Source organism: Hyla sarda, chromosome 5 (assembly GCF_029499605.1).
Source record: "Hyla sarda isolate aHylSar1 chromosome 5, aHylSar1.hap1, whole genome shotgun sequence".
Classification (NCBI taxonomy): Eukaryota; Metazoa; Chordata; class Amphibia; order Anura; family Hylidae; genus Hyla; species Hyla sarda.
The window spans coordinates 261,550,856-261,695,034 of record NC_079193.1 but is presented as its reverse complement, the minus strand read 5'-3'; the positions used below and the strand labels follow the sequence as shown (position 1 = coordinate 261,695,034).

Below are 144,179 nucleotides of genomic sequence, written 5' to 3'. Positions count from 1 at the left end.
ATACCCATTATTATATGCTTTTATATTATTGTTGCGCTTAAAAAAAATCACAAACTTTTTAACCAAATTAGTACGTTTATAATCCCTATATTTTGATGACCTCTAACTTTTTTATTTTTCCGTATAAGCGGCGGTATGGGGGCCCATTTTTTGCGCCATGATCTGCACTTTTTTTTGATACCACATTTGCATATAAAAAACTTTTAATACATTTTTTATAATTTTTTTTTAATAAAATGTATGAAAAAAGTAGGAATTTTAGACTTTTTTTTTTTTTTTTTTCGTTCACGTCGTTCACCGTACGGAATCATTAACATTTTATTTTAATAGTTCGGACATTTACGCACGCGGCGATACCAAATATTTCTATAAAAAAAAAATGTTTTACGCTTTTTGGGGGTAAAATAGAAAAAAACGGACGTTTTACTTTTTTATTGGGGGAGGGGATTTTTCACTTTTTTTTTACTTTTACTTTTACATTTTTTTACATTTTTTTTACACTTGAATAGTCCCCATAGGGGACTATTCATAGCAATACCATGATTGCTAATACTGATCTGTTCTATGTATAGGACATAGAACAGATCAGTATTATCGGTCATCTTCTGCTCTGGTCTGCTCGATCACAGACCAGAGCAGGAGACGCCGGGAGCCGGACGGAGGAAGGAGAGGGGACCTCCGTGCGGCGTTATGAATGATCGGATCCCCGCAGCAGCGCTGCGGGCGATCCGATCGTTCATTTAAATCGCGCACTGCCGCAGATGCCGGGATCTGTATTGATCCCGGCACCTGAGGGGTTAATGGCCGACGCCCGCGAGATCGCGGGCGCCGGCCATTGCCGGCGGGTCCCTGGCTGCGATCAGCAACCGGGATCAGCCGCGCATGACACGGGCATCGCTCCGATGCCCGCGGTTATGCACAGGACGTAAATGTACGTCCTTGTGCGTTAAGTACCACCTCACCAGGACGTACATTTACGTCCTGCGTCCTTAAGGGGTTAAACCGTATACGTTTTATTTTAACATGGGAGTCAATGGGAACCGTACAGAACTGTATGTGCATACAGTTCCATCCGTTTTTTTAGAATATGTTTTTTGTCTTTGCTCGTTTTTTTTTCTTGGAATTTCAATAAAAAAAGTAAAACTTTATTCATAATGGAGTGAAAAGTAAAAAACTTAAATGTTTTTTTCTTGAAAAATGGATGCAACCAGATATCATTTTTAAAACCGTATACCGTTTTCAACTGTATACAGATAAAAATTTGTACACATGTTTTGATACAGTTTAGTCAGGTTTTGAGGAATCCGTTTTTTTTTATCAAAAACCTGATACGGGAACTGTATTGCAAAAATGTGGTGTGAACCCACCCTAATAAATGCCCTGGAGTATTACTTCCTGCTGACAGATGCATCGGTCAAGACTGGTAGCTAATCCTCAATTTCCAGTTTGGGATGAAGAGGATGCATATTTGGCACCTGTATACTGAATCACAGATGACACCTTGGGGCTATCAAATATTTGCCCAAGCTCTCTCAGGTCGATGGCCGAGGCCACAACAGTTTTGATCATGGGGGGACTCTGTCACTGTGCCCCGAAAATCAAACAGCAGGAACCTGACTGTAATACAAAGCCAAGTCCCTGATTCAACTGCTCAAACAATTTAACCCTGTATATGCTGGGGTCAATAAAGCCTGGGAATGAAAGACAGGGGAAACTATGTCACTACATGCCAGAGTTAACTGCTGGGATGTCTGTTCCTAGCAGTTAACTCCTTACATGCTGCTCAATCAATAGTGAAAAACAAAATGTTATGTTTACTGCATTTGACACACCGATTTTCATTGACCGATTTTCATTTTCAATATATGTAGTCAATTTCTTTCTTTTTTTTTTGGGGGGGGGGGGGGGGCATTTTTCCACAGAAAACAAATTAACAAAGAACTAATGAATGAATAAAATATATTTACTTCTAAATGAATTCTTTAAAAACAAACTTTTCCTGTAAAATACAAGGCCTCTTACAGCTACGTATAAAAAAATAAAATAAAATATGCCTGCTGTAAAGCTTGACTGGATGGGATTTTAGATACATCCCTTCCTATCTAACCCACTCTTAACCAATTAACAACCCCTTCACCCAATAGAAAAGACACTGACACCTTGTTACGCCTAGCGCTCCGGGTCCCCGCTCCTCCCCGGAGCGCGTACGGCGTCTCTCTCTCCGCAGCGCCCCGGTCGGTCCCGCTGACCGGGAGCGCTGCACTGTCATGGCCGTCGGGGATGCGATTCGCACAGCGGGACGCGCCCGCTCGCGAATCGCATCCCAGGTCACTTACCCGTTCCCGTCCCCTGCTGTCATGTGCTGGCGCGCGCGGCTCCGCTCTCTAGGGCGCGCGCGCGCCAGCTCCCTGAGACTTAAAGGGCCAGTGCACCAATGATTGGTGCCTGGCCCAATTAGCTTAATTGGCTTCCATCTGCTCCCTGCCTTTATCTGACCTCCTCCCATGCACTTCCTTGCCGGATCTTGTTGCCCTTGTGCCTAGTGAAAGCGTTCCCTTGTTTGTTCCTAGCCCGTGTTCCTGACCTCCTGCCGTTGCCCCTGACTACGATCCTTGCTGCCTGCCCCGACCTTCTGCTACGTCCGACCTTGCTTCTGTCTACTCCCTTGTACCGCGCCTTTCTTCAGCAGTCAGAGAGGTTTAGCCGTTGCTAGTGGATACGACCTGGTCACTACCGCCGCAGCAAGTCCATCCCGCTTTGCGGCGGGCTCTGGTGAAAACCAGTAGTGACTTAGAACCGGTCCACTAGCACGGTCCTCGCCAATCCCTCTCTGGCACAGAGGATCCACCTCCTGCCAGCCGGCATCGTGACAGTAGATCCGGCCATGAATCCCGCTGAAGTTCCTCTGCCTGTTGTCGCCGACCTCCCCACATTGGTCGCCCAGCAAACCCGACAGATTGCCCAACAAGATCACCAGCTGTCGTACTTGACCACCATGACTCAGCAACTCCAGTCGCAGCTACAGCAGATTCAGTCTCAGCTACAGCAGCCGCAACCATCTCCTCCGCCAGCTCCTGCACCTCTTCCGCAGCGAGTGGCCACTCCTAGCCTCCGCCTGTCCTTGCCGGACAAATTTAATGGGGACTCTAAGTTTTGCCGTGGCTTTCTTTCGCAATGTTCCCTGCATTTGGAGATGATGTCGGATCAGTTTCCTACTGAAAGGTCTAAGGTGGCTTTCGTAGTCAGCCTTCTGTCTGGAAAAGCCCTGTCATGGGCCACACCGCTCTGGGACCGCAATGACCCCGTCACTGCCTCTGTACACTCCTTCTTCTCGGAAATTCGAAGTGTCTTTGAGGAACCTGCCCGAGCCTCTTCTGCTGAGACTGCCCTGTTGAACCTGGTCCAGGGTAATTCTTCCGTTGGCGAGTACGCCATACAATTCCGTACTCTTGCTTCTGAACTTTCCTGGAATAATGAGGCCCTCTGCGCGACCTTTAAAAAAGGCCTATCCAGCAACATTAAAGATGTTCTGGCCGCACGAGATACTCCTACCAACCTGCATGAACTCATTCATCTAGCCACTCGCATTGACATGCGTTTTTCTGAGAGGCATCAAGAGCTCCGCCAGGAAAAAGACTTAGATCTCTGGACACCTCTCCCACAGTCTCCATTGCAATCTGCGCCTAGGCCTCCCGCCGAGGAGGCCATGCAAGTGGATCGGTCTCGCCTGACCCTGGAAGAGAGGAATCGCCGTAAGGAAGAGAATCTTTGTCTGTACTGTGCCAGTACCGAGCATTTCTTGGTGGATTGCCCTATCCGTCCTCCACGCCTGGGAAACGTACGCACGCACCCAGCTCACGTGGGTGTGGCGTCTCTTGGCTCTAAGTCTGCTTCTCCACGTCTCACGGTGCCTGTACGGATTTCTTCTTCAGCCAGCTCTTCCCTCTCAGCCGTGGCCTGCCTGGACTCTGGTGCCTCTGGGAATTTTATTCGGGAGTCCTTGGTGAATAAATTCCGCATCCCGGTGACCCGTCTTGTCAAGCCACTCCACATTTCCGCGGTCAACGGAGCCAGGTTGGATTGCACCGTGCGTTTCCGCACGAAGCCCCTCCTAATGTGCATCAGACCTCATCATGAGAAGATTGAGTTTTTGGTCCTCCCCAATTGCACTTCTGAAGTTCTCCTTGGACTACCCTGGCTTCTACACCATTCCCCAACCCTGGATTGGTCCACAGGGGAGATCAAGAGCTGGGGTACCTCTTGCTTCAAGGACTGCCTTAAACCGGTTACCAGTACTCCCTGCCGTGACCCTGTGGTTCCTCCTGTATCCGGTCTCCCTAAGGTCGTTATGGACTCTGCCCGCCTTAAGAAGTGCCTCTCCCTCCCTCCCAGTCCAGTCAGGCAAGCCTCGGTGCCTCCTCATGGCCCTCGTCCTGGTATCACACTGCCCCGTGCCAGGCCTCGCCCTCTGCCCTCCCTCCCCATTCCCACTCCTGCTGTACTGCCTGCCGTTGAGGAATCCCTCCATCCTTTCCCGGTGTCCTCATCCCAGGGGAGGCAGTTACCGGACAAAGAGAAGGGGAGACCTAAGGGGGGGGGGGTACTGTTACGCCTAGCGCTCCGGGTCCCCGCTCCTCCCCGGAGCGCGTACGGCGTCTCTCTCTCCGCAGCGCCCCGGTCGGTCCCGCTGACCGGGAGCGCTGCACTGTCATGGCCGTCGGGGATGCGATTCGCACAGCGGGACGCGCCCGCTCGCGAATCGCATCCCAGGTCACTTACCCGTTCCCGTCCCCTGCTGTCATGTGCTGGCGCGCGCGGCTCCGCTCTCTAGGGCGCGCGCGCGCCAGCTCCCTGAGACTTAAAGGGCCAGTGCACCAATGATTGGTGCCTGGCCCAATTAGCTTAATTGGCTTCCATCTGCTCCCTGCCTTTATCTGACCTCCTCCCATGCACTTCCTTGCCGGATCTTGTTGCCCTTGTGCCTAGTGAAAGCGTTCCCTTGTTTGTTCCTAGCCCGTGTTCCTGACCTCCTGCCGTTGCCCCTGACTACGATCCTTGCTGCCTGCCCCGACCTTCTGCTACGTCCGACCTTGCTTCTGTCTACTCCCTTGTACCGCGCCTTTCTTCAGCAGTCAGAGAGGTTTAGCCGTTGCTAGTGGATACGACCTGGTCACTACCGCCGCAGCAAGTCCATCCCGCTTTGCGGCGGGCTCTGGTGAAAACCAGTAGTGACTTAGAACCGGTCCACTAGCACGGTCCTCGCCAATCCCTCTCTGGCACAGAGGATCCACCTCCTGCCAGCCGGCATCGTGACAGTAGATCCGGCCATGGATCCCGCTGAAGTTCCTCTGCCTGTTGTCGCCGACCTCCCCACATTGGTCGCCCAGCAAACCCGACAGATTGCCCAACAAGATCACCAGCTGTCGTACTTGACCACCATGACTCAGCAACTCCAGTCGCAGCTACAGCAGATTCAGTCTCAGCTACAGCAGCCGCAACCATCTCCTCCGCCAGCTCCTGCACCTCTTCCGCAGCGAGTGGCCACTCCTAGCCTCCGCCTGTCCTTGCCGGACAAATTTAATGGGGACTCTAAGTTTTGCCGTGGCTTTCTTTCGCAATGTTCCCTGCATTTGGAGATGATGTCGGATCAGTTTCCTACTGAAAGGTCTAAGGTGGCTTTCGTAGTCAGCCTTCTGTCTGGAAAAGCCCTGTCATGGGCCACACCGCTCTGGGACCGCAATGACCCCGTCACTGCCTCTGTACACTCCTTCTTCTCGGAAATTCGAAGTGTCTTTGAGGAACCTGCCCGAGCCTCTTCTGCTGAGACTGCCCTGTTGAACCTGGTCCAGGGTAATTCTTCCGTTGGCGAGTACGCCATACAATTCCGTACTCTTGCTTCTGAACTTTCCTGGAATAATGAGGCCCTCTGCGCGACCTTTAAAAAAGGCCTATCCAGCAACATTAAAGATGTTCTGGCCGCACGAGATACTCCTACCAACCTGCATGAACTCATTCATCTAGCCACTCGCATTGACATGCGTTTTTCTGAGAGGCATCAAGAGCTCCGCCAGGAAAAAGACTTAGATCTCTGGACACCTCTCCCACAGTCTCCATTGCAATCTGCGCCTAGGCCTCCCGCCGAGGAGGCCATGCAAGTGGATCGGTCTCGCCTGACCCTGGAAGAGAGGAATCGCCGTAAGGAAGAGAATCTTTGTCTGTACTGTGCCAGTACCGAGCATTTCTTGGTGGATTGCCCTATCCGTCCTCCACGCCTGGGAAACGTACGCACGCACCCAGCTCACGTGGGTGTGGCGTCTCTTGGCTCTAAGTCTGCTTCTCCACGTCTCACGGTGCCTGTACGGATTTCTTCTTCAGCCAGCTCTTCCCTCTCAGCCGTGGCCTGCCTGGACTCTGGTGCCTCTGGGAATTTTATTCGGGAGTCCTTGGTGAATAAATTCCGCATCCCGGTGACCCGTCTTGTCAAGCCACTCCACATTTCCGCGGTCAACGGAGCCAGGTTGGATTGCACCGTGCGTTTCCGCACGAAGCCCCTCCTAATGTGCATCAGACCTCATCATGAGAAGATTGAGTTTTTGGTCCTCCCCAATTGCACTTCTGAAGTTCTCCTTGGACTACCCTGGCTTCTACACCATTCCCCAACCCTGGATTGGTCCACATGGGAGATCAAGAGCTGGGGTACCTCTTGCTTCAAGGACTGCCTTAAACCGGTTACCAGTACTCCCTGCCGTGACCCTGTGGTTCCTCCTGTATCCGGTCTCCCTAAGGTCGTTATGGACTCTGCCCGCCTTAAGAAGTGCCTCTCCCTCCCTCCCAGTCCAGTTAGGCAAGCCTCGGTGCCTCCTCATGGCCCTCGTCCTGGTATCACACTGCCCCGTGCCAGGCCTCGCCCTCTGCCCTCCCTCCCCATTCCCACTCCTGCTGTACTGCCTGCCGTTGAGGAATCCCTCCATCCTTTCCCGGTGTCCTCATCCCAGGGGAGGCAGTTACCGGACAAAGAGAAGGGGAGACCTAAGGGGGGGGGGTACTGTTACGCCTAGCGCTCCGGGTCCCCGCTCCTCCCCGGAGCGCGTACGGCGTCTCTCTCTCCGCAGCGCCCCGGTCGGTCCCGCTGACCGGGAGCGCTGCACTGTCATGGCCGTCGGGGATGCGATTCGCACAGCGGGACGCGCCCGCTCGCGAATCGCATCCCAGGTCACTTACCCGTTCCCGTCCCCTGCTGTCATGTGCTGGCGCGCGCGGCTCCGCTCTCTAGGGCGCGCGCGCGCCAGCTCCCTGAGACTTAAAGGGCCAGTGCACCAATGATTGGTGCCTGGCCCAATTAGCTTAATTGGCTTCCATCTGCTCCCTGCCTTTATCTGACCTCCTCCCATGCACTTCCTTGCCGGATCTTGTTGCCCTTGTGCCTAGTGAAAGCGTTCCCTTGTTTGTTCCTAGCCCGTGTTCCTGACCTCCTGCCGTTGCCCCTGACTACGATCCTTGCTGCCTGCCCCGACCTTCTGCTACGTCCGACCTTGCTTCTGTCTACTCCCTTGTACCGCGCCTTTCTTCAGCAGTCAGAGAGGTTTAGCCGTTGCTAGTGGATACGACCTGGTCACTACCGCCGCAGCAAGACCATCCCGCTTTGCGGCGGGCTCTGGTGAAAACCAGTAGTGACTTAGAACCGGTCCACTAGCACGGTCCACGCCAATCCCTCTCTGGCACAGAGGATCCACCTCCTGCCAGCTGGGATCGTGACACACCTGCTGTGGGAAAATTGGGCTGTGTGGCCCATTTATTTACCAAACCAATAGATAACATTTGAATATTTACATATAAACATAACCAAACTGGAGGGCACTCCCCTCCCCCAACCGGATTTGTGCAACACGCTTCTTACCCCTGGCCGCAAGCTCCGTTAACCTTCTGCACAATCCCTCGAACTCCTGAGGCCCAGAACCACCACCAGGAGGCCCAATTGAACCATCTCAAACATTTATCTTTCAAACTACTAACTCCCCCGGGACCCTTTCACATGCCTCCCCCCTTATCAGAATCCCACCCACCAAGCGTTTAAAAGAGGGCGGGCGGGACCTTCTTCTCGCTTCTACACGCCGACTGGTGAGTACCCTCCCCCCCTGGAGCACCCCCCTATATACACTCCTCCCCCTCCCCTCCAGATGAGCTCCCTTTCACCCCACTCTCGAGTCACCTGCTACTGTCCCTTAAAGGAGCAGCAGCCATTTAATCATTTAACCCCCATTCCCTTGCAATATACCTCTAACCACATTACCCCTTACTAACATCTGGAAGGGCCACTAAAACCCCCGTCAAGGCGCCACTACGCCAGGGGTTCCCCCCGCTCCATTTGCTCCCAAAAACAAGCTCAAATAGACTTACAAACAGAGGGTTACAAATACACTTAATGCAACTGAATTATGCATCAACTAGATTTACTTACATAAATTTAAAATCTACAATAAAAAAAATTGTTAAGTCGTTAATAAGTGTAAATAAATTGAACAAGTAATTTAGGATGTTAGGAAAGCATTGTAATAATAATGGAAAAAACATGCTGCATCCTGAAGACCAAAATTATCCAAGGGATAAATACTCTATAATACTTGGAAAACCGTGCCTGCCATTTATATAATCAGAACAGCCTGGTAGGTGAAAAAGGATTGACGGTAATACGTTACAGAATGTTTGGGTGTTTTGCCTAATGTGACATTAATGGGACTGGCTAGCAAAAAATATTATCTAACTTAAAATAAACAGCTGCAAATAATGTGATGGTAAGTAGAATGGACCATCGGCTGATGAGAGAAAACTGGAATGTGTGCTGCACTTTGTTAATACGACAGTAAGTACATACAGATTTGACACTAGGAATTTTCAGTCTGTAAAGTTACTGCACAAACATTTCCAGTGTTTATCCATTAAAATGAACCTTCACAGAATAACCTAACATGAATAAGTCATTGTGAAATGCAAGTCTGAATTATGCAATTTCTGGACATGGGACAATGTTGTCAACTTATTTTAATTTAAAGGGGTTATCCAGCAGAAAGCATATTTTAAAGAATATGCTCAGACTGCCTGCATTATAAAAAAGTATTTTTACTTGCCAACCCCCACAACCCTGGTGCCTCCGGATTCGCTGCTCCTGGACTTTGGTGTGATTCTATTCCTTTGCCTGAGGTCACAGCATCACAGTGCAGCTCATCGAAACACTGACCACAGCAGTGTACTGCTATAGCTAGTGGTTGGCTGAGCAGCAATGTGATGCATTGGCCCCAATACAAGGAAGAAGACGAAGGCGGGACACTGCTGACCTAAAGATGTGCTGAGATGTACAGTGACGCATTGACCCTCGGCACCAGTAGGAAAATCACACTGAAGATCGTTGGGAGAAGCGATATCGAGGCACCTCGGATAGCAGAAGGTAAGTAAAGGTTTGTTTTATAGATACAAAAAGCCTGGGATATTTTGTTTATGTTTTTCATTTGATAAAAAAGGGTTTTCAGATGGAAAAGTTTTTAAATAAAAGCATGGAGTGGTGTGGAAAAAATAAAGATGCTATGCTCACCTATTCAGAGCTGATGCTTTGATGCTCTTTTCCTCTACATCCTGGTTTGTGGTGACGTGAACCACTCATCCAATCACTAGCTGCCGAAGCGTGGAGTAGCTGTACAAACGCAACTTACAGTGCCTGTAAAACTTAGTTCAATCTGTATATTCATGAACTTAGTATTCGAAAGTAGCATTGGAGCACTCACCTGTACACAATTCTTAAAGCAGTAAAGCGTCTTTATTGAGGTTACAGCTAAGCATACAGCAGGGAGGTTGAAAGGTGGAACAGGTAGTGAAGGATCTTGCTACTCTGGATGAGCAGGTGGTAAGTGACTTTGGGGGACTGGCAGGTGACCCTCTGTTAGAACATCATGTGTCGCATACCGATCATTCACAGTATTTTTCAGGAGGCAATCCATCTAGATTTAACCCCTTAATAGCGCCAGGGAGCCCCATTGATTGGTTTTACAAGTCAGTTTGTCAGGAAGTGAAAGTTTTGGTTTACCCGAAGACACAAAGTGATATATCTGAAAAGGAAAGAGAAGCCCTGAGGTGGCTAGCTAGTAGACAGGACTTAGTCGTGTCCAAAGCTAATAAAGGGGAGGGGGGTAGTAGTCTAGAAGAAGGAAGATTATGAGAATGAATCTTTCAAGCAATAAAATAACAGGGAGGCGTATCAGAAGTTTTCTTATGATCCCACATAGAAAACAATAGATAAACTGTGTACTCATCATAGGAAGTATACTGAGTAGGCTATAATCAATGTAAAAACCGCTGCAACCTGTAACTCCAACCAAACCTGAATGGTATATCCTCCGGAAGGTACATAAAGGGGTTATACCGATGCCGATTGTAGTGAGAATAGGCTCCACAACAGAGTTTGTCGAGCTATATAGAGTGGTTGCTCGCCCCCTACGTATGTGAGAGATACTGGTGATGTGATAACTGTGCTTGAAAAGTTTGTGTGGCAGCCAGGATTTGCTTTGGCATTTGTGGACATTGAGAACTTGTATACCCTCATCATAAGTATGGAAAAGTCACATTAATTTATTGATTTTGTAGCAGAGTTGTTACGGCTCATCCTCACTAATAACAACTTTCAATACAATACACCATGGTTTAATCAATTGTCTGGAACGGCGATGTGTACGCCGAAATCTTGTTAGTTTGCAAAAAAAAATTCAGCCATTTTTGAAAAAATTTTCACATCTTTAAACCCTTTCAACCGCCACATTAAATTATTGTTATGATTCATGGATGATCTTCTGATTGTCTGAGATGAGACCAAAGAACAATTCCAAGAGTTTGTCACCTACCTCAATGACATAAATGATGTAAATATGAGCTTCACCTCAGTGTTTGGGGGTAACTCCTTGGAATTCCTTGACATTAAAGTAGAAATAGTGGAAGAACAAATAATAACATCTGGTTACCGGAAGGAAATCTCAAAGAATGCTCTCCTCCATTACAAATCCTCCCCAAGTCAGGTATAGTATCCCTTATGGCCAACTTGTCCGACTGAAAAGAATCAACAATACACAGGAGGGATTTGATAGGCTGAGGAGCTGGAATCTAAACAAGTGAGACGAGGATACCCTAGATCGGTGTATAAGCAAGCCAAACACAAAATTAATAATGTTTGCAGAGAGGACTTGTTAATAAGTACTAAAAAGAGAGAGGGCCATGACCGTGCGGTATTCTCGTTTAAAAACACCAATATGAATAGGACAATTAAAAAAGCCATATTAAAGAATTGGTTTATACTTCAGACTGACACAGATTTAGTTTCTACTACTAAAGAACCTCCCATAGTAACTTATAGAAAAAATGGTACCATCCATGAGTTCATTAAGCGACATCAAAGAAAGAATAATGGAAGGAAAGAGTAGTTATCAGATAGCAGACCCATGGGAAACTTTAGTTGTGGATCTTGCTCATTTTGCAAATACAATCTGAATGCCAAGTCACTGAAACTAGGGAGCCTTATGTCCATGTCCGCCAGTTCATCATATGTCGAACAGATGACGTATTCTACGCGTTAATATGCGAATGCGGTTTTTATTATGTGGGCAAAACGATCTGCCCTTTATTCCACAGAGTCAGAGAGCATCTCCACTTGTTGAAAACAGGCAGAGAGTCCACTCGCTTTATAGAGCATATGGTAGCAAAGCATGCTGGAGACCTTTAAACAGTAAAATAAAAAAATTTGCTGCATTGGAGCGAGTGGAAAAAATACACGGGGAAAAAAATAAACATCAAATTTTACTTACTAAAGAAGCCAGATGGATCCTTCGCCTGGATAAGACAGGACCTATGGGTCTAAATGATTATAATGAAATGAATGCATTGTTCTAAGTTTCCCAGATACATTTGTACATTTACGTCCTGGTGCGATGCCCGTATCATGCGCGGCTGATCCCGGCTGCTGATCGCAGCCAGGGACCCGCCGGCAATGGCCTGCTGCGGGGATCCGATCATTCATAACGCCGCACGGAGGTCCCCTCTCCTTCCTCCGTGCGGCTCCCGGCGTCTCCTGCTCTGGTCTGTGATCGAGCAGACCAGAGCAGAAGATGACCGAAAACACTGATCTGTTCTATGTCCTATACATAGAACAGATCAGTATTAGCAATCATGGTATTGCTATGAATAGTCCCCTATGGGGACTATTCAAGTGTAAAAAAAATTTTTTTTAAATGTAAAAGTAAAAGTAAAAAAAAAGTGAAAAATCCCCTCCCCCAATAAAAAAGTAAAACGTCAGTTTTTTCCTATTTTACCCCCAAAAAGCGTAATTTTTTTTTTATAGACATATTTGGTATCGCCGCATGCGTAAATGTCTGAACAATTTAAATAAAATGTTAATGATCCCGTACGGTTAACGGCGTGAATGAAAAAAAAAAAGTCAAAAATTCCTACTTTTTTAATACATTTTATTAAAAAAAAAATTATAAAAAATGTATTAAAAGTTTTTTATATGCAAATGTGGTATAAAAAAAAGTACAGATCATGGCGCAAAAAATGGGCCCCCATACCGCCGCTTATATGGAAAAATAAAAAAGTTATAGGTCATCAAAATAAAGGGATTATAAACGTACTAATTTGGTTAAAAAGTTTGTGATTTTTTTTAAGCGCAACAATAATATAAAAGTATATAATAATGGGTATCATTTTAATTGTATTGACCCTCAGAATAAAGAACACATGTCATTTTTACCATAAATTGTACGGCGTGAAAACGAAACCTTCCAAAATTAGCAAAATTGCGTTTTTCGTTTTAATTTCCCCACAAAAATAGTGTTTTTTGGTTGCGCCATACATTTTATGATATAATGAGTTATGTCATTACAAAGGACAACTGGTCGCGCAAAAAACAAGCCCTCGTACTAGTCTGTGGATGAAAATATAAAAGAGTTATGATTTTTAGAAGGCGAGGAGGAAAAAATGAAAACGTAAAAATTAAGGCCAAAATGGGCTGAGTCCTTAAGGGGTTAAAGTGCAACTGTTACCTACGTTAGAGGTAAAGAGATGCAGACACTATTAGTTAAGGCAAAAAGAGATCAAACAGACGATATCTTCGTTTTATTTGCCCGTAGCTTGTAAATGTATATCCAGACTGCCTTGTACTTCAGCCAAACAGAAGAAGAGGCTGGCCAACTCTTGCAGGGGTATGCCTCTCTCTGTCTTCTCTGTCCACATCAATGGTGAGGGTCCAGGAGGGGAGGAGGCATGCCTCTGCAACTCGTTTGGCCCCTTTGACTGTTCCGCTGAAATACAAAACAGCAGCAGATATAGGTTTACAAGCTGCAGGCTAAGAAAAGAAAGGTGCTGCTTGATCTCCCTGTGCCCTAAATAATTGTGCACTTGCACCTCCATACCTCATACAGAGATGACAGTTGCACTTTAAAGGGGTACTCCGGTGCTTAGACATCTTATCCCCTATCCAAAGGATAGGGGATAAGATGCCTGATCGTGGGAGTCCCGCCACTGGGGACCACCGGGATCATGCATGCGGCACCCCGTTTGTAATCAATCCTAGGAGCGTGTTCGCTCCGGGACTGATTACCGGCGACTACAGGGCGGGCAGCGTGTGACGTCACACCCCTGCCCCCGTGCAATATCGCGCTCCACCCCTCAATGCAAGCCTATGGGAGGGGGCGTGACAGCTATCACGCCCCCTCCCGTAGGCTTGCATTGAGGGGTGGAGCGTGACATCAAACGGGGGCGTGACGTCACACGCCGCCCGCCCTGTAGTCGCCGGTAATCAGTCCCGGAGCAAACACGCTCGGGGACTGATTACAAACGGAGTGCCGCATGCATGATCCCTGGGTTCCCCAGCGGCGGGACTCCCGCGATCAGGCATCTTATCCCCTATCCTTTGGATAGGGGATAAGATGTCTAAGCACCGGAGTACCCCTTTAAAGGCTATGGCCCTTTTGCTCTTTTTATTTTATTTTTTTATTTGTTTCCTGAATGCATAATCATGCCATGAAGCCACTTTCTAAATAGTCCTTGGAGGACAGGTCACACAGGTTTGCAAGAGGACAGCACACATAAGGCAGTGTACAGGGAAAAATCATATAGGCTGTGTACAGGTATAGAGAGAATATAGAACTCACACAACAATCTGTCAAGGATATAGAAGTAAAAGTAAGCTAATTTTTCTAATAAAGACCATAACAAGTACAACAATAAGCAAGAATAAGCAAGTACATGAAAAAATAGTACAAGAAAAAAAATGTGTCTATAGCCTTTAACCCCCTAAGGACAAAGCACATTTTGGCCTTAAAGGGGTACTCCGGTGGTTAATTTTTTTTACTATATGGCATCTTCTTTGTAAGTTTTTTTTTTTTTTTTTTGCAATATACATGTGTTATATGTTTTGGCAGCATGTGTGTGTTTTTCTTACCTGTTTGTTGGGCAGGAAGTTCTGTAGTTCAGAGGGTTTTCTTTTACTGTTGTCCACAGTTCTGAGTCTGTTGTGGACAAGATGTCACAGCTTTTTTTTTTACCCCCTCTGTCTGCATGAGAGGAATAAACCATGCCCCCTCATCTCATCCAGCTGAGTACACAGCTCCTCACCTCCCCTCCCCCCTGCTCTGTATTCTGAGGACGCAGGTCTGCACAGGAGAAAGAACACAGATAAGATGAGTGTTATCTGAAGGGGAGGATGAGAAGGTGCACGGGCTGGGGATGTATGGACTGTAGGGGAATAAATCTCATACTGGGAATGATCTCTATATGTGAAGGGGGAGGGGGGACTTCTGAATGACACATGCTGGGAGTTGTAGTCCCTGTTGTGTATATGCTAGTGTTTACAAACCAGTGTGCCTCCAGCTGTTGCAAAACTACAACTCCCAGCATGTCCTGACAGACTTTGGGCATGCTGGGAGTTGTAGATTTGCAACAGCTGGAGGCACACTGGTTGGGAAACACTGTTCTAGCCTATGCAGCATACACATCATGTTACACCAGTGTTTCCCAACCAGTGTGCCTCCAGCTGTTGCAAAACTACAACTCCTAGCATGCCCAAAGGCTGTCAGTGCATGCTGGGAGTTGTAGTTTTGCAACACCTGGAGGCACCCTGGTTGGGAAACACTGGTGTATGCCCTACAGAGGTGTGGTGAACTACAACCCCCAGGAGACTACAGAGGCAGAATGCTGGTGTTATACCACAGACTGAAGACTCCTGAATGACACATGCTGGGAGTTGTAGTCCCTTTTGTGTGTGTATGACAGTGTATCCCAACCAAGGCTGATTATATTAGTGTGCTGTGTATAAGGGGGCCGACCCGGGAAAATAGTAGGGTGGGTAAAGGGCGGAACAAACAAACAAACAAAAAAAGGAACCACCCCAAACCAGCAAGGCATGTGGCATGCTGGGATTTGTAGTTTTCAGCACAGCAAGAAACAGGAAATAGAAGAAAAGATAGGAAAACAAAGTGGGTGATAAAAAGACAACAAAGAACGGGAATAGAGTCGCCTAAACAACAAGAATAGAAATGAAACAAAACAAATAGGGTAAGTCAAAAACGGAAAAACACGTTGACCACCGGAGTACCCCTTTAAGGACCAGGCGATTTTTAGTTTTTGCATTTTTGTTTTTTCTTTCAATTTTGCACCTATAGACCATAATAAGGGCTTGTTTTTGCATCACCAATTGTTCTTTTTAATGACCTCCCTTATTTCATAACAAAATCTGTGGCAAAAAAACCCTGTAATCACTGTAATCGGTGCTCTGCTGCCTCCAGCCTGTTGAGGCTGGAGGCAGCAGAGGATCACCAATTTGATGACGAGGAGGCAGTTGAGGGCTCTCCTGCTGTCCTCTCAGCTGATCGAGACATCGCGATTTCATCACGATGTTCCTGATCAGCTCCTCTGAGCTGCTGGGGTAGTTTTACTTTCATTTTAGATGCTGCAATCAACTTTTGTGGCGTCTAAAGGGTTAATGGCAGGCATCGGCCCAATCGGTGATGCCTGGCATTAACCCTTGGTCCTGGCTGCTGATAACAGTTGGGACCCAACGTGTTTAAAGCATGCTCAGCCTGATAGCGTGCTTTAAGCGCAGGTAATGGGCATGCAGCTACGCCCCTGGTCCTTAAGTATCAGGATGCAAGGGCATACCCATAAGCCCTTGACAGGTTAATGCATAGCGAATGCGGTTTTATCTTTTGCTTATTAATTTCTCCAGACAAGACATAATCTTTCCTAAAAAGGAGAGTATAATATTGAGGCATAACTAAAAGCTCCAGTACAAAATCTGAAACAGGCCTCAAACTGTCACGCCCCCTCCCATAGGCTTGTATTGAGGGGGCGGAGCATGATGTCACATGGGGGTGGAGCCATGACATCACAATGCTCCGGCCCCGTGATCGACACTGGACTGATTTAACGGGGTGCGGCGTGCAAGATCATGGGGGTCCCCAGCAGCGGGACCCCCGTGATCAGGGGTACACCAGTGGAAAACTTCTATTAAAAAATCTTAAACCTTACAGTACTTATCAGCTGCTGTATGCTCCAGAGGAAGTTGTGAAGACATTTTCTGTCTGACCACAGTGCTCTCTGCTGCAACCTCTTTCTATGTCAGGAACTGTCCAGAGCAGGAGCAAATCCCCATAGCAAACCACTCCTGCTCTGTACAGTTCCTGACATAGACAGAGGTGTCAGCAGAGAGCACTGTGGTAAGACAGAAACTAACTATACAACTTTCTCTGAAGTAAACAGCAGCTGATAAGTACTTGAAGGATTAAGATTTTTTAATAGAAGTAATTTACAAATCTATAGACAGAGAGAAGCAGTTCGGCACAGCCTAGTTAGTGATCCCTGGGTAGTAAGCACTGTAGCGGCATGCACGTTAGAAGCAGGTGGTACTCAGACCATTAAGAAGATAAATCCAGATATATTTGCAGATGGATAGAAAAAAGTCGTCCACTCACCGGTCTTCTTATTTCAGCAAATTTCTTTTATTTAGCACATACTCGCAACCATGTTGCCCAGGGAGAAGACATAGATGTAACAAGCGGTGGGGGGGGGGGGGGTACCACTGAGAGCGACAATGCTGTTTCGCACTAAATAAGTGCTTCAACTGGCCTAACACAGAACCGGAACTGCACACCTTATATACAGGTGAATAATCACGATCACCACTTAATTAGTGCGAAACAGCGTTGTCGCCTCTCAGTGGTACCCCCCCGCTTGTTACATCTATGTCTTCTCCCTGGGCAACATGGTTGTGAGTATGTGCTAAATAAAAGAAATTTGCTGAAATAAGAAGACCGGTGAGTGGCCGACTTTTTTCTATACATCTGCAAGTACATTTAATTTACAAATCTGCTTAACTTTCTGCCATCAGTTGCTTTGAAAAAAAATTTGTTTTCCACCGGAGTACCCCTTTAACCCCTTAATGACGCAGGACATATATTTACGTCCTGCGCCAGCTCCCGCGATATGAAGCGGGATCGCGCCACGATCCCGCATCATATCGTGTCGGTCCCGGCGCTAATCAACGGCCGGGACCCGCGGCTAATACCACACATCGCCGATCGCGACGATGTGCAGTATTAACCCTTTAGAAGCGGCGGTCAAAGCTGACCGCCGCTTCTAAAGTGAAACTGAAAGTGACCCGGCTTCTCAGTCGGGCTGTTCGGGACCGCCGCGGTGAAATCGCGGCATTCCAAACAGCTGACCGGACACCGGGAGGGCCCTTACCTGCCTCCCCGATGTCCGATCGGCGAATGACTGCTCCGTGCCTGAGATCCAGGCAGGAGCAGTCAATCGCCGATAACAATGGTCACAGGCGTGTTAATACACGCCTGTGATCTGTGTAAGAGATCAGTGTGTACAGTGTTATAGGTCCCTATGGGACCTATAACACTGCAAAAAAAATGTAAAAAAAAAGTGTTAATAAAGGTCATTTAACCCCTTCCCTATTAAAAGTTTGAACATATGTGGTATCGCCGCATGGGTAAATGTCCGAACTATAAAAATATATCATTAATTAAGCCGTACGGTCAAAGTCCAAAAAAGCGTATTTTGGTCACTTTTTATACCATTAAAAAATGAATAAAAAGTGATCATAAAGTCCGATCAAAACAAAGATCATACCGATAAAAACTTCAGATCACGGCGCAAAAAATGAGTCCTCATACCGCCCCGTACGTGGAAAAATAAAAAAGTTATAGGGGTCAGAAGATGACATTTTTAAACGTATAAATTTTCCTGCATGTAGTTATGATTTTTTCCAGAAGTGCGACAAAATCAAACCTATATAAGTAGGGTATCATTTTAACCGTATGGTCCTACAGAATAATGATAAGGTGTAATTTTTACCGAAATATGCACTACGTAGAAACGGAAGCCCCCAAAAATTACAAAATGGCGTTTTTTTTCAATTTTGTCGCACAATGATTTTTTTTCCGTTTCGCCATGCATTTTTGGGTAAAATGTTTAATGTCACTGCAAAGTAGAATTGGCGACGCAAAAAATAAGCCATAATATGGATTTTTAGGTTGAAAATTGAAAGGGTCATGATTTTTAAAAGGTAAGGAGGAAAAAACGAAAGTGCAAAAACGGAAAAACCCTGAGTCCTTAAGGGGTTAACACAGGTATATGTGCGCCAGGTGTGTGCATTACACACAAGGTACTATAGTGTTAAATATGTTCCCGCAGCTTTGTTTTGAATGAATAAAATGTACTGTTTGTTTAAACCAGAGAGCCAGGAACCACATGAAAGATGTTGATGGAGCTTTGGCAGTCTGTAACAGTCTGGGTAGGGAATGACTGAGCTACATAACCAGGTGCAGCTACCTGTCGAAATGAGCAGAGGTAAGTTACAGCTGTTTCTTTATGCTGAATAGGAGAGATGCTATGATCCTATGTCACTGTTGCCAGCGGGGTGTATGGCGTATCCCTCTGCCTGCCCCTGCTGCTTTGTAGCTAAATTGTCACTAATGCTGAGAGAAGAGTAGACAGCTTTAGTAATGTCACTACACTGTCTTCTCCTCAGGCTATATTCACATGGCAGAATTTCCACATGGATTTTCGCATTGAAATCTACATGGAAATTCTGCATGTGTTTAGAGCCTATTCACTTCAATGGGATTCCAAAGTCGTATTCACACAGCAGAATTTTTGCTGCAGACGTTCCACAGGTAAAATTCTGCATTCTGCAAAAACATAAATCATGTCTTATATTTTTGCTGATATGTGCTGCGGAAGTCCATTGAAGTCAATAGGACTTTCTAAATACGGATTTTGTGTGGAATTTCTGTGGAATTTAAAATTTACATTGAAAACAGGCATTTTTTTAAGTGCATTGTGTATGCATGCAGAATTCGCATAAATTTTGCAGAAATTCTGAATATAATTGGAAGATGTAGAATTCCAGCCAAATTGATGCATTTATGCAGAATTTCTGCCATCTGAACATAGCTTTATAGTTGCTACAGTGCCCACTGTCAAAAGAAAGGGGAACCAGTTGCCAAATAGGTGTCTGCCACCCCTGTAAATGAGCCACTGTGCAAAATAAACAATGAAGTCCCTAATTGGTGGGGCCCTGAAGTTTAACCCCTATTGTAAGAATATTCCATCAATATTTATGGTCTGTAAAACTCATTTTATAAAAAAAAAAAAAAAACTGTTATAAGTAAAGCAAAATATTTCCTCTTAGTTTATTTTCACATCTAGAGCAAAGGGCCTATAACTCAGGGAAGGAATTCATTTAAGGCATCTACGGTACTTACTTCAGCAGGGGGTAGAATATATGCTCAAGAATCAGAAAATGTAGCTTCATAGAAAGCGATGGAAAAAAATGAATATCACCTGCAGATAGGGAGCTTAATCCTCAACTCCAAGTAAACTTTATTTAAAAAAATGTTTTTAAATAAAGATTGAATAAATTATTTTTAAATAACTATCAAATAAGACATTTTTAAATAACTACTGTTAAACTTTTTATGAGAAAATATTTAAATAAAACATCTAAATAAAAAGCACATTTCAGGGAACTGAAGATAAATTCTAAAAGTAGATTTAATACTGTATAACTTGTATTATAAGCTGCTTCAGTCTAGGCACAATAAGGTTAAAGGGGTTCTCCGGTGCTTACACATCTTATCCCCTATCCAAAGGATCCGCAGCTGGGGACGCCCGTGATCATGCATGCGGCACCCCGTTTGTAATCAGTCCCCGGAGCGCCCCCTCCCGTAGGCTTGCATTGAGGGGCGGAGCGTGACGTCAAACGCCGCCGGCCTTGTATTCGCCCGTAATCAGAGCCGGAGCGAACACGCTCCGGGGACTGATTACAAACTGGGTGCCTTTGGATAGGGGATAAGATGTGTAAGCACCGGCGAACCCCTTTAAGTTTCCACTTGTTTTTTTGAGCCAAAGTCAGAAGTGGATCCATAAGGCTAAGTTTCTACTTTTATGGGGGGGGGGAATACCAAGAGAAATGCCAATTCTGCCGCATGGTGGTTTTTTTTGGCCAAAAAACGCTGTAAATCAATGCGAAATTGCAAAATAATTTTTCCACTTGTCGTTTTTCAGTTTGGCATTTTTTTTTATCCTTTTGGCATTTTCTTTACTCATTTTTAGCTCCTTGGCGGTTTTGCAAAGTCACAGCATGTTGAGCCAATGGCATTTTTTCCCTGAAATCATGGCATTTTTCTCCCATAGAAGTCTGGGGGAGTGAAAAAACGCCAGAAAAATGACATGTGGGTTTTAACTTTGGCGTTTTTGTAGGCAGTTTTTATTCTTTTTTGGACTTTAGACCTTTTTTTAATAAAATTTCGTAGGGTACCATAAAAAAACAAAAATAAAAAAGATACAGTAATGAAGGAAAAAATTGTATCTAACGAAATTTATCTTTTTTTTTTTATAACATTTTCATTCATTTTAAAACAGTGATTAATTTATGTGTGGCGACAATAAAAAAAATGTTTTTTTAAAACATTTTTTAAATTTTTTAGGTAGTACTACTACTCCCAGCATGGAACACACTGTTCCATGATGGGGGTAGTAGTTCCTGTACTAATTGACAGATTGCCCTGGGTCTGTTGACATCCTCCTGTATATTGCATAGATGCAGCCGGACGCTCTTCTATGGTCCCCTGCACTGATGTATATATACACCTATTCATATTTCCTGCAGAGAGCTGTGATTGGCCAGATGGTTCCATATAGGTGTATATATACGGCCGTGCAGGGGACCATAGGAGAGCGGACGCATCTATACATTATACCGGAGGATCACAGCGGGTGTCAGGAGTGACATCCGCTGTGATCTTTCCTTAACTGCAGGTACTACTGCTCCCAACATGGAGAACACTCTGTCCATGCTGGGAGCTGTAGTACCTGCATTAATAGACAGCTCACAACAGGTGTCAGAAGTTACACTCGCTGCAATCTATCTATTAATGCAGGTACTACAGCTCCCAGCATGGAGCAGAGTGTGCTCCATGTTGGGAGTAGTAGTACCTGCAGTTAAGAACAGATCACAGCGGATATCACTCCTGACACCCGATGCGATCGTCCTATCTATTGCAGAGATGTGGAGCGGCTCTATACAGCGCTCGCATCTATACACTGTACTCCGGCCAGTGATGTGAATAGAACATCTCTCATTCATATTTTCCACCCAGAGTGGGGATTGGCCGGATGGTTGCAGCCAATCACAGCTCTCAGAGGGAAATATGAATGAGTAAATGGCCGGCCGGAGTATAGTGCATAGATATGGAGCGGCTCTATACAGCGCTCGCATCTCTGCACTATACTCCAGCCAGTGATGTCAATAAAACATCGCTCATTAATATTTCCCGTTGAGAGCTGTGATTGGCTGCAACCATCCGGCCAATCCCCACTCTGGGCGGGAAATATGAATGAGTGATGTTCTATTCACATCACTGGCTGGAGTATAGTGCAGAAATGTGAGCGCTGTATAGAGCTGCTCTGCATCTCTGCTATATTAAGGACAATTGCATCGGGTGTCACGACTGACATCCGGGGCGATATGTCTATTAGTACAAGTACTACTACTCCCATCATAGAACAGTCTGTTCCATGCTGGGAGTACTAGTACTACCTAAAAAATGTAAAAAATAGAGAAAAAATGTGAAACACACACACTTTATTAAAAATGTATAACAATTTCGTTATAAACATTATAAATGTCATAATATTTTTCCATTCCCTATTGCATCCTTTTTTTTTATTTTATATTTTTTTTGGTACATAACAAATTTAGGGTACCAAAATAAATGCCAAAGGGGCCAAAAATGCAATTTACACTCAAATGCAAAAAACACCAGTAAAAAACGCCAAAAAAAATGCCAAACACAGGAAAATGCTGTGGCGATTTTTCTGGCATTTTTTTCATGCGTTTTTTTGGGCCATAAAAAAACCAAGTAGAAACTTAGCCTAAGGGAGCAGAAGTATAAGTCCTTCCATCATATTTCCCATTCCTTTTGAATACACTTCTGGCACTGGCTCAAAAACTGCCAGAAAAAGAAAAAGAAAACTAGTGGAAACTTAGCCTTAGGCTAGGTTTCCACTTTTTTTTTTTTTTTTTTTACACCTAAAAAAACGCCATCTTAAAAAACACTCTCCCACAGCCCTCGTTAACCATTTTATTAAAAGAAGAAAAATCCAGTTCATCCGCCTTAATCCATCGAATCCGCCGTAATCCTATGCATACACGGATCTGAAACGAGAAGAAAAAAAAACACAAAAAATTGGTTAGGACATTTTTGGCACTCTCCGCTGGGGAGAGCGCCCATAATGCAATGTCTACCCAAACAGGGAGCCTCCAATTGGTGCAAAACTACAACTCCCAGTATGCCCAGACAGCCTTTGGCAACTGTTGGAGTCTCACTGTCTGGAAGGACACTGCCAGATGGGTCTGTTCACATTTTACAAAATGTACAATGTGAACAGAGCCTCACACCCTGACCAGCCTGACTCCCATCTGAAGCTCCGCCTCCTAATGACATCATCACTAGGGGGCAGAGCTACACGAACCAGCCAGGAATGGAGGGAGGTAAGGGGACTTCTTCATCTTCTGTATACACTATGTTCAGCTATCTATAGATAGCTGTATACATTGTATAGTGCCCAAAGGGTTAACCTACACTGTCCAGCAGTGTAAGTTAACTCTTTCATTGCCGGGCTGGCATAGCGCTCAGCTCAGCAAGGGGTTAAGTGAGCAGCAATGTGTACACTGTATACACATTGCAGGCTCACTGTAAGTTCTTGCTGGGCAGTAGATATACCATGTATATCTACTGCTCAGCATCAGCTGTTCTGCCGGCTCTGTAGCCGTGAGCACAGCTGAGTCCCAGAATTCACATCAGGAGGATCGCATCGGGTGTCAGGAGTGACACTTGCTGTGATCTTTCCTTAACTGCAGGTACTACTGCTCCCAACATGGAGCACACTCTACTCCATCCTGGGAGCTGTAGTACTTGCATTAATAGACAGATCGCAGTAAGTGTCACTACTGACACCCGCTGTGTTCTTCTTGTATAATGTATGGATGTGGCCGGCCGCTCTTCTATGGTCCCCTGCACTGACATATATATACACCACTGAAGAAGGGGTACCACTAATGTGCTTTGAACCCCGAAACGCGTTTGGTGACTGTGATTGAGCCTTTGCAAGTTATATCCAGTTCACATTACAGCTGCGGTTATACAGCCTTTATTGGAGAGTTCCTCTCTGGAGAGACTTTATTCATTTATCATCCATTACCCACCTACTCCATGAATCCGCATTGAAATCTATTTGCTAAATTGGTACAAAACCCTCCACTACTGGAATATTTATTTTATCTGCACGTCAACCATCTGCATTCAACGTTATCCAGTGCTCACCAGCCTCCCGCACCAGGTCAGCTGACCTGCCATCAGCTGACCTCTGACGTCAGACGCCAAGGGACAGCTCGCCGGTGAGAGCGGCTGCACATCTTGCAACCATCACGCCACCCCAGCTAGAGCCCATCTGACCATCTTCCATCTGCCTACCAGCGGTGCGGTGAGTGGCACAACTGTGCCAGCTATTATATTTCTCTTGCAGACAACTTGTATGTGGAGTGGAAAAACCGGTAACAGCAATCCAGCTTCAATATTCATTAAACAAACTGATCTGTATGCTATACCTGTTATAGGACATTAATATATTGCAGGATACTTTTTCAGGACAATTCTAGGATATACATTTATTTTACAGGATACAACTCTACTATCTACAGGACTGCCATTTATTTATCATTTACAGGATATTTTTGAACATTTATTGTACAGAAGGTTTCTTTGATCAAAAAGCTTATCAAGCTATTTTTCTTTCTAGGAGGAACGTTTCCATTTTTTAATTCTTATAATTTTTATATGTTCACATCATTGTGCACACCAGATACATTATTACTCTGATAAGTATAGCACTATATGCAACAGTAACGTAAGTGTATCATTGTATGGCTGGTAGCCATATTAGATACATTGGCTACATTAACTTATGTAATTGAGAGTATCATTAATATTATTCATGTTCGCTCTGTAGTGTAACACTCAATTGCTCTTTTATATATTTTATTGTACCTTTTAACCATTTGTGCGCTACCGTAGGGCCCTGCGGGAACGCATCATTTAATATCTTATAATAAACAATATAATATTTATCATATCCTTCTTTTTCTCTATTTTTGACACCAGACATCTACCATTCAATCTTTTTGATATTGAGCTGAGGACTAATAATCTATTTTTGCCATATATATATATATACATATATATATATATATATATACACCTATTCATATTTCCCACAGAGAGTTGTGATTGGCTGGAACCATCTGGCCAATCACAAATCTCTGCAGGAAATATGAATAGGTGTGTATATACACACATGTCAGTGCAGGGGACCATAGAAGAGCGGCCGGCCGCATCTATAAATGATACAGAAGGATCGCAACAGACCTGGGACGATCTGTCAATTAGTACAGGTACTACTACTCCCATCATGGAATAGTGTGTTCCATGCTGGGAGTAGTAGTACTACCTAAAAAAGTGAAAAACACACACACTACATTTTTATTATTGTCGGCTACTTTTTAGTGCCCTACCCGCCCACATAAATTGATCCCTGTTTAAAAATTAATACAAAATTTGAATACAATATCTTTTTAAAAATTTTTATTAAGTACCCTACAAAATTTTTATAAAAAAGGTATCTCTATCACTTTTTTGGACCGCTAAAGTCCAAAAAAGAATAAAAACCGCCTGCAAAAATGCCAAAGTTAAAACCCAAATGGCATTTTTCTTGGCGTTTTTTTTACTCCCAGAGAATTATATGGGAGGAAAACGCCAAGATTTTCCAGAAAAAACGCCAAAGTCTAAATAAGAGGTAATTTTGGAAAAACTGCCAAGGAGCCCAAAATAGCAGAAAAATGCCAAAAGGATAAAAAAAAACGCCAAACTGAAAATTGCCAAGTGGATACGGCATTTTGCATTTCCCTATTGACTTGCAGCTAACATCTAATCCACAGTTACTTTGCATGAGGCTTTAAAAATCTCACCCATATTGTTGAGTGAAGCACAAAAGACCATAGTTACACATGGGTAACCCATGAGTCAAAAGTCTGACTTACTTTAAGCTGAACTAGCTCTACATAATGATTTTTAAGGACATATTACCTGACAAGTTTAAAGGCTCCAATTTACTAAAACTGTTCATAAAAAAAACTGTTTTAGTTGCCCATGGCACCCAATAACAGCTCAGCTTTCATTACTCAAATTGCTCTAGTAAAATAAAAGATATGATCTAGTTGGTTTCTAAGTTTCCCCTTGGATTTTTTTGGGGGGCATTTTGCCCAAAAAACGCCAAAACAGCCCCCATGGCTGCGGCCAGATCTTAGCTGTAAATCAATGAGAAAACACCAAATTATTTTCCCACTTTGCGTTTTTCAGTTTGGCCTTTTTTTCACTCTTTTTTAGCTCCTTTTTTCAAAGTCACAGCATGTTGAGCCTATGGTGTTTTTTCCCTGAAATCGTGGCATTTTTCTCCCATAGAAAGTCTAAAAAAAGGGCAAGAAAAATGCCATGTAGGTTTTAACTTTGGCGTTTTAGCAGGCGGTTTTTATTCTTTTTTTGACTTTAGCGATCCAAAAAAGTGATGGTGCATTTTTAATAATATTTCGTAGGGTACCATTAAAAAAGAATAATAAAAAAGATACAGTAGTGATGGAAAAATGTTTATTTAATGAAATGTATCTTTTTTATAACAAAATTTGAAACAGGGATCAATTTATGTGGGCAGGCGGGGCACTAAAAATGTAGCCAACAATAATAAAAATGTAGTGTGTGTGTGTGTTTTTCACTTTTTTTTCTTTTTTTTTTACTTTTTTTTTTAGGTAGTACTACTATTCCCAGCATGGAACACACTGTTCCATGATGGGAGTAGTAGTACCTGTACTAATTGACAGATCACCCAGGTACATAGCGATCCTTCTGTACAATTTATAGATGCGGCCGGCCGCTCTTCTATGGCCCCCTGCACTGCCATATATATACACCTATTCATATTTCCCACAGTAAGCTGTGATTGGCCAGATGGTTCCAGCCAATCACAACTCTCTGTGGGCAATAGGAATATGTGTATATATACATCAGTGCAGGGGACCATAGGAGAGGAGCCGGCCGCATCTATACATTATACAGCAGGTGTCAGGATGTAGTACCTGCATTAATGCCTGCATTAATAAACAGATCGCAACAGGTGTATTTGTTATATTCGCCTATGCGAATATTCGCATATTTTAATATATTCGATTTGCATATTCAAATATATTCGCAATATTCACGAATTTGTGATATTTGCAATAAAAAATTTAAATGTGAATATTCGCGCCCAACACTATTCCCACCATGAAACAGCGTGTTCCATGATGGGAGTAGTAGTACTACCTAAAAAAATATAAAAAATAGAGGAAAAAAAGTGAAACACACACATACTTTATTAAAAATGTATAAAAATGTTGTTATAAAAAATAAAAATGTCACTAACTAAATTCTTTCCCATCCCTACTGCATCCTTTTTTTTTTTTTGTACCCAACTAATTTTGAAAAAAACGCAAAAGGGGCCAAAAAGTCAATTTCCACTCAAATGCAAAAACGTCAAACACAAAAAATTGCACTGGCGTTTTTTCACACAAAAAGACGCAGAAAAAATAACAAGTGGAAACTTAGCCTAAGACAATTTTTGTCTGACAGTTTTAGTAAATCTGGGCCAATTACTGTAGTTGTAAGGCAAGTCTACATTGTATCTTTTTACATTTTGTTTGTTTATAAGATAATTTTTACCCCATCATCCTGCACTTAATACCCCATAATGAGAATATGAAAATCGATTTTTTTTCTTCCCTAATTTATTAAACTTACTAAAATTTGGCATGGACATAAGAATGTAGATAATTTGCTATAACACTTAAAATTTTGCTGTGGGGCCTCCCATTTCACTTGATCATCGTTGACATGTTTCTACCCCTTTATTGGAGTCACCTGTTGATTGAAAAGCAAAACAACTCTCTATATTGGGACTCACAGCTGACAATGTATATCAGAGAAAAGTCTGAGCCATGGGGGAAAGAACTGCCAGCAGAGCTCGGAGAAGGGTGCAAATAATTTTTTTTGCTTACTGCGCTGATAGTTCCCAAGAATACAGCGGCCTCCATAATGCTTTAAATGGAAGAAATTAGGAACACACAGGACTCTTTGAGCTGGCCAGTAGGTAATCAGGGAAGAAGTACTTTGGTAAGAGAGGTGACCAAAACCCAATGTAGTGAACTGGCTGAGCTCCAAAGATCCTGTGTGTAGATGGGAAAAACTATCACTGTACTGCACAGAAGGTCAACAAGCACTCCCCCGATATGGGTTTTCTTACAGTGGCTCAGTAGGCATCTGCTCAGTGTAAGACACAGAAAAGCCTGTCTGGAGTTTGCAAAACAGCACTTGGACTGTGAGAAGCAAGATTCTCTGGTCTAATGAAACCAAAATAGTTTTTTCTGGCCTCAAAGTGTCATGTCTGCAGTAAACCAGGCACCGCACATCACCTGCCCGATACCCCCCCTACAGTGAAGCATGGTGATAGCAACATTTTGCTGTTGGGGTGTTTTTTAAAAGCTGGGACAGGGAGAAACCTGAATGGGTCAAAGTACAAAGTAAATTCTAATGAAAACCTGAGCCAGACTGGGCCAAAGGTTCACCATCCAACAAGATAATGGTCCTAAGCACACAGCCAAGACAACACAGTTGTGGTTTAGGGACAACTCTGTGAATATCTTTGAGTGGCACTTCCAAAGCCCTGACATGAACCCATTAACCTGAAAATGGCTTCCATGAAAGGTCCCCATCCAACCTAACAGCGCATGAGAGAGTCCACAGAGAAGAATGGAAAAAATAAAATTCTTCAATCTCCTGGTATGCAAATCTTGTTACATCATCCCCAAGAAGACTGGAGGATGTAATCTCTGGCAAAGGTGCTTCAACTAGCGAGTAAATGGTCTGAATTATCCGCAACTCCTCTGTGTGCCGAATCTCCACCTGCTTGTGTAATTAATATACAGACAGGGTCCAGCTTACTTTGCTGAGTCTTGCTAAAATTCCACAGGTGCACCGCCAGAACAACAGCACCGAGTTCATTCTTTCAGCGGAATTCCACCCAGAAAAGATCATTGTCAATAAGGGTTAATTTCAAGGGTTAATTTTAAAATTAACTCTGATTCCGGGCTGTGAGGAAAAGTGAAAGGGTCTCTATGTACTGTATCCATAGCAACCAGACTGCCAGACATTACTCAGCTGTACAGCTAAGTTGCATTGGAACTGTGCCTAGAGCAAAGGGGCGAAGCAGTTTGGCAGCAGTTAGGCCATGCCGTTCCACTGCTCCTACTTTGCAGACTTGTCTGCATACATTTAGACTAAGAGCCTCTTTACATGGAATGTGACAGGAGTTTCATGCTGGCCAAACCACAGAATAGTGACGTAAAAAATTTTGACTGGCGGGGTCTTTGTTCAGACCTCCACTGATCAGCATAACGAACAGGGAGAAGTCTTGGCTGCAGCACATTTCTCTCCCTGCCACTATGTTACGTGATAGAGACATGCTCATACACGTACACTGCAAGTTTGTCTCAATCATGTAACACGGATAGAATCCGCTGAGTGCAGACTTCTTTTGGCTCAGTCTCCTGATCGGTGGAGGTCTGAACACTTAGACCCCCACCTATCAAAACTTTTGACATGTGGCTAGATCATGTCAAAAGTTTTTCTTAATGACAGTGGCCAATTTATACCCTGGTTTCTCTTTACATGTGTATCAGGAGATATCTGTCAATGAAACGCAAAGGGATAGAAAGAAGTAATTGGAGACTGCCCTAAAGACTCAAAATCTTTTTACTGACATTTTTTTTTATCCATGTCCCTTACTTTTAAGGATATAAAAATATGTCTGTTTTATTACATACTGTATGCACAAGCAGTCACTTTCCATTAGATCTACATAAAGCACATTCATTTTGCAAAACTTGACAGCGATTTTACAGACTTTTATTAATTTTTATCTTTATAACATATGCCTGAAAATACACTGTGAACATATGTTTAGGCTGGTTTCACATGTTTCAAAGTGGAAAACCACACTACAGGCTGATCCAACTTTGATGTAATGTCCTTAAAACAATTCAAAATGAGGCTCAGTAGTGTGTGTGGCCTCCACGTGCCCATATGACCTCCCTACAATGGGCATGCTCCTGATGAGGTACAACTCCTGGACAGTTTGTGATGCAGCATGGCATTGGTGAATGGAGTGAGACATGATGTCCCAGATGTGCTCAATCGGATTTAGGTCTAGGGAACGGGCGGGCCAGTCCATAGCATCAATGCCTTCCTCTTGCAGGAACTGCTGACACACTCCAGCCACATTAGGTCTAGCACTGTCTTGCATTAGGAGGAACCCAGGGCCAACGCACCAGCATATGGTCTCACAAGGGGTCTGAGGATCTAATCTTGGTACCTAATGGCAGTCAGGCTACCTCTGGCAAGCACATGGAGGGATGTGCGGCCCCCCAAAGAAATGCCACCCCACACCATTACTGACCCACTGCCAAACCGGTCATGCTGCAGGATGTTGCAGGCAGCAGAAGGTTCTCCATGGCGTCTCCAGACTCTGTCACATCTGTCACATGTGCTCAGTGTGAACCTTTCATCTGTGAAGGGCACAGGGGATCAGTGGCGAATTTGCCAATCTTGGTGTTGTCTGGCAAATGCCAAACTTCCTGAACGGTGTTGGGCTGTAAGCACAACCCCCACCTGTGGATGTCGGGCCCTCATACCACTTTCATGGAGACTGTTTCACAGTTTGAGTGGGCACATGCACATTTGTGGCCTGCTGGAGGTAATTTTGCAGGGCTCTGACAGTGCTCCTCCTTGCACAAAGGTGGAGGTAGCGGTCCTGCTGCTGGGTTGTTGCCCTCCTACAGCCTCCTCTATGTCTCCTGATGTACTGGCCTATCTCCTGGTAGTGCCTCCATGCACTGGACACTACACTGACAGACACAGAAAACCTTCTTCCCACAGCTCGCATTGATGTGCCATCCTGGATGAGCTGTACTACCTGAGCCCCTTGTGTGGGTTGCAGACTCCGTCTCATGTTACCACTAGATTGAAAGCACCGCCAGCCTTCAAAAGTGACCAAAACATCAACCAGGAAGCATAGGAACTGAGAAGTGGTCTGTGGTCACCATCTGCAGAACCGCTTCTTTATTGGGGGTGTCTTGCTAATTGCCTATAATTTCTACCTGTTGTCTGTTCCATTTGCACAACAGCATGTGAAATTGGTTGTCAATCAGTGTTGCTTCCTGAGTGGACAGCGTGATTTTAAAGAAGTGTGATTAACTTGGAGTTGCACTGTGTTGTTTAAGTGTTCCCTTTATTTTGTTGAGCAGTGTATTTGCCTCAGCACTTGTTGATAATATGTGTCTCAGTATTCTGCATCAGGATTTCTAATCCAAATCAAAAGTAGAATTTTTTTCTGGTTTTGGACTCACTCCTCGTTAGGGCTTTCAAATACGGATGCATAACACTGGGCCAGATAATGTGGTGTTCAACCATATTTTGTGCCTGCATTTAAACTACACCCCTTTTCCCGAAGCCATTGACCTATTCACCCACAGTGTATCAATCTTCTAGCACAAGGACTATAATAAATCTGGCCTGTATGCTGACTGTAAATGTTTTAAATTAACAAATAAATAAACAGTTATGTTCCAACTAGTCCTCTATAAGAGGCCTCTCCAACACAAAGGAAAGAAGTAACAAAAATAAGTAAAGGGAACAACAAAAAGAGGGAGTGATATTTGTGTGCTGCTGTCAGGACTAAGGGAAAACAAATTATCATTATAAATGAACAATTCCCTTATGTCCTAACTAGTAGCAGAGAGAGCCTAACAGGAAGGGCCTTCCAATTGTACAGAGTTCAGAACAGACCCTGCCAAAGGTGGGTTAAGCCTATAATGGCTAACAAATGTGGAATGAGAACTCCATGAGGCCGCTGCACATACATGCTCCAAAGGCACAAGATTTCTTTAAGCCATAAAAGTCTTGAATGTGGACAAAAGAAGGGGTGCCAAACCCTCACCCACCAAGGTCTCCGTGATAGTTTCCTTAACCCAATATCAGCTTGGAGTCCATTGTTCTTCCCAGCTAAAGAATAAAGAAATTTTTCGTCTTCCTGAAACTGTATCTTTCAAGATAGATTTTCACACATCTAGTAATGTCTAGTATTTGTAAAGTTTCTTTCTCTTCAGTTGTGGAGAGGGCTAAAAAATTGGTAGAGATAGAACCTGATTAGTGTTCCGGAAGGAAGGCACTTTGGGAATGAATGTAGGGAGAAACTTTAAAAGGGCCTGAGCATGACTAGCAGGACCTGAGCAGGACCTGAGCAGGTCTAGGATTCTAGGATGTAGTCCTTTAGCTCCATGGATAGGATGCAGAGCACCCCAGTCCACAGAGTGTAAGGAGGTAACAAAAATGCTATGCGTCACTACTTATCTCCACTTACCGTACAAAGCGCACAGCTGTATTCTGTACAAGAGCGGAACCCCCCGTATCGTTACTGATGGGGGTCCCTGTTTAGAGTGGGTTTGAGCTGTGTCAGCATCTATACAACAGAGGGTGCAGCTCAGGCTTGGCAGGAGTTATGCATTGTATATTTCCTGCCCAGGAAGTAAAGCGTTAAGTAGCGGTGCTGTGTAAAAATGTGGGTAGATGTTACAGTGGCAGGTCTACAGAAAAAATTAAAAGAACAGAAATGTGGACTGGTTAGTCAGGCTTTGTTCACATCTTGCATTTTTAACATGCCTTTTTGATTTAAAAAGGCATGTTAAATATATGAACAGTGCCCTCATGCACTTTATGGGTGCTAATTATTTGTGTTTTTTTTAATTAATTTGTTTGTCCTTTCTGATGCATGAATGCACAATATTACGTCGAAGACCAGTGTTTTAGCCCCAAAACCAGATACTGCTAACTAGAGGTGCACCGAAATGGAAATTTCAGAACCGAAACGAAACCGAAATTAAAAAAAATCTCCGGCCGAAACCGATACCGAAACCGAAAATGACTTCTCCCCGTCTTCTGGTAAAATGCAGCTCTCCCCTCATTAGATTAGATTCCCCCACATTAGATCGCCAGCTCCCCCTCATTAGGTCGGGAGTTCCCCCACATTAATAGGCAGCTCCCCCACAATAGTAGGCAGCTCCCCCACAATAGTAGGCAGCTCCCCAACAATAGTAGGCAGATCCCCCACAATAGTAGGCAGCTCCCCCACATTAATAGGCAGCTCCCCAACAATAGTAGGCAGCTCCCCCACAATAGTAGGCAGCTCCCCCACATTAGGTCAGCATTTCCCCCACAATAGTAGGCAGGTTCCCCACAATAGTAGGCAGTTCCCCCACAATATTAGGCAGCTCCCCCCAACAATATTAGGCAGCTCCCCCCACATTTGTAGGCAGCTCCCCCCCACAATAGTAGGCAGTTCCCCCACAATATTAGGCAGCTCCCCCCAACAATATTAGGCAGCTCGCCCCACATTTGTAGGCAGCTCCCCCCCCCCACAATATTAGGCAGTTCCCCCACAATATTAGGCAGCTCCCCCAACAATATTAGGCAGCTCCCCCCACATTTGTAGGCAGCTCCCCCCCACATTAGGTCAACCACTCCCCCACAATAGTGGGCAGCTTCCCCCCACCCCACAGACATACAGCTTCCAGCCATATACAGTGTATGGCTGGAGGCTGTATGTCTGTACTGCTGCCCCCACAGTGTTCCGGTCACCGCTCCTCCGGCCCAGGGTCACATCTACTGCTATGGCCTATGGACCATAGCAGTAGGTGCCGGGACCGGAGGAGCGGTGACCGGAACACTGAAGAAGATGACGTGTCGCCGGTCACTTACCAGGCCCCGGCCAGCGCGCATTCTCCTGCGACGATCCTGCGGTCCTCTTGCGTCTCTATGGTTGTACGCACGGGATGTCAGTGACGTCCCGTGCGTACAACCATAGAGAGGGAGAAGCGAAGGAGGATCGCAGGAGGAGGCGGGGGAATGGTGAGTGACACAGGGATGTCCGGGATAGGAATACTTCTTTTTATGTGCCCGGGCCGGCTCCCGTGTGTGGCTGCAGGCGGGGGCAGACCAGAGCATATTAAAACCTATACTGTATACTAAAAACCAGGGGGCCTCCAGCTGTTGTGAAACTACAACTCCCAGAATGCCCAGACAGCCTTTGCCGGTCCGGGCATGCTGGGAGTTGTAGTTTCACAACAGCTGGAGGCCCCCTGGTTTTTTGTATACAGTATTAGGTTTTATATGCTCTGGCCGGCCCCCGCCTGCAGCCACACACGGGAGCCGGCCCGGGCACATAAAAAGAAGTATTCCTATCCCGGAGAGCGCGCCACCCCAGATGCTGCACCCGGTGCGGCAGACCCCCTCCCCAGCCCTGCACCCACCATGCTACGCCTCTGGCACTGGCAGTGTTTGTAACTTGTGCTGTGGGCGGGCAGGGGAGGTGGGTCATTATCGCCAAATTTTTGTTGTTTCGGCATTTCCCCAAAATAGCTATTTTCAGCCGTTATGTATCGGCCGCCGATATATCGGTGCATCCCTACTGCTAACCCTTATTATTGCCCCGGTACCCACAGCACAGGAGTACAGAGAAAAGCCATGCAAAGTCAGGCCCAGGGCATCAAAAACTGAGCTGCATGGTCTTGGCGTAAGCAGGCTAGAGTTATTTAGGCTAGGGAGGGCCAAAAGAGAGGTCCCTTCCTCACCCTGGTAACCTCAGGCTGCTGGTAGTTTTTTTTGTATTTGGCTCATTATGAAAACTGGAGGGTCCCTACCCTTTATTTATTTATTATAAAAAAAAAAACTCCCACCTATTTTCATAATCAGCAACATACAAAACAAGCAGCAGCCTGCGTTACTACTCCCCCACAGTCCTCATACACCAAAAAACTGGTCATTAACATAGTTCTCAAATCCAAAGTGCTCCACAGCATTCACCTATTCAATACAACAAAAAAAGAAAAAAACACAACATAGCAACCTTGCATGAAGTCTCTGTTTTCTGGACATGTTAAAAATGCAAAATGTGAACAGAGCCCGACTCACCAGTCAACATTCCTGTCATTCCATGTCAGCTTCAACTGTATTCCAGCCTCTATTGATCATGATAACATAACTAGAGGCGGGGCTACATTAGAACAAGGAACCAAGAGGGTGGACATCTACCCACACTGTACAAAGTAAACAGCCATATATATAATGTACAGGCTGTAAACTGTATACCCCCAAGCAGTTAACTAGCGATGCAAGGATATATACAATGCATGTTACTGTATGTCCCCAAAAGAGTTAAATAGCAATGTACTGCATTGCTACTTAACTCTTTCCCTGCTGGGCAGGAGGTATAGTATGTATACCTTCTACCCAGCCCAAATTGCAACTGTATAGCTCCTGGCACAGCTCTTTTCTGCTGGGATCAGGGACCCTCGTCAGTTAAGTGTACCATACCACACGGCCAATGGCATCACTACCTATCTCTTTTGCTGCTGCAACTTGATGTTTTTTTTTTTCAACCCACATAGCTTTTTTTCTTGCCATTTTCTTTCTTCCCATAGACTTCTATAGGAGAGAACTGTCAATGCATCTTTAAAGGGGTATTCCAGGCCAAAACTTTTTTTTATATATCAACTGGCTCCGGAAAGTTAAACAGATTTGTAAATTATAGCAGAAAAATTTACTCAAAACCTCAAGGACAGTGTATGTAATTCTTTGGGAATTAATGAAACAGACCGTGCTTCAATTAACAGTTGTATTTATTAAAATATCAAAATGAATAAAATAGTAATAATAAACACCAGATCCCCTCACAGGGCCCTATGGGGGGATCTAACAATAGCAAAAAAATATTATCGATGCCACTATAAATTTATTTGTGCGTTCACCTTGTGAAAGATATATATCATATAGATATAGCTAACAATAAGTATTCACTGAAGGATGTTAAGAAATCACAGTGATCATATAACAATGTTGCTAAAACGTCTTTCAATGAAAAATTAATGGCAGTAAAAAACAGTGTTGCAGTATTATCCTCTAATAGGGAAGATGTAGCAGAGTTGCGGTATCCTCTGGATAAATAGTGTTATTAGTCCCAGCAGAGTATATGAAAAATGAATGACAGTCTATGGGCTTTGTGCGCTGATAATTGTCTGCGCTGGCAAGCGCTGACTGTAGATGAATGTTGCCGGTGGTGATGGCAGCTGGTCCGGATGGCACCAGACCTGTTGTAAAAGCCGCCCGTCTGTATGCACAGGAATCAACAGCGCTCTCGATATAATTATTATGCGCTCACCGGTAATTTGATGGAAATCAGTCCACGTTGGTGCCGGGTCGGATGGGAGACTGAGCCGGTTCACTGACACGCTGCAGCGCCTCAGCCTCGTGGATTCAGCGTGTGACGTCACAGGGTACTCTGCTGGAGCAAAGGCCTCACTAGAATAGCGATAGAACAGGAGCCATGGATGTCATCAGCCGCATATAGATCGTCTGGTAGGTATAGCGCAATATAACTGCAACTGCCGAGGTATTGGTATAAAAACTGCACATATAGCTGGCATCGGTCACCTAGACGCATTTCAGGGTACTTAAATATCGACCCTTTCTTCAGTAGGGATATAGATTTTCTGGGAATCAACTGCCTTTTATTTAGCACGGGATCAGATTGAAAAGGGAACTTGGAAAACATGTTATGGATTCTCTCAAATAGAGCAAAATAGCGGACTGTTCACATCTGTTACGACTACAATAATAGCGATTATCTCTGGTGGCTACAGAGAATATATATACATTTATAAAAAATAAGGAAAATAATTCATGAATACACCAAATAAAAAGAAATATGTGATAAATAAAAATTTAAATAACATTTTTTTTTTCAATTTTTATTTATCACATATTTCTTTTCATTTGGTGTATTCATGAATTATTTTCCTTATTTATTTTTTTTTTATAAATGTATATATATTCTCTGTAGCCACCAGAGATAATCGCTATTATTGTAGTCCTAACAGATGTGAACAGTCCACTATTTTGCTCTATTTGAGAGAATCCATAACATGTTTTCCAAGTTCCCTTTTCAATCTGATCCCGTGGTAAATAAAAGGCAGTTGATTCCCAGAAAATCTATATCCCTACTGAAGAAAGGATGAAGTACCCTGAAAGGCGTCTAGGTGACCGATGCCAGCTATATGTGTGGTTTTTATACCAATACCTCGGCAGTTGCAGTTATATTGCGCTATACCTACCAGACGATCTATATGCGGCTGATGCATCCATGGCTCCTGTTCTATCGTTATTCCAGTGAGGCCTTTGCTCCAGCAGAGTACCCTGTGATGTCACACGCTGAATCCACGAGGCTGAGGCGCTGCAGCGTGTCGGTGAACCAGCTCAGTCTCCCATCCGACCCGGCACCAACGTGGACTGATTTCCATCAAATTACCGGTGAGCGCATAATCATTATATCGAGAGCGCTGTTTATTCCTGTGCATACAGACGGGCGGCTTTTACAACAGGTCTGGTGCCATCCGGACCAGCTGCCATCACCACCGGCAACATTCATCTATAGTCAGCGCTTGCCAGCGCAGACAATTATCAGCGCACAAAGCCCATAGACTGTCATTCATTTTCCATATACTCTGCTGGGACTAATAACACTATTTATCCAGAGGATACCGCAACTCTGCTACATCTTCCTTATTAGAGGATAATACTGCAACACTGTTTTTTACTGCCATTCATTTTTCATTGAAAGACGTTTTAGCAACATTGTTATATGATCACTGTGATTTCTTAACATCCTTCAGTGAATACATATTGTTAGCTATATCTATATGATATATATCTTTCACAAGGTGAACGCACAAATTAATTTATAGTGGCATCGATAATATTTTTTAGCTATTGTTAGATCCCCCCATAGGGCCCTGTGAGGGGATCTGGTGTTTATTATTACTATTTTATTCATTTTGATATTTTAATAAATACAACTGTTAATTGAAGCACGGTCTGTTTCATTAATTCCCAAAGAATTACATACACTGTCCTTGAGGTTTTGGGTAAATTTTTCTGCTACAAAGTACTTTTTTCTTGGCACCTAGGGTATAGGTGCTCACCCAAGTTAACCTCGGACTAGTGTATTAATTGTGAGCTGCACTTATCCCCTTTTTCCTCTAAGATTTGTAAATTACTTCTATTAAAAATCTTAATCCTTCCAATAGTTATTAGCTTCTGAAGTTGAGTTGTTGTTTTCTGCCTAACTGCTCTCTGATGACTCACGTCCCAGGAGCTGTGCAGTTCCTATGGGGATATTCTCCCATCATCTCCACAGCTCCCGGGACGTGACATCATCATTGAGCAGTTAGACAGAAAACTTCAGAAGCTAATAACTATTGGAAGGATTAAGATTTTTTAATAGAAGTAATTTACAAATCTGTTTAACTTTCCGGAGCCAGTTGATATATATATATATATATATATATATATATATATATATATATATAAAAAGGTTTTGCCTGGAATACCACTTTAATAAAAAAGCCAAAGTCTTAGCATGCAGCAATATTAGAAAACTGCCACTTGGCTGCTGCGTTTTTATTGTAAAAAAAAAAAAAAAAAACACTGTGCAGCAATTGTGGCAAATTTTGGGGATATTTGTCCAAACAAGCCAAGTGGAAACTTAGCTTTATAAGTCTATGGAGCCTGTCCTGGGAGTTTAGCACATTAAGGGTGCGTTCACACGCTATTTGTTCTTGCGGGTTTTCCGCTGCATATTTGAAAGTGGCTGTCTGTAGCAGATTTTCCGTGGCGGAATTTACGCTGTGGAAAATCTGCCGCAGTCCCTACTGACTTCAATGGGGCTTGCGGCGAATTTTTCAGCAGAGTCAATTTCTCAGTGGAAAATCTGCTGCGGACAGCCGAGAAAAGCCCGCCCCCTTTCAAATATGCAGCGGAAAACCCGCAAAAACAAATAGCGTGTGAACGCACCCTTAGGCATGCCTCTCTGTATCTAGGGATTGGTCAGGGTCTGAATGCTTACAACGAGATGAAAATTTCTGACAAGTCTGTCTGACATGGCAAAAGTTTTTTCTAAATGACACTTCATGTATGTATTGTGTTATATGTTTTTCTGTTACTAAATAAAATATGGATAGATATTTTTCAATAATATTCTTGGGTGTGTATATACAGTACAGACCAAAAGTTTGGACACACCTTCTCATTCAAAGTTTTCTTTATTTTCATGACTATGAAAATTGTAGATTCACACTGAAGGCATCAAAACTATGAATTAACTCATGTGGAATTATATACATAACAAAAAAGTGTGAAAATATGTCATATTCTAGGTTCCTCAAAGTAGCCACCTTTTGCTCTGATGACTACTTTGCACACTCTTGGCATTCTCTTGTTGAGCTTCAAGAGGTAGTCACCTGAAATGGTTTTCACTTCACAGGTGTGCTGGTGTGGAGGAGGAGGTGTGATGGTGTGGGGGTGCTTTGCTTTATTCTAAATTGAAGGCATACTGAACCAGCATGGCTACCACAGCATCTTGCAGCGGCATGCTATTCCATCTGGTTTGCGTTTAGTTGGACCATCATTTATTTTTCAACAGGACAATGACCCCAAACACACCTCCAGGCTGTGTAAGGGCTATTTGACCAAGAAGGAGAGTGATGGGGTGCTGCGCCAGATGACCTGGCCTCCACAGTCACCAGACCTGAACCCAATCAAGATGGTGTGGGGTGAGCTGAACCGCAGAGTGAAGGCAAAAAGGGCCAACAAGTGCTAAGCATCTCTGGGAACGCCTTCAAGACTGTTGGAAGACCATTTCAGGTGACTACCTCTTGAAGCTCATCAAGAGAATGAGTGTGCAGAGCAGTAATCAAAGCAAAAGGTGGCTACTTTGAAGAACCTAGAATATGACATATTTTCAGTTGTTTCACACTTTTTTGTTATCTATATAATTCCACATGTGTTACGTCATAGTTTTAATGCCTTCAGTGTGAATCTACAATTTTCATAGTCATGAAAATAAAGAAAACTTAGAATGAGAAGGTGTGTCCAAACTTTTGGTCTGTATTGTACGTTTTTTGTCCCCTTTTTTGGGCAATACTAGGGTAGTGTTCCTTTCCCTCACTGTTTAGTGCTGACAGATTTTCTTTTTTTCTCTTTTACCTAATGTTTAAATATATGACACAAACTAGAGAGAAGATCTATAAAATAGATGATATAATATGCAATGTAAGCCATTAAGCATGTAAGCATGCCATTAGGAGGTAGCAATGTTTTTACTTTATTTTTTGTCTATTGACAACCTGCAACTGAAAGTTCTCTTCATTCATTTCATTACCAAAACCAATGTAAGATATATTTTGGCGACATATTCTATTTAATTGCGGTTTACTATATTATTATCTATTTTACCAAGCGTAGTCTATTCGGCCATAATACACACATAAGAAACAAAAACAACATTAATTCTTGACAGCATTAATAACGCTTTTCTTAGCATCACATAGGAACCTGGCATAACAAAACATAACACCAATGTGAACAGAACCTAAGTGTCCTAGAAAAAAATGGATAATTGTTTTGGTGACAAATGACAACCGAACTGTAAATATATTTTACACATACCCAATGTGTATATATATATATATATATATATATATATATATATATATATATATAAGCAAGGTTTTTTGTTTAATAATGCTTTTGTATATTTTTGTAGTAAAATTTTTCTTTTATTTGCTTTATTATTGTTATAAAGAATCTTGGGTTATAGAAAACATCAAAAGGCTGACATTCTGACAAATGGGCCAGTGATGCAAATCTACATTGAGTAAATATGAAATGTAGCAAAAATACATTTTATCATGCAGTTCATTTCATTTCCATGTAAAGAAACTAAAGTCTATGGTAGCTAGCAAAGAGATCTCTATTTTTATTATATACTCTGCATTTCAAGTCTGCTTGTTTGAAGCACAATTGTTTGCATGCCATTATTAAAATACTGCAAGAGGTTAAGAAAAATAAAAACAAAAATTAACAAAAATACATTTTGGTGCATGTGATATAGTTAAATGTAAACATTTCTTAAAATATTTTTTTTAATTATAATTATTAATGCTGTCAGTAGTTTTATAACCATAACACCCAATATAACAATGTATTACAGGAGGTTCAAAATATTTGAAAATAAAAATCTGAATAAATCTAACAGTCCCACAAAAAAAGAAAAAACTATTTATAGCTGTCCTTTGTCCATCTTTAAAATGTATTTAAATATTCTGTCAAGAAAGCAAAGATTAATCTTCTAAACTAGCTTCTCCAAAAATAAGATAACTGAGTTAATCCAGTAGTAGACAGACTTGCTGCCTAAGCGTTTGAGTAAGCCAAACTAAATTGCCATAACCAAGCAATTACAGTACTGACATGCCATCAGCAGGAATAAAGATCTAACAGAGCCGAAAATGAAGTGCACAGCTATTGTCAAAATAATCTATCTCATTTCATATTAACAGATAAGTTGGGCAATTTCAATGTTTACTAACACAGTTTGGTTTCAATCATACATACAGTTACAATCAGATGTTTGTGACGGTTATCAATAGGCATGAGAACTGTTGACACTGCAGATCTTTGGATATTGGCAAGCTCCATGTAAAACAGCATATTCCGGAACTTTGTGTGATTAAATCTCAGAGTGGATTTTGCTATAAATTCATTTGTGCCTTAAATACTTGTGTTATCTAAATCCTCTTCGTCAGACTTAGTAAGAGACCTGGAGAGCATCAACAGTTTTTCTTTGTTAGTGTACTGCTTCTGAGGATGTACTACATGTTCTGTGCTGGTATCTTCCATGGGAATGTCTATGTCTGTAGTCTTAGTATCTTCACAGTCCTCCTGGGTTTTATTGGCTGAGGTGTCTATAGACTCAAAGGAGGTTCCTGCCTCCTCCAGATGAACATAGCCCTTATTGCTTGATTGGTCAGACCCTGAGCTCTGTGAATCTCTTCTTATTAATGGTCCTGTTATAAGAGAATCTACAAGAACTGCAGGTTTTGTTTTGCCATATGGAGATGCTCTCACCAAAAGGCTACAGTCTAAATCTGTGCTACTTAATGACTGGCTACCTAAGTCTGACAGAAGACCAGGTGACATTGGTCTCCTGCAGTCTGGCAGACAACTTGTGCTCTGGCGCCTTAAGGGAAGTTTTCTATAGGTTTTGGGAATTTCCCAGTTTAAGTCTACATGGCTAAATTTTTTCAAACTTAATTCAATCTCTCCCTTCTGTACTTCTTTGGCACTTTTACCTTCCCCACATTCTTCTTTCTTCTCCAAGAGACCGCTATCTAACTTCACAATGGGCAATGTAAATGCACTAAGAGAATGGCCAACAATGGAATTTGTGCTGCTTCTACCCCACCTCAAATCAGGAGATCCCGAAAGAGAATCATTTTCATGTCCCCTCCCAGAAATTCTGTCAAATGGTAAAGCAGAGTTTGACCTCTCTCTGTAAATACTGTATACTGCTTCATTCATGTTGAAGTTCTCTACTGCGTGACGGTTTTCCTTTGGAGAAGACGTCCGTGCTTCCCTAGGATTTGGAGGAGAGAATGTAATTGCACCACCAAGAGAAGAATTCCAAGAGCTTTTGGCTAACATTGCAGCCCCAAAAGGGTCTCCACCTTTACCATCCATGCTCCGGGATTGCACATAATTTACAAATCCATTTAGCGGAGGTCCATCCTTACATTTCATGCCATGGACATCAATCACTGTAGAGTAAAGATCCCTCAGGTTGATAATCTTTGTTTTCTTGTCTCTGTTTTCATGAAGAACTGCATTTGCACAAATAAATAGAAATATTCCAATGCCCATTATGAGCGGACCAAAGACTTTAAGATTATCTGAGTGTAAGTATCCAGAAAACAAACCTGCAAGAAAGCCAGAAGACCCAGAAGGTGTTTTTTGATGAAGGCTTTTTAAATTTGTTTCATTTACCCTGAAGGTATTATCTCCATGACTGTTGTGGTGGCTCCAGGAAAGGTTTTTATTAGCACTGCTTATATTTGTATCCCCTGATGAAAATTTGGCTTTATTCGTCCCTAGATTTCCATGATAAACCGAATGACTTTTTGGCCAATATCCCATAACAGCCATGGCAATTCCAACAAGAAGTACTAAAATTCCACATAGCGCAATTAACCCAGAAATGGAACAAAGTTTTAGTTTGCCTTTTACTACTACCACATCATTCTTGCGCTTCTTTTTTGCTTTCCGTTTGCGTTTTGGAGTTTGGTTTTTTGTTCTGAGAGGATCCTGTTTTCGTGCAGAGATCCTCAGCAGACCTCCAGTAGCGATCATGCCGGCCTTAGATCTCCTGATATGTTACTCCAGCTCCTATGCATAAAAAAAAGATATATACAGTAAGTCACGATTGAAAAAATAAATAACAGTTTAATTACTTTAATAAATTTGGCACATTCTTAAATTTTGTAGTTTAAGTTTACGCTAATATTAAGAGAGTTTTAGTCAATGTGAGCCGTAATGTTGTCTTATAACAATTAAGCAAATTTTTGGAAAATATCTGGTGGAGAGTTTGTTCCTACTTTAGCATTGTAGACCTTTACCATGGCTCTCGGAATATTTTAATAAATAAGTCATAGCCATCATTCACATTGTTATGAAGTGCCATAACTTGTTCCTGCAACATTGTAGAAAAATCTGTCACACTGTCTATAGTTGTACTGCCAACCCCTTTATACGAGCCAACAAGCAAAAATGAAAGCCTTGGCAGTTATGTCACTGTCATTTTTATAGAGAGGCTGGACAGTAATCCCATCACTTATACCCATGTAATCAACTTCATACTAATGCAGACAGTTCAGCTGCCTTCATATAGATCGGCCACATTTATCCAAACTTACGAGAGATATAGTAATTGTCCAAAAAATGAAGGTAAAGAAAGTCGCGGATCACTCACCACAAATCCAATGCTGTGCACTTTATTCAGAGGTGTTGACAGTGGTTATAACATGGACAGATGGAATGGCAGGCCAGTAGTTGTTATGGAGCCCCGTCCAGAGCGACGGCGCCGTCTCACGCCCTCTGGGTGTTTCCTCAGGCCCAGAATTGACAATTCCGGGCCTGAGGAAACGCCCAGAGGGCGTGAAACAGCGCCGTCTCTCCGGACGGGGGGCTCCATAACACCTACAGTCCTGCCATTTCATCTGTCCATGTTATAGCCACTGTCAACACCTCTGAATAAAGTGCACGCACTAGATTTGTAGTGAGTGATCCGCGTCTTTCTTTACCTTTGTTTTTGGATGATTTCTTTTTCTGTACTTTGTTAGCGTGAGCACCCCCAACGCACATGCTGATGTGAATGGGCGCTTAACCTGCTGACCGCACCGGAAACTTTATCAGTTGTCTTAGAGCAGTGTCAGGTGTATCTCTTCATTTGGTGTTATATATAGTAATTGCTTTATTAAGAAAAGTACAAACACAACAGGATGATATACAGTCAGTCTATATTCCTATGACGGCTGGTAATGAATTTGGATGATCATTGCACCCAGGCAGGTTGCAGTAATTTTCAGGAAGCATTTGTCACCATGTGATCATTATTTTACACATGTGAATTTTTAGGTTAAAATACATATTTTCGGGTCAATGACTTGATATCAGCTGATACATATATAATATTTGTGGTTAGCTTTAGGTTCCAAGGTTGGATTTTTAACAGTCTTCATTCCTTTGGCTGCCATAGCAACCAGAATTGACCTTTTATGTAAGTGCAAAAGCATACAACGTACATTACTGCTTAGTGTACTGTCTGTTTACAGCCTTTCAGTTTACTTTATTTTTGTTTTGTTACCAGATCTTGGTCTGCTTTTAATTCAAGAGAAACATATTGAAATAGCATTGTCTCCTATGACCTTTATAAATTATGCTGCTGTAAAAGTGAGATGACACTAAAAAATATAGAACATAATAACCAGAAAATGAATTGTATCTAGCAGAGATTACACTGTGAAAGACTATGAATGCAGTTATTCAAACTGACAAGTAGAGATACAAAAAAAAAAAAAAAAAGCACCAAATTAATGGTGGAAAACACAAATATAAAATGTGTAATTTCAGAAAATGTACACTCCATATGCTTCGAGCTCTGTATTCTATTTAACCTCGTATTAAGGACACAGCCCATTTGGGCCTTAGACATCTTATCCTCTATCTAAAGGATAGGGGATAAGATGTCTGATCATGAAAGTCCGGCCTCTGGGACCCCCAGCGATCTCCGTGCAGCAACCAGCATTCTGAACATTATGTTCAGAACGCTTGGTGCGGGCATGAGGTCACGACCACGGTGGCACGCACCAAGTGTTTTGAACATAATGTTCAGAACGTTGGGTGCTGAACGGAGATCCCGAGGGGTCCCAGAAGCCAGACCACCCACAAATAGACATCTTATGCCCTATCCAAAGGAGTACCCCTTTAATTCCTTAGGGACTCAGACCATTTTCACCTTAAGGACGCAGCCCTTTTTTGCAATTCTGACCACTGTCACTTTATGCATTAATAACTCTAGGATGCTTTTACCTTTTATTCTGATTCTGAGATAGTTTTTTTCGTGACATATTCCAATTTAACATAGTGGTAAATTTTCGTCATTACTTGCATCTTTCTTGCTGAAAATCCCAAAATTTCATGAAAATTTTGAAAATTTAGCATTTTTCTAACTTTGAAGCTCTCTGATTATAAGGAAAATGGACATTCCAAATAAATTATATATTGATTCACAAATACAATTTGTCTACTTCATGTTGGCAGCATATAGTTGAAATGTTATTACTTTTTGAAGACATTAAAGGACTTCAAAGTATAGCAGCAATTCTCTAAATTTTCATGAAAAATTCAAAATCTGAATAGAGATGAGTGAATTTACAGTAAATTTGATTTGTGACGAACTTCTCGGCTCGGCAGTTGATGACTTATCCTGCATAAATTAGTTCAGCTTTCAGGTGCTCCGGTGGGCTGGAAAAGGTGGATACAGTCCTAGGAAAGAGTCTCCTAGGACTGTATCAACCTTTTCCAGCCCACAGGAGCACCTGAAAGCTGAACTCATTTATGCAGGATAAGTCATCAACTGCCGAGCCGAGAAGTTCGTGACAAATTGAATTTACTGTAAATTCGCTCATCTCTAAATCTGAATATTTCAGTGACCAGTTAACTTTGAAGTGAATTTGAGGGGCCTTTCTATGGGAAATACCCCATAAATGACCCCATTATAGAAACTTCACGCCTCAAAGTATTCAAAATGACATTTAGAAAATGTGTTAACCCCTTAGGTGTTTCATAAGAATAGCAGCAAAGTGAAGTAGAAAATTCAAAATCTTCAATTTTTTCACTCGCGTGTTCTGGTAGAGCCATTTTTTGAATTTTTACAAGGGGTAAAAGGAGAGAAATCCCCCCCACAATATTTGTAAACCAATTTCTCTTGATTAAGGTAGTACCTCATATGTGGATGTAAAGTGTTCTGCGGGGGCAGTAGAGGGCTCAGAAGGGAAGGAGCGGCAATCGGATTTTGGAGAGCCAATTTTGCTGAAATCGTATTTTGGGGGCATATCGCATTTAGGAAGCCTCTATGGTGCCAGAAAAGCAAAAAAAAAAAAAAAAAAAAAAAGCACTATTTTGGAAACTACACCCCTCAAGGAATGTAACAAAGGGTACAGTGAGCCTTAACTTTTTGTTAAAGTCAGATGTGTAAATTACATTTTTTTTTCCACTAAAATGCTGGTTTTCCCCCAAACTTACAAGGGGTAATGGGAGAAAATGCCCCCCAAAATTTGTAACCCCATTTCTTCTGAGTATGGACATACCCCATGAAAGGACATCAAGTGCTCTGCTGGCACACTACAATGCTCAGAAGAGAAGGAGTCACATTTGGCTTTTGGAAAGCAAATTTTGCTTTTTGGGGGGCATGTCACATTTAGGAAGCACCTATGGTGCCAGAACAGCAAAAAAATTAAATAAATAAATAAAACACGTGGCAAACTATTTTGGAAACTACACCCCTCAAGGAACGTAACAAGGGGTACAGTGAGCCTTAACACCCCTCAGGTGATGACTTTTCGTTAATGTCGGATGTGTAAATGAAAAAACTATGTTTTTTCACAAAAATGCAGTTTTTCCCCCCAAATTTTACATTTTTTACAAGGGGTAAGAGGAGAAAATGCCCCCAAAATATGTAACACCATTTATTTTGAGTATGGAAATACCCCATATGTGGAAGTAAAGTGCTCTGCGGGCGAAATACAATGCTCAGAAGAGCGCCATTGAGCTTTTGGAGAGAGAATTTGTTTGGAATGGAAGTTGGGGGCCATGTGTGTTTACAAAGCCCCCGTGGTGCCAGAACAGTGGACCCCCCCCCACACATGTGACCCCATTTTGCAAACTACACCCCTCACAGAATTTAATAAGGGGTGCAGTGAGCATTTACACCCCACTGGCATTTGACAGATCTTTGGAACAGTGGGCTGTGCAAATGAAAAATTAATTATTTAATTTTCACGGACCACTGTTCCAAAAATCTGCCAGACACCTATGGGGCGTAGATGCTCACTGTACCCCTTATTACATTACGTGAGGGGTGTAGTTTCCAAAATGGGGTCACATGTGGGGGGGATCCATTGTTCTGGCACTATGGGGGCTTTGTAAACACACGTGGCCTTCAATTCTGGACAGTAGCAGGATTGCCGCCGCCACACACAGAGGTTCATCGCCCGCCGCTGCACAGAGGAGGATCGCTGCCGGTAAGGGAACTTTGTTGCCGGTCCCAGCACAGTTCCCCTGCTCTTCCCAGACTACCGTGGGTGGGCAGAGCGGGGGATCCTAACTTTAACCCCCCCGCCCTCGATCTGCATTTGGTTGGTCGCTCCTGACTGACCAATAGCAGGGATAGGAGGGGTGGCACCCCTGCCACCTCACTCATATTCCTTCAGGGGGATCGGGGGGGGGGTGTTGGACAGCCCCAATCCCCCTTATTTTCCAGGTCACCAGAGAACCATATGATCTGGAATCGCCGCAGATTTACGGCGATTGCTGACATGGGGGGGTCTCAGGACCCCCCCAAGTGTTGGCATGGGATGCCTTCTGAATGATTTCAGCAGGCATCCTGGTCCGGTCCCCACCCGGCGAGCGTCAGGGACCGAAATTCCCATGGGTGTACCTGTACGCCCTGGGTCCTTAAGGACTCTGGATACAGGGCGTTCTTGTATGCCCTGCATCCCCAAGTGGTTATGGACACAGCCAGCTTCATATTTGCATTTGTTTTTCCTTATCTTCTAAGAGCCATTACTCATTTATTCTTCCATCCTCAGACCCATATAAGGGCTTGTTTTTTGCGCAACCAATTGTACATTGTATGAAAGAGTACATTGCAGCTCACTATACCTCCCAATAACTAATAACTTCTTAAATTTCAATAGGCATACACTGATTAGTATAATCAGCATTCCTCTTCTCTTGTCTGCCAGATGGCAGACCAGAGAAGAAGATCCACTGAGAGCAGCCAGAGGCAGGTGTGGTGACCTCCGTGGTGATCTCCGGCCATCTTGGCTCAGTGAATTCCTGCAATGCTTCAAATGACGTGATCAGCATTGATCATGACATCTAAAAGGTTAATGGCTGGCATCATGGCGATCGGGACCCACCGTACATGAAAAGAGCACAGCTGCTGCTCTCCTTTCATGTACAGGATGTTAATGTGTTATGGTATGTGAAGTGCAGGGGCATCAGGACATACATTTACATCCAATCTCCTTAAGGGGTTCATCCCAGTATGAATCCTAAAGGAAAGAATTGTTGCAAGCTCCATTGGACCCCATATTACAGAGCGTCAAACAGTGACAGAAATGGTAGTTGAGGATTGCTATATATCAACAAGGTACTTGTCATATGTAGCAATCCGTTTTTAGAAGGCACTCATCTCTTTACTAGATATTCTATATCTCATCCAGGGAAAGCTGGATTTGATATAGAATATCTAGTAAAGAGGTAAATATCTATCAAATCTTAGCTATCCTATTTTGGGGCCAGTGTGTCTTTTCATTTCATCTCCTGGGCCACGTCTGATTTTCATATGAGCCCTAATCAGCACAGATGCTGAAACCAGCTGGTTACTGGTTGTTAAACCTACTTGAAAGCCAGTCTGCTATGGAGGCTGAGAGAAACTGACCCATTTAATGTAAATTGTACTCTGGAAGGTCAGAGCCAGTGTAATAAGTTAACACCTTTATAGTTTGTTCGTTTGAGTGGCTAGTAGTAAGTCACTTGTATAGTGAGGGCCACTTAAAGTGTTTAGTTAGTGCTGGACACGCATGTTTTTCTGCATGAGAAGCCCTGCCCCATGTTACTGTCTCTGACTGGTGTTTTTGCCATTTTCCCCTTTCTTTCGAGATAAACTTCCACAAGAGATATACATACAGTGCATTTGGAAGGTCCCTTTATCTTTTTAATATTTTGTTGTCTTTCGGCCGCAACATAACAAAATGTGAACATGTAAAAGAGCCTGAAAACTGTGCAGTGCTAAAAAAAAAAAATAAAAAAAAAAAAAAACATTTGTATGGCCATGTTATTTTACAGCTAATTTTAGGGTGCTGGAAATATTTTACCTTGTATCGTCCTCTCAACATATCTGCATCAGTTGCCTCATCTATTTGGATTCTCTGCATATCCAAGGTTGCAAAAAAAGACATAAAATATGAACATCCGATTTATGTATATGGAAAACTTTTACAGCCCATTTAATTGAGAATTAACACTTTATTGCCACATGTCTGGGAGCCGAACTTTAAAGCGTACCCGTCAGATCAAACAATTTTTTTTTTAAATATAATACTCAGTACCTAATCCTGACCATGTACATCTCATTTTTATGTGTCTAGCACCTTTATTTTTTTTTTTTATTACACTTCTAATTTAGATCACTAGTCTGATTTCCTCCCAAAGCTGACAGTGGGAGGGTTTTTCCTCCAGCTGTGAGCCCTATGCTTACAGCTGTCAATCAAGGAAGTGTGTCCATGACATAGGTGATGACGCATGGACACAGCAGGACTAGTATGTGTCCAAGCAGGCGGGGGGGCAGTTGTTTGACTGGCTTTTTCAGTATGAAATACTGAAAATGTTCTAATTAAAGCAATTGTAAAACCTATTGGTTTTGCATGCTTTACAACATACCAAAAGTTTTTGTATCTGACAGTGCCCATTTAACCACTTTTTTTTACTGGTTTTGGTTGCAGCTCATGTATTAGACTCTTGGTCTTCCTTTTAATCTCTACTGCTAACAGGCAAATTACTATTAACATTAGTATAAAAGCACTCTATGTTTGCTCCTCTAAAAGACTTATGTTGATAAACAATTAAATTTTATGAATGATACTAGCAGACCCCATGAAGCCATGTCTGGACCCTATTCTTACTCATGCACTCTAGGGCAGCTGAGTCACGCTGCTCCATAGTTCATTTTCTGGGAGGCTGCGTTCATGAATTACAATGTGGAGGATGAAATTTTGTAAGCCTTCAAAAGTAGGTCACACAGGCTTATAGTGATCCCCAGCTGCTACAGAAACAATGGTAAAACACAAGAGATCACCATGGTCTTGTGGTCCGACCGAATTCAAAAAAGGCACCAATTTTTCAGAAGAAAAAAGCATTTGAGAAAAAAGATAATAACAATACATTTGTTTCTAATTCACAGTTGAAGTTTTTTTTCATTTATAGTTGATAATTCTTTACACTTTATTATATTCACACTTATTCATAGTCTCTAGCTTATATTTTTTTCCAGTTCACTGGAGAATAGAGAATAACATGCTTTAAGGTTTCCCTTTTTATATTCGAGATGTAAATCAAATGTGAGATAAGTAGTATACAACTGCATGTGTTTCCATACCAAACCATGGTACATGCCACATTTTTTTTGATAATTTTGTACAGAATTCAACAGAATTTTATAAAATCAGAGACACAGGTACAATAAGGCTTCTAGAAAACCAGCACCTCCCTCAACACTAAGCCAAGTGAGGAACGCTATAGAGCAGTACAGTATATAAAAAATGTTTACAGTCCCTGGCAAAAATTGTACAATCACCAAACTAAGAGGATGTTCTTGCAGCTTTTTTTTACTTAGTAGCAAAATATAAAAATCAGATATGATACAATTCACATATGAGCTGAACATTCTGGCTTTGTCATATATATCTCTTAAACAAAAGGTAAATTATAAATGGCAGATGGTTTTACAGATGAAGTAGAGGAAAGAAATATGGAATCTTTAAATGTAAAGGGGGTTATCCAGGAAAAAAAAAATTATATATCAACTGGCACTAGAAAGTTAAACAGATTTGTAAATTACTTCTATTAAAAAATCTTAATCCTTTACTTATGAGCTTATGAGCTTCTGAAGTTAAGGTTGTTCTTTTCTGTCTAAGTCCTCTCTGATGACACGTGTCTCGGGAAACACCCAGTTTAGAAGCAAATCCCCATAGCAAGCCTCTTCTAAACTGGTCGTTTCCCGAGACACGTGTCATCAGAGAGCACTTAGACAGAAAAGAACAACCTTAACTTCAGAAGATCATAAGTACTGAAAGGATTAAGATTTTTTTAATAGAAGTAAATTAAAAATCTAAAAAAGTAGCCCCTCTAGGCTAGCATCAGTTGCCTGATACAGTGATGAAATGGTAAAAACGATGACTGGATCGTGCTTCAATTATAATATGAAAGTGCAAATTTAAATGAAAGTCACAATATAAAATATATATAAAATAATGTATACAATAACTCCTTGAGACACAAGGGCCCTTGTGCCGAGGAAAATTACAATATAAAACTTATACAAACACCAATAGCTAGCATTGAGAATTTTGGCAATACAATATTACTTTAAATCCGGCCTCCGATATTTCAAATTAGGTTAAATGTCCCTTAAAAGGTATGGATTCCAATTATTATACGTAAGGTACGTCAAGTCCCATATAGATTTACATTTATTTTTATTTGTATAATTTTTATTTATTTTTTTATTTAATTATTTTTTTATTTAATTTTTTTTTTATTTTTATATGTTTTTATTTTTAATTTTATTTTTATTTTTATATTTTTCATTATCTATATATTTTTATTTATTTTTATTTTTATTTTAATTTCTATTGTTATTTCATTTTTATTAATTTTTTAATTTAATTAAATTTTTAAGTTTATTAACATTAATATATCATTGTGCTTCTTTATATTTTATTTCATTTAATTTGATTTAATTGTTTTTATTTCTATTTTTATTTTATTTCTATTTAATTTTATTTCTATTTAATTTTATTTCTATTTTATTTTATTTCTATTTTATTTTTAGTATTCCTATTATCTATTCCTTTTCTTTATACTTGTATATATACTGGTTCACACTAGGCAACCATGTCTGCTATTGCCTTCCATTCACACGATGCAATGGTTAGGTTGTGAATGCGAATTTCCATCGCATCATGCAAAACTTTTATATTTCTTATGTTTAGAGCCTCTATTTAACTTTATGATATATATAGTCGATGTTCTTATATGTTTTTTGCCCATTGTGAATTTGTTGAAACTATCGCTAAAACCAATACACACAATGCGATAACGCAAGATCCGCAAGTATGTACTGACTTACGAGTGCATACTAATACCAGTTCGGGTTTTACACATCAAACCCCTCCATAGTGATCCATTCCTAGTTTTTGAATATCTTAAGTATCACCTTTACACAATCTATTTGATTATGATCGGATGAATATATAGTAGATCTGTTGCTTCAGAGATCATGCAAGCCTACTGAGGAAAGGGGTGTGTATAAAGCACATGTGAGCCCTGAAACGCGTCTAGGTATAAGAATATTATACATCACTGCTACCTGACTATTCAACAGCAAACTCCGATCCAGTTCTGCTAAGCAGTACACCATTCCCGGGACCATCTTCCAGGCAGCATTGCCCAGCGCCTGTGACGTCGTCCACCATCGAGTTACCTAGAAGTCCGCACCTGCTTTATCGTGTGGTTACCATCTGCAGCGAAACATCAGCAAGCGGCTATCATTACAGCTGGTCTGTGGCAGGCAGACCGCCGCGAGGACGCATGCCAGCGTCTGGTACCACCTAACCGTGCGGACTCCACATTTCCAACTCAAGGTGACTTTCTATCGGGATGTATTACAGACTGGTAACTATAATTCACCTATTCCACGTTTAAAATTTTGAATCTATATCCTATATGGGACTTGACGTACCTTACGTATAATAATTGGAATCCATACCTTTTAAGGGACATTTAACCTAATTTGAAATATCAGTGGCCGGATTTAAAGTAATATTGTATTGCCAAAATTCTCAATGCTAGCTATTGCTGTTTGTATAAGTTTTATATTGTAATTTTCCTCGGCACAAGGGCCCTTGTGTCTTGAGGAGTTATTGTATACAATATTTTATATGTATTTTATATTGTGTAATAAATTTGCACTTTCATATTATAATTGAAGCCCGATCCAGTCATCATTTTTACCATTTCATCACTGTATCAGGCAACTGATGCTAGCCTAGAGGGGTTGGCTACTTTTTTAGTTTTGTTTCCCCTATCATAACACCAGGTGTAGGTGTACAGCCCTCTTACCTCGGCTAGTTAATTGTGAGCTGCACATCCCCAGTTTTTACCCATTTAAATAAAAAATCTGTTTAACTTTCTGGAGCCAGTTGATATATATATAAAAAAGTTTTTTCCTGGAATACCCCTTTAAAGCAAAAATTATGAAATTATCACTGGAAAAATTCCAACAACAACTTTACTGCTCCTTTTTTTTGACGGCCTGAAATCTTCGAGACATAGACTTCACTAATGATAAACAGTATACTATATCAGGTTGGTTCCATTTTTCTTGAAGAGTGACTGACAGACCAGCTTTGCAGGATGGCATTGATCATACACCAATTTTTTAATAATTCACATAATATTTCTTCAATCAGACTGAGATCTGGATTGTTTGCTGACCATAAATTTGAGTAGATATGTCTTTTTCTGTCACATGCAAGTAAATAGAGAAAAATGCACTAGGCACTGCTAGCCTACTATGTACAGGAGCAATCTGGAATATACTGTTGCGGTGTGGGGTGCTATTCACCGACCGCAAGATATCATAGTATATCCAGTGTATCCAGCTTGCAAAGACCGAAGCATTACAAATCTTGAACCATGCTGTTTTGACAAGCTACGACTCCGGTGTGGTGAGTGCATTCATTATCTACTGTACATGTCTTTTTCTGTGTTATCATCCTGTGAAAAATGTGTTTACCTATATCATAAACGAGTATGAAAATGTGATTGTTTCCTTAAGACATTATCTTTCTATGTTTTATTAGAATGACACCAGACAAAAGTTCTAGCGTTATCTCAATGGCCAACAGATTGGTGATTCATCACTGAAAATCACTTTAAATACAATCCTCCACACTTCATGATTACTTCTCTTTAGCCCACTGTAACCTTGCGTCCTTCTATTTAGGAACTATTGTTGTTTATTTTTGTCTTTACTATCTGCAAATCCATTCTAATCAGTCAATTTCTTAAAGTTCTATCATACACATTGGATTCTGTGCCCATTTCTTTTGGCGCACATTTACCATTTTCAATGCATATTGCATATTCTGATGCTTTGACATCATCCATGCAAACCTTCAAAGCTTGCAAACCCTTTAATCACATTTTTAGTTAAATCGTAATTACCCTAAATATATAATTATGTATCCTCCCCTTTAATATCCAATTTTTTGATATTTAATAGTATTTGTTCTTTTGGCTGGGAGTTAAGAGATCCTTTGCAGATCTGTGGTAATACCTTGCAAATACGGTAAAAATGAAATAGAAAAGTCAAACAACCTGTGACTTCTTGTGTTGCAGCTAGTGCATACTGAATCATAAAGACTGATAAAGATAGTATTGTTTAATCTTTGCATTCCAAAATGTAATACTTTGTTCATTAATTTGGGTGCTGCTTTATGTCAGGTACGAGTCTCTAATATCAGTTATTCACTAGATGTGTTCAACAAAATCTTTCATGGTCTACTTTCAAGTTTTCCTTTTATAACCTCACCATTTTTTTTAAACCTGCTCTTAATATTACATGCAGCAAACTGAGAACAACTAGCATCTTTTGCCAAACTACATTTCAAAGTATTATAATCCTTTCAATTGTTTTGATTGAAAATTGTCTTAATAGTGCTGGAGTTTCGTTCAGTTAGCCAAGTCCAACAGCCTAATAATGTCTATAAGCATTTTCCTGTTATATGCAATTAACTTGTGATTCCATAACCTTCCCCTCCTCACGATATTATTTCCTCCAAAATGACAACATATGCCCATAATTAAAAAAAAAAAATTTTTTTCATGAAGTCAGAATGTTCAGCTATTAAAGGGGTACTCCCGTGGAAAACTTTTTTTAAAATCAACTGGTGCCAGAAAGTTAAACAGATTTGTAAATCACTTCTATTAAAAAAAATCTTAATCCTTCCAGTACTTTTTAGGGGCTGTATACTAAAGAGAAATCCAAAAAGAAATGCATTTCCTGTGATGTCCTGACCACAGTGCTCTCTGCTGACCTCTGCTGTCCATTTTAGGAACTGGAGAAAATCCCCATAGCAAACATATGCTTCTCTGGACAGTTCCTAAAATGGACAGCAGAGGTCAGCAGAGAGCACTGTGGTCAGGACATCACAAGAAATGCATTTCTTTTTGGATTTCTCTTTAGTATTCAGCCCCTAAAAAGTACTGGAAGGATTAATAATTTATAATAGAAGTGATTTACAAAACTGTTTAACTTTCTGGCACCAGTTGATTTAAAAAAAAAGTTTCCACGGGAGTACCCCTTTAAACATTTATTGTATTGTGTCATGGCTATCATTTGTATGTATATAATGTTTTTAAATTTGGTGCCTAGCTTACTGAGCACCTGTTCTCCCAACCATTCATCACTATGCTGCCCCTCCATAGCACCTGTGTCCAATGCGAGACCCAGTGTCATGTGATTCTATGTCACTGGGTCTCATACTGAAAACTATAGGAATAGAGCAATAGGCTCCCTATCCTAAGGCATAGTTATATGTGGCTGGGAGGGGGGAGAATGGGTGCTTGGAAAGCTTTTGTATTTGGGCACAAAATAAAATATGACAGTGTTGCACTATAGTCGTTTTTCATAAAGGTAAAAAAAAATCATTGGAGGTATGCTTCAAGTTACTACATTGGCCTGTATGCCCTGTCACTCAACCAAAATACACTGTAACCTTGTTTGTATCTATATCTGCTTCCTGCGTCCTCTCAATGCGGTTCCCAATAGCTCAGGCTGTAGTTTATGGGAGCACTGAACATACAGAGCATGTTACAGATTCACGCTTTCTATTTTTGCAAGCTTCGTGTTTTTTAAACCATCATACTTTGTACTCTATAAAGAGCGAACATTATATGAGGGAAATTCTAATAACCTTACAAACCGTGAGATTAAGTACGGCGGGTTATAAATGCTGATATATCACTTTTAGGTTACAGTTTCTATATGCCTCAATACATACAAAGAAATGGTGTGTGGATCTTAAACCTTCTCAGTTAAGAAACGTTATTCAGAATGAAAGCTGACTAATGCATTATGCGCAATCTAGTTTTGGAAAAACATTATAAAACCAACATATTAATATGTATGTAGCTGAGATTACATTACATCCAAATACACAAGCAATGTGCTCTAAAATTGTCTGTAAATTCCCATTGGGATTTGACAAATATATACTAAAAAATATGCTTCCGCTCTATATAAACTGTCATCAGCCAAAAGTAGTAACATTTAGCCGTTGGTGTGCTGGGAGTTGTAGTTTTACAACAGCTGGAGGTACACTAGTTGGGAAAAACTGATCTAGATTGTCAACATATGCCTTACTTGTACTAGCTGTGCTTTATAAAATCAATAGTAGTTTTGCCATGTGGTCATAAGCTAGAAAATACACTACTGCTCCGCAGCCACATCATGTATGGTCACCTGTATTAGAGCTCTCTCCTGGCATTAGCTGTAAATAATGACAGCAAACAGAGGTCTTTATACCTGGGAAGCACCATATCTAAGCCCAGGGAGAGAGCTAGAAAAGTCTACATTAACCTGACAAAAATTTCACAAATGGCCTATCCAGAGGCACCCCGCCGATCAGCTGTACAGCGGTGGTGCCCCAATGTAAACAACTTAGAGTCGGAAGCCTAGGCTCTGTATATTATGTTGTGGCCACAGAAGGGTACTGAAGGGCGGCTTCAGTTCACTTCAATGTTGATACCCCACCGATCAACTATTGATTAAACTGTGAATAGGCATCAATGAATTTTCCCTGGGAAAAAAAAACCTTTAAATGGGCACTGTCAGAATTAAAAACGTTGTGCATCTTAGCACAAGATTAACCATTGTAATATACGCTATGAACAAATTGCACTTTTTTTTTTATAGAAATGAGGGCTTTTAAAAAGTCCACTAGGGGTCCCCATACCATCTAGAACTTAATTCTGTCCCGCTGTAGCATCATCTTTGTCCCAGATGAAGCATGGCCTGGAATAAAGTCCAATTAGTAAGGGTGGGACTAGTACTTCTCTGTGCTCACTCCTGTCCAGTCTATCAAATGCAGCATGAGAACAGAGAGGAGGGGTAAAAGAACAGTTTGTATTGATTGGATGAAGAGACCCAGCACAGCACATGTAGCAGACTCAGTAATTACATGGTGCGTGAGGGTGGGCTCAGTGCATGTTTCAAACACGCTGCTTCCTGAGCAGTGGATGTCAGAATAAATAAGCAGAGGAACAGAGGGATTTGTGAGCCAAATAGAGAAGCTAGAAACATTATAAAATCATGTAAAGAATCTGCATGACCTAGTGAGTCAGATATATAAGCATTATTTTTTCCTATGATATGACAGGTACACTTTTATCTGCTATGTCTTATAAATGTTAAGGTGAAGTAGAGAACATGTACAGAGGCTAATCAGCCATATATATATATATATATATATATATATATATATATATTCTTTGTCTGTATTGCACATACGGGGGAGTGGCTACCTCCATGTTGGCCTTGCACCCCACCCACCTCTATCAGGTGTGTATATAAGGTGTCTTGGATGTTCCAGACCCTGCCATGCTTACTGAATTGTTCCCACAGAGGCATATTCACAGTGTAGGGTCCGTCCCAATGAGGCCACCTTATCGCGGTGGGACGGTCCAAGCTATTTGACCGCCGGCGGAGACAAATTTGCGAGCTAAGTGCCTCACTATTTCATAGTTTCACATTTGCATCTATTACACCATAGCTGTATAGCTCTCCATGTTTTAACTGCATATTCATGTTTCACCTATATCCTTGTGCTGGCAGTGTGCTGCTGCATTGTTCTGTTGCTGTATATCTAGCCTAGTAGCGTGCACCTGTAGGCCAGGTCCATATAATAGTTTGGTATCAACTAAAGTGCTGGCTGACTTATTCTTTGTCTGTATTGCACATACGGGGGAGTGGCTACCTCCATGTTGGCCTTGCACCCCACCCACCTCTATCAGGTGTGTATATAAGGTGTCTTGGATGTTCCAGACCCTGCCATGCTTACTCAATTGTTCACACAGAGGCATATTCACAGTGTAGGGTCCGTCCCAATGAGGCCACCTTATCGCGGTGGGACGGTCCAAGCTATTTGACCGCCGGCGGAGACAAATTTGCGAGCTAAGTGCCTCACTATTTCATAGTTTCACATTTGCATCTATTACACCATAGCTGTATAGCTCTCCATGTTTTAACTGCATCTTCATGTTTCACCTATATCCTTGTGCTGGCAGTGTGCTGCTGCATTCTTCTGTTGCTGTATATCTAGCCTAGTAGCGTGCACCTGTAGGCCAGGTCCATATAATAGTTTTGGTGTCAAGTAAAGTGCTGGCTGACTTATTCTTTGTCTGTATTGCACATACGGGGGAGTGGCTACCTCCATGTTGGCCTTGCACCCCACCCACCTCTATCAGGTGTGTATATAAGGTGTCTTGGATGTTCCAGACCCTGCCATGCTTACTGAATTGTTCACACAGAGGCATATTCACAGTGTAGGGTCCGTCCCAATGAGGCCACCTTATCGCGGTGGGACGGTCCAAGCTATTTGACCGCCGGCGGAGACAAATTTGCGAGCTAAGTGCCTCACTATTTCATAGTTTCACATTTGCATCTATTACACCATAGCTGTATAGCTCTCCATGTTTTAACTGCATATTCATGTTTCACCTATATCCTTGTGCTGGCAGTGTGCTGCTGCATTCTTCTGTTGCTATATATATATATATATATATATATATATATATAATAATAAAGTACATGATTTTTTTGCTGTGACAAAAGCATAGGTAGTGCATTTAATTTTCCCATGAGGAAAATAGGTGGACCTAAGCGCAGCAGAAGTTTATATCTAAACTATTGATTTTATTGATTCACAGATTGTAGACTGAAATAGCATGATGTTGAGCGAAGTTTAGCAAGGAAACAATGATGCATTTGCCCCATAGCCTCTTTTCTTTTTAGAGATGACATTGAAAAATGTTGATGGATCCTTCAGCGCTTTAACAAATCTACTCCGTAATGGAAGGTCAGGAAATAGTTGCAACCATAGTTATACAAACATCAATCCTTCATGACTAGTTAAATCCACATTCATTCGTATTATAAATATGTAGTTGTTCCTCTGAAGAAAATGTAAATGATTGCAACATTTGTAAAAAAATAAAAAAATAAAAAATAAAAAGGAACCTTATTTGACAGATAAAGCAGAGGAAGGCATACATAATAAACAGAGCTCTGTCCTCACCAGAAAATACAAAGGTTAATGGTATTCTACCTGGACACAGACTAGTATTTGTCATCCACAATGTGTTCTTTCCAGGAGGAAAATACTAAATAATTTTATGTAATTATATATAAATATATATATATATATATATATATATATATATATATATATATATATATACACATATATGTGTGTGTTTATAACTTAACCCCTTAAATGGGCACTTAGCAGGGTAGCACCGCGGCATGCGGCAACTATTGATTTCAACAGGGGGGGAGCGAGGTTCGGGGTAGCGCCGCAGCGCTAACAAAGTAATTGCTTTCACCACAGGGTGCCTCCAGTTATTTCACCACTACAACTCCCAGAATGCCCTGACAGCCAGATGTCAGGGCAAGCTGGTAGTTGTAGTGGTGAGGCACCCTGTATAGTGAACTAAGGGCGGAAGTGTCGGCCCCAGCAGGCATCAGTGACGTTGTGCCTGCTGGGGAAGTCTGCCTGGTAGTGAGCATACTACCAGGCAGACAACAAAGCCATTTTAATATAGTAAAAAAATAAGTAAAGGCAGGGAGGGGGTTAGGGATAGATGGGCAATAGGCAGGGACAGAAAAAAATGGATGGTGGGAGCTACCCTTTAAGGACACAGGTTTATTTCATTTTTGCACTCTCATTTTTTTCACCTCACCTTCTAAAAAACCCTTTTAATTTTCCACCTACAGACCCATATGAGGGCTTGTTTTTGCACCACTAATTGTACTTTTTAATGACATCCATCATTTCACCACAAAATCTACGGCAAAACCAAATTGTGGGCTTTCGATTCTATGCAGAGCAATTTTCAGTAAAAATGACACCTTATCTTCTATAGGTCCATACGGTTACAATGATGCCCAAATTACCATATTTATCAGCGTATAACACGCACTGGCGTATAACAAGCACCCCCATTTTAACAGGGAAATTTAAATAAAATTATAAAATGTAAAAAATAAATGACTTGGACTAAATGCCACATCATCCCCCCAACATCGTTTTCTTCTGCACCTCAGTTTGGTCCCATCCCCTCCAGTGCCACATCATTCCTTTCCTTTTATCAGTCCCTGTGCCACATTTACCCCTCTCATCGCCACCCCCCACGTCTCATCATCCCCCCCATGTCTCATCATTTCCCCCTGTCATAGACCACCATTAGCCATACAGACATTAAGCCTTTAGTGCCTCCCCATCATAATTTCCCCGTCTCATCATCCCCCACTCTGTCTCATCATGCCCCCCATCATTCCCCCCTCATCATTTCCCCGTCTCATCATCCCCCACCCTATCTCATCATCCCCCCATCATTTCCCCCTGTCTCATCATCCCCCCACCCTGTCTCATCATGTCCCCCATCATTTCCCCCTCCCTCATTATTTCCCCCTGTCTCATTATTCCCCCACCCTGTCTCATCATGTCCCCCATCATCAGTACATGTGGATAGTGCGGGAGAAAACAAGTGACAGTTTTCCTTTAAAGCAGAGCGGAGAGGAGATGCCGCTGGTCACTGATTTAAAGTGGCCGCGGCCGTGCTGCTAATACTTAACAAGCAGCCGTTGCTGCTGCCGCTTTAAATCAGTGACCAGAAGATTTATCGGCGTATAACATGCAGGCAGGATTTTTGCCTTAAATTCAAGTTTTAAAAGTGCCTGTTATAGCGCCGATAAATATGGTATATAGGTTTGATTTTGTTTTACTTCTTTTAAAAAATTATAACTTTTTGTAGGAAAATTTGCATCTTTAAAACTGTCCTCTTCTGACCCTATAACTTTTAGATTTTTCTGTATACAGTGATGCATGAGGGCTAATTTTTTGCACCGTGATTTGTAGTTTTTATTGGTACCATTTGTTTTGATGGGACTTTATGAACATTTTCTATACCTTTTTTAGGGTATCCAAAGTGACCAAAACTATGCAATTCTGGACTTTTGTATTTTTTACATATACGTCATTGTCTGCACGGTTTAATTAACATTATATTTTGATAGTTCGGACATTTATGCACGCGGCGATACCACATATGTTAATGTTTATTTTTATTTACATATGCTGTTGTTTTTTAATGGGAAAAGGGGGGTGATTCAAAGTTTTATTAGGGAAGGGGTTAAATCATAGTTATGAAATATTTTTTTAAACTTTTTTTTTACACAATTTTTCAGTTCCTATAGGGGACTATTACATTCTATCATTAGATTTCATGCACTGTTCAATGCTATGCCATAGCATAACATTGATCAGTGTTTTCGGCACTCCATTGTTCCAGCCTGCTGAGACTGACTGGAGCCTTGTAGAACCAATAGGACAGTGAGGAGGTAGGTAAGGGCCCTCCCACCATCTTCTCAGCTCTGCTGAGCTGCCGGGAGTGTTTTTGTAGCATTTTACACGTCGCAATCAATTTTAATCACGGCGTCTAAAGGGTTTATGCTAGGCATTGGCCCAATCGCCAGTGTCCAACATTAGCCACGAGTCCTGGCTGCTGATAGCAGCCGGGACCAAAAGTATATGAAGCGAGCTCAGCTCCTGAGCTCGCTTCATAGACCTGCTGCACGACTGCGCCATATATTTACGGCGCAGGTTGTCAAGGGGTTAAAAAATGGATGCCCATTTTGCTCTCCTGATCTGTGTTAGCGTAAGTAAAATCTGAAAGATGATCACCCAGACTGGTTTTAAAGGGAACCTTTTATATACTGACTAAACCACGAGTCATTGGGGAGGTAAAGCTGTCAACAAACTCGATGGTGTGGTGGACACTGTTAGCGCATAGGGCTGATAGCAGCCATTACTCGCCAGCTTTGAAGAGACCGTGCATTATCGGATTATTGGCAAGGTAATTGCCGATACCGAAAATGTGCAAAATCGTGAATATCGGCCGATAATATCGGCCAAACCGATAATCGCTCGATCCCTAGAGTACATTGATTCAATACACTGATCACTGCCGTGGGCCCACGCTAATGATGTCCGGCATTAGCGTGGGTCCTGGTTACTTATAGAAACCGGGACCCACCGGATATGATGCACGCTCACCTCGTGAGCGTGCATTATATATGGGGACGCACATATGGACGTCCATAAACGTCCATATGTGCTAAGGGGTTAAAGTCTTGTAGTGGGCACAGGCATACATGTACGCCCAGCATCCTTAACCACTTAAGGATGAAGGGCGTAACTATACACCCTTGTCCAGCTCCCTTTCTATAACACGGGCCAAGGAGCTGAGCCCATACCATAGTGGGGTGGTCCTGGCGGCTATCAGACGCCGGGACCCTTTGCTAATGCCAGACATCACTGATTGCAGAGATGTCCAGCATTAACCCCTTAGATGCCACGCTCAAAGTTGATTGAGGTGTCTAAAATGTTAACAAAAAACATCCCAGAGCGGAGCTAATTGGGACCACCAGAGTCAAAATGCCCTTACCTGCCTACTCGCCATCTAATCGGTGGCTCGATGCTCCTGGAAGCCTCAGCAGCCTGGAGCAATCGAGTGCCAATAACACTGATCAGTGCTATGCTATGGCATAGCATTGAACAGTGTATACAATCTGAAGATTGCATGTAATAGTCCCCTTAGGGGACTATAAAATAGTGTAAAAAAAGTTTAAAAAAATAAGGTAATAAACGTGATTTAATCCCTTCCCTAATAAAAGTTTGAATATCCCTCCTTTGCCAATAAAAAAAATATATAAATATGTAAACAAAAATGACTATAAACATATATGTGATATCACCATGTGCTTAAATGTCCGAACTATAAAAATGTAATGTTAATTAAACAGCACGATCAATGGCGTATATGTAACAAAAATACCAAATTCCACTTTGTGTACCCTAAAAAAGATTTATAAAAAGCGATCAAAATGTCCCATCAAAACAAAAATGGTACCGATAAAAACTAGAGATCCCAGCGCAAAAAATAGTCCTCATATAGCCCTGTATACAGAAAAATAAAAAAGTTATATGGGTTGGAATGGGACATTTTTAAACATGCTAATTGTCATACCAAAAGTTATAATTTTTAAAAGAAGTAAAACAAAATAAAACCTATAAAAGTTGGATGTCATTTTAATTGTATGGACCTACAGAATAAAGATAAGGTGTCATTTGTACCAAAAGGTTCTCTGCGTAGAATCAGAAGCCCCCAAAAGTTTAACCCCTTAAGGACCAAGGACGTATCGGTAAGTCCTTGGTCCTGCTCTCCCGATATAACGCGGGGTTACACAGTAACCCCGCGTCATATCACGGCGGGCCCGGCGTCATAGTGAAGCCAGGACCCGCCTCTAATAGCGCACTAAAAGTGAAAGTGAAAGTTGCCGGCTAGCTCAGTCGGGCTGTTCGGGATAGCCGCGGCTAATCGCGGCATCCCGAACAGCTGACAGGACAGCGGGAGGGCCTCTACCTGCCTCCTCGCTGTCCGATCGCCGAATGACTGCTCGGTGCCTGAGATCCAGGCATGAGCAGTCATGCGGCAGAATCGTTGATCACTGGTTTCTTATGAGAAACCAGTGATCAATGATGAAGATCAGTGTGTGCAGTGTTATAGGTCCCTATGGGACCTATAACACTGCAAAAAAAAAGTGAATAAAGATCATTTAACTCCTCCCCTATTAAAAGTTTGAATCACCCCCCTTTTCCAATAAAAAAAAAAACACAGTGTAAATAAAAATAAAAATAAACATATATGGTATCACCGCGTGCGGAAATGTCCGAATTATAAAAATATATCATTAATTAAAACGCTCGGTCAATGGCGTGCGTGCAAAAAATTCCAAAGTCCAAAATAGTGCATTTTTGGTCATTTTTTACATAATTAAAAAATGAATAAAAAGCGATCAATAAGTCCTATCAATGCAAAAATGGTTCCGTTAAAAACTTCAGATCACGGCGCAAAAAATTAGCCCTCATACCGCCCCATACACGGAAAAATAAAAAAGTTATAGGGGTCAGAAGATGACAATTTTAAACGTATTAATTTTCCTGCATGTAGTTATGATTTTTTCCAGAAGTCCGACAAAATCAAACCTATATAAGTAGGGTATCATTTTAATCGTATGGACCTACAGAGTAAAGATAAGGTGTAATTGTTACCAAAAAATGTACTACGTAGAAACGGAAGCCCCCAAAAATTACAAAACTGCGTTTTTTTTTTCAATTTTGTCGCACAATGATTTTTCTTTCTGTTTCACCATAGATTTTCGGGCAAAATGACTGACGTCATTACAAAGTAGAATTGGTGGCGCAAACAATAAGCCATCATATGGATTTTTAGGTGCAAAATTAAAAGAGTTATGATTTTTTAAAGGCAAGGAGAAAAAAACGAAAATGCAAAAACGGAAAAACCCCGATCCTTAAGGGGTTAAAAATGGCAATTTTTTTTAATTTAGTTATTTTTTCAATTTTGCCCCACAAATATATATATTTTTTTGTTTCACCAATTTTGTGGTGAAATTATTAATGTCATTACAAAGTACATTTGGTGGCACAAAAAAACTATTTCTCATATGGGTCTGTAGGTGGAAGATTGAAAGTGTAATGATTTTTAGAAGGTGATGTGGAATGAAAAAACCTGATATCCTGAAGGGGTTAAGAGCAGCAATATGTAATTACCAATAAATGTACTAGACAGGTACCTGATACTCAGCATAGGTTAACAATTATTCCCCATATCGTGAATGTTAAAAACCTATTTATATATCCATGGAGTACTGTAGTGCACATTTTTATTCTTCTTCTGTGCCTGGGCTACAAAAAGTAAAAAAAAAACAAAATTTGCTGCAGCCAGCGATATGCTGAGCGCAGTATGACTCACTGTCCCCAGGAAGCGGAAGAAGACAGGCACTGGAGTACCAGGACACGGATACCGGCACAACAGGGAAACGTTGGCAGGTGAGTCAAATTTTGTTTTTTGCAGCCCAGGCACAAGGGAAGATTAAAAATTTGCACTACAGTACTCCTTTAGAATAACAGACTAAAAATAAACCTATAGTATGACAGTGGTGAAGTATAAATGGACAACCATCAGAATAGATATGTAACTAATATATATAATTACAATATTTTACTCTGTTTCCATGTGGCTTCCTGACTAATGTTTCATTGGATAATAATCATATTAAGACCTCAATGTGCTACCAGATACTGTAAATTACATTACAGCGTATTAATGATGAAAAGGGCTGCATAATACATCTGTGAAGCTATGAATTGTGATATGTACAGACTAGAGACAGATTCCTGTCTGCACACCACGCAGTATTGAAAAATCTGCAAGGTGAACATAGATACAGTCATTTCCTGCAGTAACAATATAGACAGCAAATGTGTTTCTAACACTAATGTTCTTATTGAAACATGTAAAAAGAAAAAAAAAACATTAGTCTTCCTGCCCCACTTTTGTATTACAGCATACCACCTGCCAAATATGAAAACATGTGCTCTTGGATCCTTATGTGGAGTAACTACAGTCTTCCTCTAGCTAGATCAGCCAAGAAGAAGCAGCTTCCTGGTTGCCATATTAACTCTCAAGAGGCTCCTCTTCCTCTGTCAGCTTTCGCTAGCAAACCAATAATTGTGACACAACCTTCCTGCTCCCATTCCTCTAACCACAAAGAGACATCCCTGACTAAATCGGTCTGTAGCTACAAAATAGATCCTGTCAAAGGAAGTAAGATCATGTACCTTTTTATATTCTCAGTGTTGGGAACAAGCTAAGATAAAGTGCCTGAATGCAGGACACTATAAACAGAAGATCCAAGATAACAGGCCCTGTGGCAGGGGCACCAATTATTACCCATAATCCACCAAAGAAAACATAAAAGCACCACATTTCAATTACAAGTGACCAGTTGCTTCCTTACATGTATGATTTAGCAAATAAATGTATTTCTCATTATTTAAAAAAATCATAAAATAAGATAATTCCTTCCTAAGAATCTATGATGTTCCTCTCTTATCTTTCCTAGAAATGTATAAATAAATTGAAAACTTAGTGTTCACAGTTGGGTGTATCCCTACTAAATCTTCTGTTGTCTATAAGTGATGACAATGTCCCACATTGTGTAGAGCCACACTCCTTTCATTTTACCTTCTCTATCATATGCGAAAAGATCATTTTAATAACAGAGCCCATTTAAAGCAGAGGGGAAGGATCTTAAAAAAGTCTACAGTTGAAAGCTCAAGACAGCAGACACTTGGCATCTTTTACCAGTGCCTAAAAGTGGCAGAATAACATTATGTTATACTTGAGAAGACATCAAGGCAATTCATGCAGCTTACAACAAAAATTCCCCTCAGACTTCTGGACATCCAATTCCGATGCCAGCCAATCTGATGAACTGACGGGTTCCCGTTCAGTTAATCGTCCAACACCTACCCCAGGTCCACTCACTTTAGGAGTAGAGTCCGGACGGCAGAGGGTAGAAAGGAAAATAATACTGCAACAAATAGAAAGGGAGTCTCTTGGAGGGACTAGACACTATTACGGAACCTGACAATGTTATCAACCTGTCAGAAGTCTCCCTTTCAGCGGACTGTGTATCTCTACTCTCCAAAGGTCTTCGGACTGGGTGAATCGTTTGATTTCACCCAGTTCGAGGTTGATATGTACAAAGCCACCTGTAAAATAGCACTGTATAAAATGTTTAATAAAAATGAGCAATCTCATCAGCATAAAGGATGTAAACAGGGTGAAATGCCTGCCATCATAGGCCCTTTAGAGTTTTCTCCGATCCTTGGTGCCACTGAAGAAGATTCTACAGCTTTAGACATCCTGTGTCATTTGGCAGATCATGATGATTGTGATCTTGCTAATCCCATGGTGGATGTGTTGCCCTTTAACCCCTTAACGACAATGGATGTAAATGTACGTCATGATGACTTGGTACTTAATGCACCATGACGTACATTTACGCGGCGCCATGACTGCGAGCACCGGGCGGGTGCACGCGTCATGCGTGGCAGGTCCCGGCAGCTATCAGCAGCCAGGGACCTGCCGGTAATGGCGGACACCCACGATCGTGCGGATGTCCGCCATTAACCCCTCAGATGCCATGATCAATACAGATCACGGCATCTGCGGCAGTGCGGTATTTTCTATGGATGATCCGATCGCCAGCAGCGCTGCGGCGGCGATCCGATCATCCAGCATGGCAGCCGGAGGTCCCCTCACCTTGCTCCAGCCGTCTCCCGGGGTCTTCTGCTCTGGTCTGAAATCAAGCAGACCAGAGTAGAAGATCACCGATAATACTGATCAGTGCTATGTCCTATACATAGCCCTGAACAGTATTAGCAATCAAATGATTGCTATAGATAGTCCTCTATGGGGACTATTAAAGTGTAAAAATGAAAGTAAAAAAAGTTTTAAAAAAAGTTAAAAAAATCCCCTCCCCCAATAAAAATGTAAAATGTCCTTTTTTCCCATTTTACCCCCATAAAGTGTAAAAAAAAATTATTAATACACATATTTAGTATCGGCGTGTTCGAAAATGTCCGAACTATTAAAATATTATGTTATTGATCCTGTACGGTGAACGGCGTGAACGTAAAAATAAAAAAAAGCACAAAATTGCTACTTTGTCACATTTTATTAAAAAAATAATGAAAAAATGTATAAAAGTTTTATAACCACAAATGTGGTATCAATAAAAAGTACAGATCATGGCGCAAAAAGGAGCCCTCATACCGCCGCTTCTACAGAAAAATGAAAAAGTTATAGGTAGTCAAAATAGAAGGATTTTAAACACTTATTTGGTTAAAAAGTTTGCGATTTTTATTAAGCGCAACAATAGAAAAGTATATAATCATGGGTATCATTTTAATCGTATTGACCCACAGAATAAAGAACACATGTCATGTTTACTGTAAATTGTACAGCGTTAAAACGAAACCTTCCAAAATTTGCAAAATTGCGGTTTTCTTTTTAATTTCCCCACACAAATAGTATTTTTTTTTTTGTTGCGCCATACATTTTATGGTAAAACAAGCCCTCATACTGTGGATGAAAATATAAAAGAGTTACGATTTTTAGAAGACGAGGAGGAAAAAATGAAAAAAGCAAAAATAAAATTGGCCTGGTCCTTAAAGGGGTACTCCGCCCCTAGACATCTTATCCCCTATCCAAAGGATAGGGGATAAGATGTCAGATCGCTGCGGTCCCGCCGGTGGGGAGCCCCGGGATCCCTGCTGGGGCACCCCGCTATCATTACAGCACAGAGCGAGTTCGCTCTGTGTGTAATGACGGGCGATACAGGGGACAGAGCAGCGTGACATCATGGCTCCGCCCCTCGTGACATCACGGCCTGTCCCCTTAATGCAAGTCTATGGGAGGGGGCGTGATGACCGCCACGCCCCCTCCCATAGACTTATATTGAAAGGGGCGGGTCGTGACATCACGAGGGGCGGAGCCGTGATGTAACGATGCTCCGGCCCCTGTATCACCCGTCATTACGTGCAGAGCGAACTCGCTCTGTGCTGTAATGATAGCGCAGTGCCGCAGCAGGGATCCCGGGGCTACTCAGCAGCGGGACTGCGGCGATCTAACATCTTATCCCCTATCCTTTGGATAGGGGATAAGATGTCTAGGGGCGGAGTACCCCTTTAAGGTCAAAATGGGCTTGGTCCTTAAGGGGTTAAAGGAGGTAATCCCTCCAGATTTTTTCATCCTATCCCGGCAGGCAGTTCTATTGATCTGTTTACCTGTGCTGTGGATCGAGAAGTCAAATCCTTGGTGTACTCCAAGGTTAAGAGAAATCTATCCACATGTGAGATCTCAAATAATACATGCAAATAAAGGAGGCAGCATTGTAGTGCTGACTGCTGCAGTCTATGAGCTAGAAAAATGTCTATTAGGCTACACAGCCACTTATAGGCTTCTCCCAGCCAATCCCACACCTAAAACCATAAATCAACTCAGATCCTTTTTGAGAGAAAAAGGCAAGTTAGAAGAAAAACTTCTTCCTACTTACCCCTGGCATGCCAAGTGGCACTATCTCCCTAAGTTGCATAAGTCGCAGAGCCGACCCCCTGGCCGCTCTATTGTGGTGGGGATCGGCTCTGCGACCAAGTACTTATCTCAATATATAAAATGTCTTCTCAAACCTTTTTTACCTTCCAGCCCCACTTATATAAAAGATACAGGTGCCTTACTTACTTATCTTAATGGTCTTCCCTGGCAGGCTACGTTCAGATTGGCATTCATAGACGTCGAGAGCCTGTACACCTGCATCCCTCATGGTGTGGGTGTACAGGCTGTCTGTGAGTTTCTCCTTGAAACAGAAAAGACAGAGAGTTTAATTTCCTTTGTCTGTGACTCTCTTCACTTTATTTTGTCTCATAATAAATTCAGGGACAGGGAGGACTGGTATAGTCAGGAGACTGGCACTGCAATGGTCACACCAGTCTCCTGCACATATGCCAATCTGTTCCTCGCTGTCCTTGAATGCAGATACATTTTTTTCCGAAAAGAACCCCTTTGTACAGTACATCAAACTTTTCCTGCATTATGTGGACGACATACTGATCGCCTGGGACGGACCAGAGTAGCTTTTCCATGACTTCGTAGCTCACCTAAACACAGTGAATACAGAGAATATGTTTTTCACTGCTGTGTTTGGTGGACTAGAACTCGACTTCCTAGACATTAAACTTAGTTACCATGGGCTACCGAAAACCCATAGCTCGTAACACATTACTCCACTTCCATAGCTCTGACCCCTTTCATGTTAAAAAGAGTATCCCCTATTCCCAGTTCCTAGATAGGAAAGCACTAATAAAAAATACTAGAAAAAATAGAGGACCGCAACAAAAGAGATCCATCCTTTCTATTGCTAATTCCAAAATTAACCATGTTGTTGCGAAAGCTATTTGCCGCAAATATTGGAGGTTCATGATGACCTCAAAGACGTGACTAAGAACCCTCCATTAGTCACCTATAGAAAAAATACCATTAGGCGATAAATTGAAGAAGACGGATAAGCATAGCAGTAAAAACGACAAGGGGTCCCAATGGCTTACTATCCCTTCAGGTCTTGTTCCTTCTGTACATATAACTGTGCAGGTAGAAATGTTAAATTGGAAAGTTATGCCCACTGTGTAAATGAACTGATCACTTTCCACACCACTTATCTTGTGTATGCTTTGATTTGCCCATGCAGTTTCTTCTATGTGGGCAAGACTATCAGGCAGCTCCAGGTCCATGGTCACTAGATCCGGTGCCCCTTAATGGAGGGGATCGGCATTCCTTATTGTTACAAAGAGAAGCCCGTTGGATTGCCAAATTAAAAGCCGTTGGACCCTTAGGGCTCAATGACTGCAACTATGCAACTAGCTTAATTCCTTTTTGTAAACATTGTCTAGATCTTTTTATACATATTGCTGTTTAAACGTTTGTTCCACTGCCCTCATTGATCACATGATTTCACAAGCATCCAGGTTCTCCCTGGCAACCGTTGTACCCCATATTACATGCATGGACGTCAGCGGAAGCCACACACCAGCTAGAGGAAGTGCGTCACTACATGAAACAGTCTGCCCCGTAGTGTTCCCGCCCGCCCCACCATCCTCCTGCATGGCCGAGATCTACCACTAGCAAGCAATAAAGTCTATACCTGGATGGTGAGTGCCATCGTCTGTCTTCCTTTGTGCATGTATGGCATACTCTGTTGTATATACTGAGCACCACCGCAATCCAGTTACCGCATCCTGCCATTGTTCCTCCACCTGACAACTGGTATACCCATCCTAGTGACGTAGCTGCCAGGCCCCACTACTCTTTTTGATATATCATGAAGCTTACAAGTGGAACTGTACGGAAAACTCTGGCCAGAAAAAAGGAAGTGTGGATTTCAGATTGTGTTCTGTGAGATTTTGCCACCCCTTTTCTTCGTATAAAAGTGGCAGTGAACTATACGAGGTACAATCTGTCACAGGGGTCAGTTGCTGGCAACACAGGAATCAATAAACATGTGCCATTCTGCTTTTATTACTCTGTGCTATTCACTGCAACAATAAATCAGACTGAAGTTTAAGAAATGTATTCTCTCTGCACCATGGAGAACCTGATCACTCCACGCTGACTGGAAAGCTTAGTATTTCAGCGAATATACTACAGTCTCATTCACTGGCAATGAGTCATTAAACCTTCCCGATACTGTAGATGCCAGTGATGTTTCTCTGCACTGCTCTACATAGCTGGTGGGGCATCAAGTGCTGGTTATGTATTGTCTCCCCATACTTTTACACACATGATGCACATACAAGGCTTAATTTTGTCAGATGCAATTTATGTACGGATAATATAAATTAAAAGACAAGGAATAAATAGTCACAGGGCAAGAAGATCTGCAACTTAACCTACTGACAGGCTTAATATTATTAGCATTTTAAAGGGATTGTCCAGGATTAACCCCTTAAGGACTGACCTCTTCTTCACCTTAAAGACTGAGCCCTTTTTTGCTATTCTGACCACTGTCACTTTATGCATTAACCTGTTGGGGATGAAGGGCGTATGCATACGCCCTTGCGTCCTGGTACTTAAGGACGAAGGGCGTATCCATACGCCTGTGGGAATTTCGGCCCCCGCCGCGCGCCGGGTGGGGACCGGGCCGGGGTGACTGCTGATATCTATCAGCAGGCACCCAGTGCAAATGCCCAGGAGGGTCATTAGACCCCCCCCATGTCGGCGATCGGCGCAAATCGCAAGTGAATTCACACTTGCGATTTGCGCCGATTCCGGGTCATTACGGGTCTATGGTGACCCGGTGACCCGGAATAGAAGGGGAATCGCGGGTGTCTAAGACACCCACGATCCCCCTAAAGCGATAGGAATGAGGTGGCAGAGTTGCCACCCCTCCTATCTCTGCTATTGGTGGTCTAGACGCGACCACCAATAGCAGATCTGGGGCGGGGTTTACTTTCGTTTTCCCCGTCCTGCCCTCCCACAATAGGTGGGGCAGAACGGGGAAAACGAAGAGGAGCGGCGCCGGAGTCCACTTACCCCTCCGGAGGCAGCGGAGCGACGGGGATCGGCGGTCGGCGACGAAGATCTGCGGCGGCGTGCGGCAGAAGAGGACGGCTCCCGGATGCGACAGAAGCCGGTGAGTAGTTGCCTAGCAACATCTAGAGGGCTACAGTCTGAGACCACTATAGTGGTCTCTAGACTGTAGCCCTCCAGATGTTGCAAAACTACGACTCCCAGCATGCCCAGACAGCTGTTTGCTGTGTGGGCATGCTGGAATTTGTAGTTTTGCAACAGCTGGAGGTCTGCAGTTTAGAGACCACTGCACAGTGATCTCTATACTGCCCTCTAGATCTTGCAAAACTACAACTCCTAGCATGCCCACACAGCTGTTTGCTGTCTGGGCATGCTGGAAGTTGTAGTTTTGCAACATCTGGAGGTCCACAGTTTGGAGATCACTGTTCAGTGGTCTCTAAATTGTAGCACTCCAGATGTTGCAAAACTACAAATTCCAGCATGCCCACACAGAAAACGGCTGTCTCGGCAGGCTGTATTTGCGTACCTCCAGCTGTTGCATAACTACATCTCCCAGCATGCCCTTCTCTGATCAGACATGCTGGGAATTGTAGTTTTGCAACAGCTGGAGGCACACTGGTTGAAAAATACTGAGTTAGGTAACAGAACCCAACTCAGTATTTTCCAACCAGTGTGCCTCCAGCTGTTTCAAAACTACAACTCCCAGCATGTACTGACAGACCGTGCATGCTGGGAGTTGTAGTTTTGCAACAGCTGGAGGCTCACTGGTTGGAAAATACTGAGTTAGGTAACAGAACCTAACTGAAGGTTTTCCAACCAGTGTGCATCCAGCTGTTGCAAAACTACAACTCCCAGCATGTACTGACAGACCGTGCATGCTGGGAGTTGTAGTTTTGCAACAGCTGGAGGTTTGCCCCCCCATGTGAACGTACAGGGTGCATACACACGGGCGGGTTTACAGCAAGTTTCCTGCTTCAAGTATGAGCTGCGGCAAATTTTTCGCGGCAGCGCAAATTCCTAGCGGGAAACTCACCGTAACCCGCCAGTGTGAATGTACCCTAAAAACACTACACTACACTAACACCTAATAAAGAGTAAAACACTACATATACACCCCCTTACACTGTCCTCCCCAATAAAATTGAAAAACTTATTGTACAGCAGTGTTTCCAAAACGGAGCCTCCAGCTGTTGCAAAACAACAACTCCCAGCATTTCCGGACAGCCACTGATTGTCCAGGTATGCTGGGAGTTTAGCAACAGCTGGAGGCACCCTGTTTGGGAATCACTGGCGTAGAATACCCCTATGTCCACCCCTATGCAATCCCTAATGTAGTCCTCAAATGCGCATGGTGCTCTCTCACTTTGGAGCCCTGTCGTATTTCAAGGAAACAGTTTAGGGCCACATATGAGGTATTTCCGTACTCGGGAGAAATTGCACTACAAATTTTGGGGGGCTTTTTCTCCTTTTACCCCTTATGAAAAGGAAAAGTTGGGGTCTACACCAGCCTGTTAGTGTAAAAAAAAATTTTTTTTACACTAACATGCTGGTGTTGCCCTTTACTTTTTATTTTCACAAGAGGTAAAAGGAAAAAAAGACCCCCAAAATTTGTAATGCAATTTCTGCTGAGTACGAAAATACCCCATTTGTGGGCGTAAAATGCTCTGGGGGCGCATAACAAGGCTCAGGAGTGAGAGCGCACCATGTACATTTGATGCCGAAATTGGTGATTTGCACAGGGGTGGCTGATTTTACAGCGGTTCTGACATAAATGCAAAAAAATAAATACCCACATGTGACCCCATTTTGTAAACTACACCCCTCACGGAATGTAATAAGGGGTACAGTGAGCATTTACGCCCCACAGGGGTCTGACAGATTTTTGTTTGCACAGCCCACTGTTCCAAAGATCTGTCAAACGCCAGTGGGGTGTAAATGCTCACTGTACCCCTTATTACATTCCGTGAGGGGTGTAGTTTACAAAATGGGGTCACATGTGGGGGGGTCCACTGTTCTGGCACCACGGGGGGCTTTGTAAATGCACATGGCCCCCGACTTCCATTCCAAACAAATTATCTCTCTAAAAGCTCAATAGCGCTCCTTTTCTTCTGAGCATTGTAGTTCGCTCGTAGTGCACTTGACGTCCAAACATGAGGTATTTCCATACTCAGAAGAAATGGGGTTACAAATTTTGGGGGGCATTTTCTCCTATTACCCTTTGTAAAAAAGTAACATTTGGGGAAAAACCAGCATTTTAGTGGAAAAATATTTTTTTTTTCATTTACACATCCGACTTTAACAAAAAGTGGTCAATCACCTGTGCGGTGTTAAGGCTCACCGTACCCCTTATTACGTTCCTTGAGGGGTGTCGTTTCCATAATAGTGTGCGATGTGGTTTTTTTTTCTGTCCTGGCACCATAGGGGCTTCCTAAATGGGACATGCCCCCCAAAAACCATTTCAGAAAAACTCACTCTCCTAAATCCCATTGTTGCTCCTTCGCTTCTGAGCCCTCTAGTGCACCCGCCAAACACTTGACATACACATATGAGGTATTTTCTTACTCGAGAGAAATTGGGTTACAAATTTTGAGAGGAATTTTTTTCCTTTTACCCCTTGTAAAAATTCAAAAACTGGGTCTACAAGAACATGCCAGTGTAAAAAATGAAGATTTTGAATTTTCTCCTTCACTTTGCTGCTATTCCTGTGAAACACCTAAAGGGTTAACACACTTACTGAATGTCATTTTGAATACTTTGAGGGGTGCAGTTTTTATAATGGGGTCACTTATAGGGTATTTCTAACCAGAAGACCCTTCAAATCCACTTCAAACCTGAACTGGTCCCTGAAAAATTCTGATTTTGAAAATTTTGTGAAAAATTGGAAAATTGTTGCTGAACTTTGAAGCCCTCTGGTGTCTTCCAAAAGTAAAAACTCATCAATTTTATGATGCAAACATAAAGTAGACATATTGTATATGTGAATCAATATATAATTTATTTGGAATATCCATATTCCTTATAAGCAGAGATCTTCAAAGTTAGAAAAATGCAACATTTTCAAATTTTTCATGAAATTTTAGCATTTTTCACCAAGAAAGGATGCAAGTATTGCCAAAAATTTACCACTAACATAAAGTAGAATATGTCACGAAAAAACTATCTCGGAATCAAATTTATAAGTAAAAGCATTCCAGAGTTATTAATGCTTAAAGTGACAGTTGTCAGATTTGCAAAAAATGCTCCCGTCCTTAGGGTCATAATGGGCTCCATCCCCAAGGGGTTAAAGGGGTATTCCAGGCAAAACCTTTTTTTTATATATATATATCAACTGGCTCCGAAAAGTTAAACAGATTTGTAAATTACTTCTATTAAAAAATCTTAATCCTTCCAATAGTTATTAGCTTCTGAAGTTTTCTGTCTAACTGCTCAATGATGATGTCACGTCCCGGGAGCTGTGCATGATGGGAGAATATAACCATAGGAACTGCACAGCTCCCGGGACGTGAGTCATCAGAGAGCAGTTAGACAGAAAACAACAACTCAACTTCAGAAGCTAATAACTATTGGAAGGATTAAGATTTTTTTATAGAAGTAATTTACAAATCTGTTTAACTTTCCGGAGCCAGTTGATATATAAAAAAAAGTTTTGGCCTGGAATACCCCTTTAATAACTCTGGGATGATTTTACCGTTTATTCTGATCCTGAGAAAATCCCCAAATTTCATGAAAATTTTGAAAATGTTGCATTTTTATAACTTTGAAACTCTCTGCTTGTAAGGAAAATGGATGTTCCAAATAAATGATATATTGATTCACATAAACAATATGTCTCCTTTATGTTGGCATCACAAAGTTGACATGTTTTTAGTTTTGGAAGACATCAGAGGTCTTCAAAGTTCACCAGTAATTTTCCAATTTTTCACAAAAATTTCAAAATCGGATTTTTTCAGCGACCAGTTCAGTTTGAAGTGGATTTGAGGGGCTTTCATGTTAGAAATACCCCAAAAATTACCCCATTATAAAAACTGCACCCCTCAAATTATTTAAAATGACATTCAGAAAGTTTGTTAACCCATTAGATGTTTCACAGGAATAACAGCAAAGTGAAGAAGAAAATTCAAAATCTTCATTTTTTACACTCGCATGTTCTTGTAGAGCCACTTTAATTTTTTTTACAGGGGGTAAAAGGAGAGAAATCCCCCCAAAATTTTTAACCCCATTTCTCTCGAGTAAGGAAATACCTCATATGTGGATGTAAAGTGCTCAGTGGGTGCACTAGAGGGCTCAGAAGGGTAGGAGCCACAATGGGATTTTGGAGAGTGAATTTTGCTGAAATGGTTTTTGGGGGGCATGTCGCATTTAGGAAGCCCCCATGATGTCAGAAAAGCAAAAAAAAAAAAAAAAAACCTCATGGCATACTATTTTGGAAACTACACCACTCAAGGAATGTAAAAAGGGGTACAGTGAGCCTTAACACTCCAAAGGTGTTTCACGACTTTTCGTTAATGTTGGAAGTGTAATTGAATTTTTTTCTACTAAAATGCAGTGTTTTGCCCAAATTTCTAATTTTTACAAGAGGTAATAGGAGAAAATGACCTCCAAAATTTGTAACCCCATTCATAAGTATGGAAATACCCCATGTGTGGACGTCAAGTGCTCTGCTGCCGCACTATAATGCTCAGGAGAGAAGGAGCGCCATTGGGTTTTTGGAGAGAGAATTTGTTTGGAATGCAAGTCGAGGGCCATGAGCATTTACAAAGCACCCTGTGGTGCCAGAACAGTTCCAGAACATTTTTCATGCTCACTGCACCCCTTATTACATTCTGTGAGGGGGGGGGGGGTAGTTTAAAAAATGGGGTCACATGTGGGGGGGGGGTCCATTGCTCTGGCACTATGAGGGCTTTGTAAACACACATGGCCTTCAATTCCGGACAAATTTTCTCTCCAAAAGCCCAATGGCGCTTCTTCTCTTCTGAGCATTGTAGTTCGCCCCCAGGGCACTTACTTAAAAGTGAGGTTAAAAATTTTGGGCTTTTTTTTCCTATTTTCCCTTGTGAAATTGAAAAATTTAGGGTAACACCAGCATTTTAATTTAAAAAAAATTCTTTCATTTTCCCATCCAACTTTAACAAAAATTTGCTTACTATACCCCTTGTTATGTTCCATGAGGGGTGTAGTATTTCTAAAATGGGGTCACACGTGGGTATTTATTTTTTTGCGTTTATGTCAGAACCACTGTAAAATCAGCCACCCCTGTGCAAATCACCAACTTAGGCCTCAAATGTACATAGTGAGCTTTCACTCCTGAGCCTTGTTGTGCATCCACAGAGCATTTTACTCCCACATATGGGATATTTCTGTACTCAGGAGAAATTGCGTTACAATTTTTTTTTTTCCTTTCACTTTTCGTGAAAATAAAAAGTATGGGGCACCACCAGCATGTTAGTGTAATTTTTTTTTTTTTTTTATACACTAACAGGCTGGTGTAGACCCCAACTTTTCCTTTTCATAAGGGGTAAAAGGAGAAAAAGCCCACCAAAATTTGTAAAGCAATTGCTCCCGAGTACGCAAATACCCCATATGTGGCCCTAAACTATTTCCTTGAAATATGACAGAACTCTGAAGTGAGAGAGCGCCATACGTATATTAGGACTAAATTAGGCATTGCATTGGGGTGGACATAGGGGTATTCTAGGCCAGTGATTCCCAAACAGGGTGTCTCCAGCTGTTTCTAAACTTCCAGCATGCCTGGACAGGGACAGTCAGTGGCTGTCCGGAAATGCTGGGAGTTGTTGTTTTGCAACAGCGGGAGGCTCCCTTTTGGAAACACTGCCGTACGATACGCTCTTAATTTTTATTGGGGGGTGGGGACCGTGCAAGGGGGTGTATATGTATTCACACAGGCGGGGGTTAACGGTGAGCTTCCCGCAAGTAGTTTGAGCTGGGAAGGAAAATTTGCTGCAGCTCAAACTTAAAGCAGGAAACTCACTGTAAGCCCCCGCCTGTGTGAATGTACCCTGTACATTCACATGGGGGGGGGGGGGGGGGTCAAACCTCCAGCTGTTACAAAACTACAACTCCCTGCATGCACTGACAGACCGTTCATGCTGGGAATTGTACATTTGCAAAAGCTGGAGGCACCCTGGTTGGAAAACCTTCAGTTAGGTTCTGTTACCTAACTCAGTATTTTCCAACCAGTGTGCCTCCAGCTGTTTCAAAACTACAACTCCCAGCATGTACTGATCGCCGAAGGGCATGCTGGGATATTTAGTTATACATCAGCTGGAGGTATGCAACTACAACTCCCAGCATGGCGAGACAGCCATTTGCTGTTCGTGCATGCTGGGAGTTGTAGTTTTGCAGGATTTAGAGGGCCATGGTTTAGAAACCACCGCACAGTGATCTACAAACTGTGGCCCTCCAGATGTTGCAAAAATACAAATCCCAGCATGCCCAGACAGCAAACTGCTGTGGGGGGCATGCTGGGAGTTGTAGTTTTGCAAGATCTAGAGGGCCACAGTTTAGAGACCTCTACATAGTGATCTCCAAACTGTAGCCCTCCAGCTGTTGCAAAACTACAAATCCCAGGATGCGCAAACAGCTGTCTGGGCATGCTGGGAGTTGTAGTTTTGCAACATCCGGAGGGCTACAGTTTAAAGACCACTGTATAGAGGTTTCAAACTCTAGCCCTCCAGATGCTGCTAGGCAACTCACTGGCTTTCATAGTCTGCACTTGTCATCGCCACCCGCTGCCGCCGCTGATTGCCTCCACCGGTCACAGGAAAGTTCCCCTGTTCTGCCCGGACTACTGTGGATGGGCAGAACAGGGGAACCGAACTTTAATCCCCCCTTCTTCTGACCAACCAATAGCAGGGGTAGGAGGAGTGGCACCCCTGCCACCTCACTCTTTTCCCTTCAGAAGGATTGTGGGTGTCTTGGACAGCCCCAATCCCCCTTATTTTCCTGGTCAACTGAGACCCGCATGATTCGGAATCGACACAGACCGCCGGTCTGAATTGACCGGCGATTTGCGGTGATCGCCAACATGGACCCCCCTCGGCAATGTGCCAGGATGCCTGCTGAATGATTTCCGCAGGCATCCTGGTCTGGTCCCCGACCGGCTAGCGGTGGGAAACGAAATTCCCACAGGTGTACCTGTACGCCTTCAGTCCTTAACCCCTTAAGGATGCAGGACGTAAATGTACGTCCTGGTGAGGTGGTACTTAACGCACCAGGACGTACATTTACGTCCTAAGCATAACCGCGGGCATCGGAGCGATGCCCGTGTCATGCGCGGCTGATCCCGGCTGCTGATCGCAGCCAGGGACCCGCCGGCAATGGCCGACGCCCGCGATCTCGTCCGCCATTAACCCCTCAGGTGCCGGGATCAATACAGATCCCGGCATCTGCGGTGGTTCGCGATTTAAATGAACGATCGGATCGCCCGCAGCGCTGCTGCGGGGATCCGATCATTCATAACGCCGCACGGAGGTCCCCTCTCCTTCCTCCGTGCGGCTCCCGGCATCTCCTGCTCTGGTCTGTGATCGAGCAGACCAGAGCAGGAGATGACCGATAATACTGATCTGTTCTATGTCCTATACATAGAAAAGATCAGTATTAGCAATCATGGTATTGCTATGAATAGTCCCCTATGGGGACTATTCAAGTGTAAAAAAAAATGTAAAAAAATGTAAAAGTTAAAAAAAAGTGAAAAATCCCCTCCCCCAATAAAAAAGTAAAACGTCCGTTTTTTCCTATTTTACCCCCAAAAAGCGTAAAAAACATTTTTATAGACATATTTGGTATCGCCGCGTGCGTAAATGTCCGAACTATTAAAATAAAATGTTAATGATCCCGTACGGTGAACGACGTGAACGAAAAAAAATAAAAAAAAGTCCAAAATTCCTACTTTTTTAATACATTTTATAAAAAAAAAATTATAAAAAATGTATTAAAAGTTTTTTATATGCAAATGTGGTATCAAAAAAAAAAGTACAGATCATGGCGCAAAAAATGAGCCCCCATACCGCCACTTATACGGAAAAATAAAAAAAGTTAGAGGTCATCAAAATAAAGGGATTATAAACGTACTAATTTGGTTTAAAAGTTTGTGATTTTTTTTAAGCGCAACAATAATATAAAAGTATATAATAATGGGTATCATTCGTATTGACCCTCAGAATAAAGAACACACGTCACTTTTACCATAAATTGTACGGCGTGAAAACAAAACCTTCCAAAATTAGCAAAATTGCGTTTTTCGTTTTAATTTCCCCACAAAAATAGTGTTTTTTGGTTGCGCCATACATTTTATGATATAATGAGTGATGTCATTACAAAGGACAACTGGTCGCGCAAAAAACAAGCCCTCATACTAGTCTGTGGATGAAAATATAAAAGAGTTATGATTTTTAGAAGGCGAGGAGGAAAAAATGAAAACTTAAAAATTAAATTGTCTGAGTCCTTAAGGCCAAAATGGGCTGAGTCCTTAAGGGGTTAAGGACTCTGAAACGTGGGCGTATGGGTATGCCCTCCGTCCTTAAGGGGTTAAAGCCCAAGTTAAGTGAATTCTACCTAGAAAGCAGATTTTTTTTTTAGCATTTTGGATTCCCTAATGTAAAGTTATGTAAAACATGTATATACTGTATGTCATTTTAACTCATTGAGGACCAGGCCATTTTTCGTTTTTTCCTCCTCCCCTTCTAAAAACTATAATGCTTAAAATTTTTCACCTACAGACTCATATGAGGGCTTGTTTTTTGCACCACCAATTTTACTCTGTAATGACTACAATCATTTCACCACAAAATCTATGGCGAAACAAAAAAAAAAGAAAACAATATTGGTGAGGCAAAATTGAAAAAGATAAATAAATAAATCATGCCATTTTGTAACTTCTGGGGGCATTCAATTCAACGTAGTGCACTTTTGGGTAAAAATTACACCTTATATTTAATCTGTAGGTCCATATGATTAGAAATGAGCGAATTTCAGCAAAATTCAATTCGGCCGATTCGCCGAATTTTCCCCAACAATTTGGTTCAGACCGAATTTATTTGCGGCAAATCACTATTAAAAACGGCTATTTCTGGCCTACAGATAGGTTCAATAGGGGTGTAGAACACTTTGCCTTGTCCTAACACGCATAGGTAGTGTGCTGTGTTAGTGAAATAATAATGTTATTCAGTATGACGTGCAGACATCGCTATTAGAATCACTGCCAGAGAGTGTCTGGATGTAGCAGAATTTTTATTCAATTTTAATTTTATTTAATTTGAATTTATTAAAATTTTTTGATAACCTATTCTGGTGAGCATCGAGCTGGTGGTCCTCCGTCAGGCAAGATACTACCTGTTCCAGCCCCTGCTTCTCAGCGCCCCCCCAACTGTGAAAGTGTGAATGTTTCATTCATATGGTTCATTGTTATAGCTTCAAGCTGTTTCATTGGATTCATGTGCTAATTCCACATCTAATATGATGATGTCGACAACCATAGGGCCTCAGTCTTGAAAAGATTACGTCGATTTTTTTAAATAAAAATGTAAGATTTATATTATATTCCCAAGTTTAATGTCCCAGTGTTTATTTTGAATTAATACTGTATGACCACAAAACCCAATCTAACAAGGAGTCACATAGCAGCGCAATGACAGAGCCTAGAGGTGGCAGCAGCATGAGGAGACCATAATCTAGCAAAGTGACACAGCCTGGAATTGGCGACAGCACAAGGAGACAATAGGGCTTCACAATCCCTAAGATTAAAAGATGAATTTTCACATTTAAATTGAAGATTTATGGTAGCTAGTGTGCATGAATACTTGGTGGTGTAGCTGGCACATGGTGTTTTTGCACACCTTTCCTTTTGTGAGATTTCAAAAAAAAATTTGGGTCCATATACTTTACCCTAAGAAAAGTTTAGTTTTAGCTAATGCCTATCCCCAATACTTACTTGTGGTCTAATGCAGAGGAATTTCTGTACCAGCCCCTTAATTATGTTTTGCAGTGTCCATGGCAGCACAATGAGAGAGCCTGGAGGTGGTAGCATCGGCATGAGGCGGCACAATGAGAGAGCCTGGAGGTGGTAGCATCAGCATCAGGATACCATAGAGCAGCACCATGACAGAGCCTGGAGGTGGCAGCAGCAGAAGGGCCATGCCAACTGAGGGTTGAGTCTGAGGATCCCATCGACTGTTGACTGGGGGTGTCTGATGTCACTTGGGATGAAGTGGATGACCGAGTGAACCAATGGATCTGCTGCGACCTCTGCCTGCGCCTGATGAATTTAGGCCTCTGCTGCAACCTCTTCCTGTGCCTGATGAATTTAAGACTCTGCTACTCCTCTGTGCATGTCCGAGCACTTCTCTGCCTGACATGCTTATTGCATATATGAGGGGAGTACAATATGCTTCACTATGCTTATAACAGTAATTGTCTAGAACAGCAGCAGGTGTGTACTTTTGGCTGGCCTTTCTCAGTATCTAGGCCCTTGAGAGTTTAACAGGTATCAACATAGTACACCAATTAGATGTAGGTATGTGGTATGCACTTATGAGAGCAGAAAAATGCGCTACAGTACGGTAAAAAATTATTTGAGTTAAACACCGTCCGGTGATTGCTTTTGGCTGTGCTTTCACAGTATCTAGGCCCTTGACAGATTACCAGGTACAAAATAGTACACTATTTAGATGTAAGTATGTGCTATGCACTTATGAGGAGAGGACAATGCGCTACAGTACGCTTAAAAAAGTATTGGAGTAAAACACCAGCCAGTGATTACTTTTGCCTGGACTTTCACAATATCTAGGCCCATGACAGATTAACAGGTACAAAATAGTACACTACTTAGATGTACGTATGTGGTATGCACTTATGAGGGCAGAAAAATGTGCTACAGTACGCTTAAAAAACTTATTTGTGCACAACACCAGCAATACACAACAGTGCTGCAGCATACAGTGTCTGTGTACTAGACCCAAAATTGCACTCTCTCAACGACTATTAAGAATGGACTGCTGGGTATGTACTTCACCGTCTACAGACTAGTATAACCAGCAGTCCATTTGTTGTGGAACGAAGACACAGAGTTGCGCTAAAAACGTATTCCTCCCTCCTCTGCTAAGGTTTCTCCAGTTGAGCCAGCTTGTTCAAACGTATGAGGCAACACACACAGCTCTCTGCCCCTCTCTGCAATACAATGCTGTAGAAAGTGACTGGGAGGTTAATGGGTGCTGTAAAAATTATTTTCTGTGAAAAACGCACATCTCTCTGTCCACCAGAATGCTGACATGACTAGGAGGTGAAACGCTGCTGGAAAAAGCTTTTCTGTGTACACACAAAGCGCTGTCTGTCCTATCTCTCTGCAGTGAAAGGATGAAGTGACTAGCTGGAATATGACTGCCGATTATATAGGGCTGTGACATCACAGGGGTGACTGGCTACTGATAGGCTGCATCCTGCATGTGATTCAGGGTCATAATGCTTACCCTTGTTCCCGGGATTCCTTGCCCCATGTCCTCACATGTGGATCCGTCATTTTAGATACCCTGGAGCCTGGACCGCACTAAAACGAGTTTAATGAAGCGATTCGCATGATAGAATCGCGGCGATATTCGCATTCATTGCGAATCAAATTTTTCATTAAACTTGTAACAAATTCGGATTCGCTCATCTCTAAAAATTATACCCAACTTATATAGGTTTTATTTTGTTTTATTACTTTAAAAAATAACTTTTTGTATGAAAATTTGCATGTTAAAAAATTTCCTCTTCCGACTCTTTATTTATCCGTATATGGGGATGTGTAAGGGCTAATTTTCTGTGCTGTGATCTGTAGTTTTAATAAGTACCATTTTTGTTTTGATGAAACTTTTTGATTACTTTTATACATTTTTAGGGTATACAAAGTGACCAAAAATACGCAATTCTAGACTTTTGGACTTCTGGTGTTTTTTTTCCCCGCATATGCCATTGACAGTGCGGTTAAAGTAACATTACATTTTTATAGTTCGGACATTTATGCACGCGGCGATACCACATGTTTATTTGTGTTTATATTTATTTTTTTTTATGGAAAAAGGGGGGTGATTCAAACTTTTATTAGGGAATAGGTTTAATCACAACTTCACCAAACTATGAGGTCGTTATTAAATAAATCAATAAATGCTTTATTAATTACAATGAGGGATATTTATCAAAACCTGTCCAGAGGAAAAGTTGCTGAGTTGCCCATAGCAACCAATCAGATCTCTTCTTTCATTCACCAGAGGCCTTTTCAAAAATGAAACAAGAAATCTGATTGTTTGCTATGGGCAACTCAGCAACTTTTCCTCTGGACAGGTTTTGATAAATCTCCCTCAATGTCCCTGACATTTTCACAAAAACCCAACATATTTACTAAGGTTTCCACATAAAATGTGGTGGAGCTGAGGAGATTTGAGGACAACCTGACAGATCAGAGCACGTGTAAAAAAAAAAGCAAAATGTAGGGAAAAGTGTAAAATGTAGGGAAACCTTAGTAAATACAGTGGAAGAAAATTTTAGAAAATTAAAACCCACAAAGAAAACTCCACTCCACTCTTAGTAAATCAGGGCCCATGTCAATAAAAAACATACATACAGGAAATCACAGAGAAGTTTAGGCACTGAGGGGTAGATTTATCAAAACCAGTGCAGAGAAAACGTTGCCCAGTTGCCCATAGCAACCAATCAGATCATTTCTTTCATTTTTCAGTGGCCTTGTTAAAAATGAAAGAGGCAATCTGATTGGTTGCTATGAGCAACTTTTCCTCTGGACAGGTTTTGATAAATCTCCCCCTGAGAGTAAACAGGTGCACAGAAAGGATTACATTCCTCATACTTTAGGGGATTTTGATATGTCCCTAGACCCATCACTTTATTCCCTACCATAAAATGTTTCATATATATATGTTTAGAGATGGCACAATGCCTGTATGGCTATCCATCTATCAATCTCTTTATTATTGTTGTGTCCCTTTATGATTCACTCTGTGTCCACCCCAATGTCTATTAGTTCCCTTTTCTTTCCTATAAGGCGACCATTCACATTTTTGCACACCCATGTGACCTCATTCATCATGTCTTCTATTCACTATGTGGTTATTAGCAGATCTTTTCTATTTCGCTCATATGGGGTTAATATTAAAACATCATTCAAGAGAATTATACCATATCCATACACAATTATTTTTTTACAATTCCGATGGGTATCATTTACACTATAAGGGGGAGATTTATGATTGCTTTTAGAGCATTTTTTTGTCTATGTTTTGGCGCAGTTCAGGTGCAAACAGCATATTTAGCAACTTTTAATGTGTCTTTCTGATATAGACAGTTTCACTCTTTTTGCCTACCCGTAGAACTTTTTTTTTTGACCATGCATATTCTTTGATAAATCTGGGCCTGTGTATCAGCTATTTAATATTTCATTTGTATTTCACTATACCACGTCTTACATCATTCCATTCACATAGTCAGAGTGATATTTTTTCTGTACAATTCATCATGATATCCCATTACACTGTATAAACAGTATTTTTAATGCCATTGTTTTTTCAATATTTTTATATATTTTTACATATGATTTATCCACTTTATTTTATCTGGGAACATAGCAATATTTGCATGTTCCTTTCTTTGTTTTTTTGTAAAGTATAAAGTGTAAGTTTTATATTCTTTCACTTTTTTGTGGGTTATCACGTGTGTTCACCATTTTTTTGCATTTGCAGCACTTTATTTGCACTTAATTATCATCATTTTTGCGTGGGGTATTCATGTAATATCTATGAGGGACATTTATCAATGTTTGCTTATGTATTCTTTTTTTTAGTAATTTTTTCCTTACTTTTTTTTTTGCTTATGTGTGACTTATTTATCAACTGCTTTCAGCCTGTTGATAATTTTCTTTCACGTAAGGAATTTTTCCTTTTTTACTTTGGTAGTAGCTTTTTCTGCTCCATGTTTGAGCTGGAGTAAATTTAATCAATTTTTAACCCTGTTGCGACTTTTTTTTGCGCAGTTGCAACTGTCCGTAACCGTAGTCCATTTTAAAATTATTACTACGTAGTTACCGTATTTATCGGGGTATACCACGCACCGGCCTATAACACGCACCCTCATTTTACCAAGGATATTTGGGTAAAAAAAGTTTTTTACCCAAATATCCATGATAAAATGAGGGTGCGTGTGTGCGCGTGTATACCCCGATATACCCCCAGGAAAGGCAGGGGGAGAGAGGCCGTCGCTGCCCGCTTCTCTCCCCCTGCCTTTCCTGGGGTCTAGAGCGCTGCTGTCGGCCCTTTTCACCCCCTGGCTATCGGCGCCGCTGCCCGTTCTGTCCCCCTGACTATCGGTGCCGGCGCCGATAGCCAGGGGGAGAGAAGCGGCGCCGACAGCCAGGGGGAGAGAAGGGGCAGCGGCACCCATTGCCGGCGCCGCTGCCCCGTTGCCTCCCCCCATCCCCAGTGGCATAATTACCTGAGTCCGGTCCGCGCTGCTCCAGGCCTCCGGCGTGCGTCCCCAGCGTCGTTGCTATGCACGGCGCGGCGCTCTGACGTCATGCGCCGCGCCGTTCAGCGCATAGCAATGACGCCGGGGACGCACGACGGAGGCCTGGAGCAGCGCGGACCGGACTCAGGTAATTATGCCACCGGGGATGGGGGGAGGCAACGGGGCAGCGGCGCCGGCAATGGGTGCCGCTGCCCCTTCTCTCCCCCTGGCTGTCGGCGCCGCTTCTCTCCCCCTGGCTATCGGCACCAGTACCGATAGTCAGGGGGACAGAACGGGCAGCGGCGCCGATAACCAGGGGGTGAGAAGGGCCGGCAGCAGCGCTCTAGACCCCAGGAAAGGCAGGGGGAGAGAAGCGGGCAGCGACGGCCTCTCTCCCCCTGCCTTTCCTGGGGCGGTATCGGCGTATAACACGCACACGCCGATAAATACGGTAATTTTTGGAAAACTTGCTTTTCTCGCTTTCCAGTCAAAATGTCGCATGAAAAATCGCGTAGTCGCAGTTGCGACAATTTTGCGACAATTATAGTAAAGAAAACCTGACTAAACCCATTGATAAATGTCCATATATGTGTCTTTTACCTTATTTTTTGGTACTGTGCATGCGCTGCTCATACGATCCTCCTTTTCCCCCGTAATGCAGCATGTCTGCATCTATTCTATTACGCATGGTATAGGATCTTGTCATGTGACTTGTAACGGAGTCACATGACTAATATCCTACCAGCTGTCACCTGACTATTACGAAATCGGCCCCTGAACTCGTGACTCGTTTCCGGGTCATGTGATTGTGGCTGGGCATGCCTTTGTAGCCTGGCCAGTATATGGTATTGTCCACTGGATGCCATGGCAGTCACTATTATGCTATACATTTGTCTGACAGGCACTTTACTGATATCTGTGCAATAACTGTATGCACCTTAGCAGCACGAACCCCCTTTCTGTGCACCTGTGTACTCTCAATCCTAAACTTCTCTGTGATTTCATGTATGTATGTTTTTTATTGACATTGTGATTAATAAAGCATTTATTGATTTACTTAATAACGACTGGTGCCTCATAGTTTGGTGAAGTTGTGATATACTGGGGCCCAGTAATACAAATCCTTGGCCGATTTGATAGATTTTTGGAGTAATGCGTTAAATCACTTTTATTACCTTTTTTTTTTTTTTTTTTTTACTTTTGTTACACAATTTTATAATCCCCATAGGGGACTTCTACATGCAACCTTCAGATTGCATAAACTGATCAATTCTACACCATAGCATAGCATTGATCAGTGTTATCAGTGCTCCATTGCTCCAGCCTGCCATGGCTGACTGGAGCTTTGGATTACAGGTAGGACAGCAAGGAGGCAGGTAAGGGCCCTCCCGCCATCTTCTCAGCTGTTTGGGAAACCGCGGTTTCACTGTGGTGGTCCAGATCAGCACTGCTAAGCATTCGGGAAGTGCTTTTTAACATATTAGACGCTGCAATCAACTTTGATCATTGCATCTAACTTGGCTTAATGCTGGGCCTCACTAGCCACAGGTCCCAGCAACATACAGCCGCTGTGATCACCTCGCTAGGACCCGCACTCAGCTCCTGAGCGCACGTCATAGAAGAGGAGCGGGACAAGGGCGTACAGGTACGCTCTTCGTCCTCAAGATGTTAAGAACAGATTATTGTTGTTATTGTCATGATGTTGTATATCCAATGTTGTGTTATTCTCCCTGTTTTTTGTGTACCTATTAGCCTTTTGGTGTTCATTGCTGGCGATCTGCTGTATGTTATGGTCTTGCTATACCCTGTCGGAGTGGCTGGGTGCTGGACAGATTGTGGCTCTGATGTAGCTGTATGTGTGGTGGCACTGAACATAGACCCACAATGTTGAAAAGGGGTGGGTTGAGGTATATGGCTGGAAACATGAGAAAAGTTGCACTGTAGGGTGATCAAGTAAGTTGGCTATGAGACCAGACAGAAATAGACAGAAATGTGGAAAGTGTTAGGGTGTGTTCACACTGAGAAATTCAAGCAGAATTTCCATGCAGAAATGAAGAGGAATGAAGGAGGAGGCTATTTAATCTACTTTTCTAAATTCCGCTCAAATTCCGCTTGAAAACGATGTCGGGCAGAATTTTTTTTAACCATTGACTTCTATTGGATTCTGCTCGCGGACTCCGCTTCAAGCGCTAAGGAATTCAATGTTGGAATTCTGCTACCAGAATTTCCGCAGTGTGAACAGGACAGCAAAAAAACATTAAAGCCAATGGGCAAAGGAGATGTGCATTAATTTGGAGAGGATGATTCAAGAGGAATTACTCCAGTAAATTCCTCTTGAATTACTCAGTGTGAACGCACCTTTAGAGAGGGCATCAAACAGGACATATGCTGGTGAGCTGATGAATCGTGAGTCTGTATGAGGCTGCTAGTATGTGGAAGCCATTGCTGGGATAGTTTTTCTAAGAAGGCAACAGCCAAGGGATAGAAGGGTAGTAGAGTGTGTAGCACAGGCTGCCTAGTGACTAGCAAATAGGCCTATGGAAGGGCCAGAACATTTTAGTCGAGAAGAGAAAGTAGGCAGGTAGGCTTCCAAAAAAAAAAAGGGATAGTTTGGTTAGTGAACTAAACCACAAATCCAGGACCCTTTAAGCGCATCACTAGGCACACAATAAAAACATTCTGCTGTGTCAGAACTAAGGCAGGAGAGGAGATTAAAGGACCATAGGGCTGGTTTTCCCATCACAAGAAAGGTTAATCTTTATTAAATACACTACATTATTATGTCTTCCCAAAGCAGACCTGTCAGAATGTTTTTAGTATTAAAAAAAAAAAAAAAAAAAAAAAAAGGAATTGCTTCGTTTGGCTTTGGACCCTGAATTCAGACATTCATATATACTTTAAATCATGTTTGCATGATTTTGTTAATTGATAAAAAATGTATACTATTATCACTTCTATTTTTGAAAGCATTTTTACTTTGATTTTTTAAACAACAGCATAAAACTTTGCACAGTACTGTACGGAAACAAATACCACAGGTGCCTATGGGAGGCAGAGAGAATATCCATGAAAGAGAATATCCATGAAAACCATACTTGGTACTACACTCCTAAGCTTTCCTGGTGATCTACTACCTGGCTAGACGCCAGCAGTCTAAACTACTGAGAACCATAAGTGGGTTGGGGTCAGTTTACAATATGTGCAATTTTGATGTGTTTTCTTATTCAAAGTGTTTTTCAAAGAAATATTCTCATGAGGTAAGATAATTTGACACAATTCCCAATTGAGGCGTTTTATACATTTTTATAACACTTTTGTAGCAGTTTTATAGAGATTTGGTTGTGTTCTTGCTGTTATTCTCCAAAATCACAGTAAAAATGGGACATAAAAATAATGCCTCAGAGAAGATATAGCAGCAGCAGCAACATACAGATCTGGGTGGGGAGGGAAGGGGTCTGTGAGCTGCCAGGAGAGATCATATAGGTGATGATGTCCTCCTGTAGGTTACAGGAAATAAGCTGACCAAGGACAGAACACTTTCTCTATGGCTGTAGGACTAGTGATGGTGATTGTGCATAATGGCCCAGATTTACTAAGAGAGAAGTGTAAGTTTCTTTGTGGGTTTTAATTCCCTACAATTTTTTTTCCACGGTATTTACTAAGGTTTCCCTACATTTTCCCCTTTCCCTACATTTTGCTTTTCTTACACATGCTCTGATCGGTTGGGTTTTCCTCAGCTGAAATCCACAACATTTTATGTGGAAACCCTAGTAAATATGTTGTTTTTTTGTGAAAATGTCGGGAACACGCCCCTGTTCAGTGACCATGACCCCTTTTTTTAAGGGCTTTCTTAGTAAAATGGAGAGTTAGTCTGTTTTTTTTTCAATTCTGGCGCAAACTCTGGTGCAAATTCTGGCGCAGACAGAATTTCTAGAGCAATGCGCCAGAATCTGTCGCACAGCCCGACAAGCCTTGTTGGGTTTGCAATAGTAAATGAGGGCCAATATGTGCAAAAAATAAAATAAATTAGCTTCTCTAAATAAATTTACCACATATATAGGCATACAGAAGCTAAACATGCAATGCAGGTCTATACAAATACACAACTAATCTAATTATCATTATAGTGATTAAATGTTCAATATAATCAAATTAATTAAAAAAAATTATATGGTATTCAATAGAAATAATGGAAGCAACATGAAAAAGCATGTTGGTTAGTACATCATATACATATAACTTATACTGGTTAAATCTAGCGAAGAACTGTTGCTGTTATTGTTATTATTATTATTATTATTATTATTATTATTAATAATAATAATAATAATAATAATAATGTATTTAATATAATTCCACAATAATAATCAAACATGGAAATAAAATTGTTGAATAAAGGTCTTACATTTCCGGCAACAGCTAAAATAAATACAGTTCACATGTATTGGGCTGTAAAAATAAATTGTTTTCAATATGAACCAGAGCTCAGAACCTTATTTGTTTCTGAATAACCAGAAGCAATTTTTAGGATTTTAACATCTAGTTATTAAGGATATCAGAATATATAACCTAACAAGTAATTGCAAACAGAATCAATAAAACTTCATACATATAGAGCAACAGAGCCTCAGGATATTTGTTTTGCCTAAGATGTAGCCACATCGGGGTAGCAATGAATTGAAGTTACCTTCACAGTGAAGCATGCTATTGAGAATATGACACGGCTATGTAAACAAAAAGAAATGAATAAATTGTGATGCAGCTATTAGGTTTGTTGCTGAATTACAAGATTTCTTCCAAAAAGAGATGTAGTTATAGTAAGCATTGATACATGTGTGTTGTGCCACTAGGGTGAGTGGCAGGGCCACGGGTGTTGCGGTGATGAGGGTTGGGATCAGATGTTATTAACCCCGGGGGTCAGATGGTATTAACCCCTATGTGTTTGTGTCGCCAGTGTGGTTTTCGAGTTCCGGAGCACCACACGCCCGGATTCTTCGATATCCCATGGGCTAGTAGTAAATAAAGAGTCTACAACCAGTCATGGGTAAACAGAGGCTTTACTGAGTAGAAGACAGATGTAATTATCTTCACAGCTATGGCCAGAATTCCCAGAGAGGTGGCCAGTACCCAGAGGACCTCGCAGCTCACTGGACCAATACTTGTAATAATCTTGACTTTTGACTTGACTGGTACAATGTGCAGGACTTGACTAACTTCACTGACAGCAGAAATAGACTTGTAGACTTACTGGAGAGTTGTAGCATTGTGGTACTCCAGATGCTGAACACTTGTCCTGAGATTCTCTGGTAGCTGCTTCAGCAAAGACTTTGATGGTACAAGATACTGGTAGCTAAGAGAGCTAATTAAAGATGGTGATCCCTTTATTTAGTGGGGGCTGGACTAAAGCCCATTGGTCAAGCTGCGGATCATTGGTTAAAGCTGGTGCTCTCTGGGAGTACATGTTGTAACAAATCATATAACTGCATAACATGTGACAGGATTACTCACACAGGTCCTTGAGTCCTCCACAGGCCCTGTATACTGTGTAGACATTAGGATCCTGTCTATGCTCTTAAAGATACACATACCACATTTAATAAATTAACAAGAGAACAAAGGGAGACCCTGCAGGGGAGCCCCCAGGTCACTGAGGGACTCAACCTGACAGGGCCTACAGGTAGTACAGGACCATGTACCTGTAGTGGGACATCACACTTGAAAGTGGTTTCTCACTTTTGACATTTATGGTATATCCTGGCCACAGTAATGGAGTAGGGCAGTGCTACCCAAACTTGTCCTCTGTCAGGTCCCATACTATCAGTATATGGACACCTGTCCCAGTAATGAATCATCTGGAGCTTGAAATTATTGATAAAAGCTGCTCATATAAATGGGTCTGTGCTGATCACAAAACTATACAAGACTTGCACGACAGTTTCTAGACGGGTTAGCATGACTATGTAAGACAATGAACGAGTATTTGCTGGCTCTATTATACAAATGAACGAGTATTTGCTGGCTCTATTATACAAATGAACGAGTATTTGCTGGCTCTATTATACAAATGAACGAGTATTTGCTGGCTCTATTATACAAATGAACGAGTATTTGCTGGCTCTATTATACAGGGTGATATCAGACTCTTTAGCCAATAATCACACTGTGTAATAAGGCCCTTATTCTACAGCTACAATATAGGGCATTATTTTCCAAACAGGGTGTCTCCAGCTGTTGCAAATCTCCCAGTATGCCTGGACAGCCATTGGATGTCCGGGCATGCTGAAAGTTGTAGTTTTGCAACAGCTGGAGGCACACTGTTTGAAAAACACTAATGGGTTGAAGAGAAAAGAAAAAAAATATTTTTCAAGCAATCTTGCAGACCTATAAATCTGCACAGTATATTAGAGTTGTGTTGTTTTATATGTTTGTTTTCTTCATCTCTACGTTTATTGTTCCTATAAATCTGCGACATATTCTTATTTTTCACAAATCAGTAATGATTTTGTGGACATGCAGATCTATAAAATACAATGGATCATATAGAGGACTGGTTACAATAAATTTGTTACAACATGTTTTGGTTTTCTATAGTATCTGAAACAAACAAACAAGAAAAACTCTCCATGAACAAGGAAATAGGAAAGCAAGAAAATCAATAAAACACATCATCTCAATCTCACAACACATTTCAATTATCTGATGTTAAATCTATAAGAAACACAAGCAGTGGGCCTAGAAAACCGCTTTGAGGGTGATTGCTTCCTTTCATATTTTTGATCAGTCTAGTATAAATAAACATAGGTAACCACTATTACTGCTGTTCTTTAACCCTTAACACCTTAAGGACACAGCCTATTTTGGCCTTGAGGACCCGACCAATTTTCATTTATTCTTTTTCATTTTTTTTTTTTTTACTTTAGAGGCACCACCTTCCTATTTTTCCACCTACAGACCCATATTAGGGCCTATTTTCTGCAGGACCAATTGTACTTTGTAATGACACCTTTTATTTTTACCATAAAATGTACGGTAACAGGCCCTAAAAAATATTATTTGTGGGGGGAAATTTAAAAGGAAACTGCAATTTTTTACATGGTGCACTTTATGGTAGAAGCGACATATTATCTTTTATCTGTAAATTAATGCAATTAGATCAATACCCAACTTATAGATTTTTTCTGCTATTGTACCACTTCAAAAAAGTCGAGATAGGAGGTCAAGATAGGAGGTCGGGATAGGAGGTCAGGAAAGGATGTCGGGATAAGAGGACGGGATAATAGGACAGGATAGGAGGTCGAGATAGGAGGTCGAGATAGGAGGACGTGATAGGAGGACATGATAGGAGGTCGGGATAGGAGGTCGGGATAGGAGGTCGGGATACGAAGTCGAGATAGGAGGATGGGATATGAGGACGGGATAGGAGGTTTTTTTTTCCAGTGTACTCGTCTTTTTTTTCCTTGTGATTTACTAATCTGTCGCATGTGTCGTTTTTTTTTTGTGTCGCACGATATTAAATTCTGTCGCACGGAAATAAAAAGTGTCACACTGGAAAAATAAAAATTAAACCAAATAAATAAAGTAAAATTACTCTGCACAAGGATGTAACTTTACATTCATGATTGTTAATGGGTTAACAACCCAAAAGTTTTAAAAAAAAAAATATATAAAAAAAAAAAAAATATATATATATATATATATATATATATATATAAATTAAAAAAATCTATTACATAATTTAATTATAAAAGCGTTGAGGGGTTAAAAATGCTTTTAAAGTATAAAACAAGTAATTTATTCATGAACCACAATGGTCAGCTGTCCCTTCCTCTAAAACACTCAATTTTTCCATTTTCACTCGACCCCTGGCCTGTCGGTTTTTCAGAGTTGAGAAATCACACTTTTTTCAGAGTGATTTCACAATTACTCCGAGTGATTTTTCCATTTTGTCGGGTTAACGCCCATTTTTGAGTAAACCACGCCCATTTTGTAGGGTAAATTAAACTCTCTGAGTGTTTATGAAAATGTTGGTTGTGCGCCTAAATTTTGGGTGCAGATTTGGTCGCACGCGGGATGCGACCAAATTTTGGGCGCAATAGCCGAGAAAAACCGTTGGTTCTCCTTTAGTAAATGAGGGCCAATGTGTGTATGTGTGTATGAACGTGCGTATGTATGTTCCACAATCACGTCCAAACGGCTAAAGATATTAACATGAGACTTGGTACACATGTTACTTATATGTCAACAACAAACATAGGATAGGTAATTTAACCCTTACTCACTCCCATTTGCCAGGGTCAGGGTTTTTGTTTAAAGCCCATACAAGTCTATGGGAAATATATGTTACTGCATAACTTCCAAACGGCAGAAGATATTTCGATAATACTTGGTCACATGTTACTTATATGTCCACTTAAAATATAGGATAGTTAATTTAACCCTTAATTACCCTCATTTGTGAGTTTTTTTTGTTTTTTTTAAGTCAATGGGAAATGTATGTTCCCACATAACTTCCGTACGGCTGGAGATATTTCAATACCTGGTACACATATTACGGGTCGGGATATGAGGACAGGATGGGAGGTCAAGATAGGAGGTTGAGATAGGAGGTCGAGATAGGAGGACGGGATGGTCGGGATAGAATGTCGGGATAGGAGGTCGGGATAGGAGGTCGGGATAGGAGGTCGGGATAGGAGGACGGGATAGGAGGACGGTATAGGAGGACCGGAAAGGAGGACCGGATAGGAGGACCGGATAAGAGGACGGGATAGGAGGACGGGATAGGAGGACGGGATAGGAGGTCGGGATAGGAGGTCGGGGTATGAGAACGTGATATGGGGTTGGGATATGACAACAATATATGAGGATGGGATATGAAGTCAAAAGTACATAAAAGTATTTGCACATTTAACGTGTGTTGGGTACGAACAGAACCCTTACCTAAGTAAGGAGTGAATGGAGCCAAGTTGTAATATCACACACAACCTGAGGACAGGTGTGTTGCTGTTTTGGGAAGAAATTGGCTCTGTTTTTCTATTCCTGGATATTATTCTATGCAGCAGACATGGCAAAAGGGCTGCACTTTAGTTAGAAAACATGCAGTAGTATATCTGTGCACAAAAAATATACATCAATGGGTTTATACAGATTATGGCTAGATAGTATTTAATTTGAATGTAACAGTAATACAAAGGGAAATAGGAAGTCTGTATGCTTTTAGAATGCAACTGAGTGCAGCATAATTACCAGGAATAGGAAGAGTTTACATTGCTTTTCTATCCAAATCGATGCTTAATGAACAGCGCTACAGATCTAGTTCTGGGCACTGTACCAATGCCAATGGTCCATTCATAGCTGAAACAAAGAAGCAGATGGTACCCATTCTCCCAAGTGTTTTGAAATCAATATCAAATACACAAGTGGCTGGTCAGTTATCAGAACAGATTTGATGAAGGAAAATAAAGAAATGTCATTACTTTTCTGATCTGCCACAGTCGTATATTACAGTTTGCAAAATTCCTTGCATAGGGCGCATTATAATTATTTATCACATTCAGAGTACCGTATATACTCGAGTATAAGCCGACCTGAATATAAGCCGAGGCCCCTAATTTCACCCCAAAAACCTAGGAAAAGATCTTGACTCGACTATAAGCCTAGGGTGGGAAATACATCATCCCCCCATGTAATCATCCAGACCCCCGTCATCCTCCAGAACCCCATCATTAACACCCCCATCATCATCACCCTGTAATCAACCCCACTTCATCATCACTGCCTGTCATCATCCCCCCCCCTCATCATCACCAACTGTCACAGTGGTCTTCAACCTGCGGACCTCCAGATGTTGCAAAACTACAACTCCCAGCATGCCTGGACAGCCATCAGCTGTCCGGGCATGCTGGGAGTTGTAGTTTTAAAACATCTGGAGGTCCGCAGGTTGAAGACCACTGCGGCCTTCGTCATCATCCAGACCCCCCTACTCACCTCCCCTCGGTGAGAAGGAGGGGTGAGCTGGTCCGGGCCATTTATGCTGCAGGGACTGTCCTGTGGGGAGGGTTAGTCTTTTCGGGCTGTCCATCTTCACCGGGGGGGGGCTCTTCTCCGCTTCGGGGCGGCCCCGGACTAGTGACGTTGCCTTGACGACGACGCACAGGGACTTTCATGTGCAGGGACGGACGTCCTTGTGCGCCGTCGTCAAGGCAACGTCACTAGTCCGGGGCAGGCCCAGAGCGGAGAAGAGGGCCTTCCGGTGAAGATGGACAGCCCGGAATGACTAACCCTCCCCACCGGACGGTCCTTGCAGCATAGATGGCCCGGACCAGCTCACCCTTCCTTCCCACCGAGGGGAGGTGAGTAGAAAACTAAAGGGGGTCTGGATGATGACGAAGGCCACAGTGGTCTTCAACCTGCAGACCTCCAGATGTTTCAAAACAGCCAATGGCTGTAAGGGCATGCTGGGAGTTGTAGTTTTGAAACATCTGGAGCTCCGCAGGTTGAAGACCACTGAGGAAGGGATTGACTGGCGGAGAGTTCACTCGAGTATAAGCTGAGGGGGGGCGTTTTCAGCACGAAAAATCGTGCTGAAAAACTCGGCTTATACTCGAGTATATACTGTATGTTCAGACAACGTAAAATTTGAAGCTAGATTTCATTTAAGGAACACATTTTTTTGTGCATAAAACACAACAAAAATGCGGCTGCTTATGGACAAAAATGTTCATGTAAAAAAAAAACATGACATTGAATATAATGCTGCGTGAACATAGCATTTACATCTGAAATAAAACATAAACTTAAATGCAGTTTTGCTCTTCTGTCTTCAGTTTCAGGACAGTTCGGTGACCCTCCGTAACCAGTTTGAATGAATTTCTAACACAATATTGGTCACCTGTAACAACACGGTCCACGTAGCTCAGAAGAGAATAACCTAGTTTTGGATGAAAGCCCACACCTTCTGCAAAACTGAATTTACACTAACAACAGGAGAACTCTAGGACAAACAACAAGGCAGAAATAAGGAGAAAGTGTAAAAAGATAAAAAGCGTTAAAAACAACAGCCACTTCAAGATACAGAAACAAGAACTACAGAAGACTACAGCACTACACAAGAATCGACTGGACTAACTAGGCACACAACTAGCATATTTCATTTAAAAATGCGGACGTAATTTGTTCACTATTTTGCGGACAATATTTTTTTCAAAATAAATATGTCTGAAAAAAACAATGTGTGAACTGAGCCTTAAAAACGCTGTAATATGCAACAACTGTGCAAAATGTTGTATGCCATGCAAGCGCCTTACAGTATTTCACAACTGCAGAAGCATACAAAGAATTCTTCTAGGTGATCATTCGCAAACACATAGACAAAGACACACAACTTTGGAATCCAACTGGCCTTCTCCAGTGCAGGCACCCTGGATGTAAGTGGTCAAAATTGCATGAACACAGGGTTTTATTTTTGTTTTGTTGAGATTTATCAAAACCTGTGCAGAGAAAATGTTGACCAGTTTCCCATAGCAACAGATAGCTTATTTTATTTTTAAAAAGGCCTCTGAAAAATGAAAGAAGCAATTGGTTGCTATGGGGAACCGGTCAACATAACCTCTCCACAGGTTTTGATAAATGTCCCCATTTTTGACCAAGTAAGCTTATTTCAGAAAAATGTATTTCGAAAAAAAAAAAATGGATGGACATTGTCGGCTTTCCCAATGACCTCCGACCTTTTTGCAGACACCGGAAAATGCCAATTGACAAGGTGGGACAACCTTCTTTAACCCCTTAAGGACTCTTAAGGACTTTTCCACTTTCAATTTTGCACCTATAAATCCATATGATGACTTATTTTTTGCACCACCAATTCTACTTTGCAGTGACATCAGTCATTTTACCCAAAAATCTACAGCAAAACGGAAAAAAAATCATTGTGTGACAAAATTGAAGAAAAAATGCCATTTTACAACTTTTAGGGGCTTCCGTTTCTATGCAGTACATTTTTCGGTAAACATGACACCTTATCTTTATTCTGTAGGTCCATACGATTAAAAGGATACCCTACTTATATAGGTTTGATTTTGTCGTAACTTATGGAAAAATCATAACTACATGCAGGAAAATGTATACGTTTAAAATTGTCATCTTCTGACCCCTATAACTTTTTTATTTTTCTGCGTACGGGACAGTATGAGGGCTAATTTTTTTTGCGCCGTGATCTGAAGTTTTTAGCGGTAACATATATGTATTGATCAGACTTTTTGATCACTTTTTATTCATTTCTTTATTATATAAAAAGTGACCAAAAATACGCTATTTTGGACTTTTTTGCGCGTACGCCATTTACCGTGCGGTTTAATTAACGATATATTTCTATTTTTATTTACACAGTTTTTTTTTTTATTATTGGGAAAAGGGGGGTGATTCAAACTTTTATTAGGGAAGGGGTTAAATGATCTTTATTCACTTTTTTTTCACTTTTTTTTTTGCAATGTTATAGCTCCAATAGGGTCCTATAACACTGCACACACTGATCTTTTACATTGATCACTGGTTTCTCATAGGAAACCATTGATCAATGATTCTGCCGCTTGACTGCTCATGCCTGGATCTCAGGCACTGAGCAGTCATTTGGCGATCGGACAGCGACTTTTTCTGTTATGTGTAAAGATTAAGGGGAAGATTTATCAAAACCTGTTTAGAGGAAAAACTGCTGAGTTGCCCATAGCAACTAATGAGATCGCTTCTTTCATTTTTGAAAAGGCCTGTGAAAAATGAAAGAAGCGATCTGATTGGTTTCTATGGGCAACTCAGCAACTTTTCCTCTGGATAGGTTTTGATAAATCTCCCCCTAAGAGTGCTGCACAGTGACTTTTTTATACTGGTTTTCTGGTAAAAGCATTGATATGTTTCTATGAAAAAACATTGACATAGGCTAAGTTTCTACTTGTTTTTTTGTTTTTTTTTTGGAAAAACGCCAAGAAAAACGCCAATTCTGTCACATGCCGTTTTGTTTGGCCAACAAATGCTGCGGCCAGATGTTAGCTGTAAATCAATGAGAAATCGCAAAATTCTTATTCCACTTGGTGTTTTTCACTTTGGCGTTTTTTTTTAATCCTTTTGGCGTTTTTTCACTCTTTTTTGGTGTTTTTCAGCTCCTTGGCATTTTTCCAAAATCACAGCCTGTTGAGCCACTGGCGATTTTTTGTCAAAATCGTGCCATTTTTCTCCCATTAAAGTCTATGGGAATGAAAAAACGCCAAGAAAAACGATATGTGGGTTTTAACTTTGACGTTTTTCAGGCGGTTTTTATTCTTTTTTGGACTTCAGCGATCCAAAAAAGTGATGGAGATACATTTTTTTTATAAAATTTCGTAGGGTACCATTAAAAAAATAAGCAAAAAAGATACAGTAGTGAACAAAATGTATCTTTTTTATTACATAATGTTTATTAATTTTTAATCCCTTAAGGATGCAGGACGTAAATGTACGTCCTGGTGCGGTGGTACTTAACGCACCAGGACGTACATTTACGTCCTAAGCATAACCGCGGGCATCGGAGCGATGCTCGTGTCATGCGCGGCTGATCCCGGCTGCTGATTGCAGCCAGGGACCCGCCGACAATGGCCGACGCCCGCGATTTCGCGGACGTCCGCCATTAACCCCTCAGGTGCCGGGATCAATACAGATCCCGGCATCTGCGGCAGTGCGCGATTTGAATGAATGATCGGATCGCCCGCAGCACTGCTGCGGGGATCCGATCATTCATAACGCCGCACGGAGGTCCCCTCTCCTTCCTCCGTACGTCTCCCGGCGTCTCCTGCTCTGGTCTGTGATCGAGCAGATCAGAGCAGAAGATGACCGAAAACACTGATCTGTTCTATGTCCTATACATAGAACAGATCAGTATTAGCAATCATGGTATTGCTATGAATAGTCCCCTATGGGGACTATTCAAGTGTAAACATTTTTTTTTTTAAAAATGTAAAAGTAAAAGTAAAAAAAAAGTGAAAAATCCCCTCCCCCAATAAAAAAGTAAAACGTCCGTTTTTTCCTATTTTACCCCCAAAAAGCGTAAACATTTTTTTTTATAGACATATTTGGTATCGCCGCGTGCATAAATGTCCGAACTATTAAAATAAAATGTTAATGATCCCGTACGGTTAACGGCGTGAACGAAAAAAAAAAAAAAAGTCCAAAATTCCTACTTTTTTAATACATTTTATTAAAAAAAAATTATAAAAATGTATTAAAAGTTTTTTATATGCAAATGTGGTATAAAAAAAAAGTACAGATCATGGCGCAAAAAATGAGCCTCCATACCGCCGCTTATACGGATAAATAAAAAAGTTATAGGTCATCAAAATAAAGGGATTATAAACGTACTAATTTGGTTAAAAAGTTTGTGATTTTTTTTAAGCGCAACAATAATAGAAAAGTATGTAATAATGGGTATCATTTTAATCGTATTGACCCTCAGAATAAAGAACACATGTCATTTTTACCATAAATTGTACGGCGTGAAAACGAAACCTTCCAAAATTAGCAAAATTGCGTTTTTCGTTTTAATTTCCCCACAAAAATAGTGTTTTTTGGTTGCGCCATACATTTTATGATATAATGAGTGATGTCATTACAAAGGACAACTGGTCGCGCAAAAAACAAGTCCTCATACTAGTCTGTGGATGAAAATATAAAAGAGTTATGATTTTTAGAAGGCGAGGAGGAAAAAATGAAAACGTAAAAATTAAATTGTCTGAGTCCTTAAAGCCAAAATGGGCTGAGTCCTTAAGGGGTTAAACAGGGATCAATTTATGTGGGCGGGCAGGGACCAAAAAACTTAGCTGACAATAATAAAAATGTAGTATGTGTGTGTTTTTCCCTTTTTTTTTTTTTTTTTTTTACATTTTTTAGGTAGTACTACTACTCCCAGCATGGAACACACTGTTCCATGATAGGAGTAGTAGTTACCTGTACTAATTGACAGATCGCCGGGGTCCCTTGCGATACTCTTGTATAATGTATAGATGCGGCGGCCGCTCTTCTATGGTCCCCTGCACTGACGTATATATACACATATTCTTATTTCCCGCAGAGAGCTGTGATTGGCCAGATGGTTCCAGCCAATCACAGCTCTCTGTGGGAAATAGGAATACGTGTATATACGTCAGTGCAGGGGGCCATAGAATAGCGGCCGCTGCCTCTATACATTATACAGGAGGGTCACAGGGGGTGTCAGGAGTGATACCCACTGTGATCTTTCCTTAACTGCAGGTACTACTACTACCAACATGGAGCACACTCTGCTCAATGCTGGGAGATGTAGTACCTGCATTAATAGACAGATCGCAGGGAGTGTCAGAAGTTACACTCTCTGCAATCTGTCTATTAATGCAGGAACTACAGCTCCTAGCATGGAGCAGAGTGTGCTCCGTGTTGGGAGTAGTAGTACTTGCAGTTAAGGACTCATCACAGCGGATGTCACTACTGACACCCGCTGCGATCATCCTGTCTATAGCAGAGATGCAGAGCAGCTTTCTCCTGCGCTCACATTTCTGCTATGTACTCCGGCCACTCACTCATTCATATTTCCCTCAGAGAGCGGTGATTGGATGCAACCATCAGGCCAATCACCACTCTGGGCCTAAAATATGAATGATTGATGTTCTATTCAAATCACTGGCCGGAGTATAGAACAGAGATGTGAGAGCTGTATACAGCTGCGATATGTCTATTGGTACAGGTACTACTACTCCCATCATGGCACAGTCTTTTCCATGCTGGGAGTAGTAGTACTACCTATAAAAAAAATTTAAAAGAGAGAAAAAAAGTGAAACACACACTTTATTAAACATTAATTAAAATTAAGTTATAAAACATTTTTATTTCCTTAAATACATTTTTTTCCATCACTATTGCATCCTTATTTTTTTTTTTGGTACCCAACAAATTTTGGGTACCAAAAAAAAAAAATACCAAAGGTGCCAAAAATACAATTTCGGCACAAATGAAAAAAAGCCAGAAAAAACGCCAGACACAGGACATTGCACTGGTGTTTTTTCATGCCTTTTTTTTCAACCCAAAAAATGCAGGATAAAAAACCAAGTAGAAACTTAGCCATTAAGTGTTGTTATTTATAGAGAATTGTCAAAAATTTTGATTGGTCGAGGTCTAGAAGCTGAGACCCTGACTAAATGCTACAAAAAATGGGGAGAAGCTCTCAGCTGAGCACTTTCTCTCCCTAACATCTCTTTACTGCAGGTGATGAGCTTCATAGACTTTCTAAAGAATATGTATTCTGCTACCCTAAGTGCTACTCCCCTACTTTTAGTTTTTTACATGACATGTAGCCCTAAATTAGAAGGAGATGGGAAATGAAACACAGACACAAGAGGACAGAATAGACCCACCAAAATCACAGTACTGGAAAAAAAAAAAACTAAATTGACATGCACTGTGTTATAGTTTGAGGGTACATTCACACAAGCGGATTTGCAGCGTATTTTATGCTGCAGAGCCGCCGCTGAAGGACCCTCTGTATGCTGCCTTTACATGTGCCTGCTCGGAGCGGCAATACACCACTACGAGCAAACACAGTGCAATGTGCGAGTCGCCGCGCACATGCGCAGTATAATCGCACTTCGTGGCAGCTCTAGGCCTAGCTCATTGAAAAGGGGGAGCGGCCGCGATGTGTGCGCGAGTACACCGCGCATGTGAAGGCAGAATACAGAGGGTCCTTCAGCGGAGGATCCGCAGCAAAATACGCTGCGAAAATCCGCTTGTGTGAACGTACCCTTAGGGTATAGTCACACATACAGGATCTGCTGCAATTCTGATGCTTCAGCTTTGATGCTTCATATTTTATGCTGCAGATTTCAATGTAAACTAAATAACTGAACACAGCATCACATCTGCAGCAGATGCTGAATGTGTGACCATACCCTAAAAAAACTTAAATCTAATTCCAATGACTTCATATTATTTTATGGCAATAAGAGAAGTGTTTTGCAACATAAAACTTCAAGCTAGGTTTCCACAGAAGTTTTTTTTCTGCCGTTTTTTGGAAAACCACCACAGTTTTTGAGCCAAAGTCTTTTAACAAGATAGAGGTTAAAGGAGTAGTCCAGTGGTGATTCAGTGGTGAGCAACTTATCCCCTATCCTAAGGATAGGGGAAAAGTTGCAGATCGCGGGGGGTCCGACCCCTGGGGCCCCCCGCGATCTCCTGTACGGAGCCCCGACAGCCCGCTAGAAGGGGGCGTGTCGACCTCCGCACGAGGCGGCGGCCGACACGCCCCCTCAATACAACTCTATGGCAGAGCCGAAGCGCTGCCTTCGGCAATCTCCGGCTCTGCCATAGAGATGTATTGAGGGGGCGTGTCGGCCGCCGCCTCGCGCGGGGGTCGACACCCGCTATCTCGGCGGAGAGCCGGGGCCCCGTACAGAGAGATCGCAGGATAGGGGATAGGGGATAGGGGATAAGTTTTTCACCACTGGACTACCCCTTTAATGTGTGTGTGTGTGTGTGTGTTTTTTTTTTTACTTTTAATAAACTTTATTAGTCCCTTTTTATAAAACTTTTTTACACTTTACACTTTTTTTTACACTTTTAGGAGGAATCATTATATTTCTCATACAGAATAAAGGGGTATTCCAGGCAAAACATTTGTATATATATCAACTGGCTCCGGAAAGTTAAACAGATTTGTAAGTACTTCTATTAAAAAAATCTTAATCCTTCCAATAGTTATTAGCTTCTGAAGTTTTCTGTCTAACTGCTCAATGATGATGTCACGTCCTGCACAGCTCCCGGGACGTGAGTCATCAGAGAGCAGTTAGACAGAAAACAACAACTCAACTTCAGAAGCTAATAACTATTGGAAGGATTAATATTTTTTTATATAAGTAATTTACAAATCTATTTGACTTTCCGGAGCCAGTTGATATATAAAAAAAAAAAGTTTTGGCCTGGAATACCCCTTTAATGTGGTTCATAGAACCACATTGATCTGTGTGATCTGCGCTCCATTCTTAAAGCCTGGTCCTGCCAGGCTTTATCAATGGGAGAGCTGGGAACACCGCAGCAGAGGAGGTAAGCCCAGCGCTGCTGGGAGTGTTCACAGCTTCGCCACTGTCAACTTTGACAGCGGCGAACTAAAGGGCTAATAACCGGCCACATGTCGGCTATTAACTCCGGCCCCCAGCTACAGGAATCAGCTGGGGGCCGGCCGGTATCATGCGGGCTCGAGTCGGTGTTCTTCCTACTAACACAGTGGGCTACAATTTGTTTATCTGCCGCTACATATTTACCCTAAATCGCAATACCTGTATTTAAAGCGTACCTGTCATAGTGCAAAAAAAAAGAAAAAAAGTGATATGTTACTCAGGACCCAACCCTGATCATGTGCATATAATTTGTATGTGTCTCGGACCTATATATCCAGAGATATAAGCATTTCAGAAGAGAAGCAGAAGCAGAAATCAGAAGAGATTATGGTGAATTCATAACAGGATAAAATGTATAAATATTAAAATAGATCTTTATAAAATGAGTGCAAGGATTTTTTTGATAAAAGTACAGCATTTTTATGAATACATGTTCTATCTGTTTTATCTTCTCCTAGTAAAGCTGGATGCTAATCAGCATAGCTGTCACTATGTGTGTCATTCATCTTTCACAGACTCATGAATGTCTGATCAACTTCTTTGTCATTCAGGAGTCCTAGAAAGCTTTGACTATTTCATCATGCTGGGAGTTGTAGTTTAGTAACAACTGAAGCTGCAATGTTTGTAAAATGTTTGTAAATAACTGTTAGAGCAGTGTTGCCTTCAGCTGTTTTAAAACTACAGCTCCCAGCATGTCCACACATCCTTTATCTGTCGTTTTGCATACACAATAGAAATCTCCTATACTGGATACCGGAATGCTTTATGGCCGGTATCCAGTATGCTGTAAAATCTAGACTAGTCTGTCTGGCTAAAAGACAGGCGACCCCTAGTGGTGGCTATTTTGAGCTTGAATTTCAGGTGAAAATTTACATTTTTTTTAACAGGTGTATATTGTGAAATGTCATATTATAATGAGTCCTGCAATATATGAAAAGTTTTTAACAATAACAGTGCCTCTTTAAGTATATTTTACCTAACCTACATGAATATAGCTGCATAAATGTATACTTAACCCTGTACTGCACTTATTCAACTGTGTACAAATGGTTACATATCACATAACACTTGTAGTCATGTGATCATATATTTTATGTAATACTCATTTTGTGCAACACGACCAACTTTGTTCAGACATTTGCTACATACACATTAGCATCCAATTGTACGCAGATATATAAATTTGTATATGTTTTTATGTCAATCATGCTTCTACAACATATTTTATTCTTCTTAGTGCTACTTTTATCTTTATTTTTATTTGTACGTATATGCTTTTATACGTCTATAGCTATATGTTCTTAAATTGACTACTGGCAATTAGCAAATTATTTTACTTGTTCTTGTAGCTACATATTGTTGGACCTGAGGAAGGCAACCTAAGCGTGCCGAAAGTGTTGTCCGTATTTTCAGAAATAAAATTATTGTTATCAAGTGCTGGCCTGTGTCTTCGTTCTGTGAGCAGCGCCTCCTAGACCGTTTTTTTCCTTCCTACACCCTGTTCAATTCAGCAGCTCATTATAATTCCTACCTCGTCCTACCACCAACTTCCAGGATATTTCGACTCGTAAGAGCCAAATGTCAGGGTATCCGACAGGTTTGTATATCACTTAGGTGTGGTGGAGGGCTCACACCAGGTAGATATACGATACAAAAGGGAGTGCCCCCTCCATTCAAAACAAAACCTGTGTCTCTGTTCTCAAGATCGTAGGGGGTCCTAGCAGCCGTACCCCCTCCTTCCAAGTGTTGTAACTGGGAATTACCTTTTAATATCTACCACATAAAAGAAATTGGTGTTCTTGGTGTTCCAGGGTGCAGACAATACATCAGATGTATATCATTAGTTTTTGTGGCCATTTGACATCTTCATTTTGTGTTGCACTTGCTTTAAATGACTGTGGTAATCTTAAAGGGATCTGTCATCAGTGTCACCCGCACTAAGCTGTTGGTAAAGGTGTGTAGTGCAGGTGACAGTGATTATAATGATACTTACCTGTCCCTGATCCATGGTTCTGTTCAGCCATTCTCTTCCTTCTGTTCAGCCGTTATCCTATGTATTATTCAGGAGAACACTGACGTCACTGTTGCAGCTAAGACTTTAGTGTGCTCCTGGATCTCTGCCGCCCATTCACCAAGCCTGCTGTGCAAATAAGGAAGATAACTGGCGAACAGAGTGATGGATCAGGGATAGGTTAGTATTGTTATCATCAGTGTCACCCGCACTTACCTGTTGATACATGTGTGTGGTGCGGGTGACACTGATGACAGATCCCTTTAAGTGTTGGTTTGGCAGGTTTTATGTACTGCAGATATAAGATATATCAACTAAACTTCTCTTTTGGACTACTATCATGTTTCATACGCTTGCATTTTATCTTGGGGCGATTATTGTTAGCTGCGCTTGCACTGTAGTGTACATTATGGGGGAGATTTATCAAAACCTGTCTAAAGGAAACAGTGCTGGGTTGCCCATAGCAACCAGCAGATTTCTTTAATTTTTTAGAGGCCTTCTCAAAAATAAAAGAAGCAATCTGATTGGTTGCTATGGGCAACTAGTCTGCTTTTACTCTGCACATGTTTTGATAAATCTCCCCCTTAGTGTATATATACATTCACTTAATCATTTATTGCCTGTAACTCTGTACTCCTTGAATTGTCTGCTTCTTCTCCTCCTTACCTCTTTATGGCTTTTATATATTTCTATGATGAATTGTGGTTTTAGGTTATTTTAAGGAAAACTAAACTCAATACACTGGGTAATAGTGTGGATGAACAGCATTACAATGAGGGGTCATTTACATAATTCTGTCTGGTGGATTAAAAGTTATTCCTTCCGATATCCTCATTTCTATAGCGCTGCTGTGGGCAATGGAGAATATTAAAAAATTTTACTCTCGTGTCCTTGTAAGATGAAAGCCTGTAGGCACACGAGCGCTCTTCTCTTGTTGCAGAGCACAGGCGCCACTCCCTTGTACGCTCTCACATCATTAGGACGTGAGAGTGAAGTTATTTGAAAATGTATCAGATGGGCGGGCATAGCGCTGCGTATGGAGGAGGCAGCGGAGCTCGGCAACCCATCTTCCCATCTCCATTGGGCACAGCAGCACTATAGCAATGAGAATATTGGGAGGGATAACTTTAAGGCTAGGTTTCCACTTGTTTTTTTTTTTTTTTTTTTGTACACCTAAAAAAACGCCAGAAAACTGCCACAGGTTTTTCCTGAGTTCTGGCAGTTTTTCTGGCGTTTTTTCTGGTGCTTTCCCTGGTGTGTGGAAACAGCCAAATTTGTCCCCTGTTGCAGTTTTTCCACTGCCTTCAGGTACCACTCTGTGGGTCGGATGCTGAGGGCCCGGTCCACAGAGTGTAAGGAGATGAGGAGTGATGTACAGCATCACTACTCACCTCCTCCGGCAGTATAGTATACAGGGGTACATAGTTTATCCGTGTATACTATACAGGCACCGGGAATCCTGTCACCAGACTGACAGGACTCCCTGCTCTTATAGCCCCTTTGGGTGGTATACAGAATATACAGCTATCTATAGATAGCTGTATATAGTGTATACAGAACAGGAGGTCCACTTACCTCCCTCGTTTCTGTCATTGCCGGCCTGTGTAGCTCCGCCCCTAGTGTTGACATAATTAGGGGCGGAGCTACAGACGGTATTCAGGCTAGTCTGAAGCTCTGTTCACATTGTCCGTTTTGGATAATGGGAACAGACCTTTCTGCCAGTGTCTACCCAGACAGAGAGACTCCAGCTGTTGCTAAACTACAACTCCCATCATGCCCAGACAGCCAAAGGCTGTCTGAGCATGCTGGTAGTTGTAGTTTTGCACCAATTGGAGGCTCACTGTTTAGGTAGACATTGCATTATGGGCGCTCTCCCCTGCAGAGAGTGCAAAAAATGTCCTAACCCATTTTTTTGGTGTTTTTTTTTCTTCTCATTTCAGATCCGTGTATGCAGAGGATTACGACGGATTCGATGGATTACGACGGATGAACTTTATTTTTTTTAATTTTAATAAAATGGTTAACGAGGGCTGTGGGGGAGTGTTTTTTTTTTAAATAAAATAATTTATCTAATGTGTTGTGTCTTTTTTTAATTGAATATTCAGGCTTAGTTATGGAGGCTGTCTAATAGACGGAAACCATTACTAAGCCGGGGCTTAGCGTTAGCCCCAAAAACAGCTGGCGCTAACCCCCAATTATTACCCTGGTACCCACCGCCACAGGGGTGCTGGGAAGAGCAGGTACCAACAGGCCCGGAGCATCAAAAATGGTTCTCCTTGGCCTAGGCTGTAACAGGCTGGCGTTATTTTGGCTGGGGAGGGCCAGTAACAATGGTCCTCGCCCACCCTGGTAATGTCAGGCTGTTGCTGCTTTGTTGGTATCGTGCTGATACTGAATATACAGGGAACCCTATGTATTTTTTTTTTCATAAATAAAAAAAAAAAACATATAGGGTTCCCCCTATTTTCAGTATCAGCCAGATACCAACCAAGCAGCAACAGCCTGACGTTACCAGGGTGGGCGAGGACCATTGTTACTGGCCCTCCCCAGCCTAAATAACGACAGCCTGTTACCGCCTAGGCCCAGGAGCGACACTTTTGATGCTCCGGGCCTGTTGGTACAGGCTCTTCCTGGCACCCCTGTGGCGGTGGGTACCGGGGGAATAGTTGGGGGTTAGCGCCAGCTGTTTTTGGGGCTAAGGCTAAGCCCTGACTTAGTAATGGATTCTGTCTATTAGACAGCCTCCATAACTAAGCCTGAATATTCAATAAAAAAGAAAACACAACATATTGGAAAAATAATTTTATAAAAAAAAAACACTCCCCCACAGCCCTCGTTAACCATTTTATTAAAATATAAAAAATCCTGTTCATCCGTGGTAATCCATCAAATCCGTCGTAATCCTTTGCATACATGGATCTGAAACAAGAAGAAAGAGAAAAAACACAAAAAAAATGCTTTAGGACATTTTTTCACTCTCTGCAGGGGAGAGCGCCCATAATGCAATGTCTACCTAAACAGTGAGCCTCTAATTGGTGCAAAACTACAACTCCCAGCATGCCCAGATAGCCTTTGACTGTCTGGGCATGCTGGGAGTTGTAGTTTAGCAACAGCTGGAGTCTCCCTGTCTGGGTAGACACTGGCAGAAGGGTCTGTTCACATTATCCAATACGGACAATGTTAACAGAGCCTTATACCCTTGCCAGCCTGGATCACGTCTGTAGCTCCGCCCCTAATGACGTCATCACTAGGGGACCGAGCTACACAGACATGGAGGGACTGGATGGAGGTAAGGGGACTTCTCCATCTTCTGTAAACACTATATACAGTTATCTATAGATAGCTGCATATAGTGTATACCGCCCAAAGGGTTAACCTACACTGTCCAGCAGTGTAAGTAAACTCTTTCCTTTCCGGGCTGGCTTAGCGCATAGCTCAGCAAGGGGTTAAGTGAGCCAGCAATGTGTATACTGTATACACATTGCAGGCTCACTGTAAGTTCTTGCTGAGCAGTATGTATACGATGTATATATACTGCTCAGGGTCAGCTGTTCTCTCGGCTCTGTAGCAGTGAGAACAGTTGATCCCGATAAGTCCCTTCAGGAGGATCGCAACGGGTGTCAGGAGGAGTGACATCCACTGTGATCTGTCCCTTACTGCAGGTACTCCGACTCCCAACATGGAGTACACTCTGCTCAGTGCTGGGAGCTGTAGTACCTGCATTAATAGACAGATCGAAGGGAGTGTCACTCCTCCTGACACCCGTTGCGATCCTCCTGTATAATGTATAGATACGGGCGGCCGCTCTTCTATGGTTCCCTGCACTGCCGTATATATACACATATTCCTATGTCCCACAGAGTTGTGATTGGCTAGAACCATCTGACCAATCATAGCTCTGCGGTAAATATGAATATGTGTATATATACGTGAGTGCAGGGGACCATAGAAGAGCGGCCGCCGCATCTATACATTATACAGGAGGATCGCAACAGACCCCGGCGATCTGTCAATTAGTACAGGTAACTACTACTCCTATCATGGAGTGTGTTCCATGCTGGGAGTAGTAGTTCTACCTAAAACGTAAAAAAAAATAAAAAGTGAAACACACACACACGCTACATTTTTATTATTGTCGGCTACATTTTTAGTGCCCTACCCGCGCACATAAATTGATCCCTGTTTTAAAATTAATAAAAATGTTGTTATAAAAAAGATAAATTTCATTAAATACAATTTTTTCCATCACTACTGTATCTTTTTTATTATAATTTTTTAATGGTACCCTACAAAATGTTAATAAAAAAGGTATCTCCAACACTTTTTTGGATCGCTAAAGTCCAAAAGAGAATAAAAACCGTCTGAAAAAACGCCAAATTTAAAACCCACATGGCGTTTTTCTTGGTGTTTTTTCACTCCCATAGACTTCTATGGGAGAAAAACACCAAGATTTTCCTGAAAAAACACCAAAGTCTCGACAAGAGGTTGTTTTTTAAAAACTGCCAAGGAGCCCAAAAACGCCAAAAGGATTAAAAAAATGCCAAACTGAAAAACAGCAAGTGGATTTGGCATTTTGCAGTTTACTATTGACTTACAGCTAACATCTGTCCGCAGCGTTTTTTCACAAAAAAAAAACGCCATGCGGCAGAATGGGCGTTTTTATTAGCGTTTTTGTAAAAAAAAAAAAGTGGAAACCTAGCCTAAATCCTTCGAGGTAAGTGACCCCTCGTTGTAATACTGTTCACCCATGCTATAACCCAGTGGAGTCCGACTGAACAGTCTGTTGTTACCAATTTTTGTAGGTGTTAACATTTCTTTAGAATTCCCTTATATATAAGGAACCTCATACTCAGGTGTTCACTCTTTGTACATACATATGGTGATGATATTCAGAACTCTAATCACAAGCTACACTTTTGCAATATAGGTTCACTGCACCTTTAACTTGCAACATTTTTAAGCAGCATAAAATCTGAAGGATAACGTTCACATATTTGTATTTATTTAATGTTTTTAGCACATTATTAGTATACCAGGCTGCATACTGCTACTTTATAGTAATCTATACTATCAGATGCCAAATTTCATTTAAAGCTACTGTGTGAGGATTACAGGATTAGCATTTAGCAGCAACATAAAATAAAATAAATGGATCAAAAGCATCCAGATACAAACAGAGAAAATACTCCTGACAGTAATGCAAGTTATATATCTTATGATGAACACTTTTACTCTGCAATTCATCAATATTCATTTTGCACATAAAAGAACCATTATTATTTAAATAGCAAAATACAGAGCGTGTTGCGTGCCCTTCCAAAATGGAGATAGAGGATTTATTATGCCATGAATGTAAACAAGTCATGGATTGATCAACTAACTATCCAAAATAGCAGAAAGGATTCATGAAAATGCTGATGTCATCAGCTACAAAAGTTATTTGGCCCATGACTTTTTTGCTGATCTTTCAATGACCATGGAAGCTCAATCAAAGGAGTAGTCCAGTGGTGATTCAGTGGTTTACAACTTATCCCCTATCTTAAGGATAGGGGATAAGTTGCAGATCGCGGGGGGTCCGACCCCTGGGGCCCCCCGCGATCTCCTGTACAGAGCCCCGACAGCCCGCGGGAAGGGGGCGTGTCGACCTCCGCACGAAGCGGCGGCCGACACGCCCCCTCAATACAACTCTATGGCAGAGCCGAAGCGCTGCCTTCGGCAATCTCCGGCTCTGCCATTGAGATGTATTGAGGGGGCGTGTTGGCCGCCGTCTCGTGCGGGGGTCGACACCCGCTATCTCGGCGGAGAGCCGGGGCCCCGTACAGAGAGATCGCAGGGGGCCCCAGAGGTCGGACCCCCCGCGATCTCAAACTTATCCCCTATCCTTAGGATAGGGGATAAGTTTTTCACCACTGGACTACCCCTTTAATAGATAGATATTTAGAATGCAGAAAGAAAATGTTGTTGATTCAACAGATAACAAAGAGTCTTGATGGTAGTTGTAGGAATAACAGACTTGTATTATGCTACAAAGACCCATGTAACTGCAAATAATACACAAACCTCCTAATTATGTATTATTACAATAAATATTGAATTGTGAGTTATATTGTTCTCATAACATTATTATGTCTTCCTGCAATCTTTTGAATTGACAAGTAGGTAAATACATATAATAAAAGAAAAAGAAAAAAAAAAAAGAAACAATTATATGGAATCTTACATGAACAAGAAGTTACGAATAGCAGGATTCATCCACCTATAAATTTGATAGAGGAAGTTGCTATGTAAGATTATTACATCTGATTGATAAGTGTGGATCAACTGATCGAGCTGCTCAGAGGTTACATTTAGAAGTCACATATTTGGGATAATTGCAGTGACAGACAGTGGTTAAAGGGGTACTCCGGTGAAAACCTTTTTTCTTTTAAATCAACTGGTGGCAGAAAGTTAAACATATTTGTAAATTACTCCTATTAAAAGATCTTAATCCTTCCAGTACTTATTAGCTGCTGAATGCTACAGAGGAAATTCCTTTCTTTTTGGAACACTGATGACATCACGAGCACAGTGCTCTCTGCTGACATCTCTGTCCATTTTAGCAACCCTGCATAGCAGATGCATAGCAGATTAAGAGTAAGACTAAGGGCAGCATGGTGGCTCAGTGGTTAGCACTGCTGCCTTACAGAGCTGGGGATTTGGGTTCAAACCCCAAGAAGGACAACAATAAATAAAGCGTTATTATTATTATAATAACGTCAGCAGAGAGAACTGTGGTCGTGATGTCATCAGAGAGCATTCCAAAAAGAAAAGAATTTCCTCTGTAGTATTCAGCAGCTAATAAGTACAGGAAGGATTAAGATTTTTTAATAGAAGTAATTTACAAATATGTTTAACTTTATGCCACCAGTTGATTTAAAAGAAAAAAGGTTTTCACCGGAGTACCCCTTTAACCCCTACCCGACCTATGACATACCTGTACGTCATGGGTGGCAAGGTGTTCCCGACCCATGACATACAGGTACGTCATGAACATTTTTGCCGCTACTCGCGGCATCCCGCAGCGCCCGGTAAGATGGTGGCTATCACTGAGAGCCAGCCATCTTACCATGCGACCACAGGGGGTTTCATCCCCCACCCCCCCCCCAGCGATCGCTGCTATCAGCTAGTCAAATTTGACTAGCTGATAGCAGCGTTTCGCTATCAGAATACTTAGCAGCGCGATGTGTGAGTTCCGATCACGGGGATTGGGACACACACCGCTCTGCTAAGTGTCCCTTACCCGTCCCCCGGCGTCACTTACCCGTCCGAGCAGCGTCCCGAGCGGTCCCGGCGCGGGCGGCATCCTCCATGCGGTCCCGGCGGCGCTGCGTCCCGGAGGTGAGTTTCCGGCAGCAGTGCGGCATCTTCATTGGCAGCAGTGAGATCGCCGTAAAGCGATCTCACTGCTGCCTCTGGGAGTTTCAAAACTGCAACTCCCAGCATGCCCAGACAGCCTTTGGCTTTCTGGGCATGCTGGGAGTTGTAGTTTTGCAACATCTGGAGGTCCTCAGTCTCCAATCTGTGCTCTTCCAGATGTTGCAAAACTACAAATCTCAGCATGCTCAGTCTGTCCAGGCATGCTGGGAGTTGTAGTTCTCTAACATCTGGAAGAGCACAGATTGGAGACCATTATACAGTGGTCTCCAAACTGTGGACCTCCAGATGTTGCAAAACTACAACTCCCAGCATGCCCAGACTGCCCAAGCATGCTGGAAGTTGTAGTTCGGCAACATCTGATCCTTCAGATATTGCCGAACTACAACTTCCAGCATGCCTGGACAGTCTGGGCATGCTGGGAGTTGTAGTTTTGCAACAACTGGAGGCACACTAGTTGGGAAACATTGTCCGTTTCCTACCTCAGTGCCTCCAGCTGTTGCAATTGTTGCAAAACTATAACTCCCAGCATGCACTGACAGACCATGCATGCTGGGAGTTGTAGTTTTGCAACAGCTGGAGGCACACTGGTTTAGAAACACTAAGTTTGGTTGCAAAACACTTGAAAGTTTATTACTTAACTTAGTGTTTCCAAACCAGTGTTCCTCCAGCTGTTGCAAAACTACAACTCCCAGCATGCACGGACAGCCAAAGGGCATGCTTGGAGTTTGCAACAGCTGGATGTTTGCCCCCCCCCCCCCCCCCCCCCCCCCCCCAATGTGAATGTACAGGGTACACTCACATGGGCGGAGGTTTACAGTGAGTGCTGCAAGTTTGAGATGGCGCAAATTTTGCGCTGCAGCTGAAACTTCCAGCAGCAAACTTGCTGTGAACCTCTGCCCATGTGACTGTACCCTAAAAACACTACACTACACTGACACTAACCTAAAATAAAAAGTTAAAAACACTACGTATACACATACCCCTACACAGCCCCCCTCCCCCAAAAAAATGAAAAACGTCTGGTACGCTACTGTTTCCAAAACGGAGCCTCCAGCTGTTGCAAAATAATAACTCCCAGTATTGCCGGACAGCCATTGACTGTCCAGGCATGCTGGGAGTTTTGCAACAGCTGGAGGAACCCTGATTGGGAATCATTGGCATAGAATACCCCTATGTCCACCCCTATGCAAATCCCTAATTCAGGCCTCAAATGCGCATGGCGCTCTCTCACTTTGGAGCCCTGTCGTATTTCAGGGCAACAGTTTTGGGACACATATGGGGTATCGCCGTACTCGGGAGAAATTGCCTTACAAATTTTGTGGGGCTTTTTCTTCTTTAACCCCTTATGAAAAGGTGAAGTTGGGGTCTACACCAGTATGTTAGTGTAAAAAAATTAATTTTTTACACTGACATGCTGGTGTTGCCCTATACTTTTCATTTTCACAAGAGGTAAAAGGCCCTCTAAATTTGTAATGCAATTTCTCCCGAGTACGGAGATACCCCATATGTGGGCGCAAAGTGCTTTGGGGGTGCACAACAAGGCCCAGAAGGGAGAGTGCACCATGTACATTTGAGGTGATTTGCACAGGGGTGGCTGATTGTTACAGCAGTTCTGACAAACGTAAAACAATAAATATCCATATGTGACCCCATTTTGGAAACTACACCCCTCACGGAATGTAATAAGGGGTGCAGTGAGCATTTACACCCCACTGGTGTATGACAGATTTTTGGAACAGTGGTCTGTGAAAATGAAAAATAAAATTTTTGATTTGCACAGTCCACTGTTTCAAATATCTGTCAAACGCCAGTGGGGTGTAAATGCTCACTGCACCCCTTATTAAATTCCATGAGGGGTATAGTTTCCAAAATGGGGTCACATGTGGGGGGGTCCACTGTTCTGGCACCATAGGGGCTTCCTAAATGGGACATGCCCCCCAAAAACCCTTTCAGAAAAACTCACTCTCCAAAATCCCATTGTCGCTCCTTCCCTTCTGAGCCCTCTACTGTGCCCGCCGAACACTTTACATACGCATATGAGGTATTTCCTTACTCGAGAGAAATTGGGTTACAAATTTTAGGGTGATTTCTCTCCTTTTACCCCTTGTAAAAATTCAAAAATTGGGTCTACAAGAAAATGCAAGTGTAAAAAATGAACATTTAGAATTTTCTCCTTCACTTTGCTGCTATTCCTGTGAAACACCTAAAGGGTTAAAACACTTACTGAATGTCATTTTGAATACTTTGGGGGTGCAGTTTTTATAATGGGGTCATTTATGGGGTATTTCTAATATGAAGACCCTTAAAATCCACTTCCAACCTGAACTGGGCCCTGAAAAATTACGATTTTGAAAATCTTGAGAAAAATTGGAAAATTGCTGCGGAACTTTGAAGCCCTCTGGTGTCTTCCAAAAGTAAAAACTTGTCAATTTTTTATGCAAACACAAAGTAGACATATTGTATATGTGAATCAATATATAATTTATTTGGAATATCCATTTTCCTTTCAAGCAGAGACTTTCAAAGTTAGAAAAATGCTAAATTTTCAAAATTTTCATGACATTTTTAGATTTTTACTAAGAAAGGATGCAAATATCAGTGAAATTTTACCAATAACATAAAGTAGAATATGTCACGAAAAAACAATCTCGGAATCAGAATGATAAGTAAAAGCATTCCAGAGTTATTAATGTTTAAAGTGACAGTGGTCAGATTTTCAAAAAATGCCCAGGTCCTGAAGGTGAAAATGGGCTGGGTCATGAAGGGGTTAAGGGATAGATCTAGGGAAAGAGTCAGGGGAAGCTAGTTATGGGGTCCGTTTTTAGTAGCTTGTTTCTGTTCTTCATCTATCTGCTTTAATATTCCACTGCCATTCTCATCATTCATTTGTGATATCCTTTTTTTCCGCCATCAGTGGTTTCTTTCCACTAATAGTGAATTTATACTCTTATTTGTTACTTGCTTGCATTTATATATGTTTTCATACATATGTTCTTGTTGTACAATTCAGACCTACAATAAGTCCTGGGGGTGTCTGATTACTGGGAGCCACTGTTAGGACCCAGGAAGGGTGTCTGCTATATGTTAAGTCCAGTTCTGCCATCTTGTGACCAGCTGTCAGTTCCATAAAGCATTGAGAATTTACTCAAAACCCCAAAATTAGCTTTATAACTAATAACTGGAAAGACAAAACAAAGTGGTTCATCTGACAATGTAGCCTGCATGGAGAAGTAAAGAGCGAATGAATGACTGCAGTCAGAGTAGATGGCTACTATATAGGATTGTATTGAAATTTGGTTAGACACAATTAGGGGGTATTTTATATTGGCAGTGAAGGCCAGTATTACTTGAAATGTTGTATGCAACAAACAGTAGAAAACAGAAGATTGCACTCACCCGTCGGAGGTAAAAATGTTTTCTTTATTGGATGCTTGTTAAAACATGCTGAGGTAGGGGTAGAGAGATGCGTTCAACGTTAGCTGACTGACCGGCTGAGGCCGGTCACTCAGCTAACGATGAACGCATCTCTCTACCCCATACCTCAGCATGTTTTAGCAAGCATCCAATAAAGAAAACATTTTTACCTCCGATGGGTGAGTGCAATCTTCTGTTTTCTACTATTTGTTGCATACAATATTTCTGGACTTACGATTAGCACCCCCAGGAGTCTTTTCACTCTCTGTGCCTTCCCACTCCACACATCAGCTAATTAACCCCTGCCTACCTGCATTGGTGCCTGCCCAGCTTTTCTCAGCCGCAGAATTACTTGAAATGTGTATGCCAGTATATTACTGTGCACTGTACCGCACTTCAACACCTCCCATTCATTTATTTTTTGTTTTGGGGCAAAATGGCCCCAGTGGTCAGATTCCCTGCGATCAGACACTGTTTCCCTATACTGTGATACGGGATAAGTTGTCTTTCACTGGACAACCCCTTCGACAACCAAGTCTACCTATATACAGTAAACAAATGTTCGCTGTATTTGTTGTCATAAAATGATAAGTTGACAGCTGCGTCTGTCCTTTATACATGTTTATGTGTTTCTATTATGGTAAAATTCAATTAAAAAAAACTATTGAAAGAAAAAAAGAAAACTCCTTGGACAAAGTGATTTTTATACATCGTCCTTTCACCTGCAGGTTTGTCAGTGTTATGTATTGTACAGTTGTACTGTTGTCTGTTGAAGGGAATCTGCAGCTCATTTGCTAAAAATGAGCAGATTTCCTTTAAGGACATATTGAGAAAAAAAAGTGTGCCTCCATCCATTATTTGGATGTTGGAGTTTGACCCCTGCCAATCAGCTGTTAAAAAGAACCATGATGCTCCCCTCATTCTTACATCACCATACTGTTTGTAGTAGCACATGAAAATGTATTGTAGTCTTATTCAAGTCACTGGGACAATACTGCAGTTCCTTGTACTGCTTCTACCAATAGTTTGGAGATGAAAGGACAAGCATAATTAAACACTGAAAAGGCTACTCGGCTTGCACAAGCCCTCCAGCCAATTTGAATCGCTGATCGGCAGGGACAACAATCAGGGGTGCTGTTCTACAATATTAAAGTACACAACTACTATTTTATTAACACCCACAAATAAGAAAGGTGTGCCATATATAGTATCTCACATAAGTGAGTGCACCCCTCACATTTTTGCAAAAATTCTATTATGCTTTTTTATGAAAACACTGAAGACATGACACTGAATGTAAAGTAGTGAGTGCACCACCTGTACAACATTTTTTTTAAATAGCAGTCTCCTCAAAATATCTAGAAATGTTCCAAAGTATCAATATTTTGTGTGCTCACTATTATTTGCCAGCACTGCCTTCACGGGTGTCACTCTTTCACTCCTTTACTCCTTACCACTGTGTTTTTTTGGGGGTTATTATCATGTTGGAATACTACCATGTGGCCCAGTCTCTGAAGGGAGGGGATCATGCTCTGCTTCAGTATGTCAAAGTACATGTTGGCATTTTTGGTTCCATCAATGAACTCTAGCTCCCCAGTGTCAGAAGCACTCATGCAGCCACATATCATGATACTTCCACCACCATGATTGGCTGTAAGCAAGACACACTTGTCTTTGTACTCCTCACCTGATGCCACACATGTTTCGAAACGCATTGGTGTATCTTGGTCTCATTGGACCACAGGTCATGCTTTTAGTAATCCATGCCCCTAGTCTGCTTGTCTTTGGCGAAATGTTTGCAGGCTTTCTTGTGCTTTATCTTTAGAAGAGGCTTCCTTCTGGGGCATAAGCCATGCAGATCAATTTGATGCAGTGTGTGGAGAATAGTCTGAGCACTGACAGAGTATCTCCCCCTACCTCTTCAACCTCTGCAGCAATACTGGCAGCATTCATACATAGATTTCCCAAAGCCAACCTCTGGATATAAGCATATGCGCTTAACTTCTTTGTTTGACCATAGAGAGGCCTGTTCTGGATGGAACATGTCCTGTGAAACTGCTGTATTGTCTTGCCCACATGCTGCAGCTCCCTTTCAGGGTCTTTTTATAGCCTAGACCATATTTATGTAAACCAACAGTTGTTTTATTCAGATGCTCAGAGTGTTCTTTGCCATAAGATGCTACATTGAACTTCCAGTGACCAGTATTAGAGAGTGTAAGAGCGATAACACCAAATTTAAGACACCTGCTCCCCATCCACACCAGAGAATCGGACTTAATTTGGGCATTTGTATGGATGCCAAGGTATAGATATTAATGACTGAGTGTTGAGTTATTTTGAGTGGACACAACATTAAACACTGTTATACGGGCTGTGCACTTACTACTTTACATTGTAGCAGAGTGCAATTTTTTCACTGTTATTACATGAAAAGATATAATAAAATATTTACAAAATTGTGAGGGCTGGACGCACTTATGCGAGATACTTTATATAATAAATTAACAGCAATGCAAAATAATGATTCCTCTATTGTACAAAAAGATATAAGGCTCTTATGGGGATATTTATCAAAGCCTGTGCAAAGGAGAAGTTGCCCATAGCAACCAATTAGAATGCTTATTTCATTTAAAAAAAGTCCTCTGAGAAATGAAAGAATCTGATTTGTTGCTATGGGAAACTGGTCAACTTTTCCTCTGCACAGGTTTTGATAAATCTCCCTCTTGGAGTCTAAAATCTGATGCTAAGCAGGACATATGCTTGAGAGGCTCAATAAAGAGCCTGAGTTTCAGAGACCAGGAAGGGTTTAACTAACTTACATAGGGTACCCTGATATTTAATACATTTGTCTGGACTAAGTGCTGTAAGAACCAAGAAAATTTGTTCGAAAGAAACAACTGAAGTGAAGAAAAATTGTGGTATCTGATCATTATATGTTCACTATATTGCAGCATTAATGGTTATATTTATTGATCATGTGTTTCTATGCTCTAATTTTATTTAAAAAATGTTTTTGTGGTGTGGCAATGCATGAGATCAAACAGAGAAAAATTCAGTGTAGCGTACTGTGCATACAGAGATGTTCCTTTCTTGATGGTGAGGTAGGGGGGCTTTTTGACATTCAGCCTGTTAGCAAAAAGCCATAGAAACCACCCAGCTCCAACACATGATGTTGGTTGGATGAAAGGCCAGCACAATCATTTTATATAATAATACCATATTGGATATTCCTGTAACCATAAAAACCTGTTTAGTACAGTAGATATTGTAAAATAAAAGGTGTTATGCCTAGAAGGTGCTTAGGTGCTCCTTATCCTTCCTTACACCAAGTTATACCCTAACATGTTTCCCTCTCTTTGGGTAGGGGAACACTGGGTTAGGGAGGTTCGTCGCACAAACCAGAATGTTCCTCAATAAAATGGAACTTCGTAGTATTAGAGTATGGATTCTCTTAGAGAAAGGGCATAACAGCATGAAGTACAATGCAAAGTATACATCAATAAGGCAAATATCCTAAAACTGATACTCTTGTCCTACAGGACCAGGTAATGGGTCTCTGCACATACAAGCATGTCTACATACCTAAAATCCCGTCCCTTTCCCAATGAGGACCTGTGTAGCCCCTGGTGCAGATTCCAGTTCTGATTTTATCTTGCTACATCACTTCCATACCCCCCTAAACCATCTTAAAAACAAGGGTTTTCATTTTTGCTTGTCTAGCTGTACTTTATCCTGAATAACCCAAAGCCTCATACTCGTACACCCCTAAGCCTAGCATTTAAACTACTTTTTGATATAAATATTATACCACCTGATTATTTATGAAGCAATGCCGGAGTTACAGCCTGCGCTCCGTCTGCACATGTCGGCCATGAGCGCATTGTCCCTACTCCAGGCGGGGCCACGCCCGCATGCGAATCCCGGCCCGTCACTCACCCTGTACTGCTGCCACTTCCGTTCCTGTGTCTCGGCTCCGTCGCGTGCGCCCCCATCTCCTAGGGCGGGCGCGCGACGGAGCTCTGACATTTAAAGGGCCAGTATGCCCATAATTACTGTTTGCACCTGACACTACCTTATAAAGTCCCTGCACCTCCCACACTTCCCTGCCGGATCTTCAGTGACATTTGCCTGAGAGAAAGCGTACCCATTGCCTGATTGCCATTCCCGTGTATCCAGACCTTCCTGCTATGTTTTTTGACTACGAACCTTTGCCGCCTGCCTTGATTTTCTGCCACGTTTGACTACGCTACAGCCTCATCCTTCTGTATCTTGCCTTGCCCAGTTACCTGTGTGGTCGAGCCGTGTCGGGGGGTAGTGACCTGGGTGTCGCCTGCCACAGCAAGCCCATCCTGCCTTGTGGCGGGTTCTGGTGAAAACCAGAAGCACCTTAGACTCCGCTCACCGATAAGGTCCGAGTCATCAGCCACACAGGTGGAAGATCCATTTCCATCTCCATGACAGCCTCCACCCAGGTGCATGACAGCAGGTAGACAACAAAATATAAAAAAATCTCTATATCTCAGGAATAACGACAATAGCAACAAAATAAAAACTATTTGTTTATTGACCAGGGTCAGTAGTACAATGCATGGTTAACCAAGATGTTTTTTTATTTGATTTGAAATACTATGCAAATTCATTATCTGTTCCCTGTTTTGGATAGTTACATTGAATGGATAGCAGTCCCATTAGGAAGTCCATGCACTTGCACTTTATATTCTATTCATGCTGTTTTAACAAGTAATTTATGCAAATTCCTTCCTGGTATGTACGTATGTATCATTGTGCCACATCTTTCTTGATCTTTCCTAACTCTGTTGTTGTCTTCATCTATGATTATGCTAATCTTGATAAATAATAAAGATAAATATTTTTACGTCTATGGTTGTTTAATCTCCAATTTGTTGTTGGTAACTTATATTTGCTAGATTATCTAACCAAATATTGGCATTGATAGTGTATTTTATGACATTTTAGTATATTTTATGACATTTTTAGCATATGTATTTATCTTTTTTAAAAGCCCATCTTGTTTTTTTTTTTATGTTTTGGGGTCTTTATACTTTTGCAATTATTTTTGTGACGCTGTTCAGTAATACAAGAAGTATGGTCACCCAAAATTTCTGGAAAAGATAATTGATGTTTTTAGTGATTAGACCCATATTTATTACCAGCTAAAAACTACCAAATATCAATTGTTTCATTCATTCATTTTTCTGTCAATAAGTATCAATAAGAAGTGCCTTGTCGATAGCTATATATATATATATATATATATATATATATATATATATATATAGTACCTAAAGAGTGCCGTATATACAGTTTATGAAAATGTCATGACACTGCTTCCTTTCATCTAGGTGATCAGTTGATCTCAGCACATCTAGTACAGCTCTGCAGTTAGTGTTAACCCCAGTTATTAGAAAAATTAGCAAAAAAAATACACAATGTTATGTTAAACTGTCCTTTAAAAGGTCTTGTATGATCTCCTGGGGAGCCCAATGTGTAAAGTAAGACATAAAGACAAAACACTATTAAAAATAAAATAAAAAGATAAAGCCACCAATAGTTTAAAGTGGTATTTCAGGAATTTTTTTTTTTATTTGACTATGCTACAGGGGCTGTAAAGTTAGTGTAGTTCATAATATAGTGTCTGTACCTGTGTGTGATGACTGTTTTCTCAGATTTTTCCCATGTTGCAATTTGGCCGAGACCTGACTCACAAGTCAGCTGACGACAAGGAGCCTGTCTGCTTCAATGAGTGGAGTGATCGCTTGGTGGGAGAGAGATCAATCTGCAACTAACGCAATAGCTGTAGGCACCCTGATTGAAAACCACAGGTCTTTTGAATGGATTCAGTTCATTTATGTTTCAATGGGTGGAGTAACTGATGTGTGGGAGGGAGGAAATGGAATTATGGGATTTGGAGTTAAAAAAAAAGAAAAATCAAGCAGGAAATACCAGTTCACAAAAAGCTAGCCACAGTATTATGGTAATCTTACAACATAGCCATTTAGCCCCAAAACAAGCACAAATCCTTCTTAAGCATGTCCATTACTGTCTGCCAGGTACGTACTAAAATCACCTTATGGATAACCCCTTTAATAACAAAATGACTAATGGCAAGGCAGCACAATTTAAAAATGAAAAAAGAAAAAGAGAAATAGAAACAGAATATCACAGGAAATTATAAAAAAAAAATAAAAAAAAATTACAGGTTATGGATACTAGATTTATGGAGATAGAACGTTGATCCAGGGATTTATCCAGGCAATTGGCACCAGCCTTATGGTTTTTTTTGCCTTCTTTTGGATCAACACAGTAAGGCTTTAGGTTGAACTTGATGGACTCTTGTCTTTTTTCAACCTTACAACCTATGTACCGTATTTATCGGGGTATACCACGCACCGGCCTATAACACGCACCCTCATTTTACCAAGGATATTTGGGTAAAAAAAGTTTTTTACCCAAATATCCATGAAAAAATGAGGGTGCATGTGTGCGCGTGTATACCCCGATATACCCCCAGGAAAGGCAGGGGGAGAGAGGCCGTCGCTGCCCGCTTCTCTCCCCCTGCCTTTCCTGGGGTCTAGAGCACTGCTGTCGGCCCTTTTCACCCCCTGGTTATCGGCGCCGCTGCCCCTTCTGTCCCCCTGACTATCGGTGCCGGCGCCGACAGCCAGGGGGAGAGAAGCGGCGCCGACAGCCAGGGGGAGAGAAGGGGCAGCGGCACCCATTGCCGGCGCCGCTGCCCCGTTGCCTTCCCCCATCCCCGGTGGCATAATTACCTGAGTCCGGTCCGCGCTGCTCCAGGCCTCCGTCGTGCGTCACCAGCGTCGTTGCTATGCACGGCGCGGCGCTCTGACGTCATGCGCCGTGCCGTTCATCGCATAGCAATGACGCCGGGGACGCACGACGGAGGCCTGGAGCAGCGCGGACCGGACTCAGGTAATTATGCCACCGGGGATGGGGGATGGCAACGGGGCAGCGGCGCCGGCAATGGGTGCCGCTGCCCCTTCTCTCCCCCTGGCTGTCGGCGCGGCTTCTCTCCCCCTGGCTATCGGCGCCGGCACCGATAGTCAGGGGGACAGAACGGACAGCGGCGCCGATAACCAGGGGGTGAAAAGGGCCGACAGCAGCACTCTAGACCCCAGGAAAGGCAGGGGGAGAGAAGCAGGCAGCGACGGCCTCTCTCCCCCTGCCTTTCCTGGGGGTGTATCGGCGTATAACACGCACACAGACTTTAGGCTAAAAATTTTAGCCTAAAAAGTGCGTGTTATACGCCGATAAATACGGTAATCAATTATTTGAATAACTGAAAGAGACAAAACTTATACATTTCAAACCTGCAAAATCAACAATGTGTCTGATCATAAATAGGAAATTTGCCTGGTCATGAACTTGTTAAAAACCTTTTGGGTTGTTTTTATGGTCAATATTTTGGGCCAATATCTATTGCACTGGGAAGAAACATCCTATTAATTTACAGTTAATTTCAGCACTTGACTGAATCTGAGCAGAAAAGCTGTATTCACAGACTATGTGCCGCATAAATCTATCAACCATTGTGACCCAGTATAATTTGCAGCCATACATGCCCATGCCATGCCTCAGCCTCCACCATGTTTGATACAGTAACATTTGGATCCTTTTAGTACAAGTTCCCCTAGGTTGGCATCTGTCTAGAGAATCCTGTTCTAGAGTTGTTCCTGAAATGCTCTGTAAGCACTGTCTCATCACCTGCTGGAATAAAATGGAATAAAGGAATTCTATTTTATGAAGATGATGAGTGCCAACACATGATTTTTCTTTGAATATCAGAAGTAGAGTTTTACCTGAGCTGACTGGCTTTTTTTTTTTTTAGATGTTTACTAGCTAAGGCTCAGTACATTGTTCACATTGATGCCCTGTTCCTCTAAAGAGAGCTCTGCAACAAAGTCGAGTGGAAATAATACTGCATGTCCTATTTTCTTCTCTGCTGAATGATACCCGACAGACCCCATTTACATTCATGCAGAGGCCTCTTGACTGTAGACTTTAAAGGGGTATTCCAGGCAAAAACATTTCATCCCCTATCTAAAGGATAGCGGATAAGATGTCTGATCGCGGGGGGCCCGCTGCTGAGACCCCCCGTGATCTGGGTGCTGAATCTCCAGTTTCGGAAACTTCCGGGTTTCTGGGACTGGGGACGTGACGTCACACTACGCCCCCTCCATTCATGTCTATGGGAGGGGGCGCGCCCCCTCCCATAGACATGAATGGAGGGGGCGTGGCGTAACATCACGTCCCCAGTCCCGGAAACCCGGAAGTTTCCGAAACTGGAGATTCAGCACCCGAATAGAATGCGGGTGCTGCAGGGAGATCGCGGGGGTCTCAGCAGCGATCAGACATCTTATCCCCTATCCTTTGGATAGGGGATTAAATGTTTTTGCCCGGAATACCCCTTTAACCATGGTATGCCTAGTCCCTTGAGAGTGTTTTGACATGGCTAGATTTTGCGAAGGGATTTTTCTTTACCAATGGAAGAATTTTGCAATCATTTACTTTGTCTTCTATAGTGTTCTAGGCATTTATTACCTAGAACACTAGGCTTATCTGTGCTTTCCTACTTTTTAAGAAAATAGCTCATTGTTGATCTGGCCACTCTTAGAGTTTCTGCCATCTTTCCGATAGATTTGTTTTATTTTTTTAGCCTAATGAATGGCTCCTTTTTGACACTTTTTCAGAGCACAACATAAGGCTTTGTTCACAATATGGAATTTCAGAGCTTGAAAATTCTGGTGCACCTGGAGAACCTGGCAGGAGACTGCAGGGGTCCCAGCAGTTGGACCCCTGTGATCAGACACTTATCCCCTATTCTGTGGATAAGTATTAAAGGAATGGAGTCTCCCTTTAAAGAGTACCTGTCACCAATTAATTACAAGACACTTTGCTATTTACTTGCTGTTAAAATTCTCAACCTTTATATGTTTTTAATGTGATTGAAAAAAAAACAGCCACTAAGTGGCTCTGTTTTGTTCCCTACCACAAGTCCAACAATCAGTTTGGTCATCTCCTGGCCTGGCAGAACACCAAACTCAGCAAGTGTATGCGGGGCATGGTGAGACACAGCTCTCACAGGCTTCAGTGATGTTGCTCCTGCTGGGGAACGCCCACTTTCCCCTGCCAGGAGCTAACACAATGTGAGCAAGGGGAAAGGTATGATACAGATCTTTTTAAAGCTCAGAAAACAACTTTTAAGGGCAGAAGGGGTGTTAGGAGTAGTTAGGAAATATAATCTCAGTTAGTTTAAAAATATGGTTTGATGACAGGTACTCTTTAACTTATCATGAAATCAAGAGGTAAGACCTGACCAGGCTGTACTGGGCCATGAAACTGCTTAACAATTAATTGTCAGTGACTTTTAAGCCTGTGAAAATGGAGTGACTATATAAAAAATGACTTTAATTCCTAAAAGGTTATTTGTCAATTGCTTACTCTAATTGTTAAATCTATTGAATTAAAGCTTTAACACGACATTTCAATTGTATCTTGATGACTTTATTACAAATCCATTGTGGTGTACAGAGACTAAATAATGACACTGGTGTCACTGCCTGAATACTTATGGACCTGACTCTCTGTGCTGACTAGGGTCACCTTAATAAATGAATAAAGTATAATACTGGAGCTTCTCATCTCACAAGAAAACAATTTCTATGATACAGCAGTATAATAAAAGCAACTTCTATCGTCAGCAAAACAGAATCTTGTAGTCTAAATTCTGCTGACCATATAGCAGACACAGGCTATTTCCTCTTATAAAGTTACTTAGTACACTGGAATAAAACAGTGAGACATTGATGTTAACCCCTAAAGTTATAGATACCTTTACACTGATTTAAAAAAAGATAAACCTTTGCAATGTTCATGCTGTTTCTGAATGTAAAATGAAAAAAAAAAAATTATAAATAGTCATCATTAAAAAATTCCCACTGCAGGAATCCAGAATGAGTACAGAGTGGTAAATGGGCACTGTCAGATCCAAAAACATTTTATATGTTGTTACTGATAAAAAAATTAAAGATCTTTTGCAATATGGTTGATTACATTTAAAAAAAAAAATTATAAAGAAAATGGCTCCTGGAAATCCCACCATTAGGGGTCCCCATACCTACTGGGACAGCAACCAGTCCTGCAGCAGCATCAGACTTGTCCATGTGTCATGGACAAGAGATGACTCATGAACAAGGCTACATGAGCAGACACACCAATCACCTCCCACCACCACAAGGAAGGGACATATCCCCTTCCCCTGAGAGGATTTCTAACACAGTGAGCTAATGAAAAGAGGTATCTATAATAAATGTAGGAGATAGTGGCATAACATTTGATGTACATGGTGAAAATGTGTATATATTAGGGCTGCACGATATGGGGAAAATATGCGATTATGGGCCTAAACATTGAGATTTCGATATGCGATGCAATATAATAAATAAATGGTGAAATCCTGGCATTTCATGTCTAATCTCCTCCATTTTAAAACTATCCACCATTTTATGCCCACCGCCCAGTTCACATCTCCCCATCTAATTTCTATCTCCCCCCTGTCACATTCTCCCCTCATGGTAAAATCTTCTCCCATTACATTTTCCCCCTATGTCACATGCCCCCTCCCCCTGCCACATTATCCCCCCCATATCACATCTCACCCCCCCCTGTCACATTCCCCGCTCCCTCTGTCACATTCCTCCCTCCCCCTGCCACATTCTCCAACCATATCACATCTCACCCCCCTGTCACATTCCCTACATTCTCCCCCATATCACATTCCCCTCTCCCCCGGCCACATTCTCCCCCCTTGTCACATATCACCCCCCGTCACATTCCCCCCTCCCCCTGCCACATTGTCCCCACATATTACATCTCACCCACCCTGTCACATTCTCCCCTCCCCTGCCACACTCTCCCCCCCCTATCACATTCCCCTCCCCCTGGCACATTCCCCCCCTGTAACATTCCCCTCCCCCTGCCACATTCTCACCTCCCCCTGTCACATTCTCCCCCCCCCCCTTGTCACATTCTCCCCCCCTTGTCACATTCTTCCCCATGTCACATTCCCCTCGTCACATACACCCCCCCCCCGTCAAATTCCCCCCGTCACAATCTTCCTTCCATGTCACATATCCTTGTCACAACCTTCCCCACCATCACATTCTCCCCCCTAGTCACATTCCCCCCATGTCACATTCTCCCCCCATGTCACATTCTTCCCCCCCATATTACATTCCCCCCGTCACATACACCCCCAGTCACATTCTCCCTGTCACATTCCCCCTGTGACATACAACCCCCCCCAGTCAAATTCCCCCCTCACATTCTCCCCCCTGTCACAATCTTCCTCCCATGTCACATTCCCCCCTGTCACAACCTTTCCTCCTTATCACATTCCCCCCGTTGTCACATCCCCCCTGTCACATTTCCCCCCATATGACATCTCTCCCTCCTGTTACCTTCTCCCCACCATGTCCCATTCTCCCCTCCATGTCACATTTCCCCTGTCACATTCTCCCCCATATCACATCTCACCCTCATGTTAGCTTCTCCCCCCCATGTCCCATTCTCCCCCATGTCAAACTCTCCCCCTATATCACATTCTCCCCCCGTTACATTCCCCCTGCCACATTCTCCCCCCATGTCACATCCCCACCCTGTCACAATCTTCCTTCCATGTCACATCCCCCCCTGTCACAATCTTTCCCCCTTGTCACATTACACCCCCCCCCCCCCCCCGCCATTATATTTTGTACTGCAGGCTTTCAAATCTCCCACCGGATCCGGGAAACCTAGTGTGCTTGCTGCCGAAAAAGACCTTTCCCCATCAGCCAATCACTGGCTTGACACGTGACACCGCTGCGACCAGTGATTGGCTGAAAAGGGAAAGGTCCTACTAGTTAAATGGTGAAGAGGGGAGACATCAGACCGCATGGAGAGAAATGACATCTGCAGGGACCGGGAGTAGGTGAGCAGAAGTTTTTTTTTTTTTTTTCTCCCTGTGCCCTTTTACTTAGCTCAGTGTTTTTCTACCAGGGTGCCTTCAACTGTTGTGAAACTACAACTACCAGCATGCCCAGACAGCCTTTGCTGGTCTGGGCATGCTGTGAGTTGTAGTTTTGCAACAACTGGATGCACCCTAGTTAGGAAACACTGACATTTAGTATTTAAATTTGTTTTTACCTGCACTGGCCGGCCCCCGCATGCAGCACACGTGAGCCAGCCCGAGCAGATAATCGCAAGTTTTCCCGGGGGGCTGTATCGCTATATCACAAAAATCGTGATTCGATTGCTTTTGCGATATATTGTGAAGCCCCAGTATATTATATATATATATATATATATATATATACATACACACACACACACACACACACAAACACACAGGGATGTGGAATTCCTATTGCCCGAAGCCCGGAACATGCAGTTTCGGGCGCCGGGCAGGTGAATTTTTCAGGCCCTTAGCTCTGCTTTGGGCAAGCAGGGCCGGACCTGAAAGCCCCCGACAAGCAAGGCGGCGCTCAGAGGGGAGTATTGAGCGGGCTCCCAACTCAGGCCCGCTCCATACTCTGCAGCCCCCAGCTGATTTCAGTAGCCGGGGGCTGCCGCTAATAGCCAGCATGCTGACAGCAGTGTCTAAAGGGACATGTGAGTGCTCCCTGGTGGGCTAGTATCCACTATAGAGGTACCCGGAGGGCTTACCTCTGTTCCCTGGTGTCCGTGGCGATGTCATTGAGAGAGCCTGGCTGGACTACAGATCACACAGAGTGTGCAGAGTTCAACAGAGTTCAGTAGAACTCCATTGATCTGTATGAGGAATCTAATGATTCCTCCTAAAAGTCCCCTAAGGTACTAATAAAGTGTAAACAAAAAAGTTTAATAAAAGTTTAAAAGACACACATTAACCCCTTCCATATTAAAAGTTAAAATTACCCCCTTTTCCTATATAAAAACATGTGAACATAATAAAAATAAACATATCTGGTATCGCTGCGTGCGTAATTGTACAAATTATTAAAATATAACATTATATATCCCCTACGGTAAAAAAAAAAATAAACCGTAGAATTGCAATTTTTATAATATCCCAGTAATAAGTTAAAAGCTATTAAAAAGTCAGATCAATACCAAAATGGTACCGATACAAAAAACAGAACAGAACAAAAATTGAGCCCTCATACAGCCTCGTATAGGAGAAAAAAAAATAAAAAAAGCTACAGGAGTCAGATAATAGCAATAAAAAGAATTTGAAAAATTTCAGATTTTTTTTTAAATTTGTAAAACATGACAGAAACTACAAATCTGGTATCGCTGTAATCAGGACGACCTAAAGTATTAAAATAACATGTTAACTGACCACAAGGAAATTGGCGTAAAAAAGAAAATTTCTATTTCAATTTCACCTCGCCAATATTTTTTTTTTGTTTCGGAGCATATGTTATGGAAAACTAAAAAGGTATCATTACAAAGTACAATTGGTTTTACAAAAAAAACAAGCCCTTATATGAGTTTGTAGATGGAAAAATAAGAGTTATGGCTATTATAGGGCGAGGAGGAAAACACGAGAGTGGAAAAGCGAAAATTGGCCCGAACAAGTGGATCTTCATGAGGGACAAGTAGATTGGGCTCTGTTTTAATCCCTTGGGCAAGTAGATTTTTTTTTTATTTCCACATTCCTGTATATATATTTTTTTTGTGTGTGTGTGGGATCTGACAGGTACTCTTTGAAACATGCTTTACATGTACTGTGTTTCTTTGTATGGCTGTGCATACACTGTAGGAAATAGGATGTGCAATGGTTTATGTTCTCTGTTCTGCCACCTCTGGTGGATAATTTGTAAGCGTATGAGAGACAGGTCACATGATCCTCCCCACAAAGGCTTCTAGAAGCTACAAGAAAGTTTTGTATGGGTGCATGCACACCACGTTTTTGCATTACAGTTACCGTATCAGGATTTTGATGAAAAACGGATTCCACAAAACCTGACAAAGCTGTATCAAAACGCGTGTACAAATTTTAACCCATATACGGTTGAAAAACGTATACGGTTTGAAAAATGATGTCCGGTTGCATCCGTTTATTAAGAAAAAAAACTTATATGTTTTTAACTTTTCACTCCATTTTGAATAAAGTTTCACTTGTTTGATTGAAATTCCAAGAAAAAAAAACGTATGGTAAAAACTGAATGGAACAGTACGCACACACACAGTTCTGTATGGTTCCCATTGACTCCCATATTAAATAAAAACGTATACGGTTTAATACAGTTTTTCACCTAGACCAAAAAACTTGGTAGACTACGGTTTTGGGTACGGGTAAAAAAAACGGACAAAACCATCCGTATACGACACAAAATGGACTAAACCGGATGATGCGTTTGACATACCGTTTACAATGTTAAGTCAATGCATACAGTTTTCTATACAGTTCCATAAGGTTTTTAACTTGAAACTATATACAGGAACTGTATGGCAAAAATGTGGTGTTCATGCACCCTAAGAAGGGTTTCTAAGTCCAACCATCTCTCCCTTAATGGCTTTGAACAGACTAGTCAATATTTTTTTTTTTTTTGCATAATAATTTTTTGCATAATAATTTTTGCATAATTAGTACAGTAAGAATAAGAATACTAGATTACTTCCAACCTTTCATGAGCCATAGCATTTTAATTGAGATTGGCATATACCATGTCATAAATCTACTCTAGATCAAAGCTGACGTAGATTTCAGTTCATGGAAAGCAAAAGCTGTGCCAAATGTATTAGGAGATGTGCACTTCATTTGGTGCAGCCCACTCTAGAATTATGTCACTTTACCCTGGCATATGTTTCCAAGTCCCGATAGAAGAGTGGAGAATGAGATCAGATACAAATGTAGCAAGCGCCAAAGATTTTTCTCATTAACCCTATTTCCTTAGCTATTCAGGTTGGGTCTGATAAAGGAGTATTCTGGAGTTCAAATGAAAAATTTGAAAGAAGGCTGCTGGGACATTACATACAAAGCAACAGTACAACACTTCCCCTACATCCTAAACATGTATCATAACCTGTTTGCTCCCTATGTGCTCCTTCTTAGTGCAGCAAAAGTGGATGGGGCCTCAGCAGCACCCCCGGCAAGAAGAGAGAATCATATCCATTTGCATTCAGTTTTTAGGTTCTAAGTTACTTCCTTTTAAACCCAAATAAACTAGCACTAGGCCAATGCCAATACCTGGCCTCTTTGTGTGTACCATAATAAGCATTAAACTGCTTGAGTACCTACATCACCAATTTCAAAATAGCTTTGTTTGCCGTCAATGCAGTAAAATATTATATTGTACAGAAACAAGGCTTAGCACAATGACATATGCTTACTGTGATGCAGGCAATCGCCCATGATCTACTATAGCTGCATGGTTTTCATGAGCTTTTCTACTGTCAGTTTTTATTATTTTAATTGTACTCAGTATTTGGAAGCCGTTTCTTTTTACTGGTACACAGTGGACGAGAACACATGGGAGGATTGTATAAGCAGCAACATAAAAGAATATGCAATATGATGCCTGGGAAAATATCAACGCTATTGACCAGAAATTGTAGGTAATAGAGCATAAACCCTGTTGTGTATGATTTGGCCTTCAAATGCAGTGATAAAGGGCAATGATCCGACAGGAAATGATGGTCATTAACTACATGATTTATGTCTATGGTTCATAAACAAATATTTCTTTCCAATGAAAATTTGCTCTGTGACATGACCCAAGTATTTACAGGAAAATAAGTGGAATGGACACAGCAGGGACTTTACAGATAATCTATCATGGGCATTTTTTTGTAACATACCAAATCCCAAATCCCCCAACAGAAACATGGTTCCATGTAGACATGTGTATGACCATCTGTACACCATGTTTTTTATTTTTATTATATTTTTTTTGTGCCAAAACTATAACAGGTTAGATCAGTGCTCCCCAGAAAGTTTTTCACATGACTTACTAGGCTCTTGAGCCCCTGAATGTGACTTCCAGCTGATACAGCTCTAAATAAAAATGTGCCCTAGTGGCATCAGGGATGTCATTACATTATTGAAACTTGGCACTATGATCAAACCCATATTAATGCCTGGTGAAATTGGGGTAAGATCTATGTAATTCTTTAATGCATTATTCCTATTAAAGGTGTACTCCGGCCCCAAGACATCTTATCCCCTATCCAAAGGATAGGGGATAAGATGTTTGATCGCGGGGGTCCCGCCGCTGGGAACCCCCGCATGCTAGCATGCAGCACCCACCTGTAAGTACTGCCGGAAGCGCTGGAGGTTTGCAGTCTTTTGCCTCCCGATCATGGGGATGGATTATCTTGATCACGACTCCGCCCCCTTGTGATGTCATGCCCTGCCCCCTCGGGACATCATGCTCCACCCCCTCAATGTAAGTCTATGGGAGGGGGTGTGACGGCCATCACGCCCCCTCCTATAGACTTGCATTGAGGGGCGAAGTCGTGAAATCACAATACCCCCCGTGGTCGGGAGGCATAACACTGAGAGCCTCCAGCACTTCCTGCAGTGCTTACAGGTGGGTGCTCCATGCTAGATTGCGGGGGTCCCCAGTGGCGGGACCCCCACAATCAGACATCTTATCCCCTGCCCTTTGGATAGAGGATAAGATGTCTTGGGGCCGGAATACCTCTTTAAGGCCATTTTCATTTGGCAAAAGTCAAATCCAGGAGTGAAAACCTAAACAGAGCAAAACAATGGTGGAAAGATTTGTATCTCTTTCATATTTTAGACTATTGTTTTGGCCTATAAATTCTGATACAAAGTAGCAATCTAAATAAAGATATATTAAATAGGCTTTGTGCCCACTGTGACCTAACACCATCGGTCATCCCTGAAAGCTAGAAAAGGATGGAATCTCTGGGCTAGACTATCATTCCTTAGGTTCAAGTGTACTAGGACAGTATGGTGCAAATTCTATAGACTCACAATTAACAATATGATCACATTGATACCTGTTTTGTGATTTAAGATTTTATATTTATATACTGCGTATACTGTATATGTAAGGGTGTAAATACAGTATTCAGAGCTTTATCTGGGGCTGCACTGTGGCCTTATTTTGGTATTCTTACCAAAACCAGCAGTGGGTCCAAAACACAGAAAAAGGTGAAAATCTTCTCATTATAGTTTTTTTTTCGGTGTTGGTTTCACTGCTGCTTTTGGATAAAATAATAACTAAAATGAGACCCAAAATAAGGTTCAAAATATGGTGTGTGCACAAAGTCTTAAATGACTCAATTCTGCTACGTGTAGTGACAGAAGTGCTTTTCACAGCTATTAGGCTATGGCCCATATGCTGTCAAGACGATTGTGAGGACCTGATAAATGATACCTTATATTCTGTGTAATAAGTGGAAAAATATATAGACACTGGCGACAACTAAGACAAAAACCAAGATAAATTGTTTGGTAAATCACACAATATTCAGAATAATATATTGATAACTATGTTTCAAAGACGCATACAAAAAAAACAAAACTAAAAAAACAAATAAGTAGACGCCAATATGTAAAACATTCCATTAAGTAATCATGCATTTAAGAAACAGAATTCACATCATTGACATACATGATCTTTAAGGGTAAATACACATGTGACAGTGTTGGTGCCAACATTTCGGTGACCCTTCTATTCCAAGGCTTGGGGCTTGAAGAACTTTATGTGTTTACAAAACAAACTCATTTAAATAATAAAAAAAAATGATTCTGTCTGCCCTGTGTGAATATACCCTTAATTAGTGATGAGTGGCATGGGCCATATTCGAATTTGCGATATTTTGCGATTATATGGACGAATATTCCTCCTATATTTGGGAAATTTGCATATTCGATATATTCGCAGATATTTTCGCTTTGCGTAAATTGGCATGCGCATATGCGCATGCGGATAACTATCTACCTATCTATATTATCTACCTATCTATATCATATATCTATCTATATTATCTACCTATCTATATTATATATCTATCTATATTATCTACCTATCTATATTATATATCTATCTATATTATCTATCCATCTATCTATCTATCATTTCCTAATATTCTTGGTCTATACAGAAGTGATAATGGGTCTATGACATTTTTCATTTTGAATATTGTCATGTCCTATTCGCTAATATCGTCACTATCTACCTATCTAATTTTAGTGACGATATTGGCGAATATGAGGATATTCGCGAATATTCGCATACTTGCATATTCTCATATTCGCAAATATTTGCTCTCCAGTCTAATACAGTAAACAGTAGATTAGCCTTCTTTAGACCACTAGCTTGAAGCAGGTATCACTGTGATGTGTTCTGTGGGGGGAAATATGAATATTCGTTAATGCGAATATCTAGCGCTATATTCGCAAATATGCTAAATTTGCGATAAATATTCGAATTGCAAATATTCGTGCTCATCACCCTTAATATTACCCCTGTCATTTAATGACGCAAATCTATTTAATGTCTGAGCCCTGCTGGAAAAACTTAGCGGGCCACATGGTGCTTGTGTGCACGTGTGAGTACGTGTGTGTGTGAAGATAGTGTAGACAGATGAATACATTTAACCTTTGTATGGAGTAAGGGATACTATTGTACCAATATCTAACAGAAGACGCTTGTAGTATATAAATATGCTATGCATTTAATATAAAGCCTATTATGTGCTGCTGCAAATGTAATATTGTTTATTCTGAATTGAATTACTGGTGTTGATATAAATGATGGTGAGAAGTATAGTGATAATCGTTGGAGCCAGCCATTGACCTTTTCTGGTCACTAAAGCATCAACTGCTTACGCATTAGTATAATAGAAAAGAGGGTGGCGAGGAATGATGTTTATATAGTGAAGCCCATTAAAATGACCCTGCCGTCTGCTTCAAGTCTTAACTGGGAAACAGTTCCATAGGAGCAATAACAGCAGCACTTCTCGCCCTTATATAACACAGCTACAAAATGCCTAAAAGGACACCTATATATCATATACTATGAACATGCCAGATCTGTGCTTCAATACACATCCATTACAAAACAAAAGCAAAGGAGAAATCTATGTATATCGGTGACTATTACACGTTTCCATGTCTCTTGGAATAAGAAAATGACAATGTAGCTGAGCAGCGATTAGCAAGAATGCAGGAAAGAATTCCCCTAGGTTAGAAAGCAGGATGCACACTGTGGTTCCTGGCACTGCCCTCACTGTTACCGCGCCAGCTAAGCCTACTCACCCCTGGTGACATAGTCGCCCAGTCCTTGAAACTCGCAGGAGCACATCAGAAGCTCTGGAACCTGCAGAACTGCTCCCAGCTGCAAGCCTCTGTGTGTATGTCACGTGTGCTCATCTACACGTTGCCATAGAGATTCAACATAGATACAAATGTATTCATGCAGCAGAAGATCCCTGGCTGAATGAGAGTGCTTAGATGTCACAGAGGCAAATACAGTGCATGGAGCAGTGTTTCCCATCCAGGGGGCCTCCAGCTGTTGCAGAACTACAACTCCCAGCATGCCTGGACAGCCAAATAATCAATAAGATATAATAGGTTGTAAGAAATCAATAAAAAGTCAGCCCATGACTGTACAGCTACCTTATAAAACAGTGTTTTCCAACTGGGGTGCCTCCAGCTGTTGCAAAACTACAACTCCCAGCATGCCCAGGCCGACAAATAATCAATTAGATATAATTGGATGTAAAAATCAATAAAAAAATCAGCCCATGACTGTACAGCTGCTGTATAAAGCAGTGTTTTCCAACTGGGGTGCCTCCAGCTGTTGCAAAACTACAACTCCCAGCATGCCCAGGCCGACAAATAATCAATTAGATATAATTGGATGTAAAAATCAATAAAAAAAATCAGCCCATGACTGTACAGCTGCTGTATAAAGCAGTGTTTTCCAACTGGGGTGCCTCCAGCTGTTGCAAAACTACAACTCCCAGCATGCCGGGACAGCCAAATAATCAATTAGATATAATTGGCTATAAGAAATCAATAAAAAGTCAGACCGTGACTGTGCAGCTACTGTATAAAACAGTGTTTTCCAACTGGGGTGCCTCCAGCTGTTGCAAAACTACAACTCCCAGCATGCCCAGGCCGACAAATAATCAATTAGACATAATTGGATGTAAAAATCAATAAAAAATCAGCCCATGACTGTACAGCTGCTGTATAAAGCAGTGTTTTCCAACTGGGGGGCCTCCAGCTGTTGCAAAACTACAACTCCCAGCATGCCGGGACAGCCAAATAATCAATTGGATATAATTGGCTATAAGAAATCAATAAAAAGTCAGCCCATGACTGTGCAGCTACTGTATAAAACAGTGTTTTCCAACTGGGGTGCCTCCAGCTGTTGCAAAACTACAACTCCCAGCATGCCCGGACAGCCTTCGGCTGTCCAGGCATGCTGGGAATTGTAGTTTTGCAACAGCTGGAGGCACCCTGGTTGGGAAACACTGGCATGGAGGAATGGAGCGACCTCCAGTTAGTGCACTCACCACATGTATCTCGGTGGCCCCCTACAGGCTGGGTTATATGCTCTAGCAAATAGCGGAACCCCCTTGATGCTATGAGCTTACACAAAAGAGAACAAACATGCAGCAGATGTCTCTCACAACCATGACAGATTTTATATAGCCCTACAACATGTCCTTACAATATAACCAATAAATTTACACACTGAACAGTCCCAGACATTGGCATTCTATTTAGCTTATATGGCACACAAAAAAGGCACTGGGGTGAATGTCAAGAACACCCTATTAACCTTGACTGGAGCAGCCATTTCCGGCTGGGGAGAGACTGACTATGTTTCTTCAATAGCATTATTGACAAGAAGTCCAAACAAATGTCTGACCCCCCCTGATAACCTTTACACTTTTAGCTTGTTCCATCTAGAAGACAACAATGGACCATTGTAGCCAAAAAGATCATCCTGCTTCTGCATTCGATACAAATGGGTTCAAGTGCAACCCTTAAAGGGACCCTGCCAACACATAAATCATTAGTATCAATGCATCCGTTTTACATAGAAAGCAAACTCTGACCCTAGTGCTTGAAGCTCAATAGACTAGAAAAGCCAGTCCACACATAGGAGGGTGCATCACAGCACCTTTACTCTTTGAGTGGGGGGTTAATTATTCCACTACTCTGCAAGTAACATTTGGAGAATTTGTTGCAGCAGCCCTGATGATGGAGACAACAGCTTGTTCTGGCCCATGATCCATTATTGCACTCACCAGTTTGCCGTGCAGAGAATTAATGCCTGGTGACAGCTCAGGCACTAAATTGTGAGACCTTCCTGGAATCGGATATTCATCATGTTCCTCCATTGAGCGCCTCCTGGCACTATAGATCCGGCTCACATGCTTGTAAGGCTGCTGCCTGGGCTGATGCTCTGCTTGGAGCCTCCTTCCTTCCTCCTGTCGGCTGCTTAGTGCTGCGACCAGACCAGGCTGGAGAATGTCTTTTGCCTGCTGTACCCTTCTCCTGCCTGCAGGGGCCGCCACTGAGCTTTCTGCTTCGCCCACAGTAGATGTTACACCTGAGATCCAGCAGCTCCATAGGACTCTACTTATACATAACTTTTATACCAGTGATTTCAAACCAGTGTATTTCCAGCTGTTGCAAAACTACAATTCCCAGCATGCCTGGACAGCATTCGGCTGTCTGGGCATGCTGGGAGTTGTAATTTTGCAACAGCTGGAGGCACCCTGGTTGGAAAACACTGTTTTAGGCCCCTTTCACACTACAGGTATCATCCTGCTTTTTTTTTCATTGCCGTTATTATACAATAACAGATGGAAAAAAAAAATGGATGCAATAATTGGTAATAATGGATGATAACTGATGACCATCATGCCTTATTTTTAAAGGAAAACTGTCAGCTTGCTCCCCCCGCACTGACCAGTGGTACTGGCTGGTAGTGCGGGGACACTGATCAATTTGATGCTTACCGTGCCCGGATCCGCCGCGCTGTTCGGCCGTAAGCTTCGATTTTCAGTATATGCTAATGAGGTGCTAACTGGCACTGGCCGGGCTAACTAATATTCTGACATCAGTGCCGCTGGGCGCAGTGCCGCCCAGCTCATCAATATTCCTCCCCTCCCTCCGCCTCTCCCTCTTTTCCCCGCTCTGTAATGAAGGGAGAAGGAAGAAATACTGATGAGCTGGGCAGCCGGCGGCGGTGACGTCAGAGTGCAAGTTAGCTCGACCGGTGCCATTTAGGACCTCATTAGCATATACCAAAAATTGAAGATTACGGCTGAGGAGGATCCGGGCACGGAAAGCATCAAACTGATCAGCGTCCCCAGCCAGTACCACTTGTCATGGGGGGGGGAGCAAGCTGACAGTTTTCCTTTAATGTAGTTTTTTTCTTAAAAAACCTGATGTTCATCCGTTGTTACCAGTTACATCCATTTTTTAAATCATGTTTTTAACCCTTTTTGGTAAAGCTGTACTGAGACAAACGGACGGATGTTAAAAAAACGGACAATAACGGATGATAATGGATTTTTTGTTTGTTTTTTTACATCTGTTTCCCACAGACTTCAATGGTAAATTTTAACGGCCGTTTTTTCACCATTATTTTTGCCGGACCAAAGGTTAGTGCATGCACCGTCTTTTGTGCCGGCAAAATTAACTGACATTAGTAAAAACAGACATACCTGATGCAAAAGATGGTCAAAAAATCCCATTAACATGAATGGGATTTTTTGGCCGCCATTTTCAGGACTTTTTGCCGGGAGTAATAACGGAGGTTTTTACAGGATGATACCTGTAGTGTGAAAGGGACCTTATACAGTAGCTGTACAGTCATGGGCTGACTTTTTATTGGTTTCTTACAGCCTATTATATCTTGTTGATTATTTGTCATGACAAAGAAGACATGAAATGGAGGGGTGAGAGTAGTCTACAGTATTATACAGTCTGGGTCCTGGGATGTTCACACGTCCAGAATTTCTGTGCAGAATTCCGCATCAGAATTTCCTTGCGGAATTCCGCCGGAAATTCCAGAGCAGCAGAGTTCCATTGTGTTTTCTGTGTACTCAGAAATAATTAACCTGTTAATTCTTTCTGTGGACTCCGCACGGAATGCATAGCCGTCTATGAGATGGCGCATTCCCGTGCGGTCCTAGCGCCGTCATATTGTGCCTGCACTTTCTCCGGAATGTCCGCACTGAGATTTTCCATGCCGACATTCCGGACGTGTGAACATAGCCCTACTTAGCTAAGTATGTCTGTACCTGTAATGCAGTTTTTTTTTCCACACAGTGGGTGTAGATTTATCAAAACCTGTGTAGAAGAAGAGTGGTGCTGTTTCCCAAAGCAACCAATCAGATTGCTGCTTTCATTTTTAAAAAGGCCTCTGATAAAATGAAAGTAGCAATCTGATTGGTTGCTAGAGGCAACTGCACCACTCTATCTGTACAAAGGTTTTGATGAATCTCCCTCAGTGTGTCTCCAACGGTTGCAAAACTACAACTCCCAGCATGCCCGGACAGCCTTCGGAAAAAAACGACAATTTAAAATAGCTTTTTACTATTATTATTATTTTTTTCAAGTGGAATCTCAGCCTTGCAGCCTCAAGGCCTGGTATGACTATACCTACTACATGCATGAAAACTGCCTGTGTTTTGATGTCATATTGGTTGCAGCAGAAGCCCCCTTATTGTACTTTATTATTATTATACTGTACTGTAATTATAACAAAAGAACTGAGCTGTGTGTGTGCCTCCAGGGCTCCCTACCACACAGCCATATACACAATGGCCCAGATTTACTAATGTGTCTTCTTCACTCTATTAGCTTGTCCCTGGTGGTTTTAGTGGCACATGGGCATTACTCCGTATTTACTATTTATTTTTTTAACATGCCAAAAGCTTGACTTTAAATTTTTAATTACTAAAAAATAAAAATAAAAAATGTGGCACATACAGTCATGGCCGTAAATTTTGGCACCCCTGAATTCTTTCACAAAAATGAAGTATTTCTCACAGAAAAGGATTGCAGTAACACATGTTTTGCTATACACATGTTTATTCCCTTTGAGTGTATTGGAACTAAATCAAAAAATTTAGGAAAAAAAGAAAATTGGACATAATGTCACACCCAACTCCAAAAATGAGCTGGACAAAATTATTGGCACCCTTAACTTAATACTTGGTTGGACACCCTTTAGAAAAAAAATAACAGAAATCAGTTCCTATAACCATCAAAAAGCTTCTTACACCTCTCAGCCGGAATGTTGGGCCACTCTTGCTTTGCAAACTGCTCCAGGTCTCTCTTATTGGAAGGGTGCCTTTTCCCAACAGCAATTTTAAGATCTCTCCACAGGTGTTCAATGGGATTTAGATCTGGACTCGTTGCTGCCACTTAAGAACTCTCCAGTGCTTTGTTGCCATCCATTTTTGGGTGCTTTTTGACGTATGTTTGGGGTCATTATCCTACTGGAAGACCCAAGATCTCGGACGCACACCCAGCTTTCTGACACTGGGCTGTACAGTGCAACCCAAAATCCGTTGGTAATCCTCAGATTTCATGATGCCTTGCACACGATCAAGGCACCCAGTGCCAGAGGTAACAAAACAACCCCAAAATATCATTGAACCTCCACCATATTTCACTGTAGGTACTGTGTTCTTTTCTTTGTAGGCCTCATTCTGTTTTCGATAAACAGTAGAATGATGTGCTTTACCAAAAAGCTCTATCTTGGTCTCATCTGTCCACAAGACGTTTTTTTTCCAGAAGGATTTTGGCTTACTCAAGTTAATTTTGGAAAAATGTAGTCTTGCTTTTTAATGTCTCTGTGTCAGCAGTGGGGTCCTCCTGGGTCTCCTGCCATAATGTTTCATGTAATTTAAATGTTGACAGATAGTTCGGGCTGACACTGATGCTCCCTGAGCCTGCAGGACAGCTTGAATATCTTTGGAACTTGTTTGGGGCTGCTTATCCACCATCCGGACTATCCTGCGGTGACACCTTTCATAAATTTTTCTCTTTCATCCATGCCCAGGGAGATTAGCTTCAGTGCCATGGGTTGCAAACTTCTTGATAATGTAGCGCACTGTGGACAAAGGCAAATCTAGATCTCTGGAGATGGACTTGTAACCTTTAGATTGTTGATTTTTTTCCACAATGTTGGTTATCAAGACAGTTCAGACAGTTCTCTTCTCAACTTTCTGTTGTCCATGCTTAGTGTGGCACACAAAGACACACAATGCAAAGACTAAGTGAACTTCTCTCCTTTTTATCTGCTTTCAGGTGTGATTTTTATATTGCCCACACCTGTTACTTGCCCCAGGTGAGTTTAAAGGAGCATCACATGCTTGAAACAATCTTATTTTTCCACAATTTTGAAAGCCATTAATTTTGTCCAGACCATTTTAGGAGTTTGGTGTGACATTATGTGACATTATTTACTTTTTTTCCTCCTTTTTTTTGTTTAGTTCTAATACACACAAAGGGAATAAACATGTCTATAGCAAAACATGTTTCCACTTCTGATTTTGGCTCAAAAACTGCAGTTGCAGTTTTCCAAAAACTTCCAGAAAAAAAACTAATGGAAACTTAACCTTACTGTAATCCTTTTCTGTGAGAAATACTTTATTTTCTTGAAAAATTTCAGGGGTGTCAACATTTATGGCCATTCCTTTATGTCTGTCACAACATAAATAAGGTCTAAACAAATATCATGGTAGCAAGATCAGACATAGCCAATCGTTAATACCCTACCACTAAGCAAGCAAAGACAGACTCAAGCAAAGCCTTCTTACTGTTAGACTATAATAGTAAATCTGGGTCTATGTGCCATCTTATGGGGCCTACATAAGACACTATATTAGTAAGGTAATCTCTCTAAGAGACAAGGACTATGGGGGACATTTATCCATGTTGGTGTTAGGTAGTAAAGATTTTACCCTTGTTTGCACAGTTGCTCAAAATTTACC

General features: G+C 41.8%; 1 protein-coding gene across 3 annotated transcripts; it reads right to left on the bottom strand.

Annotated features, from left to right (window-relative positions):
• Positions 1–40,431: 40,431 nt before the first annotated feature.
• On the bottom strand, positions 40,432–139,678 carry TMEM200C (transmembrane protein 200C). 3 transcript variants are annotated; one of them, XM_056518511.1, is made up of 2 exons: positions 139,470–139,678; positions 40,432–43,130 (listed from the first exon to the last, which is right to left on the bottom strand). In XM_056518511.1, exon 2 carries the CDS (start codon positions 43,092–43,094, stop codon positions 41,460–41,462), a length of 1,635 nt encoding a protein of 544 aa, XP_056374486.1. In that variant the 5' UTR covers positions 43,095–43,130; positions 139,470–139,678; the 3' UTR covers positions 40,432–41,459. The 3 variants fall into 3 exon arrangements, with proteins under 3 accessions (XP_056374486.1, XP_056374488.1, XP_056374489.1); XM_056518513.1 differs by lacking the exon at positions 139,470–139,678 and adding an exon at positions 137,464–137,568; XM_056518514.1 differs by lacking the exon at positions 139,470–139,678 and adding an exon at positions 69,825–69,921.
• Between the last annotated feature and the right edge of the window lie 4,501 nt (positions 139,679–144,179).

Coding starts and splice junctions, on each gene's coding strand:
- TMEM200C (XM_056518511.1), bottom strand. CDS start 43,094: ATGATCGCTACTGGAGGTCTGCTGAGGATCTCTGCACGAAAACAGGAT.